Source organism: Dendropsophus ebraccatus, chromosome 11 (assembly GCF_027789765.1).
Source record: "Dendropsophus ebraccatus isolate aDenEbr1 chromosome 11, aDenEbr1.pat, whole genome shotgun sequence".
Taxonomy (NCBI): domain Eukaryota; kingdom Metazoa; phylum Chordata; class Amphibia; order Anura; family Hylidae; genus Dendropsophus; species Dendropsophus ebraccatus.
The window spans coordinates 17,018,862-17,163,040 of NC_091464.1; the positions used below are offsets into that span (position 1 = coordinate 17,018,862).

A 144,179-nucleotide genomic window follows, 5' to 3' on the forward strand; every position below is an offset into this window, starting at 1 on the left:
GGTCAAGAAGGGGGAGGAGTAACATAGGGGGGGATAGGTTATATAGGTCAGGTCCACAGGGGGTCGGCAGCCATTTTAGGTAAAGCAGTTGGTGAGATCTACCGCCCACCCTCCCCTGTTTTTTGTTTGGATTTTGAGCTTTGGTTAGCGGGGTAGTTGGAGTGGTGTTGGGGTTGGTCCAGCAGCTAGGGGAAGTCAGGGAGGTTTAACTGCTTGTCACGGCAGCTGTGTGTGGCGGTGGGGGTCCTCGGGGTTGGTGGCGGTGGAGGAAAATTTGGTTGTGATGGGAGGGGACCGTGGAGTGGTTCCGGACTCCCTGGGTCTATGGAGAATGTTATGGCCGGGCGGCAATAGTTAGCCACAGGCTTAGGTGGGGGTACGACCTCCATAAGAGGAAGTTCCAGTGGCCCTGCACTCTGGGTGTTAGTTGGTGTCTCTGGGTTAGGTGCTCGTCGGCCAGAGGCAAATCCCGGGTGCGGGGGAAATTTTTGGCAAAAGCCGCCTGTGGGTTTTTGGGGCTCCGAGGACCGCCCCGTCGAGTATTAGTCAGATACATTGGAGTTTATGTATATTTGTTATATATATTTGTTAATATATATGAGGATGTTATAATAAACGGCTGCTGTGGCCATTAAAATCCAACAGGTGTCTGTGGTCTTTCAGGGATTACTAGGGGAAAGGGTGGGGGTGGGGGAGAGGACTGGGAAAAGGGGTTAATGGAGAGCCTTGTCAATACCCTGGTCATGATCCTTTTTTTTATAATGGAAGTCAATGGAAAAACGGATCAACACACTGTGTTTTTGTAGTCCATTTAACGTATCTGTTGCTCTGAGGCCAGGTTCACACACAGTGAAGTCCATCCCAGCCGATGCCAGCTGCAGTACCGACCGGATGAACTTCATTTCTGTTTAATTGGGATACAGGCGCATTCGTGTGCGCCCGCATTCCAATTCACCATAGCACACAATGTAAAGTGCCGCCGGAGCCTCACTTTCCATTGTGTGAACTGACATGTCTGTTTTTCCTGCGGCTGTTAAGAATCCCGGCCGGAGCGTATACTTTGTGTATACACTCCGGCCCGGGATTCCTCTGACTTCAATGCAACGTAAATTTTCTATTATTCACGGCCAGTGTTGCAACCACGTTTTTGTGTAAGCTGATAAGAAAAAAAGCGCATCTGCTTTGATATGTTTGATTTTATAATGGAAGTCAATGGAAAAACAGATCCAATTGCATCCGCTTTTGCCTCTGTTTTTTTTTTTTTCATAAACCGTATACATTAAAAAGACTGCAAAAAGGCAGTGTGAACCAAGCCTAATATGTAATACATATATATAGATGTAATGGCTTGTGATAGCCAGGCATCGATAGCAACAGACTCTCACCTCCATTGGTGAATGGGAGGAGAGAAAGGTAGTGCAAGAGCGTGGACAGGTAAGTTCCTGACACCGTTACATTAGTCTCTCATAATGGCCTATACAGCACTATACAAGCAAAAAAGTGACCATTTAAATTCTTCAAAAAACATGCTTCCAGGCTCCTGTACATTACAATCCAAGCCGTGCATTTTACTATCCTTACTTTTTTGTGCAGTAATCTGTAACTGAAAGACTACCGAGTGACACAGAAGTAGCCGCTCTCATCAATGAGCAAATCTAATTTGTTCTGTTCACTGCAATGAATCATGCCAATAGATTATCCTTCTTGTGACTTTCATAGGTTGTGGCCACCATGGCAATTCCAAGGTCAAGCTATGTAAGTATATATTGTAAGTATATATATTATCTATTCTGATCAGCTATAACGTTAAAGTGTATCTGTCATGAAAAAAAGTCTTTTGACATCTCACAAAACTATTATTGGTCAGTGTCTGAGTGTTAAAGGGATTATCCAGTGCTAAAAAAAACATGGTCACTTTCTTCCAGAGACAGCACCGCTCTTGTCTCCAGTTTGGGTGCAGGTTTTATAACTCAGTTCCATTGAAGTGAATGGAACCTAATTGCAAACCACACCTGACCTGGAGACAAGAGCAATGCTGTCTCTGGAAGTAAGTGCCCATGTTTTTCTAACACTAGATAACCCCTTTAAAGTGACACTGTCCCCCCCCTTTTTGCATTATGACTTCTCTACACAGAGGTAAATTTTACAGTTTTTATACCTAATTTTATATCATACATCATGGTTCTTTTTCCAGTAAAAAGTAATCTTTTATCAACTGTGGATTGTGCTACCTGGGCGAAGCTACCCAGCCACAGCGCTACCTAGCCCCTCACACATCGCCACCATAGGCCCCACCCCTCCGTGACATCATCGTCACACATGCTTCACCCCTCGGCGGCCATTGTTATGGGCCGACCCAGAGGTTGTGGGGCCTAGACCTTTAGACCAGCCCGTTCCAATGGCCGTCCAGGGGGTGGGGCCTAGACAGCTATGACGTCACAGAGGGGGCGGGTTTTATGGCAACATTGTGGGCACCTGTTGAGAAGCCCTGCCCAGGTGGCACAATCTGCAGATGATAAAAGATCACTTTTAACTGGAACAAGCACCATGACGTATGATATAAAATAAGGTATGAAAACTGCTAAATTAACCCTTTACACCTGTGTAAAGAAGTCAGAATGCAAAAAGGGGGGACAGTGTCACTTTAAGTCCCCAACCGTTCACTTGAACGAGCTGGGAAAGCCGTGTGCTGCCAAGCACTTCTCTCCCTGCCCTGAGTCTATTTGAGCAAGATGGTCCCATAGACTTAGGGCCCTATTACACGGAACGATTATCAGTATTTCACTCTAATTTAAGCAATAATCTTTATGTGTATTTGGAGTCAGCGATCAAACGACTAACGAGAAGTTGTTTGTGTGTCGTTGATTTCATCTTTTGAGCTGACCATGAAATAATCGTTAATTGTTCGCTAATCATTCGCACACATGGGGGGAGATTTATCAAACATGGTGTAAAGTGAAACTGGCTCAGTTGCCCCTAGCAACCAATCAGATTCCACCTTTCATTCCTCACAGACTCTTTGGAAAATGAAAGGTGGAATCTGATTGGTTGCTAGGGGCAACAGAGCCAGTTTCATTTTACACCATGTTTGCTAAAGGGGGAAGTAGTATGATGATGGAGGGGCAGGAGGACGAGAGGGGTAGTAATATGATGATGGAAGGGCAGGAGAATGGAGGGGGTAGTAGTATGATGATGGAGGTGGAAAGAGGATTAGAGGGGTAGTACTATGATGATGGAAGGGCATGAGGATGAAGGGGGTGGTAGTAGTATGATGATGGAGGGGCAGGAGGATGAAGAGGGTAGTAGTATGATGATGGAGGGGGAAAGAGGATTAGAGGGGTAGTAATATAATGATGGAAGGGCAGGAGGATGAAGGGTGTAGTAGTATGATGATGGAGGGGGAAAGAGGATTAGAGGGGTAGTACTATGATGATGGAAGAGCAGGAGGATGATGAAGGTGTAATAATATGATGATGGAGGTGCAGGAGGATGGAGGGGGTAGTAGTATGATGATGGAGGAGCAGTAGGATGGAGGGGGTAGTAGTATGATGATGGAGGAGCAGTAGGATGAAGGAGGTAGTAGTATGATGATATGGGGTGCAGCTGCATCATATGGGTACAAACTACCAGTATGTACAGTCAGTCAGTAGAATGCTATCTCTGAGTGGGGTGTGTTATATACTGGGGACCTGAAACTCAGGTGTGTAATATAGTGGGGACCTAATACTGGGGTGTGTAGTATACTAGGGACCTGATACTGGGGTGTGTAATACACTGGGGACCTCATACTGGGGTGTGTAATGCTCCTTTTGTGTTGTTCTGACTGAAAATTCTAACTGGAATATTTTGAACCCACACCCATGATAGGCCCCACCCCACCGAGACCACACCCACAATAAGCCACACCCCTTTATAACGTTAAAGTGTCCCTGGAAAGTATTTTTAAATGTTAGCAACGATGATTTCGTCACAAACACAACATAACCTGTACAGTATATTTGAGCAAAGTACTGTGTACTAACGCCCTATGACGGGAGTCCTCTCATAGCTCTATTAGGTAGATAGTGAACAGACAGAAGACAATGACCATTAAGTTCAGAACATACCAGACACAATGGGGGAGATTTATGAAAGGGTGTAAATATACACCTGGTGTCAACCGCCCACAGCAACCAATCACAGCTCCTCTTATATTTTACCAGAGCTGAAAGCTGAGCTGTGATTGGTTGCTGTGGATATTTTCACCAGGTGTATATTTACACCCTTTCATAAATTTCCCCAATATGTTAATATGACTAAATGCATCAGCTAAGTAATTTGTCAGGATTATGCCTTTTCGCTCCTCAGTTCAGGCTGTGCAGCAGAGAAGACGCTGATTTCTGAACCTTGTCTGAACAGGGACCTGTCTTTGCAGTGTCGGACTGGGGTATCTGGGGCCCACCAGAGGAAATGATCCTAGGGGCCCACCAATGAAGAATCTGTGAGAAACAACATGAGAGTCATTGTTTATGCAGGTTCTAAAGCTGGGGGCCCACCGGCGGATTCTCCGCTCCTTTGGTCAGCCAGTCCAGCACTGTGTCTTTGTGTGTTCTGCCCCAACCGCTCTGCCTGTCAGGTTTGCTGGCAATGAAGGAGTTATTCTGCTTCTGGATTCCTTCAGCTGTTTGGTGTAGTGTTTTGACTGACAGGTGCCTCTGCCAATGAGGCTCTGGATCAGGCTACTGATCCATGATAAATAGTCTGACACTCCACTAATGCTGGCTATTGAGTGATTTACTCTGTTACAGCTCCAACTCTGTTACCTGTCTGCCGCCTGCCTTGACCTTTAGGCTTGACTTTTGACCGTTCCTTTACCTGACGATTTTTGTGCCTTTGCTGCCCGCCATTACCAACCCGGACTGTAAACCCACAATTATTGTGTTTGTTTGTCTGTCCTTGTTTTGTGTTTTCACCTGTTACAGAGCAGGGACCGCCTTCGTGGTTGTCCGCAGCCGCCTAGGGCTGTTCGTGGCAAGTAGGCAGGGACAGTGGGCGGGAACAGCCAGGGCTCACTGTCTGTGTGTATCTGTCTTACTGCCCTTGCAACCTACCCGACACTAACATAATTGCTCCAGGAAAAGTTATGGCGTTAGTCCCAGCCATTACACAGACAGTGGCCAATGGACTTGACTAGTCTCTGAAGGGCACTTTATAAACAAATGTAACTTTGACGATATTTTACATGTACTGCTATTGTGGAGACAGAAGGGACGTGTGTCAGTAGCAAAGATTATGTTCCATTACCCTCTATGGTTTTCAGTCTCCATCAGGCTCTATGACTCGGTGTGACTACATTAGACCATAGATACATAGTTACATAGTTGAAACAGTAGAAAAAAAGATAGGAGTTTATTAAGTATAACCCTACTATGATGATCCATAGGAAGGCAAAAAACCCTGATGAGGCAGATTCCAAGAGATTCCAAAAATTCCGACCCCGGAGTACGAGCCTCGGGCAACACATTTTTTAAAGCAATATTCTGACCAAAGCTGCAGGAGTGGGGAATAGTAATCCTATAGCATTGGTTATCATAACCTTCCAGTATATGTGCTGAATATAGTTGTAGACAACCCTTGTAACAAACCATCAGTCGACAACACAATCAGCTAGGCAACCTCACGCAAGAGTCTCAGATAGTCCTGAACTCTTGTAGTATTTACCAGCTGCATACATTACATAAGCAGCTATGTGTACAGAAGAATGTAGATTACAGATACTAAAGCCTTATTCCATGGACAGTTCATGTGTGTGACACTTCTATCACAGGTTCTGAAATAATATTAAATGTACAGTGACATCACCGATTCCAAGTCTTCCAGTACTTATCAGCTGCTGTATGTCCTGCATGAAGTGGTGTATTCTCTCCAGTCTGACACAGTAATCTGTGCTGCCACCTCTGTCCATGTCAGGAAATGTCCAGCAAAGAAAACCTTTTTTGCTCTCCAGATCCATACAGCAGCTGATAAGTACTGGAAGACAAGATTTTTTTTACTAGACAAGACAGAGAGCAGTCGTGGCCTCTTACAGGCGTAAATCATGATACAGATCTATACCAGCAAATATCTTGAAAATGGCACCAAGGATGAAAGTAAGATACTTACCTTCCTCCCCAGGGCTGGAGACAATATAGGGATGCTTCTAACCTGCTGGTAGTTTCCCTTAAAAGGAATCTGTCACTAGGGTTATTCCGCCTTAAATGAGGGCAGCGTAAACTAGTGACAGAAATGCTGAAAAGATCAGTGTATTACTTACATTATTTTGTTCAGCTGTTCTCCTAATATGCAGGAGAATAGGATTGTTGCCACATCCCTCCCCCTCCAGCTGCTGATTGGCAGGTGACTGCTTATACACAGCATGGATAGATAACTGCCAATCAGCAGCTGGTGGGCGGAGTTTTCTGCTTCTCATGAATATCCAGGACTACTGAGCTCATGCACATAATGGAGAGGGCTACCTATTGTCCATGTTATTCAGGAGGATATCTCTGGATCAGCTGCACAGAACAATGTAAGTGATACATCATTCTGTTTAGCTTCTCTGCCACTAGTTTATGCTACCCTGAGACAGGACATAAACCTACTGACAGAGTCTCTTTAAAGGTTTGGATTTGCCACATCATAAGGTAGCACACATTTATCAAAAACTGCCGTTCTTGTTCCAATCCCTCCTATAAATAGTTCTTTCAGGTTTGTTATAAGACTTCCTTAGACGTTATATAGAAGGTGATGTTCTCCCTTTCACACGTGCTTCTAGCAGCTTCTAGCAGTGACAGGTCCGTGACTTCTCCAAGCTGTCATCAGATTACACAGCTGTAAGTACAGAAAGACCTTGCCTTCTTTTCGGCTTACATGCAGATCAATATAACGGCTGCAGTGTCTGATATCCAGATGACCAACAATTCTCATGTGTTTTGCTAGTGGGCTCACTTCCCTCCTGGCATTTTCTTTGACTGTGAGTTGCCGCCTTCTTCCAGCCAATAGCTGACATGTTCCAGGCGCCATATGATGCAATACAGATCGGTGTGGTTTTCAGACTGATTGCATCAGGGGCGGACACAGACTGCATGCAAAGGGCCCCTGTGTAAAAAATGTGTTTGGGCATCCATTACCTATTAGTTTCTCCACCTTTCTGCCTTATATAGGCGCACACATACAGTATGTACATCCAGTACATGTGTCCTGGTTTCTTGGGAGGGCCCTACAGCACAGGTGCCAGGGCCCACTAAAGGACTGTACTGCACTCTGTGTAGGCCCCAGTGTGGGACTGGGGTACCTGTGGCCCACCAATAGAATTGATCATGGGGGGCACCCAAATAAGGAACCCGTCAGAAGCGACATGCTGACCTGGTCCCATTCCGTACTGATGTATCTGTGACTACTACTGTATGTGGCTGCACAGGTGGGAGACGTACTGTATGTGGCTGCACAGGTGGGATAGATATACTGTTTGTGGCTGCACAGGTGGGAGACATGTACTGTATGTGGCTGCACAGGTGGGATACATGTACTGTATGTGGCTGCACAGGTGGGAGACATTTACTGTATGTGGCTGCACAGGTGGGATACATGTACTGTATGTGGCTGTACATGTGGGATACATGTACTGTATGTGGCTGCACAGTTGGGAGACGTGTACTGTATGTGGCTGCACTGTTGGAAGACATGTACTGTATGTGGCTGCAAAGGTGGGAGACATGTACTGTATGTGGCTGCACAGGTGGGAGACGTACTGTATGTGGCTGCACAGGTGGGATAGATATACTGTTTGTGGCTGCACAGGTGGGAGACGTGTACTGTATGTGGCTACACAGGTTGGAGACATGTACTGTATGTGGCTGTACATGTGGGATACATGTACTGTATGTGGCTGCACAGTTGGGAGACATTTACTGTATGTGGCTGCACAGGTGGGATACATGTACTGTATGTGGCTGTACATGTGGGATACATGTACTGTATGTGGCTGCACAGTTGGGAGACGTGTACTGTATGTGGCTGCACTGTTGGAAGACATGTACTGTATGTGGCTGCAAAGGTGGGAGACATGTACTGTATGTGGCTGCACAGGTGGGAGACGTGTACTGTATGTGGCTGCACAGGTTGGAGACATGTACAGTATGTGGCTGCACAGGTGGGATACATGTACTGTATGTGGCTGTACATGTGGGATACATGTACTGTATGTGGCTGCACAGTTGGGAGACGTGTACTGTATGTGGCTGCACAGGTGGGAGACGTATTGTATGTGGCTGCACAGGTGGGAGACATATTGTATGTGGCTGCACAGGTGGAAGACATGTACTGTATGTGGCTGCACAGGTGGGAGACGTACTGTATGTGGCTGCACAGGTGGGAGACATATACTGTATGTGGCTGCACAGGTGGGAGACATGTACTGTATGTGGCTGCACAGGTGAAAGACATGTACTGTATGTGGCTGCACAGGTGGGAGACATGTACTGTATGTGGCTGCACAGGTGGGAGACATGTACTGTATGTGGCTGCACAGGTGAGATACATGCACTGTATGTGGCTGCACAGGTGGGGGACATGTACTGTATGTGGCTGCACAGGTGGGGGACATGTACTGTATGTGGCTGCACAGGTGGGAGACATGTACTGTATGTGGCTGCACAGGTGGGAGACATGTACTGTATGTGGCTGCACAGGTGAAAGACATGTACTGTATGTGGCTGCACAGGTGGGAGACATGTACTGTATGTGGCTGCACAGGTGGGAGACATGTACTGTATGTGGCTGCACAGGTGGGATACATGCACTGTATGTGGCTGCACAGGTGGGGGACATGTACTGTATGTGGCTGCACAGGTGGGGAACATGTACTGTATGTGGCTGCACAGGTGGGAGACATGTACTTTATACGTATACCACACTGTTGGTCAATGCGCTGACTATGTCTCCACCTGAACCAGATTCTTAGTTCAAATCATGCAAGTAGAATTTCCCTTGATGATTAGGCATGTTTAATATTGACTACTGTTTTCTGCTATGTGGGTTGTATAGACTAGCCTTGATGTACAGATGCAAGTATTAGATACCATTCGCCTTTCTTCCCCATCTAATGCCATTGCAGGAGCTGCCATGGGCACAGTAATGCAAAGTGAAATTGCAGTAATACATAAGTGTGACCAGACAACTACACTTGATGCAATAACAATGATATATATTTGTACAGTGTCAACATGACAATGGTTCCTTGTAAGAAAAGAATCACATGTAGGAAATTCCCTAGACAGAGCTGGTTCTCGCTGTAGCTGGCAGTCCCCTAGTGAGAATGGTACCTTTTGGTAATTTGTCTGTGGAGTGGATTATGCACAATCTAATGTCTCCTACTGTAATGAAGAGTCAAAGAGAAGTTGTGTCTCAGCATTTGTGTCACACTCTAGCACACCTCACCACTCCTTCCTCCTCCCTCTCCTTCATGAATAGTCAATGCTGCCCGTCCTTCTGCTCACTTACCTGTCAGTCAGTATTTGCCAACAGAGGACTAATTTACTATCAGATTTAGTTGAACCTCCTAGCCTGTGTTGGAGCTTTAGTCTAGGATTAAATCCCCTGTCTGCCAACCAGTAACAGTATTTTCTTTGGTTTAATTCCCCTGAGGGAAATAAACTATAGTTATTAAAGGACAACTCCGGCGAAAATTTTTTTTGGCTTATTTAACACACATTACAAAGTTATATAAGTTTGTAATGTGCTTAAATACCCGGTCTGGCCCCCTTCCCCCACTTTCCGACCCCCGACCCGCACCCCGGAAGTTAAAGAATGTATACATTACCTATTACGGTCGTCACGGTCCTCTTCTCTGGTGTCGGGTGACGTCAGAGCTGGGGGGCGGTCCGGGTCTTCTTCCTCCTTGGCGTCTTCATTGAGAGTGAATGGGAGAGAAAAGGCTGCTGGTGCACATGCGCACCAGCAGCCTTTTCATTGGCTGGAGCGCATCACATGGCTTCCAGCTTGCTCAGCCCTGATTGGCTGAGCTTGCTGGAAGCCATGTGATGCGCTCCAGCCAATGAAAAGGCTGCCGGTGCGCAAGCGCACTGGCAGCCTTTTCTCTCTCATGGACCCGGAAGCAAGAGACATCGCTGGACGGCGGAGGCAGGTGACGGTGAGGCGGACGGCGGGCGAATGGAGTGGCGATCGTCACCGGAGGGATGGTGAGTATGGTGTCTGTGTGTGTCTGTGTTTTGTTTTTTTTGGGGGGTCCCGCCGGAGTTGTCCTTTAATTATTATTATTATTTTTTTTTTTTCTCATTATTGTATCATTTGTAAAAGTACAAGAAATTTCCAGTCAGATCCAATTTAGTGTTAAATTTTTTGTTTAAATACAATGATAAAAAAAAATAAAGAATAAATATATAGATTTTTTCCCCATCATTGTATTAAAAAAAAAAAAAAAAAAAACTAATTTGGATTTGATTGGGAACTCTTTGCACCTTTAAAAATGATACATTAATGAGAAAAAAAATAACAATGGTTCATTTTTATCAGGGGAATAGAACCCAGGAAAAGTATTGTTGCTGGTCTCTAGACAGGTGATTTACCCCTTAGACCACAGCTGCAAAACAGGGTAGAAGGTTCAACTATATCTGACTGCAGATCAGTCCTCTGTTGGCAGATACAGGCTGACAGCTGAAGGAGCAGGAGGCTGGGAAGCATTGACTATTCATGAAGAAGAGTGAAGAGGAGGAAGCAGTGGTTAGGTGTGCTAGAGTGAGGCACAAACACTGAGGAACAGTAACAGACATGCACGGTATTAGGGTTCAGACATTGTTACTGATGACATTAGTAACCATTTGAACCTTAGTAAAAATTATATACTTAATCTTACTCTCTGTGATCAATATATATAAGTTTTATATAGCATTGTTGAATAGTCTAAGATCATTGATAGAACATAGTGCACATAGCCCAGCACTTAATAGATATATGTATATATATATATATATATATATATATATATATTCTAATATGAACGGACAACCAGTGCTGTGACCGGTACTGGATACACATTCCCAGGAAATTGCAGCCAGGAAAGTCAATGTGTAAAGTGAGTCACATACTGTACATGCCTGTCACTAATATAAACTCCAGGTCTTGGTTATTACGGCACAGGACACACTGGCTCCAGTATGTGGAGGCTTTGTGAACAAATGAGCTGATTCATGTTCAGATGACTTACACTCCTTGAACATTCATAACGTAGTAGTGAATGGGAGGAATGACGTCTTCAGTATATGACTAGTATACAGGTTACAGAGGCTAGAGATTTGTAAATTACTTCTATTAAAAATTCTTGAGTCTTCCAGCACTTATCAGCTGCTGTATGTCCTACAGGAAGTGGTGAATTCTCTCCAGTGTGACAAAGTTCTCTCTGCTGCCACCTCTGTCCATGTCAGGAACTGTCCAGAGTTGTAGGAGGAGCAATGCTGTGTGATGCAATTGTGTGAATGCAATAGTATAAAAGTGATACTGTCCCCCCTTTCTCGATGTGGATTTCTCTACACAGCTGTAAAGCCTAAATTCTGCCGTTTTCATACCTTACTTTATAATAGATTTCTCGGTGCTTGGTCCAGTAAAAAATGCATTTTATCACTGGTGGATTGTGCCACCTGGTCGGGGCATTACGGCCGTTGTGCCACTTTGCCCCACCCACATGGGGCCGTAGGCCCCTCCATGATGTCATTGATGTCTAGGCCCCGCCCCCTCTGCGGCTGGGTCTATACGCAGATGATGTCACAGAAGGGCAGGGACTGATGTGGGCGGGGCGAAGTGACACAGCGTCCGTGAAGCTCCGCCCAGGTGACACAATCCACCAATAATAAAAAGCATTTTCCACTGGACCAAGAACCAAGAAATCTATTATAAAGTAAGGTATGAAAACTGCAGAATTTAAGCTTTACAGCTGTGTAGAGAAATCCTCATCCAGAAAGGGGGGACAGTATCACTTTAAATTAGTGAATTATTCTGTAGCCGTATCTAGGACCATAGATCAAACTTAGCCAAGAAGTGAAAATAATAAGATAAGTTCTACAAAATTTCATTTTTATTAAAGTGTCACTGTCGTTTAAATTTTTTTTTTTTTCCCCAGAAATGAATGGTATAGGCGATTTTATGAAACTTTGTAATTGGGTTTATTAGCCAAAAATGCATTTTTATCATGAAAAAGCAGTTTGAAGCTCCCCCCCCTGTCTTCATGGTTGTCTATGGAGAGGGGAGGGGTGGAGGGAGATGAGGCACCAAAACAGGACAACAAAGAGTTAATTTACAGCTACATCACCGGGCTATCTCCTCTGAAGTCAGCACTGACCTCTCTGACCTCCGAATGCCGGCTTTCACACAGGTCCCACTGTGTAATCCTTTGTTCTCTGCTGGCGACTAATCTCCCCCTCCCTCCTCCCCTCTCCATAGGTTACACAGGGCATGACTGAGTTAAAAGAGTTGAGATTTCCTGACAATGAGCAGTGGATGAGAGAGAGGAGGGAGGGGGGGGACCTGGGGAAAGTCTTTTTGAATGCAGATAATAGCAGATTTGCCTAATAAACCCAATTACAAAGTTTCTTAAAATCGCCTGGAGTATTGATTTCTGCAAAAAAAAGACACTTTAAGAACCCGTATAATAAAAAGTCTAGTGTTTACAATTATCTTTGTCAGCTAATAAGAATTATGGCAGAAAAAATTATGGCAGAAAAAAAAGTAAGATTTTCAAATCCCAATGTTGTTGCCTTTTATTGTATAATAAATATATTCTGGAAATCAGAGACACTCTAAGCCATTGAAGCGTTCACATTGACAAGTGCTGATCCTTTGGTTTTGTTGGATCTTTTCCACAGGAAGAGCTATTGACAATCCAGGAATAGCTTGTACTGGATCTATCGCACTATAGAGAAAGCAATAGGAAACTGGTAGATAACTGACAGCCACCCCATCTGTTTGTCAGCAAAGATAACTTCATCAATGGGACATTATTGGCTAAGAAAATGATTCCGTCATTTGGTACGTATAGTTAGAAAAAAGTTTATTTTTATATTTAAAGGGGTACTCCGTCGGAAAAAAAAATTTCTTTCAAATCAACTGGTGTGAAAAAGTTATATAGATTTGTAATTTACTTCATTTTAAATGCCTCAAGTTTTTCAGTACTTATCAGCTGCTGTATGTCCTGCAAGAAGTGTTGTATTCTTTCCAGTCTGACACAGTGCTCTCTGCTGCCACCTCTGTCCATGTCAGGAACTGTCCTGAGCAGGAGAGGCTTTCTATGGGGATTTGCTACTGCTCTGGACAGTTCCTGACATAGACAGAGGAGGCAGCGGAGAGTAGTGTGTCAGACTGGAAAAAATACACCACTTCCTGCAGGACATATAGCAGCTGATAAGTACTGGAAGACTTGAGTTTTTATTAAATAGAATCTATGCACCTGAGGAAGAACTAGCCCAGCCATGAAACATGTTGTACGTTCTAATTTTTATATACATTTTAATGAATGTTTATATGGTCATTGCATCTGGCACTTTGTGGACGTTCTGCACCTGAAAAAACTGTGATTGCTCTTTGTGGATTGGAGGATTTTATTGCTTTCATGGTGGGTTAACAGGATAGCTGCAGTCCTTGCCGTTTCATGCTGTGCAGGGAGTCCATTGAGTTATATCATGTATCATAATGACGGTGTAGCATAGGGCCCGGGCTAGGCTGTGATTTTTGCATTACACTCCACTAAATGGCTTTGGGCTGCAGTGGCAGCGCGGTAGTTATAATCAATTAGTAGCAATTCAGAAAGTCTTAGCGTAGTCCTGGCCTAATGGGAATACTTTCCATAGCACCAGATGTGCTTTTCATAGGCTCCATCCATCTATATTTAAAGAGACTCAGTAGGTTTATGCCGCCATTTTTAAAAATAACATAAACTAGTCACAGAGAAGCTGAGCAGAATGATGTATCACTTACATTGTTCTGTGCAGCTGATCCAGAGATCTCCTCCTGAGTAACATGGACAATAAGTAGTCCTCTCCATTATGTGCATGAGCTCAGTAGCCCTGGATATTCATGAGAAGCAGAAAACTCTGCCCACCATCTGCTGATTGGCAGTTATCTATCCATGCTGTGTATAGGCAGTCAACTGTCAATTAGCAGCTAGAGGGCGGGGAGAGGAGTGTGGTTAGAATCCTATTCTCCTGCATATTAGGAGAACGGCTGAACAGAATGATGTAATACATTGTTCTGTTTACCATTTCTGTCACTAGTTTATGCTGGACTCATTTAAAGCATCATACAGCTAGTGACAGACTCCCTTTAAATTTCTAGATGTAGATTTGTGAGCTTGTAGTAGGGGGTAATTTTTTTTTTTTTTTTTTTAAGAAACTTGGTAATTGGGTTTAATTGCAAACCACATCTGATCTGGAGACAAGAGCGGTGCTGTCTCTGGAAGAAAGTGGCCATGTTTTTCTAATGCTGGAGATTCCCTTTAATTTGCCTCTGAATATTTGTGTTGCATCACTGTGAGATTTTCCCAGCTAATCTCCCAAAGTCTATGTATTACAGCATTACCTACTTATGGTGTGACACATTGGTGTGCTTGGCAATTTCATCATGTGTAGGCAAAGAAATAAGGTTTTTATGTTTTATGTCATTTTTTTTTTTTTTTTTTGCAGAAATCAATAGTCCAGGCGATTTTAAGAAACTTTGTAATTGGGTTTATTAGGCAAATTTGCCATTATCTGCATTCAAAAAGACTTCCCCCAGGTTCCCCCCCCCCCTCCTCTCTCTCATTCACTGCTCATTATCAGGAAATCTCGACTCTTTTACATCAGTCGAGCCCTGTGTAATCTATGGAGAGGGGAGGGAGGTTAGTTGCCAGCAGAGAGCAGAGAACAAAGGATTACACAGTGGGAGCTGTGTTAAAGCCGGTATTCAGAGGTCAGAGAGGTCAGTGCTGACTTCAGAGGAGATAGCCGGGTGATATCCTGTAAATTAACTCTTTGTTGTCCTGTTTTGGTGCCTCATCTCCCTCCACCCCTCCCCTCTCCATAGAGAACCATAAAGACAGCGGGGAGAGCTTCAAACTGCTTTTTCATGATAAAAATGCATTTTTCAGCTAATAAACCCAATTATAAAGTTTCTTAAAATGGCCTGTACTATTGATTTCTGCCAAAAAAAATGTGAATGACAGTGACACTTTAAACATATTTTTTAAAGAATTTTTGATGACATTTTAATTAATTTTTCATTTTTCTATCTCTATTATAAAATAATCCTAAAATCTTGTAGTGTTTATTCTCACCACTGGGGCTAAAACTAAGCTGAGACTTCCTGTTGTGTCTGTGATGATAAGAGGAGGCTGCTGTAAAGCGATCTGTACGGTATCACAGCGACATGTGACACCAGTAGATAGAGGAGATAATAGCAGCTGATACCTTCAAAAGTTACAGAATGTTTCACATTCATCTCAAGGGCACATACTCTGTCTATTGTCCTCTATGTCCATGAGTCTTGCTGTAAAGCATGTCACAAAATGCTGTTACAAATAGCTAAGACAAGATGGCTGCCTCCATAAAAATGTACAAAAAGCTAAATAAAATTATATACATAAAATAGAAACAGAACAAGTTTTAGTATCTGACTTTAATTAGTAAAAGATAATCTCGGTGGCACGTTCCCTTTAAGGAAGGAAATAAAAAGTAACTGAATGCAAGGTTTGTTTAGTTACTGTGACTGGTTAAGTGATCAAAGCTTCCACTAGGAACAATGTGTACTGAGAATAAAATATGCTCCGTGTATTAAGAGGTGAAAACAAGGCGACCTGACAGAGACACACGTCCCTTTCCAAGACATGCCAGGTGTGACAACACAGAAAACTTCTCAATGGAGTGGATGTAATCTGCCGGGTTTACAGTACATGTTAAACGTTAACAGGACGGCCCTAGTCTGACTAATAGAAATAGTAACAGGTGGATGAATCGGGGAAACCATGCACTTAACTTGTCTCACAATCATTCCTGAAATGTAAAAACAAGAAAATACCGACAAACAGCAGCGCTCTGAAAACAGGATAGCTGCTTTCCTCCAAAAACAGCACCACTCTTGTCCTCAGTTTGTATGTGGTATTGCAACTCTGTTCCACTGAAGCAGAAATGGGGAACCTTCAGCCTTCCAGCTGTTGCAAAACTACAATTTCCATCATGCCTGGGCAGCCGAAGCTAAAGCTTCGGCTGCCCAGGCATGATGGGAATTGTAGTTTTGCAACAGCTGGAGGGCCGAAGGTTCCCCATCCTTCCAATAAAGTAAATGAAGCCAAACTGTAATACCGTATACAACCTGAGGACGGATGTGGTGCTGTTAACTGAGGAAACTTTTTTTTTTAATCCTGAATGACCACTTTAAAATGAGGGCTCTTATGAGTTTACTGTATACTGCTAAACATTGTATTCAATGATAAATCAGTATATAATGCTCTGTCTACAGGTAACTATGTTACATGTTACAGTCTGAGTTTTTAAAGGGGTACTCCAGCGAAAATCAACTGGTTTTAGAAAGTTAAATAGATTTGTAATTTACTTCTACTTAAAAATCTCAAATGTTCTCATACTTATAAGCTGCTGTATGTCCTGCAGGAAGTGGTGTATTCTTTCCAGTCTGACACAGTGCTCTCTGCTGCCACCTCTGTCCATGTCAGAAACTGTCCAGAGCAGGAGAGGTTTTCTATGGGAATTTACTACTGCTCCGGACAGTTCCTGTCTCAGACAGAGGTGGCAGCAGAGAGAACTGTGTCAGACTGAAAAGAAAACAACATTTTCTGCAGGACATACAGCAGCTGATATGTACTGGAAGACTGGAGATTTTTAAAAAATAGAAGTAAATTACAAATCTGTATGATTTTCTGAAACCAGTTGATTTAAAAGAAAAAGTTTTGCTGGAGAACCCCTTTAAATTCCTTGCACTGACATATAAAATATGTACATAGGGGAAGATTTATCAAACACGGGGTAAAGTGAAACTGGCTCAGTTGCCTCTAGCAACCAATCAGATTCCACCTTTCATTTTCCAAAGAGTCTGTAAGGAATGAAAGGTGGAATCTGATTGGTTGCTAGGGGCAACTGAGCCAGTTTCACTTAACACCATGTTTAATAAATCTCCCCCATAGTGGGCCACTAGATGGAGCCTGAGAGCTAACTGCATACTGTTCAGTAAGAGTGTGCAGTAAGCTCCCTCTAGTGGTGTCCTCCTGTATCTAGGCTGTTAGGTTCTTCATTTATGTCTATGCAGGAGATTTCTACCTATGTAACAGAATAAGAAATTCATCAGCCTTAGAATTTTCTGAATATCACAGCCATTGTGATATCATTCACCTATGAGTTCTGCAAGGCAACTAGGAGACTGGTGCAGATGATGTCACCCTATCTTTCATTGTTAAAAAGGTGGTTCAGCAAAAAAAAAAAAAAAAAATCAATTGGTGGCAGAAATTGCCAGAGATTTGTAAGTTACTTCTATTAAAAAAAAAAAAATCTCAAGTCTTCCAATACTTATCAGCTGCAGTATGCTGTGTATTCTTTCCAGTCTGACACAGTGCTCTCTGCTGCCACCTCTGTTCATGTTAGGAACTGTCCAGAGCAGTAACAAATCCCCATAGAAAACCTCTCCTGCACTCTATACTGGAAAGAACTCCACTTTCTGCAGAACAGACAGCAGCTGATAAGTACTGGAAGAGATTTTTTTTAATAGAAGTAAATTACAAATCTCTGGCACTTTTTGACACCAACTGATTTGAAATAATTAGAGATGAGCGAACCGGGTTCGGGTTCGAGTCGATCCGAACCCGAACGTTCGGTATTTGATTAGCGGTGGCTGCTGAACTTGGATAAAACTCTAAGGTTGTCTGGAAAACATGGATACAGCCAATAACTATATCCATGATTTCCACATAGCCTTAGGGCTTTATCCAACTTCAGCAGCCACCGCTAATCAAATGCCGTAAGTTTGGGTTCGGATCGATTCGAGCATGCTCCAGGTTCACTCATCTCTAGAAATAATTGTTTTGTTGCTGCTGAACAACCTCTTTAAAGGGGTGATCCAGCGAAAATCTTTTCCTTTCAAATCAATTGGTGTCAGAAAGTTATATAGATTTGTAATTTACTTCTATTTAAAAATCTATAGTCTTCCAGTACTTATCAGCTGCTGTACGCCCTGCAGGAAGTGGTGTATTATCTCCAGTATGACACAATGCTCTCTGCTGCCACCTCTGTCCATGTCAGGAACTGTCCTGAACAGGAGAGGTTTTCATGGGAAGTTCCTTTCTCTGACAGCAGACTGGAAAGAAAACACCACTTCCTGCAGGACATACAGCAGCTGATAAGTATGGAAAGACTGCAGATTTTTAAATAGAAGTAAATTACAAATCAGTATAACTTTCTGAAACCAGTTGATTTGAAAGAAAAAGATTTTTGTTGGAGTACCCCTTTAAATTTCGCACCCCTATGAATAAATGAATGTAACGCAGTATCCAGTGTCCCAGATCCTGCAGATAACTTACTCATAGCACGTTATTATATCAAATGTATACAAAGCATAGTAAATCCTCGATAGTCAGGCTATACACACTCGCTGGGATAACTTCATCCAACACCAGACACTTATGAAAAATTAATTTTCTAGCCCAACATTTAGATGATTGCATTGCTGCAGTCTGCAGTCCTCCTGCGCATAATGCAGCACAGCAGCAGCAGATTGATGGCCAATACCAGTATATCCACTTGGTGTTAGGTTTCTGTCCTGGTGCCAGCCATGGTGCACACCCTGTGTATTCCCAATGCATGGAAGGTAAGGGGTTAACAGAACAATATTTAGTATCCATGCCAATGATTTGTGTATCCACTCCCTCCTCCTGCTTTATGCAGGTTAAACTCCCCCCTCTCTGTCTGGCAGGGTACTATCCCTTTAAGCAAATCTCTAGAGACTAGTAGTGAGGATCATGTGATTACTGATTGATTGCAACACTGTTGGAAGCTGGTAAAGAAAAAAAGCAGCAATAGCAGAGTAAGCAGAGGTATAGGCAGGAGGAGAGGAATAGGCAGGAGGAGAGGAATAGGCAGGAGGAGAGGAATGAGTGCATTTTGGATGAGACCCTCCACTGCAGTGTGCATAGGACTGGGGGAGACACTGCAGCACCTCTTCAAGGGCAGGAGCCATGTACTGCACTGGGGATAGTGCACAGGATGCCAGGGACTGACCATGCACTACTGCTGCTGGACTACCACATGGACATGGTGAGTAGCTATTCAATGCTGCTGGCTTCATGCATTCAGGGTATGAAAGCTATTCCAGACATGCAGCTGCTGGATGATGTGTCAGCTCACAAGACTGTAGACTGTCAATGGGGATGTGCACACCTTAGATGAAGAGCTTGTGCTATAGACTTGGCAGTCTATAGTACTGTTATCTCATTCTGATATATATATATATATATATATATATATATATATATATATATATATATATATATTAGTAAATTTAATCTGTCTTCTGTGCCCAGTCTATATATATATATATATATATATATATATATATTATATATATATATTACAATGTGAGTTTTATTCTGCTTAAGTGACTCTGCTCCCTCTGACTTCTTGGCTGTTTGCTTAGTGCTATTGTGCTGCTACATAGTGCAAATACTTAGCAGGGTGGACTATAAGGAGCAGTCCCAGATACTATACATAAGGCATTGTAGACTACAATGCCTTATGTATAGTATCTGGTACTGAGAGGTATACAGAAGGAGCAGGCAGGTGTAGCTGTGCTGAATGGAGGGGAGGATGACCCCTGCTGACTGCATAGTACATGTGTGAGGCATGCCATGATACAGTCCTATGTATACAGCAGTCAGTGATAGCAGGTGGAGAACTCCCATCCTTACTGCTGGGGACAATGACATCATGGCACACTGTATAAGTACTATGTATACCAGGCAGCTATGGGGGGGAGGGTAGATACTGGGAAATCCTATATAGTTATGCTATTATTTATTGCCATTCATTAATAGTGCACACGAGACCTGGCTTTGTTGTTGTTGTTTTTGTTCTTTTATACTAGACCCCCTATGGTTTTATTATTTACATAGTAGAAATTAAAACTATGAATCATTGGATAATGGCAGGTTTCCTGGAGATAGTCTAAGGGAAGGGGTATTGGCTTACAATGTATCTGCATTGATAGATTTTATATATATATATATATATATATATATATATATATATATATATATATATATATATATCTCCCCCCCTAAGGAAATAAAATAACATATAGATAGATAGCAAGGCTATGAGTGCTCTCATAGGTAAAGATGTCTCTGTCATTTTCTGCACTGTAATTCTCTATAGGTCACATGACACAATATAGATACGTTGCGTTCTATTGAACTGTCAGCAGTAGGAAGCGGCGTTTCAGGTTATGTAGGATAATAATCTGTCACTATACATTACACACACAGGTTACACTATCTAGTGGTGACAGGAAGCAGTAATTTACTACCTGGTAATTAGTTATAAATGGGAGAGGTTAGTGAAACAGAATGGTTATTAGCGGTGGGATGAATTAAAATAGTATCACAATGCATAGTACAGGTCTGCTGGATTAGAGTAGTATCACAATGCATAGTACAGGTATACTGGATTAGAATAGTATATGCAGAGTACAGGTATACTGGATTAGAATAGTATATGCAGAGTACAGGTATACTGGATTAGAATAGTATATGCATAGTACAGGTATACTGGATTAGAATAGTATATGCAGAATACAGGTATACTGGATTAGAATAGTATATGCAGAGTACAGGTATACTGGATTAGAATAGTATATGCAGAGTACAGGTATACTGAATTAGAATAGTATGTGCAGAGTACAGGTATACTGAATTAGAATAGTATGTGCAGAGTACAGGTATACTGGATTAGAATAGTATATGCAGAGTACAGGTATACTGGTTTAGAATAGTATATGCATAGTACAGGTATACTGGATTACAAAGTAATATCACAATGCATAGTACAGGTATACTGGATTAGAATAGTATATGCAGAGTACAGGTATACTGGATTAGAATAGTATATGCAGAGTACAGGTATACTGAATTAGAATAGTATGTGCAGAGTACAGGTATACTGAATTAGAATAGTATGTGCAGAGTACAGGTATACTGGATTAGAATAGTATATGCAGAGTACAGGTATACTGGTTTAGAATAGTATATGCATAGTACAGGTATACTGGATTACAAAGTAATATCACAATGCATAGTACAGGTATACTGGATTAGAATAGTATATGCAGAGTACAGGTATACTGGTTTAGAATAGTATATGCAGAGTACAGGTATACTGGATTAGAATAGTATATGCAGAGTACAGGTATACTGGTTTAGAATAGTATATGCAGAGTACAGGTATACTGGATTAGAATAGTATATGCAGAGTACAGGTATACTGGATTAGAATAGTATATGCATAGTACAGGTATACTGGATTAGAATAGTATATGCAGAGTACAGGTATACTGGATTAGAATAGTATATGCAGAGTACAGGTATACTGGATTACAAAGTAATATCACAATGCATAGTACAGGTATACTGGATTAGAGTAGTATATGTATAGTACAGGAATGCTGGATTAGAGTAGTATCACAATGCATAGTACAGGTATACTGGATTAGAATAGTATATGCAGAGTACAGGTCTGCTGGATTAGAATAGTATATGCAGAGTACAGGTATACTGGATTAGAATAGTATATGCAGAGTACAGGTATACTGGATTAGAATAGTATATGCAGAGTACAGGTATACTGGATTAGAATAGTATATGCAGAGTGCAGGTATACTGGATTAGAATAGTATATGCAGAGTGCAGGTATACTGGATTAAAGTAATATCACAATGCATAGTACAGGTACACTGGATTAGAATAATATCACAATGCATAGTATAGGTATACTGGATTAGAATAGTATGAGAATGCATTTTACATGTATGCTGGACTAGTGGTATGACTCCAAGTGTATACAAAAATCCCTTATAAAATACTCCTATTCCAATCATAATATAGGAAACATCTGTACATCTCCCTTTCTAAGTATATATACTTAGTTTTCTTGATTGGGCTGAGCCTTGGTCACAGTGTAGAACGTCCACAGCTCGGTTATAATTACTCTTCTGTAACATACACTTTACTAGAGGTAAACCAGGAGCGGCCTATTGACTGATGCGTCTGGATGGTAATTACTATTTAGTAGTGGACGAGGATTCAGAAAGCCAAGACACAAAGCCTATTGATTGCTATGGACTTTTAAACCTCCGTAAAAATGGGAAAGTTAATAGAGTGTAGAAGGGTATATATATAGTATGTTAATAAACTGTACATAGATGGGAGTGGTGTGTGCCGTCCCGTAAGGATGGTGATAACTGGTGCAGGCGGGAAAGTCACCGTGTCAGACTGGAAAGAATACACCACTTCCTGCAGTAATGGAGAGAATACACCACTTCCTGCAGGACATATAGCAGCTGATAAGTATGGAAAGACTTGAGATTTTTTAAATAGAAGTAAATTACAAATCTATATAATGCTGCGTTTACACGGAACGATTATCGTGCGAATTCGAACGAAAATCGGAGGTGTAAACGCAGCGAACGATCAAACGACGAGCGAGAAATTGTTGATTTTGATCTTTCAACAACTTCTCAAATCGTCGTTGATCGTTCGCAAAAAATTCGCAGATCGTTCCGTGTGAACAGTTGATTTTAACCAATGTGTGAGATAGGCTTTAAGCGATCGCAAAATGATATATTGTACCGTCTAAACGCTGATCGTTATCGTTACTCCGACATCGTCAATCGTACGATCGGGTGAATTTATCGTTCCGTGTAAACGTAGCATAACTTTGTGAAACCAGTTGATTTGAAAGAAAAATATTTTTTAAGTACCCCTTTAAGGAGAAGGATCCCAAGCCTTTATTCTATTCTGCTGTCACCAGGCTCCACATTCTGTGTGTTGTATGTCATTTTTTGAGGATTTTTAAAGCAAATGCAACTTTGATAAAACTTCTAATTTATTTATTTGTTATATACTATATAGGACAGGGGAGATACTTTTGAGGACTTCATAGTCCTTTTATTATTGTAAGTGAATGGGGTTGCTTTGCACCTCTCTAATGACCATAAATTTATTGTTGATGGATTTCTGGCACTTGTTGGGTCCTGATGTATCACCATTCGCTTACATTAGCTGCAATGCAGTACAATCCCAGAGCATGACAAGGCGAGCATCGGCTGCATGTCCCGGCCAAAGTCACGAGGTAGCGCTAACATTAGGTGTATTCTTACATAGTAGACGCTCTCCGCAGCAAATCCACAATTTTTATGCAAAAAGGATGTGGCTTTTGGCACAGGATTATGTGATGAGACATGGAGGGGATGGCTGGGAAAAACCCACAAATTCAGTACAACTATATTAGTAAACTTAGTACAGTTTTATACCAGAACAGTCTCCCCCATCTGTACACACCGTTACCCAATTCGCCTTTACTGGCCCCCTGCATGTTCTTGCAAGAATAAAGTTTTAGGCTACGTTCACACACAGTATTTTGCTCAGTATCTTGCAACCAAAACCAGGAGAGGAATAAAAACACAGAGGGAGATTTATGAAAAATGGTGTAAAGTGAAACTGGCCCAGTTGCCCCTAGCAACCAATCAGATTCCACCTTTCATTTTCCAAAGAGTCTGTGAGGAATGATAGGTGGAATCTGATTGGTTGCTAGGGGCAACTGAGCCAGTGTCACTTTACACCATGTTTGATTAACCTCCCCCAAAAAGGCTATGTTCACACAATTTTGTGGATGGCCGACATTTAACGGTTAATAAAAGGAGTTATCATAATCAATTACGGTCGTTATAGTTATACGGTGTGTGCACGGACGGCTAACTGCTTATTGACTTCAATAGAGCACATTATTGTATAGAAAATACAGCTGTATTTTTTTTTACCTTGAAATGATGGCCATATTTTACCTTTTTTATTTTAGGGTGTATGAACATGGCCTTATTTTTTTACACACGTCTGTTTCAGCTTATCCTTCCTCAGAACAGCGTGCTGCTCTCATTCATCTGTTCGACCTACTCTCTTCTGACCTCGGCTGCCTTCTGTTCCCTTCTTCTCAGCCGTCTCATTCATGTAAAGGATCTCTGATTGAATTCTGCAATCCATTTAAAGAGAGAACCTCAATTACTTAATTTCCTAAATTGTTCTCAAGCTCCTCTAAACAGTTAGTAGATGCCATGACTGATGGAGCTGGTCCCAAAAATGATTGATATCTATCCCAACATCTTATGCTATAACGTTTTTTTTTTTTTTTTCACATTTAACAATGTCAAAAGGAAGATAAGCACGGAGAAGGGCGGCCAGGTACAAGTGCCAATTCACATGGAAATGTGCTTCTGGCACCTATGTTTTTGGTGAGATTTATATTGATGACCCTAATTGTTCTTATTTGGATATTGGAGTGGGGCTTATTATCTAAAGTTTATGTATAGATAAATAAGAAGCTTACATTATTATTATTTTTTTTTTTTATTATAATATATAATTTGTTTTTGTTTTGTTTTTTTAAATTCTGTGAATTCTTTATAGAATTTCTACATGGAGTATCTCTCTACATATGGCAGCACATAGAGTCCATAAGGCTGCACACTGGGGCCCGGTTCATATGTCTGTACTGCTGCCTGTGGACCCGGACCCGTGGCTATGGACGGCACTATAGATGTGCATCCATGGCCATCTACAATTGCACGACCCATTCATTCAATGGGTCATAGTGTGTCTACAATAGCTGTTTGCTAAGGATCTGCATGGCTTCTGTGCGTTGCTGTACAGGCTTTGTTTATTTTGTGCAGGCCATGGATGTGGGCTGCTCCTCCAGCTCCTAACCTGAATCCACAGTAGGGGCAGGAATGGGAACTTTTTTTTATCCTCTCATGAGGCACATATACTTCACACAGTTTTTTGCGCAACTGTTTTCAGTGCTCCTGGACCTCTTCCTCAGGGACATAACTACCACTGTAGCAGCCATAGCAGCTGCTATGGGGCCCACCGATGCCCGCGAGCTAAAACATGCCCCGAGTTCCAGTCATGCATGTCAAGTGATTAAAAAACATTATGGCACCCCAGACCCTTGATGAGAAACCCCAAGAGCTCTGTGCACGGAACACTTCCCGCCCTTCTCAACAACCCCTTGACAGCTCTACCATCCAGGTCAGGCAACTGCTAGAGCCATAAAGCGTCTACCGGAGGACACGTGTGATGGTGTCACCCAGAACACTAAATTTAATGGAACTTAAGGTTTGTTCTCTTCTACTTCTCTATATGGAACTGACTGATCTTACATAGAAGTTTAACACAATAACAGTGTGTGTGTGTGTGTAACACACATTATAGACGCCACCTTACACACTCTGCTTTCCAGTGCTCGTGAGACCTTGTTCTATCCATCTCGGGTACAGATACCGGATATTGGCAACTCTAAAGTATATGGGAAGCTATATAAGCATAAAATGAGTAAGAGGAGTATTCGTATGTTCACGTTTGTTTGTAGTTAGGAAGACAAGAAGTTTCCTAAACCCAATGCCATGTCTGTTTGTGGCATTTAAAGGAGAAGTTTGGTGAAAATTTTTATTAAAGTATTGTATTGCCCCCCAAAAGTTATACAAATCACCAATATACACTTATTACGGGGAATGCTTATAAAGTGCTTTTTTCCCTGCACTTACTACTGCATCAAGGCTTCACTTCCTGGATAGGAGGATGCTGGAGAGGATGATGGCAGAGGGATGCTCAGTGTCCCTCCAGTGCCCTGTGTCCCTCAGTGTCCTCTGCCATCATCCTCTCCAGCAGCCACAGCCCACACATTGTATCCAGGAAGTGACATCACCATGTTATGCAGGAAGTGACATCACCATGTTATGCAGGAAGTGACATCACCATGTTATCCTGGAAGTGAAGCCTTGATGCAGTAGTAAGTGCAGGGAAAAAAACACTTTATAAACATTTCCCGTAATAAGTGTATATTGGTGATTTGTATAACTTTTAGGGGACAATACAATACTTTAATAAAAAAATTTCGCCGGACTTCTCTTACCCCTTAACGACTTGCGGTCGGTAAGGGAGTTCAAAGCGGGGCCGTGCTCTGAACCGCCGTGGTTCCTGGTGCGGCATGTAGCCCGGGGCCGCGGCTATTAGCAGGCACGGTCCGATCGCCGTGCCCGCTAATCAAGTAATCAGATGCAGTTGTCAAAGTTGACAGCTGCAGCCGATCCCTGGTGTCTAGTGGCAGAGATCGCTCCCCCGGGATGTTGTCCCGGAGGAGTGATCTCCGTGTCTGTTACCTGCCGGGGTCTCTGCCAAAATGGCCCTGATCCTGGCTCGTCACTCAGATGCTTTCGGCTGCAGCAGCCGAAAGCAAACCAGTGCCGATCTCATTGATCTATGCTGCATATCTACACAGCATAGATCTCAATGAGAGATCAGTATACTTATACTAGAAGTCCCACGGGGGGAATAACCCTAACCCCAGGGGGGCTTCTGGTATAAGTGTAAAAGAAAAAAAAACAGTGATGTCAATAAAAAGCCCCCTCCCCTAATAAAAGTCTGAATCACCCCCCTTTTCCCATGTAAAAAAAATAACTAAATAAACTATCGCCGCGTGCGTAATTGCCCAAACTATTAATCACATTCCTGATCTCGTACGGTAAACAGTGTAAGCGCAAAAAAACTAAGTGCAAAATTGCGCATTTTTGGTCGCATCAAATCCAGAAAAAATGTAATAAAAAGCCATCAAAAAGTCGCATATGCGCAATCAAGGTGCCGATAGAAAGAACACATCATGGCGCAAAAAATGACACCTCACACAGACCCATAGACCAAAGGATAAAAGCGCTATAAGCCTGGGAATGGAGCGATTTTAAGGAACGTATATTTGTTAACAACGGTTTGAATTTTTTACAGGCCATCACATAATATAAAAGTTTTACATGTTATATATTTTAATCATAATGACTTGTGGAATATATATAACGTCAATTTTACCCCAGGGCGAATGGCATAGAAACAAATACCCCCCAAATAAACAAAATGCGTTTTTTTTTTATTTTATTTTTTTTTATTTTACCACACGTTTATTTTTTTTTCTGGTTTCGCAGTGTACTTTATGAAAAAATTTAGCCTGTCATTGCAAAGTACAATTAGTGGCGCAAAAATAAGAGCTCATGTGGGTTTCTAGGTGGAAAAATGCAGGTGCTACGGCCTTTTAAGCACAAGGAGGAAAAAACGAAAACGCAAAAATTTAAATTGGCCGGGTCCTTAAGAGGTTAACACAAGATGCTTTAGATATGGTGTTATTGGGGGGGGGGGGGGGTCCATCTATACACATACTTTAATGCTGCACCTGCTCGCCTACTCCTTCAGTTTCTATTATGGCTTACCTGAACATGTTGTTCGAATGGTGTGTATGTGGGGGGGATTAGAGTGGAATGAATGAATGGCCGTCTATAACCTTTTTAGCAGCAGCTATTGAATCTGTATTAGCAGCTGACCGCACCAGGGTTGAGCATCTCTGTTGTATATCTGTTCTTTGCCAGATGTGCTTTATATTCTGAGTCATGGCAAAATGACACTAAGGTCCCAGAACAATAGCGGTATTGTGGTCCATGATGTCATGCACGCTTACCAGTGACTGTGATACATTTATCTGATTGTATTTGCCAACAAACCTTTTACTTAAATGAAGTACACATTCACAAATGGTATACTTCAACTGGCCGACAGGGCGTCAGCTTTAGATTTATTAGAGCAATGTCATTTTTCTTATGTTTGTGAAAAAAAACGTCTTTGGAAGAAAGTGGCCAGCGCCGCTCTTGTCTCCAGATCAGGTGTGGTTTGCATTTAAAGGGGTTATCCAGCTCTACAAAAACATGGCCACTTTCTTCCAGAGACAGCACCACTCTTGTCTCCAGCTTGGGCAGGGCTTTGCTGCTTAGTTCCATTGAAGTGAATGGCGCTTAATAGCAAACCGCACCTGAACTGGAGACGAGAGTCGTGTTGTCGCTGAAAGAAAGTGGCCATGTTTTTGTAGTGCTGGACAACCCCTTGAAGGGCCTTTTACTCAAGCTGATTATAGTCCAGGAGCGTTGCTCCTTTAGCCAATAATTGAAGCCTTTTTTTTTCTTTTCCATCTGGCCCGGAGCATCATGAAGACTTCTCCTGGCCGTGATTTTTCTCTGCCAGAGAAACATTTTAGGTCCCTGCTCCAGCACCGTTCCCACCTCTATAGGATATATATAGAGACTTGAACACTTTTGAAAGTTGTTTTCTGGGTGCTGACATTGTCACTCTTTCAGTATTCCAAAGTTTTTTTTTTTTTACCGCCCCATTGGTCTACAATAGTATCTATAGCCGCCAATACTTAGTCTCATACGGACGCCCTGATAGTGGTTGCTTGGGCATAATTTCTGAAAAGATCAAAAGGTTCAGATCTTCTCATAGTTTTCTGGTGGTTTCACAGGCCTGTAATATGGGTTGGACAATTGTAATACTACTTTTATTTTAAAGGGGGGGGGGGGGGGGGGGGGGGGGGGGACTTGGAAATACGAGAGCTGGAATCTGATTGCTAAGGACAACATACAAGAAGAGATGCATCTTATTCTCTGGCAGCGCCAGGTATGTGTTCTAGTATATTATGGTAACTATCATATAACATCCTTTTAGCCTTTGCTAATTTAAATTTCTAGACAACACATCATATTATGACCTTTAAAACCACAGTATTCAAAGACATTGTGAAAAATAAATGCCAACATAGACCCCCTGGTACTGCTCCATTCACTTTATTGGCCCACAGAAGGTCCCGGTCATCTGCCACTCTTACAGAAGGCAGTCATGTGATTGACGGACACATTGAGCTGTGACTCTCTGTACTGGTCGGAATTCTTTTTTTTTTTTTTTTTTCTTTTTCTATCACCCCCACCCCACAGTCAATCAAGCTGAGATGGGACAGAGAGGGGGCGAGCAGGTGTCATAGCCCTCTGCACTCCAGGGGTGTAAGTATTTGACACTGTGCTGAAGAATAACAGTCTTTTCTATGTCCTGTAAGCACAGACTGATATGGCAAGGAGACACATGGTACCTTTTCTAACTGTGTCTGCAGTTTGGAATGTGAATTCTACCTGACAGATTTAGTTTGAAGGTTGGTTGAATGAGAATTTAAAACAAACAAACAAAGAAATAAATAAGTTCTCTTGGGCTATGTGAAATAAAAGCAAACAATACTGTCCTCTTCTGGTCCTTGGTGTCCACCACTCCTCCCTACTTGCGGATGAAGTGTTATCTTGGCCGGAGGTTCCCTGCTCAGTGTCCAGCTACAGCTAGTGATTGGCCCCAGATTACACGTCACCAGGAAGGGGGAGGTAGTGTTTAAAACTGGAAGGATCAGAGTGGCCGTTGTGGGGAACCAGAAAAGGTGAGTATAGTTTTTGTTTTTTTTTGTTTTTGTTTTTTTACACTTTCTCTCTCTAGACTTATTACATTAATGCACATAAAGTGCTTTTTTTCCCCTGCACTTACTACTGCATCAAGGCTTCACTTCCTGGATAAAATGGTGATGTCACTTCCTGGATGGATGGATATATATAATTATTTTTATATATATATATACACACACACACAGCATATTTCTTTGTTTTTTTCCTTTTTTTAAAAAAATTATCTATCTAAAGAATATGCTGTCAAAGGAAAAAAAATATATATCTTTGTAACCGATTTCTACACTGGCCATTCTTTAAAGCTTTCTTTTCCTTTTTCAGGTTCAGGACTAATGACCGTCTTCTGCACTAAAGCAGCATGGGCACCTCCGTCTCGCTAGCTGTCTACATCGTCATTGAAGTTTTGATCGCCCTGGTTTCTGTGCTGGGAAATATACTGGTTATCTGGGCAGTGATTGTGAACCAAGCGCTTCGAGACACCACCTTCTTCTTTATTGTGTCTCTTGCTGTGGCTGATATCGCAGTCGGAGCACTGGTCATCCCTTTAGCCATAATAATTAGTATTGGACTGGAGACGGAGTTTTATAGCTGCCTGATGGTGGCTTGTATTATGCTGATCCTCACCCAGAGCTCCATACTTGCACTGCTAGCCATTGCTGTGGACAGGTATCTCCGAGTCAAAATCCCAACAAGGTAAGGAGTTTTCATAGCTTTTTTTTATTTTATTTTTGACTGCATTGAGTGAAGCAGTGCATGACACAGGTCCTGTACTAGGTGTAACACTAATGGGTCATTATTTACATCGCGGTGGGGGGTGGGGGACACCTTTCTTTTCTATACTGTCCAGTTGTCAGTAAATTATGTCAGAGAAATGTTTCCCTGACCGGTTTCTTATCAGCCTTTCTTTCATCTCCTGAAAAAAAAATTTCAAAGTTGATTTATGACCATATCAAAGATGACCTTCAATCTGGTTATAAATCAGTCTAGAAATTGTCTCTGGAGAGAAAACAATAGCTGTCTTTGCCTTTTTCTAAGTTGCAGTAAATCTCATATGTTCCTACACAGGTCATTGTTGTGGCTTATGTACACAGATGTATTACAGCTCTGTTTTGTACAGATATATAATGGGGTTGTCAGAGAGGTTCATGACGGCTCCGGTATGCCTCTTGTGTTGGTGTGTGTGTTTATTTTTTTTGTTACATAGTAGGAAGGATTTTCAAGGCTGTAACACCAGAGAACATGCACAGACCCCTTTGTCCTCCAATTCTGGGGACGACCGTTTCAGGTGATGGATTCTCATTGCAGTGAGGGGGAATGAAGTTAACATGTAATAGAGAATGACCCAGAGAATTCCCAGTAGGAAGAGGGGGATAAAATTAAAGAATTTTTGAATTCCTACGTGAGCAAAATGAGTCCTAACCAAAATAAATCCACTGTTGTGTGTAAAGCAGAATTCCATTGGACACAGTGGCGTAACTACCAGGGTCGCAGCGATCGCCACTGCGACCCGGCCGCCACAAGGAGGGGCCCCCCTCATCAATCACTCTTGTGACCGCGAGCATTCAGAGGCTGAAGGAGAGGATCGCCGGGGGAGCGTGTTAGGTGAGTTGTGTGTGTGTTTTTTGTTTTTTTTTTCATAAAGGAAAGAGGGGGCTATCTATCGGAGGGAGGGGGAGAGGGGGCCATTTATTAAGGGGGGGGGAGGAGACCATCAATAAGGGTGGGGGAGAGGGGACCATCTATAAGGGGGGGAGTGGGCCATCTATAGGAGAGGGGGCCATCTATAAGGGGGGAAGGGGCAATCTATAGGAGAGGGGGCCATCTATAAGGGGGGGGGGAGGATATCTATAGAGGGGCAATATATAAGGGGGGGAAGGGGCCATCTATAAGGGGGGCAACATAGGGGAGAGGGGGGCATCTATAAGGGGGGATACACAGAGGGGGCATCTATAAGGAGGCTACATATAGGGCATACACTATAAGGGAGTCACATAGAGTCAGCCTACCCACTATATGAGGGCATAAAGGGGCCAATACAAATGTGCAGTTTGTAGAGAGATGACGATGGTGTCAGTGTGAGGAGCCTAATATGTCTGTCTGGCAGAGTCTGTGGATTCGTGGCTCGGAGAAGTTCTTATGATGGCCCAGGACGGATGGAGAAGATGATGAAAAGGGAAGAACTCTGATCAGAGAAGACGTCCTCTGTGAGTCACCTGATATAACTGCACTGTGATGCATATGGTGTACAGAACCGGTGTGGAGCTGCGTCCACCTCTATATGACTGGATGCGGTGATAAGTGTACAGTGGATGTTATTCAGTAGCAGCAGTGGTGGTAATAGTCAATAACACATATGCAAGGTATGCAGAATTCCACCATATAATAAACTAATTGTACTCTGATAATATATGGGGAATGGGTATTAAAGTAATGAAAAACTATACACCGATAAAGAAACAACTGAACCTCTAATATATTATAACACATATGAATTTTATTGTTAAAAATATGACATAGTAATAGTTCATGATAATTGAAACCATAAGCAATGAACAAGGACTGACTAGAATATTAAAAATAGCGAACATACACGAGGGGGCTGCTGCGGGTGGACACAATAAGTAAGTAAGTAAATAAATAAATAAATTAATGGTGTAATAAATTACATAAGTAAAAACACAGTGGAAGTAAAAAAATTAATCGTGTATCATATAGGACTCAAAGTGCTATAAGTGCTAAAAGGGTCATAGTATTACAAAAAATCAAGTCCATAATATACAAACATTAAAGTGTGCAATAGTGCTAAATAGGTTTAATACCAACAGTGATATGGAGTCCAAGCATCCACCGGCTGCCCCCACCCGGTAGATGCTTGGTAATAGTCAGTAGCAGCGGTGGTGTTAGCCAATATGTGGTGGTATTAGTCAGTAGCAGTGGTGGTGTCAGTCAGTATGTGGTGGTGTTAGTAGCGGAGTTGGTGTTAGTCAGTATGTGGTAGTGTTAGTGAGTATGTGGTGGTGTTATTCAGTAGCAGCGGAGGTGTTAGTCAGTATGTGGTGGTATTAGTCATTAGCAGTGGTGGTGTTAGTCAGTATGTGGTGGAATTATTTGTTACTTGCTATCTGGTACTGTGTTTTATTGGTCTTAGTATACAGGATTTGGTCAGTAACAATATGGCGGTAATATGTATGATGATGATATTTTCTCTCCCTATCTACCTTATAGGCTGGTGTTATTGGTAATATCTGTCTTGGTGTGTGTATGTGTATATATATATACCAATAGCATCACTTGGTCGTGAAAGGAGGGGGGGGGCCCAAGTTGACCTCTCTCACCAGGGCCCAGGAGTCATTAGCTACGCCCCAGATTGGACGGCTTAACATTTTAGTCACTGACCTTGAACAGAGGCCAAAATGGCGTACTACTTTTGTCCTACATGGGGGCTATTCATCCATTTAAGGCATATTCTGGGACCTATCCTGACAAGTTGAAGGGTCAATCCAATTATGTGGTCTCACATATTATCCACAGTTCAGCGTGGCGAAATGCAGCTCATGCTTGGTGGTCAGGTTGACGCAACTTCATGACACTTGGCGAGTTACATTAAGGAGCCCTTTAAAGGGGAACCCCAGATATCCCATTAAAAAATAAAATGCACAAAAAGTGCAGTCACTGTCTTATCTATGCTGCTCCTAGCCCCAAATTCTTATAAAATAATCCTGGTTTTACATAGATGTACATAATCCCAGCATGCATTGCATTTCAGAACCAACTGCTGGGAACTGCCCTGTCTTCTAGTATCTACTCACTACTGGCTTGATCTGTTTTGCCCAGTATAGATTCTATCTATTTATCTGTCTTCCTGTCTAGCTATTCATCTACATAGATAGATTAAAGAAAGTGAGAGCTGAAACAACAGTGTCTCCTTTCCCCTATACTACTCAGAAGAGGCTGTTTCCCCTGTGTGGTGTCAGTGGTGGGCAGGGTTACAGATAAGGTGTTACAGCTTGCCTGGCAACGGAAGAGACAGATTATGTGACCTCTGTCTCAGAAGGGAGGGGGAGACAGAGTAGACCAGGAAGGGAGGATTTTCAGCAGCTTCAAGGTGTGAGTCAGGATGAGCTGCAGACAATTCGACCCAATTCATGTATTAACCCCTTAACGACTGCGGACGTATATTTACGCCCTGCGGCCGCCTTGGGGAGTTCAGAGCGGGGCCGCGCGATGAACCCGCTTTGAACCGCCGTGGTCCCGGGTGCCGCATGTAGCCCCGGACCGCGGCTATTAGCGGGCACTGTCCGATCGCCATGCCTGCTAATTAAGGATTCAGATGCAGCTGTCAAAGTTGACAGCTGCATCCGAATCCTTTATGCAGCCGATTCCCTGGTGTCTAGTGGGGTGGAGCCGTAATGGTTGCAGCAGCCGGAAACAATCAAAGTGCCATCTCATCGATCTATGCTGCATATCTATACAGCATAGATCTGAATGAGAGATCAGTGCACTTATACTAGAAGTCTAGTATAAGTGTAAAAGAAAAGTGTTTTATTACTAAAAAGCCCCCTCCCCTAATAAAAGTTAAAGGCGATTTTAAGGAACATATATTTAACAATGGTTTGAATTTTTTACAGGCCAACACATAATATAAAAGTTACATATCGTTGTAATCGTAACAACTTGAGGAACATATATAACCAGTCAGTTTTACCCCAGGGCGAATGGCGTAAAACAAATACCCCCCAAATAAAAGAAATGCGTTGTTTTGGGGGTTTTTTCAATTTCACCACACATTGAATTTTTTCTGGTTTCACAGTGTACTTTATAAAAAAAATTCAGCCTGTCATTGCAAAGTACAATTAGTGGCGCAAAAAAAAAGGGCTCATGTGGGTTTCTGCGTGAAAAAATTCAACTGCTATGGCCTTCTAAGCACAAGGAGGAAAAAAGCGGAAGTGCAAAAATTGAAATTGGCCCAGTCCTTAAGGGGTTAAAAACCTATTATAAACAAGCTTATATTATGGATGGGGATTGAACAGGGGTAAATCTTAACTGGAGTTTCCCTTTAATAGGACTCATGAATGCATGGAATTAGTGAGGCACTGTACAGTTGCCTGTCTAAGCTGACCACCTGGCATGAATTGCATCTCTCCACACTGACCTGTGAAAAGCATGTGGGCCCGCATAATTGTTAAGTAGAGCAAACTTAAAGGGTTGGTCCAGAGGGTAAAAAAACAGTCTAACCCCTTTACTTCCTTATCAGGTCCCTAAACTTAAATTCTCCATGTGTCTTTATGATGATCTCCAAGTGTAATTATTATCCCTATGGTACTATGGGCGAAGTAGTTTTTGCCTTGGACAGATTGATACATCTGGGTCAGTGTATGCAGATTAGGAGCTTTAGTCTATTTGGCCAAAAAGCACCCACAAAAGCCATTGCTACATTTATTCCAGAATATTCTTGGTGGGTAGAATAGATTGTTCAGTTGCCCCAAGGTTTTACAATGTAGAGAATTATCTGGGCAAAAAAAAGGCATTTGTAGATTAGGCTGGGTTCACATTGCGCTTTGCAGTCCATTTAACTGATACGTTTTATGAAAAAACGGTTGCAATTGTGTGCGTCCAGTTTGGATCCATAGACTACTTCCATTATTTAAAAAAAAAAAAAAAAAAAAGATGGTTCGAAATGGATGCTTTTTTGAAAAAAAAATTTTTTTTATCCCCGTAAGCAAAAACACGGTTGACCGAGTCTTTTTGTACGTTAAGGTAACCATTTAAAAACGGATATGTTAAACGGACTGCAAAAACGAAGTGTAAACTCGGCCTTATGCTGCATTTAACTTGGCACTATATGGCAATAATTTTATGCAGATCAGACGGAAAAAATTTATTTATTTTTTCCTTGCAGTTCACTGGTCTTTTTTACACCTTCCTACAAATGCTCATTCGCCCAATGATCTGCTCGTATAAAAGGAACCTCTGTCAGGTGGTCTTTGAGGTTCAAGCTTCTTTTTCTTCCTTCTTCTTTTTTCTTCTTCTTTCTTCTCTCCCCCCCCCCCCCCCCCCCCCCCCCCCCCCCCCCCCCCCCCCCCCCCCCCCCCCCCCCCCCCATGTCGCGTCAGTTTCTGGTTCCTGTGGCGTAATGTCTGTGCAAGAAATAACCGATCAGCCAATCGCTGACTTAGGTGGGTCACCGCTGCCGCCAGGAACGGGCAGGCTGAGCGGTTCCTGTGGGGGAAACCAGGATACAGTAAGGAAAGGGAGCGCTGGAATGGCAGCTGCAGGGGATCAGGGTTGGAAATTTTTTTCTTTTTATGACGTTCTCCGTAAACCAGACGACTTTCCAAACCGTCCTTTTCATTTAATCAATTAAGGTCCGTTAAATTAGCTTTGTGCGAGATTCCGTAACTGAACGGGCATTCAGTCTAATTGTGTCTAAGCAGTAGATTTGTCATCTGCCGCAGCTCCTTGAAGCTGTCAGTGCTCCTCAGAGGTTAATAACAAGGTAAGCCCACTGCTACGCACATTGGGGAGAGATGGAGACAGGATGCAGTTAGATAAAAGAACATCCCCCAGGCTGAGAATGCCCTTTTCCTCCGCCTCGCATGTTGCTTGTCTCTCAGCATTTGTTTATGGATTTGTGAATGTTTAATGTTCTTCTCACCCAATCTGTTAGAGCTGGACTAAAAATAAAAAGGAAGAACACTTGTTTCTGTACCAACCTGTATTAGGAGAGTGATGTGCAAACCAGAAGCAGAGGGCTGGAGTGATGCCGGGCCAGGGTGGTGACCCCAGAGAGGCATAGCAGGGGTGATGGTAACATCCAGGCCTTGGCGCCATTATACCGGTGTTATCACATGCTAGGTTAGGACTCTTTCAGACTTTGTGTTGGACCCTGAAAAGTTTCAACTATGACAGCCAACAGACCTTTGGACTTGACTAATGACTATTCAATATTTCCACTTTGGACGTTAAAGGGGTTGTTAAAAAAATTCTTTCAAAGTAATTTACTTCTATTAAAAACCTCAAGTCTTCTAGTACTTATCAGCTGCTATATGTCCTGCAGGAAGTGGTGTATTCTTTCCAGTCGGGAGAGCAGGAGAGGTTTTCTATGGGGATTTGCTACTTGCTGTAGACAGTTCCTGACATGGACAGAAGTGGCAGCAGAGAGCGTCAGGCTGGAAAAAATACACCACTTCCTGCAGGACATACAGCAGTTGATAAGTGCTGGAGGAATGGAGATTTTTTTATTAGAAGTAAATTACAAATCTGGCACCAGTTGATTTGAAAGATTTTTTTATTTTTTATTTGGCAAACAACCCCTTTAAAGGGATCTGGTATTTTATATAGATTATTATTGTATATAAATTAAAATTACGAAGAAACCGTGGTTCTTGCAAAAAGTATCAGAAATACTCTGACACTTATAACTTTCTAATATAGTGTCATCACGTATAGTTCCGGCTTAATCTTGGCTCTGTGTGCTTCACCCCGACAGGAAATAGAAAATAGAAGAAGGGTATTGTCTCCAGCTCCCTGACTGATTGCTCTCATTGCAGACAACGCATCATCCTCTGATGTCACTGAGGGTGTGGCTAGATCTTGTCTCTAGGCCGGCCCCCTGTGTGTCCATCTCTGACCAGCCCCTCCAGTTTACATCTCCATCTCCCAGTTATACACGCCAATACGTAAAATATCTTTAGTGGGACATTTAGGGAGAGTTTACAACATACTGCTCTGTGCTGATTGATGCAGCAGGTGCTGCAATACTCACTGTGCAATAGTCTGATGTCAGAGTACCCCTTTAAGGTGTTGGGAGATCTCTCTGGTCTATTTGTCATACCTGATCTTGCAGCCATTTATTTGATGTGCAGCTTATGAGAACTTAAAGGAAATTTGTCACCCTGGGAAAGCAAGCTTAATCCATCCCACCCCTGGATAGAGCCGCCCATCCTTAAAATTTAAAAAAAAATTAAAAAAATAAAAAAGTTTTACTAACTTTCTATGGGCATCTGCATAATGAGCACACGGAGGAGCGGTGGTGATTTCCTTGTGACTGGACTGGCACGTGGGGGGGGGGGGGGGGGCAGTGTAAGTATATGGGGCTCCATCTACGGGTAGGGTGGCTTCGGCCCTCTCTCCCTTTAAGTGAACAGAATTCCCCCCCCTCCCCCTTGTCAACTCATAAAACCTTCTTTTTTTTTTTTTTTTTTTATTGTTCCACATCCAATAACCAAGTATTTATTATTTCCTCTGTGCCCTCCTCCACCTATAGCCACAATGTCTAATAATACTTGAGGTCACACAATTTAGAAGGGGGATATAGTTACTGTAAGACCTCTCGGGACCAGAGCTGACAGTAAATAATTTTTAACATGTCTTCTGATTCCATTCTGTGCAGTTGTATTTATGTAATATGATCACGGAAGGTCATGGGAAATGGAGGCTGCTTGTTGTCCAGGAGCGAAAATATTCAGCCTTCTTCTAAATTCTACAGTGTTAAAGGGGTTGTCCAGCAAAAAAAACTTTTTCTTTCAAATCAACTGGTTTCAGAAAGTTATATAGATTTGTAATTTACTTTTAAAAATCTCATGTATTCCCATACTTTCAGCTGCTGTATGTCCTACAGGAAGTGGTGTATTCTTGTGCTCTCTGCTGCCACCTTTGTCCATGTTAGGAACTGTCCAGAGCAGCAGCAAATCCTCATAGAAAACATCTCCTGCTCTGGACAGTTCCTGACATGGACAGAGGTGGCAGCAGAGAGCACTGTGTGGAAGAAAACACAATTTCCTGCAGGACATACAGCAGCTGATAAGTACTAAAAGACTTGATATATTTTTTAAATGGATGTAAATAATAAATCTATGTAACTTTCTGAATTGAAAGATAAAGACGTTCGCTGGATAACCCCTTTAAGTTGGCCAGTTCTGAAATTAGAAATCGAACGCTATGACCATTGCTTTATATTAAGTCTGATATTCAGTTATTGTAATAGAATTCTTAAGGAGGTAGAATAGATATAGCAGCCGTCTTACTCCTTGGTTTCACCTATAGAAGCCCTCTCCCGGGTAGTGTTAGTTGCTGATGATGAAATTCTAGGGATGGGTAAAATGTCCAATGCATTTACCTTCTAATGGGATATGGATTTAATAACAGGACCAGAATGCTATTGATTTGCTCTTGTGAGAGGTCAATTATGGCCGTGGGATGGTAGACAAAAGAAAGGTGGGGATACTTCATTTTCCAAGCAGTAAATAGGTGGCTAAAAAATAATTCTATACTAGACACCCCGCCGTAATTGCTGACAGTAATTGTAAGAAAATACTGTAATCTATTCCTATTTAAATCTATCATGGAGTGTTTAACCCCTATTTTAAAGGGGTCAAAAAACATGTTGAATGATGTATAATTTATTATTTTATTTATTTATTAGATCATCATTCAGTGCCAGAAAGTGACATAAATTTTGTAATCTTGTGCTTTATCAATTGCCGTATGTAAGCGCTCCCTGCTGCCATGTTGTTGTGTTTTTTTTTTTTTTGTTTTCTTTTTCAAAGATTTTATTAGGGGCATTTTTAAATTATGGAACATACATGGTGATATTCATCAATAGAAAGATGACAAAAAAGTTGCGTGCAGGCGACAAAAGCAGTATGTTTGCATTTCATTACAATAATAGGAGCCATTTAACAATATGTAAAGTTGTATAATTACATAGAATAAAATAAAGAATCATTAGAGAACCTTAGAAAAACAGTTCTAACAAACAGTATCCTGCTGCCATGTTGGTCTAAGTTGGGAACTTTCTAGAGCCGGAGAAGTTTGCTTCTACTCTGGACAGTTCTAACATGGATAGAGAGGTGTGTGGGTTTTTTTTTTTTTTATGGAAGTAACTTACAAAGCTGTAACTTTCTGGCACAGTGGATTTGAAGAGTTGTGTTTTTTTTTTTTTTTTTTTTTTGTTTGTTTGGGGGGGGGATATCATGGAAGTATTTTTATTTTTTTTATTCACACACTAGATTTGTACTATTTTTCATCAGTATTTTTTTTTTCTTTCTTTCCAAAACCAAATTGTAAAGACCAAGGAGAATATAGTTTTGCATACATTCCTGACCCCACAGCATGATTCTGTTGCCACCATGCTTCATTGTAGAGGTGGTAATGGCCACCTAAGCGACTCTCAGGGGCCTATTCCACGGAGCGAGAATCGGCCGAATCGGAGCGAGAATCGGCCGATTATCGCTCCGTGGAATAGAGAGAACTATCAGCCGATGATTGTGTCATCGGCTGATCGTTCATTTAGGTTCAGACCTAAAATCATCGTTCGCCACCTGCGCATCACTACGGTGGAATAGCGGTGCACGGCGGTGACCGACGGTTTCAGCAGCATCATACATTACCTGTCCGAGCTGCAGATCTTCTCCTCCTTCCTCCCGTGCCGCGTGTCTGAACTGAGACACCGTTTAGCCAATCACTGTCCAGAACCCTTAGACTAATGGAGCCTTTACATTGAGATTTATCTGACATATTTTTGAAGCCAAAGCCAGGAATGTATTTGAGAAGAGGAGAAATCTCCTCTTGTTCTCCTGACCGATCAATCTCTCTGTATAAGGCAACCTAAGAAAAAAGTCTCAAGTCTGAGTCAATCTTAACAAGGCCGTATGAAATAAAAAGAAAAAGCCTAACAGAGCAGCACCACATGTGTCATTCATTCTTATTCCTTAACAGCAGTGGAAATGAAGATTTAGATGTGTGCTCAACCTTTCAAGTCATGCTTAGGGCACTCAATATAATGATGGTCGACCTCAGGGAGAACAAAAACCCAAGCAGAGACACAATTGCGTGTTTCTCAAGGTCAATGAATCTAGGAACGTTGCCCCCTCGGAAATTGTATATGCAAAAATCGCAGACACACCTAGATTCATGGGCGTTGAGAAACATATGATGGTGTTTTGTTTGGTTGCTCTGAGGTCAACCATCATTCTCTTGAGTGCACTTACTAGGCTTTGCTCCCACTAGCTAGAATCCTACTCCACACTGATGAGGGGCAAATACCCAGAAACAGCTGTCTAAGGATGGATACCTTGCTTTGGTATGTCCAAGGTCATGTTGACTGTGGCTTGTTTCTCCTTGATTCTCTCTTGGTTAGAAGGACTGGCTAGCTGACTGACGTTGAGAAACGTGATGGTGTCTCCACTGTATTTTTGCATGCTTGGGGCACAACACTGCTATGGACCTTGAACAAAACTGGGTCATCTTTTTAGGTCATAGTGCAAAGGTTTTTGCTAACATGCATATGTAATTAAGGGTCCTGTTGTTACTCTTGTGTGTTTTGCATATTTCTTATGGTGTGATGAGAGATAAATGTTGTACTATGGATATCTATGATATGGGTTGTACCTATGTTGTGTTAGGTTGCGCCCACTGTTTCATGTTTTTTTTTTTAATATTGAAATTGAAAACAAATAGAGTTAAAAAAAAAAAGTAAGGCTGGGTTCACACTACGTTTTTGCAATATGTCTTCATCATCCGTTTTTGCAAAAAACTGATTGCAAAAATGTAGTGTGAACCCAGCCTAAGTTAGTGATTCATCTATATTTCTTTTTACAGTAGGGTCCTCTCAGCCTATAGCTGACATAACTAACACTTCAATGAGAATGTGATGCTCAGTAGAAAGCTCCCAGAAATTTATAATATTTTATTTTATTTTTTAAATCTCTTTATTAAATGCTTCTGCTGTTTCCTATATCCAAGAACATGAGCTGTTTCCTATATCCAAGAACATGACCATTTGTGTGTTCATTTCCCTCCAAAAAACTGTGGGCCATAGTAGAGCAATGTGTGATATTTAATGAAATCAAAGGGGTGCATTATGTTGTGGACGGGCCCAGGTAAAGAATAAATGTAGTTAATCGTTGTACTATTACAAGTCTGCTTCTTGTCTTGTATGTGTGTCAGCCAATGATGTCTATCTATGTTGTATCTCGCTGTGATGGCCTTAATGTCTCTCTCAGATGCAGCATTGTGTCCTTGTGTTTCTGCTGCCGACCTATGGCTATAGTCCTGTCATACATACATGATGTCACCCTGACATTCAGGATCTTTTATTTCCAGATGTCTACAGTAGGTTGGTGCTCTAACCGTAATGCCCTTTCTTTGTATTTGTAAGAAATGATTGTAAGATTAGTATCGTGCTAAAATCTACTATCTAGGCAACACCGTCACACTTTGCCCAATATATACTCTATTTTATATGCTGTCCCTGCAATTCTCAGGTATATACCCCCTTCTTATTTTGGCTATTGTATATAACTATGTGGCTAGGAAAACTAAATAGCAGATCTTTTTAGTCGTGAAAGTTGTTAGGTGTTGTCTTTATGTGTAAGGCCCCGTTCACACGTACCAAAACTAGCGGAATTCCGCGGCGGAATGCCGTTAGCTTCCCTCTAATAATGGGAGTCTATAGGAGGTGCGGGCTGCTGCTCTCCCCGCACTGAAGAATAAACATGTTCATTCTTCAGCGTGGAGAGACGCTGTGAGAACAGCAGCGCGCCTCCCATAGCCTCCCTCTCATAATAGGAGTCTAACGGCATTCCGCCACGGAATTCTGCTAGTTTTGCTACGTGTGATCGGGGCCTAAGGGTCCTATTACACGGGCCGATCAATAGTGTAAACTAGCGCCGATCTGCTAGATCAGCGTTTGTTTACGGGGCCTATTATACGTTCAGCAAAGGCTGCACGGACATAGTTAGCGATGTCCGTGCAGCTGTTGCTCAAACAGTTAATACTTTATACAGATATCAGGCTTTGATGACTAGGTCTGAGCCTAAAGAAACAATCAGCTGATCATTGTCTCTATTACACAGCAATAATCGCCGATTATCGCCCCGTGTAATAGGGCTCTTTAGGCGAATCTGCATCTTCTCCCTGGCGTACGCCTCGGGCAGATGCTTCGTAAATGTCCTCCTTTGTCTTGACCATGGGTGGGCAATGAGTGTTCTGCAGGGGCCACATGAGAAATCGAAATGGTTTTAAAGGGCCAGACAATATACCTAACCAACTCCATTCTGGTGAGTATAATGTTGGAGGGGGGGAGGGCGGTGATGTCCATGGGGGGTGGAGCAGTGGCACTTACCCCAGTATGTCGGCAGCACTCTGAACATTACGTTTTGGGACCCCATGAATCTTTAATGTAATGTTCAAAATGCTGCTGTTCCTCATGGATTCAGATGTTTTGACACTGATGTGGACATAGACTGCAATCCACCACCACCAGTAGAGGATTAGGTAAGTGTGAGTTCAACTGCTAGTGACTTGGCGAGGTTAACCTATGGAGTGTCTGTACCCTACAGACTGGAGTATAAATAAGAAGTAAAAGAAAAGTATAGGTCCTCAAGACAAGTCAGAGAATATTTGAAAATAATGTCGTGTGATGATTGAAATAGTAAATGATAAACAATAGACGGTCCGAGAGAAGAATAAACTAAATAACACTTTACTTAATAAGTAAAAATAATGAGTTAAAAATTATGGTACCATAACCAATCTGTATAGAAAGTGAAACAATCAAATATAAAATCATATATAAAAACATGTATAAAAAACCATTTGACCCTAATATAGCAAATATATGCAAATCCAAGCAAGAAATAAGCACTGATGTGCAATAATAAACAATAATAAAAACAATAATTAAATGATTATTGAATCATGATGAGCACTAATGGGCAAACGGGCAATATGCAAAGTTTGAGTGAGTCCTGGATATGTGGCTCATCCGTAAAGTTCATCAATATGTAAAGATGGGGTGAATTATCGGACTGTATACACTGCAGTTGCTTATATGGATGGTGGTATAAAAGCAGCCGCGGTGTATATGTTCAATCAGCAGAGTTCATCCATAGAAATCTATTAGGGATCGATGGTCCGTGCTGATGTGCCTTAGCTGGCAATATGTATAGTTCTTTGCGGTGAGTGTGCAAGATCGGGTTTTAGCGATTTAGCTATCACGCTTGTAGAGTTAGCGTACCTGCACGTGGTGATGTGGTAAAAGATTGTATGGTGTGTGTAACACCTCTCACCCGTCTTGCGAGCTGGGGATTCTCGGAGCGGTGGTCCCTTGTGCGGTATGACACTGGAAGCGTGTGCCGCGCTCAGCCGTGGTTCAAATACAGATCGGAGCTCCGGTCATGCGCAATGATTGATGTTGCCCGCGGGACCTCGTGGTGAGAATTGGCGCCAAATCCGAGTTTGAATGGCTTGTAGTATGGTAAGCCAGTTAAGGAGTATTTAAAAATGTTAGCATGCTAAATATGGATAGATCAGAATAATCTATATAGCTGGACGCGTTTCGATACTTTCTTAGTATCTTTCTCAACAGCAAAAGTGGTAATGGTGTGGTCCCAGTTTTGGTGGATATATATACAAGGTGCACTGCTGATGATTGATTAAGTTCAATTGTTCCCTAATGGTTATCCGAGTCAGGTGTAAATTGAGCCTGAGATGATAAGGCGATGAGGGCAAAATAGAACACCCGATAGTTGTAGCAGAAAAATTTTTTAGCAGAAAAAATTTTACATGTTATACAAAAAGAATTTACATGTTGTACAAAAAGAAAAAATAAATAAACAGAAAGAATAAACATAATGACATATAAGATGATAACAATATTGTATATTATCAGATAGGATACAACAAGTAGAATACAAAAAATACAAAATAATATAAAAAATAATATAAGAAGTAACTATATTAGTACACAAGATAATAATGATAATGATACTGGTAAATGTTCTGATATAGAGCGTATGTCATTGCATGCATAATGCATATCATAGACCTAGTTGTGTCTGGAAATGAAATAAAACGAACTAATAAGGTTAGTCTTACGCTATTATAGTATGTTGGGTGACAGAATTGGTGGTGAATCTATAGAGAGAGACCCCTAGGGATTAATCCCTATTAAGTTGATAACTGTACATGTAGATGTTGATATTTCATTATGTTGAGTGGTGTAGAAATCTGTAAGGAGTGACCACTGGGGATCAATCCCAGGGGCCGTCACCGCGCTGATAAACAGCCTGGCAGGTGACGGTCCGTGAGAAAGAGCCCCAGAGGCCATGAATCAAATAAAGCCGAAAATTTCTAATTCCTCATTCAAGCCTTTTGGGGCTAAACTTTCAAAATCGTATATGAACCGGGATTCTGCTCTGGACATTGCAGCGATATAGTCTCCTCCTCTCCAGCTATGCTTGACTGACTGTAGGGCTGAGAATTGGATCTTGGAAATGTCGCTATTGTGATATTGTTTGAAGTGTGCTGAAAGTGGATGCTTCTCATTGCCTTTTTGTATATTATAAAAATGCTCATGTATGCGGGTTTTCAGTTGTCTTTTCGTCCTCCCGATATACTGTTTTGAGCATGGACATTGAATTATGTAAATGATTCCCTTTGTCTGGCAGGTGAGTAATTCTGTTATGTTCCATGTAAAGTTGTTAGTCGTCGATGTGAATTTTGATGTCTTTTTTGGGAAACTGGTGTGTTTACAGCACGAACATGTTCCACATCTGTAGAATCCCTGTGTGGATAGCCATGTGGATGTCAGAGATTTATGTGATGGATTTTTGACTGTGGGGGCTATCTTTAGTCCAAGGTTTGGTGCCTTGGTAAAAATGATTGGCGGTTTTGATGGTAATAGTGTTGCCAAAGTTTTGTCTTGGCACAAAATGGGCCAGTTTTTTTGTATGATTTTTTCAATTTTCTTATGCTGTGGGTTATAAGGTAATATGATTTTTGAAGTATTGGTGTGTGTGACTGTGGAGTTAGAGAATGTTCTGTTGAAATAGGAAGCTCTATCCGTTTTCCTAATTGTGTCTAGGGAATTTTGGATAATGTCAGATGGATAATTCTTTGCCTTAAATTGTTCTGATAGATGTTGTGCTTCGCTTTCGAAGTTTGCTTCAGTTGTGCAATTGCGTTTGAGACGTCGAAATTGGCTTGTGGGAATGTTGAGGAGCCATCTAGGCAGATGGCAACTGGAAAATAAAATAAAGCTGTTTTTGGCTGTGGGTTTAGTATATGTTTGGCACATGAGTTTATTATTGTGAACCGTAATGGAGAGATCTAAAAATTCCACTCGTTGATTACTAATGTGGGGTGTGAATTTGAGGTTGAAGTGATTGGTGTTGAGAGCAGAAATGAAATCAGTAAGGTCAGATAGTGGGCCTTTCCAAATCAGAATTATATCGTCGATATAACGTTTCCACATGATAAGTTTAGAATTAAGGTGTTGAGTGATTGAAATGGACTCCCAGAAAGCCATAAATAAGTTTGCGTAGCTTGGGGCAAATCTTGTACCCATGGCTGTACCGGTGAGCTGGTTATAATAATTGTTATTGAAGTAGAAGTAGTTATGGGTAAGTATGAAATGAATGGCCTGAAGAGTGAATGTTATCTGGTTTGTTGGCATGGTAGTCTGTTCTAGAAAGTGTTTAATGGCTGTGATACCCTGTTCATGATTGATGACCGTATAGAGTGACTGAACATCTAGGGTAGCCATAGTGTGATCTGATTGCCAAGGGAAGGTTTCAATTAGCTGAACAACTTGGGTGGTGTCTTTGATATAGGAGGCTGTAGTTTGGACTATAGGTTGCAAAATACGATCTATGTAATTGGATAGATTGGAGGTTAAAGATTGAATGCCTGATATGATGGGACGGCCAGGGGGATTTTGAGGGTTCTTATGCACTTTTGGGATGCAATAGAAAACAGGTAATCTCTTTTGTGTGCCTGTGATGAACTCATATTCTTTGGTGTTAATGATTTCTTCATCTAGGGCTGGATCGCAAAGGTTTTTTAATTCAACATCGTACGTATTGGTGGGATCAGCTCCTAGTTGTTGGTATGTGGAGGTATCTGAGAGCTGGTTTAGGCATTCCTGGTTGTATTTGATGGTGTCTAGAATCACTATTCCTCCTCCCTTATCTGCTGGGCGTATTGTTATGTCGTTGTTAGCTTGTAATTCTTTAATGGCTTGTCGTTCCTTATATGTGAGATTGTTGATGTTTTTCGTGTTGGAGCGCAGGTTTCGAATTTCAGTTTCTATAGCTGTTTTGAATGTGGTGATCTCCTGACCTGCTTCATACCTGGGATAAAATTTGGATTTGAGCGTGCAGTTAGTGTGGATGTAACCGTCATGTTTCTTATTTTGCTGGTCTAGAGGGTGTTTTATGAAATATTTTGTGAGACATAGTTTTCTAATGTATTTTTCTAGGCCTATGTAGGTGTCAAATTTGTTTAGCGAATTATTGGGTGCGAACTTAAGCCCTTTGTTCAGGAGAGAGATTTGAGGATTAGTCAGTGGGATTGAGCTAAGATTAATAATGGAATTTGTCAGAAGGTCTTGCCTATTTTCCTCGGTTGATGTTCGGCTTCGTCTATGTCTGCGGGTTCGTTTGCGAGAGGTCTTTTCCTGGGAGTGATGTTTGGTAATTGCCTGGGTGGTGGTCCTTGTGCGTGATACTTCAATGGTGGATGTGGTTTCTGATATCTGTGCTGCGTTGGTGGATGTGGTCTGGGTTGGGGTCTCCACTGGGTTGGGGAGTGTCGAGATTGGTGATGAGTGGGAGGTTGATACCTGCGAGGTGTGTGATGGTGTGAGTATGGACTCGGAGTTCTGGGACTGTATGAGTGATGAGGTGAGTAACGTGAAGTTGGTTTGTATGGGGGTGGGTGTGTGGATCTCTCTAAAAAATGACGGTTGCTGGTTGGTGCAAGTGGAGTATATCTGTTGTGAGTAGGGATGTCTAGTAGAGGTGGAACATTGGGGTTGTGTCTAGTTGTCGGCTTTGATGATTGCGTGTGGTTTTCTTGCCATTTAATTTTCCTATCTTTTTTCCGCATACCACCAGTGTTTTCCAACCTTATCCACCACTGGGCACCGTTACCAAATGCTCTAGAAAATACAAAAAACTTTATTCAGTAAATCACAGGTAACGTCGTCTTTGATCTGAGGTGTCTCTTTCCCTTTTCCTCTCCATCTGAACCAGGCCTTTATGCTGATTTCGTTTGGGGCTTTAGGGATGACCATTACAGCGGCACGGCAGCCCTAGAAGCTGTGCGGCTGCAGTTTCTAGGGACGCTGAAAGGGGACACTGGCTGGTCAGAATTGGGGCCCGTTGACATGTCAATTCTTTGAGCGGAGAGACGCACGATAAAGATAGTAGGCGTGATTCAGAGCGGAGTTTGCGGGTGGGGGTTCCGAGTGGAATCTCTATGCCGATTCTGTAGTGTTAAAGGGCCATATAATGCCCAGGTCTGGTCTTGCCTAATTGACATACAGGGATGGAGACTTAAGGTGCATTTACACGTAACGATTATCGTGCGAATTTGCGCGATAATGATCGAATTTGAACGATAATCGTACGTGTAAACGCAGCGAACGATCAAACGACGAACGAGAAATCGTTCATTTTCATCTTTCAACATGTTATCAAATCGTCGTTCGCAAAAAAATTTGCAGATCGTTCCGTGTGAACAGTCGTTCGCCGATTTAACCAATGTGTGAGATGCAAAATGCACATGGCCATTAGCAAATCCCCTATGTGCCTGTAATCAGCTCCATACCTGGTTCGGGCCACAAATTTCTTAGGTGTGCAAAGGGCAATAGGCTGTATCCATGTTTTCCAGGCCCCTGAGGGATACATCCATCTCTGTCAGCCACTGGTATCAGTAATCAAATGCTGAACGATCAGACTAGAATTGTCAAATGAAAAGCAATCTCAGGAGGTCTTTTAAGGGCAGTTTGCTGTTTTTTTTAGTCCATTTGCAATTTTGTGAAATCACCACAGGCTCTGCGTTCTGCATTTTTTCCATATACACCTTGGCAAAAAATGCTAAGGATAAACGCCCATAAAAACACTGTGCAAAATGTGTCTGAGATAAGCTGTGTTTTATTAAATGGGTTGGTACTGGGTTCAAGTTCTTGAACAAGTATGTAAATCCTGTAAACTTTTTAGTCTGAGAACTGATCTTAGCCTAGAATCTAGATGGCTCGATCTCCCTAGTCTCACCAGTTTGCCTATTACATGTAGTATGTTTTAAAGAGAATTGCAAGTTTCCAACTTGTTTTTTCTCCTAAATGTAAATGTATTAGGCCTTTCATGATTGATTTTAGACTTTTTTTTTTTTTTTTTTTTTAATCTCTAGGTAATAGGCTTAATGCTTTTCAAGAAATGGATCCATGAGGGATTACAAGGTGTATAGAGCTGTACTGTAAGGCTGCATTCACATGTCCTGTATTTCACGTCAATTCATTCTTACACATTCGGTGCCGTAACCCCCACCTTGATCCGTGCCGCAAAAAATAGTACATGTCCTAGTGTGGAGCAGGATCGTGGCACGGATCCTCCAATATAAGTGCAGCCGCCCGGCAGCAGAGATGACAGGAGCAAATCTGACAACTACTTGCCTACTCCCCCCTTGCCGGCCGGCTACACATGTTCACTAGAAGTGGCATGGTCCCTCGTTGCCTTCTTCTCTTTGTGCCAGCACAAACCAGCGTAGCCCACGCGACATCGCTCCTTCTTTTGCTGGGATCAGAAGAAGTAAACAATCGTAGTAACTAACAACTATTCTGTGTAATATAGTGAACAATTTCAGGTTAATGCTGCGTTTACACAGAACGATTATTGTTTGAATTTGCGCGATAACGATCGAATTCGAAAGATAATCGTAAGTGTAAACGCAGCAAACGATTAAGCGACGAGCGAGAAATCCTTAATTTTGATCTTACAACATGTTCTTAATTCGACGTTCGCAAAAAATTCACAGATCGTTCCGTGTAAACAGTCGTTCACTGATGTGCGAGATAGGCTTAAGCGATCACAAAACGATTTTTCCCTACGATATATCGTTCCGTCTAAATGCTGATCGTACTAAAGAAAAAATTGTTACTTCGAAATCGTTCATTGTACAATCGGGCGAATTATCGCTCCGTTTAAACGCAGCATTACAATAAATTATCTTGTTTGCAATCGTAAAAAATCGCTTTGTCTAACAGGACCCTAAAGGCCTATTCACTCTGAGCAAAACAGGCAGAAATTCTGAGCAAAACTCACGCTGTAGACTCTGCTTGGAATCCTGCCTGCCTGGCTTTCTCAATGTGATGTCTTGCGCACCTCCACTCTAAGAATCGACATGTCAATTCTTTGAGTGACGGAAAGTGGAGGCACGCGAGACATCACTCAGGATCCCGTCTGCTTCACTGTCTCGATGTGATGTCACGTGTGCTTCCACTTTCCGTCATTCAAAGAATTGACATGTCGATTCTTTGAGTGGAGGCACGCAAGACATCACATTGAGACAGTTAGGCAGCTGAGATTTCGAGCAGAGTCTGTGATGCAAGTTTTGCTTGGAATTTCCACCTGTTTTGGCCCTTACAAGTATATGATTTTAGTTTTTAATTTTTATTTAATGAAAATTAAAAAAAAAAATATATATATATATATATATAATATATATATTATACACATACATACATACACAAAATAAATATATATATATATATATATATATATATATATATATATATATATATATATTAAAGTACACAGCATATTCTCTTGCCCAGATGCCCTGCAGGAACTGCTTGCTTAGCCAATCAATGGTCACAGCAGCTTGTAGAAAAACATTGCTATATATATTGCTATATAATATATATGTAATCTCTCTCTCTCTCTCTCTCTCTCTCTCTCTCTCTCTCTCTCTCTCTCTCTCTCTCTCTCTCTCTCTCTCTCTCTCTCTCTCTCTCTCTCTACATACATACATACATACATACATACATACATACATACATACATACATAAACAAAACGGACATCTCTATAATTGGAATACCCTTTTAATTTTAAAGGGTATGCTTGTAGGTGAAAAAGCCATTCACAGTAGATTATATTACTGTATATGTAGTGGCACCAGTCACAGTGCATATACATCATCACAGTGCATAAATCAGGGGTAGAGAACCTTGGCTCTCCAGCTGTTGCAAAACTACAACTCCCATCATGCCTGGACAGCCAAAGCTAAAGCTTTGTCTGTCCAGGCATGATGGGAGTTGTAGTTTTGCGACAGCTGGAGAGCCTAGGTTGCCTACCCCTGGTATAAATCATTCTTCCAAATCCCCAGTTACCTGCAGTCGGGCAGAGACCCTCAGTCATGCGTTGTCATCCGGATACATTTTGCTCCCTACAGTGAATATTATAACAGCTCTACAATCTGAAATGACAGTCTACCTATTGAAATTAACATTTCCCTCTTGCCATGAGCTGATCCTTCATACATGATCCATCAGCAGCACACCACAGATACGCTTCTGGCTTACACGACAGCGGTGGATAAACTAATTGATGACCCAGGTGTGCTGTGGTCGCCCTTGACAAGCATAAACCGAAATGCTAATGGTCTATAAACTAATGTTCTATGGTATGTATACGGATTAGCATTCTTACGTGCTCTGAACATGTGTTAGTGAGTGCAGCAAATATGAGCATCCTCCAGAGAGCAATAAGCAAGGATAATCTCGCTGTGCCAAGTACTGCTAATACTCTGCAGACTGGCATTTGGTTGTCGTCATGTTGGGGTTTCACTGGTTGTGTTGTTGCTATAGTATGTACAGTTTTATGGGCATAGCTTTCCCGAGTAGATTTATCTTGTGTTACTAAAAATGTCATAATCTACTGCTACTACTACTAACAACAATAATAATTATAATAACAATAATAATACAAATATAAATACTAAGAATATAAATAATAAAAAATAATATAAAATATAATACAGTGGTGCCTTGGATTACGAGCATAATTCGTTCCGGGGCCGTGCTTGTAATCCAAATCCACTCTTAAACCAAAGCAAATTTTCCCATAAGAAATCATAGAAATGCAGACAATTGGTTCCACACCCCAAAAATAATGATTTATTATTCTGAATAACATGTAAAAGAAATGAAAGAAACATTAATAAACAGCAGAATATGTAATATTATAGGTTACTGTACAGTAATGGAGAGGATGGGAAACACAAGGGCGGACAGAGACTGCAGGAAGCATGGAGGAAGGAGCAGGACAGATGTGGGCACATACATGCAGAACTCTCTGTCCGGGGAGAGAGGGGTTACAGCTATGAAGAGATTACCTCCACAGTCCTGTCCCCTGATGTAAGCCCCAGCCTGAAGTGGATCTGCTATGATTTGGAAGGTGAGGGAGACTTCCTGGGTCAGAGTACAGGGCTGTAGACCCCGCTATGCAGACCGTGCTCCTCCCCCACTCCCCCTCCCACCCAGTATAGGGAGCTCTTAAACCAAAGCAATGCTCTTAAACCAAGTCACAATTATGAAAAACTGTGAGCTCTTAAACCAAAACGCTCTTAAACAAAGTTACTCTTAAACCAAGGTACCACTGTATATAAAAACATAATAAAACTAAGAATTAAAATGAGTTAAGGACTAAATAAGGTTCAAGAGAGAAGTGTTTTCAATAAAAAAATCTGAGATCAGTTGGGGGGAAACCAGATACAACTCAAGAAAATATAACTTTACAGAAAGAGTAGTAGATGCTTGGAACAAATTTCCAGCAGATGTGGTAGGTAATCTACAATAACTGATAAATTGCTGCTAGAGGACAGAGGGCACTCTGCAATATATCACAGCCAGCTCCTGGTGCAGGTGGCATTGCTCCCAAGTCCATACAAATTACAGGGATGGACCTCCTAAAAGGGATATACAGTTACACCTACTTGCTGAAAGATTAAAATTTTGGCTGTATTAGTCCCTGAAAAAGTGAATTCAAGAGTGAGCTGTGATACTGTGGGAGTGCGGAGAATCGGACTGTCCAGCAATCTATTACTGATCTGCTAATCTAAAGGCCTTACATTTTATAGGGCATCTGTCAGTTCATGTGATTGGGATCATATGCATATAACATTTTTATTTATAGAATAAGCTGTTGTAATAGTTAGAAATTAAGAGTTTTTTTTTTTATTCCTTGTGTGTGTGTGTGTGTGTGTGTGTGTGTGTGTGTGTTTTTTATTTATTTTTTAATTGTTACAAATCACGTGATTCTTTCATAATGTGATTCCAGGATTTCAATTAAAAAATTGGCAGAAAAAAATGCCATTATTCATATAGACATAACATAAAAGAGCAGAAAAAAAATCAAACCCAAAATGTCACATGGGTATGGTTTCATATTTCACTATTAACTCTCAGAAAACATTGAAAACATTTGTGCAGTGTTTTTGAGCCAAAAAAAATGGCCATGCACCATACTACTACTTGGTGGCAACTCACAGTAAACACTGTTTTCAGATGCAATTTGTATCCACAGGCTAATGTGAATTTTCCTTTGGGGATATTTATACAGCAGTGCACATTAGTGTATATATAAAAAAAAAAACTAACAGCATTTTCTGTTTGCTGCATAAGTTTCTATGTATACAATATAATAAGCATCTATTTATACAATATATAATCTGTGTATACAGTATATAATAAGCATTTGGGTATACAATATATATAATAAGCATCTGTGTATACAGTATATAATAAGCATCTGTGTATACAGTATATAACTAATATATATACTGTATACACAGATGCTTATATACTGTATACACAGATGCTTATTATATACTGTATACATATATATATATATATATATATATATATATATATATATATAATATATATATATATAATATACACTCACCGGCCACTTTATTAGGTACACCATGCTAGTAACGGGTTGGACCCCCTTTTGCCTTCAGAACTGCCTCAATTCTTGGTGGCATAGATACAACAAGGTGCTGGAAGCTTCCTCAGAGATTTGGTCCATAGTGACATGATGGCATCACACAGTTGCCGCAGATTTGTCGGCTGCACATCTATGATGCGAATCTCCCGTTCCACCACATCCCAAAGATGCTCTATTGGATTGAGATCTGGTGACTGTGGAGGCCATTGGAGTACAGTGAACTCATTGTCATGTTCAAGAAACCAGTCTGAGATGATTCTAGCTTTATGACATGGCGCATTATCCTGCTGAAAGTAGCCATCAGATGTTGGGTACATTGTGGTCATAAAGGGATAGACATGGTCAGCAACAATACTCAGGTAGGCTGTGGCGTTGCAACAATGCTCAATTGGTACCAAGGGGCCCAAAGAGTGCCAAGAAAATATTCCCCACACCATGACACCACCACCACCAGCCTGAACCGTTGATACAAGGCAGGATGGATCCATGCTTTCATGTTGTTGACGCCAAATTCTGACCCTACCATCCGAATGTCGCAGCAGAAATCGAGACTCATCAGACCAGGCAACGTTTTTCCAATCTTCTACTGTCCAATTTCGATGAGCTTGTGCAAATTGTAGCCTCAGTTTCCTGTTCTTAGCTGAAAGGAGTGGCACCCGGTGTGGTCTTCTGCTGCTGTAGCCCATCTGCCTCAAAGTTGGACGTACTGTGCGTTCAGAGATGCTCTTCTGCCTACCTTGGTTGTAACGCTTGGCTATTTGAGTCACTGTTGCCTTTCTATCAGCTCGAACCAGTCTGCCCATTCTCCTCTGACCTCTGGCATCAACAAGGCATTTCCGCCCACAGAACTGCCGCTCACTGGATGTTTTTTCTTTTTCGGACCATTCTCTGTAAACCCTAGAGATGCTTGTGCGTGAAAATCCCAGTAGATCAGCAGTTTCTGAAATACTCAGACCAGCCCTTCTGGCACCAACAACCATGCCACGTTCAAAGGCACTCAAATCACCTTTCTTCCCCATACTGATGCTCGGTTTGAACTGCAGGAGATTGTCTTGACCATGTCTACATGCCTAAATGCACCATGTGATTGGCTGATTAGAAATTAAGTGGTAACGTGCAGTTGGACAGGTGTACCTAATAAAGTGGCCAGTGAGTGTATATACAAAACACAACAATCACTGAACTCAGGGAGAACAGTGAAAAATTCCAATGGAGTACTCATTTACGAGTCTCCATTGATTGTCCCATACAAAATTTGAATATGCAAAAAAGGGGTCCGTGGAGCCTCAGTTATGAGTCTCAAAACACGAGAATAGCCAGATATCCCTCTCTCCAGAGAAGGAAGCCCATTGCCAAGGGGTGCCTCCTAGTGGGGAGAACACCAAACCACCCTGATACGTAGTCCCTCAGGTCCTCACTCTGTTACGAGCTTTGGGACCTAAATAGGGAAGCTCTCCCCACTAGGAGGCACCCCTTGGCAATGGGCTTCCTTCTCTGGAGAGAGGGATATCTGGCTATTCCCGTGTTTTGAGACTCGTAACTGAGGCTCCACGGACCCCTTTTTTGCATACATATATATATATTAGTATCTGTGTATACAGTATATAATAAGCATCTGGGTATACAGTATATAATAAGCATCTGTGTATACATTATATTTAGTGCTGCTAGCTGTAAATATATTGTACCACCATGGCTGCCTTTTAAGAGAGGTAAAATGATTTCTCTCCCGTGTGTCTGCAAATCTACATCTGCCCCACAACCAGAGAGAGTGCTGGGAGAGAGATTGTGCACACAGCCTCAGAGAAAGCACACTGTGGGGAATACATAAACTGACTGACAGACAAACTGTGCCGCTTTCCCAGAGCAACCAATCACAGCTTAGATCTTAACAAGCTCTGGTGACATGAAACCGGAAATGTCATATTACATAGCCATAAAGAAGGACCAGAACTTTTATTTTAAGTCTTTAATCATTATGGAAATAAAACAGAAGGAGAGGTGAAGGTATAGACTTTAAAGGGAACCCGACCCCCCGTTAGAGCCCCCTATACTCACGTGATCCCGCCGGGTCCCGCTTCTGGAGATGGTCGGGTCACGGAGATATCGGCGCCCGAAGCCCGGCGCGCGCTCCTCAGATGAGTCCAACGCTCCTAGAGAATGACTGAGCGCTGGACTCTCCTGTCACTTTTGAAACTTAAAGGGGTATTCCAGGAAAAATGATTGTGTGTGGAAGGGACCCCAGAACAGCACTAATAGGGGATAGAACAAATTTTATGTTACCATATTCTCAACATACTGTACATATCACCATACCGTCACACTGTTACTGACCAAGTCCAGTACACAAAAAACAGTATTACCATGTCTGTTTATAAGAAATATATATTATTGCCGCATCCTGTCCATATAGTGACTAATACCTCCATATCATTACTAATATCCAGTATATTAACCAATAATAACAGAATATAAGAAACCTTTATTATTACCACCATATCATTGCTAAATAACATTCAGTATAACAAGACCAATAATACCAGCAACAATACTGATAATATCCTATGAGAAACAAATATTGTCACACAAGGGCGTAGCTAGAATTCTCAGGGCCCCATAGAAAAAAAACTGTAGGGCCTACATACTCACCTGGCCCGGCGCAGTCCCCCTGCGTTCCTTCATTCTCCTAGCTTCCTGGCACAGGAGTCATGTAACCAGTGTGCTGGAGAATTGGGAGAATGAACACTGGGGGATTGCACCAGGCGAGGTGAGTATGTGTATTGGGTGCCCTTGTAGCTAGGGGTGCAATGTTGCCTTTGGCCACTAGAGAGAGACTGACTGGGCAGGAAGCCAATGGCTGCTTGCTCTGTCAGACACTGCAGCATTTAACTGTGAGCATTTATTACAAGGACTCACAGTTAAGGAGCCAGGGGCCCGCGGGCCCTATAGCAGTGGCATGGTCTGCCTTTATGCTAGATACGCCACTGTTTCCACACTGACCACCACCATTACCACCACATAGGGACTAATACCATCATACCATTATTACACCTCCACCCATCACTAATATCCACTGTGCAAAGACCAGAGGCATGCACTGACACATAAAAAAGTAGATCATATCAACCTGTCACTCTGTCTACTCTGATCGCAGTCGCTCACTTTTTGCCTTCTCCATCTGACCCGTCCATCATGAAAACTTCTCCCGGTCACAACTAGTCTTCGCTAATTCTGCCAAACAAACATTTTAGTCTTCGCGCTCATACAGTATAGGAGTCCTCTGTAGTTAGGCCTCCTTCTGTGCATCCATATACAGTGGTCCCTTGGTTTAAGAGTAACTTGGTTTAAGAGCTCACAGTTTTTCAAAATTGTGACTTGGTTTAAGAGCTCCCTGTACTGGGTGGGAGCGGGAGTGGGGGAGGGGCATGGTCTGCACAGCAGGGTCTACAGCTCTACTCTGACCCAGGAAGTCTCCCTCACCTTTCAAATCATAACAGATCCACTTCAGGCTGGGGCTTACATCAGGGGACAGGACTGTGGAGGTAATCTCTCCATAGCTGTAACCCCTCTCTCCCAGGACAGAGAGTGCTGCTATACTGTGCCCACATCTGCCCCGCTTATTCCTCCCTGCTCCCTGCAGTCTCTGTCCGCCCTTGTGTTTCCCGTCCTCTCCATTACTCTACAGTAACTTGTAATATCACATTCTGCTGTTTCTGAATGTTTGTTTCATCTGCTTTACATGTTGTTCAGAATTAAAAAATAATTTTTGGCGTATGGAACCAATTGTCTGCGTTTCTATAATTTCTTGTGGGAAAATTTGCTTTGGTTTAAGAGTGGATTTGGATTACAAGCGCGGTCTTGGAACCAATTATGCTCGTAATCCAAGGCACCACTTGTGCAGGTAGTATCGCCCATGTAGTCCAAGCTCTGTAGGTTATTTCCACAGTAGGTAGTATCCTCCTGTATATATTCCCCCTGGATTCTAACCCCAATAGTAGTATCCCCTATGTAGTAGGCATACCCCTTTACGCATACAGTTAGGGCCCCCCCCAATTAGGTAGTACCCCCATGTAGTAGATATCTCCGTATAGTTAATACCCCTGCTAGCTCTCCAGCAGTTAGTATCCCCCCATGTAACAGGCATCCCCTGTAGGTAGTCCCTCTGATGGCGCCCCCACTCCATTCATGTACTCTCCCCCCTTCGCTGGAGCAATAAGGGAGGGAATGGCCTCTTGTAGCCCGAGGCAGAAGGCTGCCTGCGACCACAAAAGTGATTGGTGGGCCAGAGAACCAATGGCCTCCTGCTCTGCAATCCCAATGCTGCGTTTACCTACAAATGCTCATCAGGAACGCCTGCAGTGTGTAATTTGCAGCACCCGGGAGGCCACCTGGGGCCCCCAGTGATGCTGGCTCAGGGGGCCCAGTCCATTACCAGCCATCTCTATCCATGTCCATAGAGGCCTCACCTTCCTGATTAGCAGAGGATCTCATCGCTGGTCTGGAAGGGTCGACCATGACCAGTACACTTTTTAAGCAGCCTTTCAACAAGATTTTTGTTAACGAGTACTCGAACTGCAAGCAGTCCTTCCTTGAGTATTAAAGGGAATCTGTCAGTACCTTTTCTTGGTCTGAGGTGCTGACAGTGTGAGGAAGGTCTGTGTGTTGTAGTGGCGTCTCATACCTCGATTTTTCCGATCCTTGCTGTACTTTCTGTAATTCATCTTCATAACTGTCAAAGAAGGGGAGTGGTGATGGCTTTGTGCCGCACTTCGGCCCGCCTCACCACTCCCCCTCCCAGCTTGCATTGAATATTCATGGAGCCGGTCCCCCGGCCTCCTGGCGACATCATCAGTATCTTCCTTGTTCTGTGAAGGGCCAAAGCCTATGCCCTCAATGGCTTCGCTCAGTGCCGGTCCGACGCACTACAGCGCATGCGCGAATCGCACTTCACAGAACAAGGAAGATACTGATGACTTCGCCAGGAGGCCGGGGGACCGGCTCCATGAATATTCAATACAAGCTGGGAGGGGGAGTGGTGAGGCTGGCCGAAGTGCGGCACAAAGCCATCATCACTCCTCCTCTTTGACAGTTATGAAGATGAATTACAGAAAGTACAGTACTGATCGGAAAAATAGAGGCATTAGACGCCACTACAACACACAGACCTTCCTCACACTGTCAGCACCTCAGACCAAGAAAAGGTACTGACAGATTCCCTTTAAGTACTTTCGAGTGGCTTCATACTGGCGTGAATACTATATTCTCATGGTGATGCCTCTTAGTCAGTATCAAATGTGTTTCCTTGTTTGAGTAAAATAACCTGGCTAAAAGCTTGGGTCAGATTGGCAGCCTTAAAGGGGAACTATCCGAAGGTTGGACAAATCTAATCTGCTGATAGCACTAAGGAGGATGGAATGTGTCTAACCTGCTGATAGGCCCCTATAGCACAAAGGACGCTGAGGAGGAAGGTATGGGAGTTACCTTCCTCCTCGGCGCTGGTCCTGCACTATTAGTTGGGGTAAAGTGTGCCTCGGTGCACTGTTAGCACTGCCGCATCATCCGGCCCACCCCGTCTAATAATAATCAATAGAGGGGGTGGGTCGGATGATGTACACTATGGGGGGAGATTTATGAAACATGGTGTAAAGTGAAACTGGTTCAGTTGCCCCTAGCAACCAATCAGATTCCACCTTTCATTTTCCAAAGAGTCTGTGAGGAATGAAAGGTGGAATCTGATTGGTTGCTAGGGGCAACTGAGCCAGTTTCACTTTACACCATGTCTGATAAATCTCCCCCTATTTCCACTCTTTACCATAACATAGGCAGTTGTACATTTAGGGTGCCTTCACACCTACCGACTCGCAGCGTTAATAACGCTGCGAGTCGGCTAGGTCCTGGCAGATCACTGTCAGTACATACACGCAGCGGTCTGAACGACCGATGAGTGTACGTAAATCTGCCGGCCGCTTAACCCCTTCTGATGCCGGCCGCCTCCCGCTCCGCTCTGTATACATACCTCCTCGCTCCACGGGGTCCCGGCGTCCTGCTCTCCCGCCCGGCCAATCAGTGGCTGCGGCAGGGCAACACACTGATTGGCCTGGCGGGAGAGCAGGACGCCGGGACCCAGTGGAGCGAGGAGGTTTGTATACAGAGCGGAGCGGGAGGCGGCCGGCATCAGAAGGGGTTAAGCGGCCGGCAGATTTACGTACACTCATCGGTCGTTTAGACCGCTGCGTGTATGTACTGACAGTGATCTGCCAGGACCTAGCCGACTCGCAGCGTTATTAACGCTGCGAGTCGCTAGGTGTGAAGGCACCCTTAAACAACGGCCGAATGATGATGATCTGTCAGTCTTCTCCTTAACCACGGACTAGCACCATACCCCTCATCATATCCCACTCCCGGTGTTACCTCTGAATAATGAAATTTTAAATTGTATAAATTATTCACTAAACCTGATCTCCCATTTGAAATTAAAATCGCTGCAGATTCACCAGACTCGGCAATCTGGCTTCAGCTTTGATGTTTCTGTGCTGACTGGTTGAGCGAAGAAAATGAAAATAAACAGCAGACGTTGCCATGGGAACAGTCATCCGCACTCCGCGAGCCAAACCAATAGATCTGTGCAATCTGCCAGCATGAAGGGGACAAGGTTTACCCTTCCACTCGGCCAGGGAAGCAATTACTGCTAGAAATATTGTGGATTTAAAAATGCTAATTCTCCATTCTGAGCAATTGAACGTTGAATCTTCAGGGACGCAATACAGATGAGGGTTGTGTGCGTAGTCGCGCTTTAATTTGCAGCTTTTATTGTCCTACGCACACTGTGTGAACTGACCTTTAATTCTGCAATCGTGCCTTTAACCTTCACATTATCCCCCATTACCCAGCACCACCCCCTCTGTTGTGGAGTATGGCCGAATAGCTGAGCTCTCGATTACTGGTGGAGCTCCAGTCCTCTAAATAAGATGTATAATAAGAAATTGGCGCAAAGCTTTGAACTAAAAATCAATGCCCTTAATAAAGCTCAATATACGCTTTACAGCAAGTCCAACTCTGTTAGGAACAAGCTCCTATGCTGGACTGTATACATAGCAATTCCCTTTAAGTTTTCATTGAAAACCAAGCTTTCTAGTCTGTCTTGCTTAGAGCCCTATTCCACGAGCCGATTATTGTTCGGATAATTGTTAAATCATTGGGAACAAAGCGAAAATGAGCCCATATTTTTGTGCCACTAATTGTACTTTGCAATGTCATGCTTAATTTTTGCATAAAGTACGATGCAAAACATCCACGGCGTTTGCCCTAGGATAAAAAAAAAAACTGACTTGTTATACATGTTCCTTAAGTCGGTACGATTACAACAATCTGTAACTTGTGTAATTTTTATTTTATTTGATGGCTTATAAAAAATTAAAACCTCGGTCATTTGCAGTAGCAGCGAACGCAATAGCGGCAACAAGAACGATCATAACGATCATCGCTCCGTGTAATTGGGTGAATGATTTTAGGTCGTTCGCAAAAGCGGTTGAGATCGTTTATCGTTAACGATTATCTGAACGATAACACTGGTCAATAGCCAAAAAGGTTCCGAAGTGAAAACAGTTGAACTTAACTAATTTTGGGATGCTGAGATCGAAAATGATGATCAAATTTTGAAATTGGCTCTAATTTTCAAGATATAGACGTACTTTCTATACTTCTCACAGCCTGTGATACAATACTAGGAAAAGTTTGCATCAGTATTGCATCATCAACTGGTATATTGCATCATCTTAGAATGACCAATTGTTATGGTATAAGGCTAGGTCCACACTGCGTTTTTGCTATCCGTGTTTTTCATCCGTTTTTTGCGAAAAAAAAACTGATGTAAAAAACAGATGCATTTGTGTGCATCCGTTTTGATCCGTTTTTCCATTGACTTCCATTATAAAAAAAAAAACACTGATCGAAACGGATCTTTTTTTTAACAGACACAAAAGTAGTGTTGACACTTCTTTTGTGTCCGTTAAAAAAAAAAAAAAGGAAGTGTCAACACTACTTTTGTGTATGTTAAAAAAAAGATCCGTTTCGATCAGTGTTTTTTTATTTTTTTATTTATTTATAATGGAAGTCAATGGAAAAACGGATCAAAACGGATGCACACAAATGAAGGGATGAAAAAAAAACGGATTGCAAAAACGCAGTGTGAACCTAGCCTAAGGTGTAGGGGTAAATGGAACCCATCAATGCTTGCAGATTACTGTTGGACAGTTATCAGAGACAATCCCATGTATGAATACAAAAGACATGTGTAAATGCACCGAGAAGCCATTGAATAAGGACCTACATTCCACAGTTCAATAAACATAATTAATTTGTAAAAATACTTGGATCTTTCTGTAAATTGTAGTTGATTTCAGATAGAATTAAGTTTCCTATGAATATATTTCAGAAGTTTATGAAATGTAAACTTGCTTCCTTATGATTGCAGAAGTAATAAATATGTCGGCTATTATACTGTATTCTATACAATACACAAAACAGTAACATGAGAACTCATAAAAATCATTAAGAAATGGATAATTTTATTTCTGAACCAAACAACTTTTGAAAATTTGTTGACCAGTGTAATTGTGCCGTGGAATAGAGCCCTTTTATCTGCTGATCCCTCAGGAGAGCTTGTCTGAAGGATATCCAGAACTCTGGCATCATTTTAATCTCAAAAACGTCTTTGTGATTTGTGCTGGAAAAGTCACGTGGCTTATTAGGCCAGGAGCGCGGCTGCTTTAGGAAGGGGTCATGGCCTAAGTGCACTAAATTCTGGCGATGGAACTGCAGATCCTTATAATGCAGTAGCGTAGTACAGCAGGCTAGAATAGAGAAGCAGGGCTGCTGTCAGTCGTCTGTGTGGTAACACGAGAGTAATGGGGAAGGGGCGTGTTTTCAGCATGGACCAATCAGGAAGCGAGAATCAGAGCTGTGCAGGAGGACAGTGACAGAGACTTCTCTATACAGTAGCGAAAGTGACTGAGTGTAAGTGCAGGCACATTACAGCAGCAGTGTGAATGGCTGAGTGCAGGCACATTATAGCAGCAGTGTGTATAGCTGAGTGTGAGTGCAGGCACATTATAGCAGGAATGGAGAGGATGGGAAATAAAAGGGCTGACAGACTGCAGGGAGCATGAAGGAATGAGCAGGGCAGATGTGGGCACATAAATGCAGCTCCAAGTTATTCTTAAACCGAGGCACCACGGTATGTTGTTGGTGGTGTTGGGGTGGATGTGTGTGTGTTGTTTTTTTTTTTTTTTTTATGTGGTTGTAACAAGGTGGTGCTTGGCTTCGGCATCCGGATCGTAGTAGCTTAGCTGTCCTGCACGAAGGATGATTCAAGCCTGTCATATACAGCTCTTATGCTGACCGCATATCGTAGACTGTGGACGGGTCTCGCAGCATCATAGTGAGTTATGATATGCACAAGCCAAAAAGACAGAAATGGCTGCACATCGCACCCATGGCTGACACGAAAGCTTATTCAGCTACATTTAAAACCAACATCAGAAGTTAGTATATAATTTGGCCAAACCATATTGCCTCATGTACCACGTGCAGGTCTTCTGATACACATGAGTCCCTAACCAAAAAACATCACTGTGCCGGTCACCGACCACAATCCCCGCAAAGCGTGCGCAAACAGAGAAGGGGGGCCACGGAATGGCCCTGCAACCCCATCGTCACAGGACCAGACCCTAAAGGGCCCCCCCAGACCCCGCAGGCGCCACCGGCGGAAAAAGTGGACGCCAAGCAACACAAGTGTGAAAAAGCTCTTACCTCTCTCCATTCCTCTGCAGGTAGAATGGGAGTGAGTTATGATGCTGTTGGCTCCTGAATAGCCTAAACACTACATTACTAAACTGACAGATGTGTCCGTACAGTAGTATAGTGTTCTTTTATAGTTGGGTGCTCACTGCATTATAATTCACTGATGCCGAGAGTCTCAGAGTCTCGGTCACAGATGTGAGTTCAGTCTGTGATACACGACCAGCATAAGAGTTGTATATCATGGGCTGCACATGGATGTATTGCGTGTTTTTTTTTGTTTTTTGTTTTTATATTTGGTAGTGCCATGTTTCTAATGACCCAAGCTCTTAACTTTTTTTTTTTAAGCACAATGAAAGCTGTGAAAATGAATAGATTTAAAAATATATATATTTTTTCAATTTGCCTTAATAAATGCCAAAGGGCGCAAATTGAGTATATTCACCAAAAAAAGGCGCAAAAGCCATGATCAATCAGGGCCATAGTGCAAAATCCATGTGATGTTAAAGGGGTTATCCAGTGCTACAAAAACATGGCCACTTTCTTCCAGAGACAGCACCACTCCTGTCTCCAGCTTGGGTGGGGTTTTGCTGCTCAGTTTCATTGAAGTGAATGGAGCTTAATCGTAGCACTGGATAACCCCTTTAAATACCTTTTTATTACAGATGAGTGAATGGTCCATCGAAATAAGGCAAAGTGCTTTGTTTGCTCGGCAGGCGGCTTATCAGCCTGCTGCTTTTCAACTCTGTTCTGCTCCCTGCTACTCCACCCTGGCTGTCGGGAAAAGCTGAATCCAGTCCTGGGAAACTGGGAGAAGTTCCAGCTTTTTCCAGGAAGGAGAATAACACAGTTGAAAGGTAGGCGGCGCATAAGCCGCTTGCCGATCAAATGAAGCGCCTTACTTCATTTAGATGGGCGATTTACTCCTCTCTAACCTTTATGAAAAAAAGACCAGTACCTTAGCAGTGATGCCTCTTATTGGCTAAGAAAAAAAAATCGTATGACTCTAGAAATACGTTGGTCCTTTTTCATTACAAATGTATTTCCCACCACACAAAAACTTTAGGGAAATCAACAGAACACATCCAGACAACATCAGCTGACATGTGTTTTTGGAGATTTCCCTGCAGAAAAGAGCCAAGTGGCTGAAATAAACAGACGGGACTGAACATAGAGATTTGTGAGATTCTGCAATAGGGTTTAATTCATTTGGGAAAATCTGCAACAAATCTGTCCTTTCCGTGTGGATGGAATTATAGTTATTTTTTACCATCTCATCTCTCTGCCACTATATTGTACTGTAGGTTTCCGTGAACAAATTCTAAGCAGTTTACTTTAGCCATTTGTGAATTTTCCTTACAGTCTTAGGCTATGTTCACACTACGTGAGAGACCGCACGTTCCGTGACCTGGCCGGGTCACGGAATGGCCGGTCTCTGCAAAGATCATTCCGGTCGCAGTGTTCTGATGGGGGCGCATCAGCGTGCGCTCGCATCAGAACTTAACACAATAAAGCTTGCGGCCGGAGCCACTCGCTTCATTGTGTGAACTGACATGTCAGTTCTTTGCAGCGCCGCATAGGATCCCGTCCGGAGCAAATACTATGTGTATACGCTCCGGCCGGGATCCCATATCAGTAAAGGCAGTGTTCCACTCCATACAAAGTATGGCCATTGTTGCCAATTTAGTGTGTGAACATAGCCTTAGCATGTATACCGGGGTGGCTGGCTTTTCCCCTAGCCTGGCATTACACGTAAGAGCCTCCTGTCTGCGTCTTATATGCATGGCCTGTAGTGATGGTGCCATCTCTTGCATCTCTTCCCATATATCCTCTTCATTCAGTGTTAATGCTAGTTCATTCAGCAGCAGATTATTGGGTGTATCTGCACCTGGCTCTATAATGTGCAGTTGTGGAATGATCTTCAGGCTAATCGTGTCCAGTAACCTCTGCTTTTCATGCTACATTTACTTTGTCATTTTACACTGGAATGTATGATATGCATTCCCAATGGCTTTTCTAATTGCTATGCTGTTCGTTAGGTAACACTGCAGTACAAGAGATTTTATCTCACTGGCCATACTGTATAACTTTTAAGACTTTAAAAGAGGACCCATCTCAATCCTCAGAAAAAGTATTTTATTCATATCCTATATCTGGAGAAAGTTGTTTTTGTGTGTGTGTGTGGGGGGGGGGGGGATACCAATCTTAAAGCGACTCTGTACCCACAATCTGCCCACCCCAAACCGCTTGTACCGTTAAATAGTTGTCTTTAATCCAAGATCTGTCCTGGGGTCCGAACGGCAGGTGATGCAGTTATTGTCCTATAAAAACAACTTTTAAACTTGCAGTCCTGTGTAAGATTGGCATGGCCTAGAATGTGTGCGCCCTACGATTGCACCACCCCTCCTCCCCGCCCTCATCATTAGGAATGCCCCCAGGCAGGATTTTATCTATTCATCACCTGTCTGAACACAGCATATGGGCCTTAACGATTAAGTACATGTGCAGTGTTCACACAGGTGATGAATAGGAGAAATTATTCAAGGGTTATTGCTAATGATGAAGAGGGTGGGAAGGAGGGAAAGAGGGGTGTCACAATCCTAGGGCATGGGTACTCTAGGCCAATTTGACACAGGGCTAAAGGTTTAAAAGTTGTTTTTTAGGACAATAACTGCATTAACTGCCGAACGGACCCCAGGACAGATCTTGGATTAAAAGCAAGGGGGGTAAGATTGTGTGTCACTTTAACTCTGGAGTTGATTTTCCTATTTTCTTTTTTTTAAAGGGTTTTCTGCCCTACATCTAAAAAATAAAAAAAGGCTTCAAAACCTAGCTGGTCTTAGGGCCCTTTTACACAGAAAGATTATCTGACAGATTATCTGCCAAAGATTTAAAGCCAAAAGCGGGAACAGACTATAAACAGAGAGCAGGTCATACAGGAAAGCCTGAGATTTCTCCTCTTTTCAAATCCAGTCCTGGCTTTGGCTTCAAATCTTTGGCAGATAATCTTTCTGTGTAAAAGGGCCTTTACTCACCAAGTCCCCCTGAGAATTTGGAGCAGTCATGTCTTCTAGCTGCCGACGTTTCTGAATTAAGCTTTTTCTAAAAGCCGATCTATGTCTATATCTATATATGGCTTCAGCCGGGAAACTACTTTTCCCATCATGCAGCCCTTCTCCCTGACTGATCCGTCCAGGTACCCGCCTGACTAAGCAGACCAATCCCTGAGAATAGTAGTGACCTCATTATAAAATATAGTATTATGTAATTCCTTGCATAATACTCCTGCAACACCTCCTTGCATTATACGTGCAACACCCAAGGAACTTGTAGATAATAAATGACTGTATAAAGATTGGTAGTGATTGGCGCTTTATATGCACACAAAGATCTCATGGTTTTCTATAATTTTATTTTATTATTTGAGATGAGCCAACCTGGAGCATGCTCGAGTCGACCCGAACTTTCGGCATTTGATTAGCGGTGGCTGCTGAAGTTGGATAAAGCCCTGAGGCTATGTGGAAATCATGGATATAGTCATTGGCTGTATCCATGTTTTCCAGACAACCTTAGAGCTTTATCCAACTTCAGCAGCCACCGCTAATCAAATGCCAAACGTTCGGGTTCGGATCGACTTGAACCCAGTTCGCTCATCTCTATTTATGCATTTCCCCTCAGTACTTTGTATTAGGTGAGTTGCACCCTACACAGAAAAAAATAAAATAATTATATATAACATATATACACACAGTAGTGCCTTGGATTACGAGCATAATTTGTTCCGGGACCGCGCTTGTAATCCAAATCCACTCTTAAACCAAAGCAAATTTTCCCATAAGAAATAATTGAAATGCAGACAATTGGTTCTAAACCCCCAAAATAATGATTTTTTTATTCTGAATAACATGTAAAACAGATGGAACAAACATTCAGAAACAGCAGAATATGTGATATTATAAGCTACTGTACAGTAATGGAGAGGATGGGAAACACAAGGGCGGACAGAGACTGCAGGGAGCATGAAGGAATGAGCAGGGCAGATGTGGGCACATACATGCAGCACTCTCTGTCCGGGGAGAGAGGGGTTACAGCTATGAAGAGATTACCTCCACAGTCCTGTCCCCTGATGGAAGCCCCAGCCTGAGGTGGATCTTCTATGATTTGGAAGGTGAGGGAAAGGTCCTGGGTCAGAGTACAGTGCTGTAAACCCCGCTATGCAGACCATGCCCCTCCCCCACTCGCGCTCCCACAGTACAGGGAGCTCTTATACCAAAGCAATGCTCTTAAACCAAGTAACAATTTTGAAAAACTCTGGGCTCTTAAACCAAAATGCTCTTAAACCAAGGTACCACTGCATGTGTATGTATGTATATATATAATATAATGTGTATACACACACACATTTACACACACACACACACACACACACAAACCTAGGTGTAAGACATATGATGTGCTTTCTACCTATGATATTGAATACTTCTATACAGTCATACAGTATGGTTTATGGAACCAATAAAACTACTGTAAAAAGGACAAATGGAGCCGTTGGAAAGAGGTCAGCACTTTCTGGCTGTTCCATAGGAATGAATAGAGCCAAGGGTCACACACCGTACCCGCAGCTGCATTCTCAACAAAGAACCCAGGGGCCCGATACAGAGATCGGCGAGGGGGTACAGTGTTCAAACCCCCTGCGATCTTTTATTTGTCCCCTATCCTGTTAATTTTGTAAAGACAACCTCTTTGACACAAGAAGCAGACAGGTCACCCAAGATATGCAATTAAAGCATTTTTCTCTGTTCTTCACGCAAAGCCTTAAATTACATAGGAAGTTATTCCCATTTGAGGAGTTGTGTGTCCAGCCACTGTAGGATGTGATAGCTATAATACAGAAAATTATGGGGATGACCTTATCGAATGACCCGGCTACCCTCTCGTTGTCAATAATACCTGACTCCATTCCTAAGCTTTAGAAGAGTCTTAGTAAATTTCTACTTTTATCGGTGAACACAGTGATCCCTAGAAAGTCTGATTTTCCCCCTACAATAAGAGAGTGGTTTAAGGAGGTTTTTTTTTTTTTTTTTTTTTTTTTACAGAGAATGGCGAAACTTAGAGCGGAATTTCACAATAAACCGGCACCCACAACACAGATTTGGTCGCCTTGAGCAACCTTTTTAGATACACCAGAGTATATGTATCTATCCTAAAATGAATACAGTGGTTCCTTGGATTACGAGTATAATCCGTTCCGGGACCGTGCTTGTAATCCAAATCCACTCTTTAACCAAAGCAAAGTTTCCCATAAGAAATCATTGATATGCAGACAATTGGTTCCACACCCCAATGTGTTTTTTTTTCCTGAATAGTGAGATTCACAGAGCTGTGCTGGAGGACAGAAACTCCTATACAGCAATGTGTATAGCTGAGTGTAAGTGCAGGCACATTATAGTAGCAGTGTTCATAGCTGAGTGTAAGTGCAGGCTCATTATAGCAGGAATGGGGAAGATAAGAAACTCAAGGACTGGCAGACACTGCAGGGACCATGAAAGAATAAGCAGGGCAGATGTGGGCACTTAAAGGCAGAGCTCTCTGTCTGGATGGAGAGGGGTTACAGTTATAAACAGATTACCTCCACAATCCTGTCCAGGGGTGTAACTAGAAATGGCCAGGCCCCATAGCAAACTTTTGATTGGGCACCCCCGACTGACCACTAAAGCGTCAAGTGTAGTCATAATTACATAACTGCAAGCGCTGGTCAGCAGTGTTTACAGTTAAAGGAACATCCGCAGAACCTGGGAGGCCAGCTCGGCCACCAGGTGCTGAAAATGATGACAGCTCAGGGGGCCCAGTGTATTGCAGGAGCAGGCCATGGGGCCCCCTGGCATGGTTGGCCCCTTAGCAGCCACTATGGCTGCTATAGTGGTAGTTACGCCCCTGGTCCTGTCCCCTGATGTAAGCCCCAGCCTGAAGTGGATCTGCTATGATTTGGAAGGTGAGGAAGACTTCCTGGGTCCGAGTACAGGGCTGTAGACCCCGCTATGCAGACCATACCCCTCCCACCCAGTACAGGGAGCTCTTAAACCAAAGCAATGCTCTCAAACCAAGTTACGATTTTGAAGAACTGTGAGCTCTTCTTGCAAAACACTCTTAAACCAAGGTGCTCTTTAACCAAGGTACCACTGTATATCTATCCTAGGATAATAAGAAAGGAAATACTAAACGGGCAGACTAGACGGATCAGGTGGTCTTTTTCTGCCAACAATCTTATGTTTCTAAGACTTATACCACTCCACAGACATCTTAAAATAGTCAAGCGTGTTCTCATGTTTCTAAAGTGGATCTTTTCTTACCCTGGGACTATGCTTGCATCTCATCATTTTTGTTATATTACTATATTTTTTCCCCTTTTTTACTGATGTTATGTAAGGCTGGGTTCACACTATGTTTTTGCAATCAGTTTTTTTTCATCCATTTTTTATGAAAAAAGAATGCATTTGTGTGCATCCATTTTTTCCATACACTTCCATTATAAAAAAAAGGATCAAAACGCATCAGTTTTTTAATGTAGAGAAAAACATAGCTGACCTAATTTTTGTGTATGTTAAAAAAGGATGCTTGGTCCTTTTTGTTCCTTTCTTTCTTTTTTTTTTTTTTTTAATAATGGAGGTCAATGGAAAAACGGATAAAAAATAAACATAGCGTGAACCCAGCCCAGTGTTTTTATATATTGAAGTCCTGTATGCGAGATTGATTTGAATATAGCCCCCCCCCCCCCCCATTTTACAACATCTTAACTTTTTTTTTTTTTTTTTATGTCAATAAAATCAGTGAACAAGGGGGAAAAAAAGTCCTCAATGCATCGCATATCATGACCTGGCTGATAAACAAAGAATGATATACTATAAGCTAGTAAAAAAAAATTATATCACTTGACTTTATCATAAATTATTTTGGTGAATATTAACTTTTGACTTTCAGAAATTTATATAGATTGGTAAATTACTTCTATTTAAAAATCTCAAGTGTTCCAGTACTTGTCAGCTGCTGTATGTCCTGCAGGAAGTGGTGTAGTCTTTCCAGTCTGACACAGAGCTCTCTGCTGCCACCTCTGCCCATGTCAGGAACAAATCCCCATAGAAAAACTCTCCTGCTCTGGACAGAGGTGGCAGCAGAGAGCACTGTGTCAGACTGGAAAGAATACACCATTTCCTGCAGGACATACAACAACTGATAAGTACTGAAAGACTGGAGATTTTTAAAAATAAGTCTATTACAAACCAGTTTATTTGAAAACCTTTTTTTCTGGACTGACCCTTTAAGATCTTTGCTGTTGTCTTATGAGAGATGGCCCAAAGTATGACAAATCATCCCCACAAGGCAGTACTGTATAAGTGCGAATTAATTTCCTGCTTCTTTACAATTTTACATCTCCAAAGTACCCAGGTTACTCCAGCTCAATGGTGAATTATAATAATAGAAACATGTAAAGCTATATAGTATGGCCGTATCTTCAGTGGGTATCTGCCGCTGTGCATAGAGGCTTATCACTCCCCTGTATATGTGGTTACTGTGCTGAGAAACAATTGTATACCATTGTAATGCTCACCCCTGAGAATAATTATAAGATGACTACAATTTTTCCTTAAAACCCATCTGATCTTACTGCTATCAAACAGCATGCACAATATCCATACCGGCCCATTTTATAAATGCTAGTATATAAAAACAGTAAGAAGCACAATACTGATTCACGACCCTCCAGGTGTATTAGAGAGAAAAATCCCTTCAAGGCCATTATTACATGGGTGCATTTTTTGTGCCTGCAACTGGCGGATCAATCTGCAGATCCGATGGTAATATCTGCAGATTAACTGGTAATATCCTAGATCACTATAACTGTCAAAAATTTTGCGAAGCGAATCATAATGTGCTGCAAATTAGGCCGGTAATTTGCTTTGTTCTGCCAACGAATTCCCGCCCATTCGTTATGGAAATGTGCAAAAAAACAAATTGGCAAGCGGCATATGCTGTCTGGAGCGTCACAGGGTGGGAGAAATGGATTAACCATAATTCCTACCACCTGTCCAATCAGCTGCAGGCCGCTCTTTCGGTAACCGAGGCGGCCAGTTGGCTGTGTGTGAAGAGAGAGCAGGATGGCAGCAGGCAGATAGAGCAGAGGAGGGAGAGACTAACAGAGGGATATAGGGACAAAAAGGAGAGGGAAGGATAGGTGTAGGGATGGTCCGAACCTGCCGAGGTTCGGGTCCGTACGAACCTGAACTCTCGGCAATGATTCCAGCTGGAGGACTGCCTGGAAAACTGGGATACAGCCTATGGCTATGGCTGTATCCCTGTTTTCCAGGCGGTCCTCCGGCTGTATCCACCCTCTCCATGGAGCGGGCAGACAGCGGGAATCATTGCCTCGGTAGATAGGAGGGCTGACAACAAAGTGTCCAGTTTACCAAGTAACTTGGTGCCTATAGGACCCTCCTGCTCTGGACAGTTCCTGACATGGAGAGAGGTGGCATCAGACTGGAAAGAATACACCGCTTCCTGCTGGACATACAGCAGCTGATAAGTATGGGAAGACTGGAGATTTTTAAATAGAAGTAAATTACAAATCTATATAACTTTCTGAAACCAGTTGATTTGAAAAAAAAAAGATTTTTGCTGGAGAACCCCTTTAACAGATCTGTAATCTCCATGAACAGATGCTGATGGAGACACTAGCTCCTGTATCTTGACCTGCATTACCCTTTTGTTTATAAAGGATTACTGAACCCATGTAGCAGACCAAAACTTCCATCTTGTCACCCCTATTTGCCTTCTCATTTGTTTTAGATTTTAATAATTAGTTGTGAAATTGTTGGACATTTCTCTCACATGTTTCCCCTCAGTGTCTTGCATCTTTATCATTATCCACAGAGCCATAGACTTATCCACCCTGAAGGATTACGGCTATGCTTGCCAACATCAAGCAATGAAACCTTTGATCTTCCTCACAACCTAAATGTTTTGCTCACACAAGGCCCTAATATGCCACTTAATTCAAACTTAAAAAAAAAAACTTCTATAAAGAATATTAGAGGATTACTTGAGAGGGTCCTATCTCAGAGTAGCATAAAATAGTGACAGAGAAGCTGAACAGAATTATGTATCACTTATATTGTTCTGTGCAGCTGATTCTGAGATCTCCTCCTGAATAACATGGACAATAGGTAGCCCTCTCCATTATGTGCATCAGCCCAGTAGTCCTGGATATTCATGAGCTCCAGCAAACTCTGCCCACCAGCTGCTGATTGACAGTTGTCTGTCCATGCTGTGTATAGGCAGTCACCTGTCAATCCGCAGGGGGAGGGGTGTGGCAAGAATCCTATTCTCCTGCATATTAGGAGAACGGCTAAATAAAATGATGTAAGTAATACACCGATCTGTATTTATATCACTAGTTTATGCTGCCCTCATTAAACGCAGCAATAACCCAGTGACAGATTCCCTTTAATGTCAGTATACGCTTACTCCAGACAACAGTAGGCTGTTTGCTTTCAGGTTGTATTTTTAACCTCACAATCCATCTATTACAAAGAAAGTTGAGTTTGTACATACAATATAAAAATAGCCTAAGCTTAAGAATCTCAACATAAAACCTGAGTGTTCTCTCCAGCTAATCCCAGCGGCCCAACAGCTGATGCATTTCAACCCTAGTTTTTATACAGAAAGCCAGGCTAGTTTCATTGTTCGAGGGGGAAGTTCAGAGACGGCTTTTGCAGACTTTACATTGAAGCTTGAGCAATCCAGGATCTTTTGAAAACAAATTTAGTTGCCCGGGTGCCGAGCCACAATGACCCGAGTGTGTATGACTGCTGGTAATAAATGTGCAGGTTCCATAGGGTTAAGCTGCAGTGGACTAGATGTCCTCTGCTTCTGGAATATATAGATCCTATTAATCATTCAGTCTCCTGGTCTTGATGGTTGCAGCCTAATAGTAGGGGAGGAATGTCTATTACATATACATGAATACATATAGGTGACGCAAATGGGTTATGGTGTGCAATAAGACAGGAGCAATTTACCAAATAGCCAAATTAGTGAACGGCTCATCTCTATCTGCGAATCTTGCTTGTTCCCTATCTAGGAATCCTATTTGTCCAATTTAAGACAATGAACGTTAAAATGGGAATATGTCTTGCAGCATCTATTGCATTGGATGAGGCAAATATAACTCCAAATTTCTTCTGTAGGTACAAAGACTTTTATAGGAACTAAATAGGAAAATAAGTATTCAACACACAAAAATAATCATTAGAATAGTACTATTTAAAGCGACTCTGTACCCACAATCTGACCCCCCAAACCACTTGTACCTTCAGATAGCTGCTTTTACTCCAAGATCTGTCCTGGGGTCCGTTCAGCAGGTGATGCAGTTATTGTCCTAAAAAAATACTTTTAAACTTGCAGCCCTGTGCCAAACTGCTGTGGCCTAGAGTATCTGTGCCCAGGCTTGCACCGCTCCTCCGTCCCTCCTCCTCCATCATTAGGAATGCCACTGGCAGGCATTTTCCTATTCCTCTGCAGTGAACACTGCACAGCTACCTTAACAATCCAGCCCATGTGCAGTGTTTACACAGGTGATGAATAGGAGAATACCTGTCTGGGCCATTCCTAATGATGAAGAGGGTGGGGAGGAGGGACAGAGAGGTTGTGCAAGCCTAATGCACAGACACCCTAGGCCATGCCAATTTGACACAGGGCTGCAAGTTTAAAAGTAGTTTTTTAGGGCAATAACTGCGTCACCTGCCGAATGGACCCCGGGGCAGATCTTTGATTAAAAGCAGCTATCCGAAGGTACAGTTTTTTTTTTTGGGGGGGGGGGGGGGCAGATAGTGGGTACAGAGTCACTTTAAACAGAGTTTTTAAAAAAAGTATTGCTTTTATCTTTTAATATTTATTATTTATTATTATAATAGCAATAATGATATTTACTATAATTTGTATTAACCCCTTAACGACCGCAGGTGTACATGTACGCCCCCGCTGCCTGGGCCTTACTGCAAACACCCGTATATGTACGCCTTGCTGGGGTACCGCACTATGAAGCGAATCCCAGGAGCTGAGCAGCTATAAGCAGCCAGGCCCTCACCGTCAATGGCGACCATCGGGATCACACGGTAACCCGCCATTAACCCCTTAAACGCTGCGATCGTGCCATGACGTTTAAGTGTGTATGACAGCAGCAGCTCCTGTCACTTACTGATTGGGACCCTCGCAGCATGTCTGCAAGGGGTCCCGATCGCACTGCCTGACTAGCGGTGGTATATAAAAAAAGATTTGCGGAATTGTATGTTTTTCGTCCCAAAAACGCATAAAAATGAAAATTGGCCCGGTCCTTAACCCTTTAAGGACGGGGTCAATTTTAGTTTTTGCGTTTTCGTTTTTTCCACCTTGTGTTTAAAGGCCATAGCACTTGCATTTTTCCACCTAGAAACCCACATAAGCCCTTATTTTTTGCGTCACTAATTGTACTTTGCAATGACAGGCTGAATTTTTGCATAAAGTACACTGCGAATCCAGAAAAAAGTTTTACCCCGTTCGCCCTGAGGTAAAACTGACATGTTTATATATGTCCGTCAAGTCATTACGATTAAAATGATATATAACATGTATAACTTTTATATCTGAACGCCCTTACCGACCGCAGGGTGTAAATATACACCCGCGGTCGTTAAGGGGTTAATTAATAGTTTGAGCGATTACGGACGCGGCGATAGCAAACATGTTTATCTACTTTTATTTAAAACATGGGAAAAGGGGGGTGATTCAAACTTTTATTAGGGGAGGGGGCTTTTTACTAATAACAATACTTTTTTTTTTTTTCTTTACACATATACTAGAAGCCCCCCTGGGGTTAGGGTTATTCCCCCCTGGGGTTAGGGTTATTCCCCCCTGGGGTTAGGGTTATTCCCCCCTGGGGTTAGGGTTATTCCCCCCTGGGGTTAGGGTTATTCCCCCCTGGGGTTAGGGTTTATACCCCCCTGGGATTAGGGTTATTCCCCTTGGGGGACTTCTAGTATATACACTTTGATCTCTCATTGAGATCTTTGCTGTATACTTATACAGGAAAGATCAATGAGATCGGCACTCGTTTGCTTTCGGCTGCTGCAGCCGAAAACGACTGCCGAGGCAGGGTTGGCGCCATCTTGAAGTGGACCCCGGTCGGCACCACACACAGACGTCCCAGAGGAGCGATCTCCCCCACTAGACACCAGGGAACGGCTGCGTCCGGTAATCGGAGGCAGCTGTCAACTTTGACAGCTGCTTCGGATTACCTGATTAGCGGGCACGGTGATCAGACCGTGCCTGCTAATAGCCGCGGTCCTGGGCCCTGCTCTGAACACCTCCTGGGGACACATGACGTCCTGTGTCCCTCAGTGTTCCCCTGCCATCATCCTCTCCAGCAGCCACAGCCCGCACAGCTCTGGGAGTCGGGTAGTGACATCACCATGTTACCCAGGAAGTGACATCACCATGTTACCCAGGAAGTGACATCACCATGTTACCCAGGAAGTGACATCACCATGTTACCCAGGAAGTGACATCACCATGTTACCCAGGAAGTGACATCACCATGTTATCCAGGAAGTGAAGCCTTGATGCAGTAAAGTGCAGGGAAAAAACACTATGTGCATTTTCCGTAATAAGTGCATATTGGTGATTTGTATAACTTTTGGGGGGCAATACAGTACTTTAATAAAAATTTTCGCCGGACTTCTCCTTTAAAGGGGTTGTCAATTTTTAAAACTTTTTTTCTTCATTTCTGTTCCTTTCCCAAGGTTATGCATACCACCCATATGCTTCCAGTTCCGGTCTGGTCATTTCACCTTACTTTGACCCCTCTACAGCTGCACAGGAAGTTCTGTAGTTCTAAAAATTTCTATGACTGTTACAATACATGTTACTGTCCTCCATTTTGTGCCAATACATCACAGAACGTGTCATAGCACTGGGAGGTCCTGGCAGTGAGAGAGTCCTATTAGTTTGTTACACTCAGGGTCACATGTTTTTAGCCAATGACCGTGCTCATCAGGACCTTTATCACATGGTCTTTCAGAGCCAATAGAATCACAGAAACTGACCCTGCTGCCTAATAGTGCAGTGTTCTGTGGAGAAGAAATGGACTATGTCTACTCTATGGAAGGAGAGAACAGTGACCACTACTCCCCCCCCCATCCAGCAGAACTTGTTTATACATGTAGGGACATCACTGCAGCTCAGCAGCAGTCATATATATGCAGGGACATCACTGGAGCTCAGTGGCAGTTATACGTGCAGGGACATCACTGCAGCTCAGCAGCAGTCATATATATGCAGGGACATCACTGGAGCTCAGTGGCAGTCATACGTGCAGGGACATCACTGGAGCTCAGTGGCAGTCGTATATATGCAGGGACATCACTGGAGCTCAGTGGCAGTCATATATATGCAGGGACATCACTGGAGCTCAGTGGCAGTCATACGTGCAGGGACATCACTGGAGCTCAGTGGCAGTCGTATATATGCAGGGACATCACTGGAGCTCAGTGGCAGTCGTATATATGCAGGGACATCACTGGAGCTCAGTGGCAGTCGTATATATGCAAGGACATTACTGGAGCTCAGTGGCAGTCATATACATGCAGGGACATCACTGGAGCTCAGTGGCAGTCATATATATATGCAGGGACATCACTGGAGCTCAGTGGCAGTCATATATATATGCAGGGACATCACTGGAGCTCAGTGGCAGTTATATACATGCAGGGACATCACTGGAGCTCAGTGGCAGTTATATACATGCAGGGACATCACTGGAGCTCAGTGGCAGTCATACGTGCAGGGACATCACTGGAGCTCAGTGGCAGTCATATACATGCAGGGACATGAGTCCAGGGGCGTAGCTAATGTCTCTTGGGCCCTGGTGCAAGAGGTCAACTTGGGCCCCCCCCCCCTTACCACATACTGACTAACACAACCGCTGCTACTGAATAAAATCCTCTGTACATAGACCAATATCACCTCATACAGTCATATAGAGGTGGCCCCAGCTCTACACAGGCTCTATACACCATATACATTACAGTGCAAATATATCAGGTGACTCACAGGGGACGTCTTCTCTGATCGGAGTTCTTCCCTTTTCATCTTCTCCATCTGCCCAGGGCCATTATGAGAACTTTTTGGAGCCACGAATCCACAGAATCTGCCAGACAGAGATATTAGGCTCCTCACACTGACACCATCCTCATCTCTCTACAAACTGCACATCTGTATTGGCCCCTTTACACCCTCATTTAGTGGGTAGCCTGACTCTGTGACTCCCTTATAGTACATATCCCCCTATTGTATACACCCCCTGTGTAGTCCACCTTATAGATGGCCCCCCAATGTTTCCCCCTTATAGATGGCCCCCTGTGTTGTCCCTATTATAGATGCCCCCCATGTTATCCCCCATATAGATTGCCCCCATGTTATCAACCATATAGATGCCCCCCATTTTATCCCCCTGACAGATGCCCCCATGTTGTCCCCTCCTCCTGCCCCTCCATCATCATACTACTACCCCTTTCATCCTCCTGCCCCTCCATCATCATACTACAACCACCTCCACCATAATATTACTACCCCTTCATCCTCCTGCCCTTTCAACATCATACCACTTCACCCCTCATCATCCTCTTGTTCCTTCATCATCATACCACTACATCCTCATCATCCTCTTGTTCCTTCATCATCATACCACTACACCCCCCATCATCCTCTTGTTCCATCATCATCATCATCATCATCATCATACCACTACATCCTCATCATCCTCTTGTTCCATCATCATCATACCACTACATCCTCATCATCCTCTTGTTCCTTCATCATCATACCACTACACCCCTCATCATCCTCTTGTTTCATCATCATACCACTACACCCCCCATCATCCTCTTGTTCCATCATCATCATCCTCATACCACTACATCCTCATCATCTTCTTGTTCCATCATCATACCACTACACCCCCCATCATCCTCTTGTTCCATCATCATACCACTGCACCCCTCATCATCCTCTTGTTCCATCATCATCATACCACTACACCCCTCATCGTCCTCTTGTTCCATCATCATCATACCACTACACCCCTCATCATCCTCTTGTTCCATCATCATCATACCACTACACCCCTCATCATCATCATACCACTACACCCCTCATCATCCTCTTGTTCCATCATCAACATACCACTACACCCCATCATCCTCTTGTTCCATCATCATACCACTACACCCCATCATCCTCTTGTTCCATCATCATACCACTACACCCCCATCATCCTCTTGTTCCATCATCATACCACTACACCCCCATCATCCCCTTAAAAACAAAAAAATCTATACTCACCTGCATGATTTCTGTAGCCCCCAGGTCACACGCGCTGGCGGGCTTCCCCCGACGGGAGGCGGGGCTTAGCGCGGAGGGGGCGGAGCTTCGTGGGACCTGTTTTTTTCTTAACGCGATGCTCCCTGCGCTGGAAGTACTTCCCCCCCCCCCCCCCCCCCCCCCGCCGCACACAAAGCTCCCTGGGGGCCGCAAGACAGCCGAGGGCCCCTGCCTCTTGTGATCGCAAGCAAAACATTGCTTGCGGTCACAAGAGGGAGTGGGAGGCGGGCAGTGCAGTGGTAAGGGGGGGGCCTCGCGGGCCCCCCTTGGTAGCGGCCCGGTCGCGGCGGCGACCCCTGCGACCGCGGTCGCTACGCCACTGCATGAGTCATATATATGCAGGGACATCACTGGACCTCAGTGGCAGTCATATACATGCAGGGACATCACTGGAGCTCACTGGCAGTCATATACATGCAGGGACATCACTGGAGCTCACTGGCAGTCATATACATGCAGGGACATCACTGGAGCTCACTGGCAGTCATATACATGCAGGGACATCACTGGAGCTCACTGGCAGTCATATACATGCAGGGACATCACTGGAGCTCAGTGGCAGTCATACGTGCAGGGACATCACTGCAGCTCAGTGGCAGTCATATACATGCAGGGACATCACTGCAGCTCAGTGGCAGTCATATACATGCAGGGACATCAGTCATATATATGCAGGGACATCACTGGACCTCAGTGGCAGTCATATACATGCAGGGACATCACTGGAGCTCACTGGCAGTCATATATATATGCAGGGACATCACTGGAGCTCAGTGGCAGTCACATATATGCAGGGACATCACTGGACCTCAGTGGCAGTCAGCTCTTCTCTATAGATACTGTATTATACAATGCAGAAGAGCTGACTGCCTGTGCTGGCGGCTTCTATCATGTTACAGCAGAGGCAGCAGCATCTGGGGATATGGTGAGGAATCATATGGGCAAATGATGGCTGGGTGCTGGTGGAAGGGGGCAGGGCTCAGACGTACAGAGAATGCTGGTCTATGTAGTTTAGCAGGACCCTTGCTCAAATAATCCAAACTAGGAAGTAAAGAAAAGATGGCTGAAAAGAAAAACGTCCACAGTGGCCCCAAAACGTAAAGGGACCACAGCAGAAATTGCTAGAACTACTACTTCTGCTACTATTTCTTATAAATATTTTTCTCCTTTTGAACGACTTTGTATGCGCTTGTCATTGTAGCTTCAGATATGTTAACCTAAATGCGCGGATTGCATAACCGATGATCCAATTCCAATTTTTCTCAATGCCTGTTCTCAAATTTCCCTCAAAGGGTCATGGTTGGAGGATGTCATTACTCTTGTAATCCTCAACAGTTGGGTTAATCTATTAGACTTTGTTGGTTGTTGGCCCACCTGTTTACAAAAGGCTGCTGGTGGGGTGGCAAGGGATCCTAAAGCTGTTGGGTTGCTTGAAGGACAGACTTATATGCTGGAGATGAGTGCTGTAATCTTGTCTTTTAACATTGCAAGACGTATAACAAAAAAAAAAAGTCTGCTATGTCGGTGATATTACTTTTTCATCTTTAAATTAAAATGGTGAAAGGCCAAAGACAAAAACAGATTGAAAGCACTAAATAAGTTCAGGTTCATTCAACCTTAAACAGGTGACTTTAAAACAGCTAAACGATTACAGGCGTTTAGCTGTTTTACTGTAATTTCAAAAACTTGTTCATCTATACTTACCTGTCTGCGCTCCCCCGGTGTCCTACTCCAGGGTACGGCTGAGCGGGAGAGTGCAAGCCTGCTCAGCGAATCACAGGCTGTGGCGCAGTCTTTTCTTAGTCAGTGATTTGCTAAATGGGCTGGAGACGTGGGGGAGCAGAGACAGGTAAAAACAAAATATCTTTGGCAAATGCAGCCATAGGCCATAAGCTGTGTCCATTTTTTCCCAGGTCTTCCTAGAGCTGCATCCAACTTCTGCAGCCACTGCTTATCCAGCATTTTTTCTGTTAAAAAATCTTGAGTCTTCCAGTACTTATCAGCTGTAAAGTAAAAGTGCTGTTTCTATAGTTTCCTGGGCCCAAGTTTCTAATGTGGCGGGCTGCGGCATGGCAGCTGTAAGTGACAGCCCCCTTAACCCCCCTCTGGCCGGAGCTCTGTGATTTTGGCTTGCTTCCGAGGTTCCCAGGTGGATGTCCCGCTCAGTCAATCGGTGCACTGCCCTGCCGCATCCACTGATTGGCTGAGCTGGACGCCCAGACGGCGGGAGCCCCGGAAGCAAGCCGGATTGTGGAGCAGGTAATCTATGCTCCGGGTGCACCATTCTATGGGCCGGCGTATTCCGCTGAAAGAAGTGACATGTCTATGGAGCTGGCGAAAAAGGCACGGCCGTGCGCGCGGACAGCCGGCGGAATTCCGTGGCGTTTATCCGCAAGAATTCCGTAGTGTGAACCCACCCTAAAACTGAAAGTTGGACTGTGTTTTAACTTTATTTTTCACTTTAATTTTTCATAGCAATGTCAGATGCTCCCTAAAGTTAACACATACTGAAGTATCAAAGAAACAATGTGGAAACCCCCTTCTAAAATGTGTGCAGGATCTATAGCAAATATGATAAAACTGGTCAAGACAATCAGAATGTATTATGATAATGTAGGAAGAGAATTGGAGATGCAGCCCTACAGGTCTTATGCCCCTCGTCCCCAAGGCCAATAAGAAATACATACCCTTTTCATTTCAAGATTTAGCTATAGGGAATACAGGCAGTGCCAATACTATTGGATGTTTGGTGACACATAGTACTTTATGCTGTAGGTGTTATTGTAGTGGTCAGCATAATGGGGAAAAGATAAATGGAGGGTCCTTGGCTCCGAGGGAGCAGATAAACTGCACACTGGGGAGTGCTATCATCTGTGTTGTACAAAGCTCCATTATAGTTTATGCTACGATTGATGCTGGATATTGCATCACGCCAGGCGATCCGGTAAAGTAGGATCCATGTTAAATAGACATTATAATGAAACATGGGAGTAGGAGCTGGAGGATGAGGAAGAGGAGGAGCTAGGGTGAGCTCGCTCGCCCTCCTACTGAGCATGCTACGGCTATGAGCAGGAGTAAACCCACAGATGCGGGATTCTGACGGGGAAGTATAGCCCAAACAGTCGGCCGCAAACGTCCGGAGAGAGCCTGAAAGCGGGGAGAAGTGCGGCGCAGCTGAGTGAGTGAGTGACTCTCGACGCCGGGACCCGAGGCTAGACGCGACCCGAAAGTGGTTGGAGAACGGCGCTGGCGGCTCTGGAGCAGAGGAAGCCCAGCAACGAGGACAGTGGGCTCGTGAGAGGAGCATAACTGGCGACAGGTCCGTGCAAGAGGCGGCATTCCACCCACCGGAGGCCGGTTGTAGTCCCCCTGGGAGCAAGGGGGGATTCCCGACTGAGTACCGGTTACGGCGGCAGAGCGGCCTGCAGAGCGGCAGGAAGGACATATGGGTGAGATAATTCCGTGCTGTGGTGTATCAGTTGGTTGCTGAAACTTACCCTATTAACTTTGTTGAGAAGCTAAATCAATGAACTAACACTTATGATTAACATTGAGAGAGAGGCTGATTGGAATGCACCAAGCTGCGCTACCGATAACATAAGGATTGGCGTTTATGGCTTAAACGTGAGGTGGATGTGGATGTAAGAGACTTAAATGGCTTGCATGGAGTGGTCCTGTATACGGAGGAATTAATATCTATGAAAATTCTGAGGGAACAGAGCATTAAAGTACACTCACTGGCCACTTTATTAGGTACACCATGCTAGTAACGGGTTGGACCCCCTTTTGCCTTCAGAACTGCCTCAATTCTTCATGGCATAGATACAACAAGGTGCTGGAAGCATTCCTCAGAGATTTTGGTCCATATTGACATGATGGCATCACACAGTTGCCGCAGATTTGTCGGCTGCACATCCATGATGCCAATCTCCCGATCCACCACATCCCAAAGATGCTCTATTGGATTGAGATCTGGTGACTGTGGAGGTCATTGGAGTACAGTGAACTCATGGTCATGTTCAAGAAACCAGTCTGAGATGATTCTAGCTTTGACATGGCGCATTATCCTGCTGAAAGTAGCCATCAGATGTTGGGTACATTGTGGTCATAAAGGGATGGACATGGTCAGCAACAATACTCAGGTAGGCTGCGGCGTTGCAACGATGCTCAATTGGTACCAAGGGGCCCAAAGAGTGCCAAGAAAATATTCCCCACACCATGACACCACCATCACCAGCCTGAACCGTTGATACAAGGCAGGATGGATCCATGCTTTCATGTTGTTGATACCAAATTCTGACCCTACCATCCGAATGTCGTAGCAGAAATCGAGACTCATCAGACCAGGCAACGTTTTTCCAATCTTCTACTGTCCAATTTCGATGAGCTTGTGCAAATTGTAGCCTCAGTTTCCTGTTCTTAGCTGAAAGGAGTGGCACCCGGTGTGGTCTTCTGCTGCTGTAGCCCATCTGCCTCAAAGTTGGAGGTACTGTGCGTTCATAGATGCTCTTCTGCCTACCTTGGTTGTAACGGTTGGCTATTTGAGTCACTGTTGCCTTTCTATCAGCTCGAACCAGTCTGCCCATTCTCCTCTGACCTCTGGCATCAACAAGGCATTTCCGCCCACAGAACTGCCGCTCACTGGATGTTTTTTCTTTTTCGGACCATTCTCTGTAAACCCTAGAGATGGTTGTGCGTGAAAATCCCAGTAGATCAGCAGTTTCTGAAATACTCAGACCAGCCCTTCTGGCACCAACAACCATGCCACGTTCAAAGGCCCTCAAATCACCTTTCTTCTCCATACTGATGCTCGGTTTGAACTGCAGGAGATTGTCTTGACCATGTCTACATGCCTAAATGCACTGAGTTGCCGCCATGTGATTGGCTGATTAGAAATTAAGTGGTAACGTGCAGTTGGACAGGTGTACCTAATAAAGTGGCCGGTGAGTGTAGTTCTCGTAGGGTTAATGGCGTAAAGGAAAAGCGAAAAAAACCTTACTAGGATTGCAGATTTTTTTTTTTCTCAATTAGATTAGAGAAAAAAAATTCTCTTACACAAATAAGATACCAATAAAAACTAGAGATCATGGCACAAAAAAATGACATTGCAACCAGCCCTGTAGGTGGAAAAATAAAGGCGTTATGGTTTTTAGAAGGAGAGGAGGAATATTGCATTAATTTGACCCGGACATCTGTGCATCAATGACCTTTGGTCATGAAAGGGGTTAAATGGAATGCAGTGCACTGCAGTGTGAACCCAGCCTTGATGATCATCTTTTTTTGTTTTGGGCCCAAGATTACATTTTGGGTGTTTTTTTGCACTTTTAATGTATGGGCATTTTTAATCTTATAAATCCTGAAAAAAACCTTGTACAGTTCCCCGTCTGACTCCTATGGTGCTCTGCTACCTCTGTCTGTTTGTTTTTTATTGTTACTAGCTGTAAATTGTAAGGTCTACAGCCTTTATTCTGTCTTTTTAAAATTCATTACATTGTGCATGTGGAGATTAAAAAAAAAATCAAAAAAAAATCCTGGACTGTTGAATAGGCCTGAGCGTCTGATACACACTGAGACCTTTCATTACCGGCAAGGTCATAATCTTTTTCTCCTGGTAATTGATTCTATCTCCCTGCATGTGAGGGCTATACGTGTTACTGCGCAAATGATGAAACGAATCAAATATTCTTTGCCGTTTTCTGAAGAGTAATATTTCTGTATATTACAAGAGATAAATGGAAGGGAAATTCTAGGAGTAGGAGACATGAATAATGCTATTTATGCTATATGTAATTGATGCTATCTAGCGGAATGAGACTCCATCATTCAGATATTTAGTGCATCTTCCTTTTACTCATATTAAAGGCTAATGTCTATGAAGGTGTATTTGGGTCACGAAGCAGAAATTGAGTTCCCTGGTGCTTAGGACCCCCGTATCATTCGTATTAGTTTCCAGAGTCTTGTTAATGAAGATACAATACACATGCGTAAAATATATGTATGAGCGCCTAGATAAGCTTTGGTCGGATACTGTTTGAATTTAGTCTTTGGTATATTGGGTACGTCTTCTGTACTAAGGACCTAGTAGATAATAACGAGTTGTATGTAGAACACAGTTCTTGGTGATGATAGTAAGACACCCTTAACCCCTAGACACACCAGGACGTTGCTGTACATCCTGGCGTGCCTAGGGGGGGTATAGAGGGGGCCACATGGCGACCCCGCTCTGAACCACCGGGATCCCGGGTGCTATATGCAGCTATCCGATTGCCGTGCCCGCTAATTAGGCATTTAGATGCAGCTGTTAAAGTTGACAGCTGCATCTAAATGTTAGCTGTCCCCCATCATTGGGGGTTTAGTGGGGGGATCGCCCCCCCTTGACGCGATCGCGGAGTGGCGATCCCCGAATCTGCTCCGGGCCGGGGTCTGCGCCATAATGGAGCTGATTCCGGCTGGGCACTCTATTGCTCTCAGCTGCAGCAGCCGAAAGCAATAGAACACTGAACTTATCTATATCTATACTGCATAGATCTGTTAAACAAACATGTTTGGTATCACCGCGTGCATATTCGCCTGAACTTTTATCACAATCCTGATTTTGCAGGGTAAACGGCGTAAGCGCCCAAAAATCCCAAAGTGCAAAATTGCTGTTTTTTTCGCATCAAATCTAGAAAAAATTTAATAAAAAGCCATCAAAAAGTCACATACGCAAACAAGGTACCAATAAAAAGTACACATCATGGCGCAAAAAACATGACACCTCACACAGCCCCATAGATCAAAGGATAAAAGTGTTATAAGCCTGGGAATGGAGCGATTTTAAGGAACATATCTTTTTTATTTATTTTTTTTTAAAGGTTTGAATTTTTTAAAAGCCATTACATAAAATAAGTTATACAAGTTACATATCCCTCATAATCGTACTGACTTGAGGAACATGTATAACAAGCCCCCCCCAATAAAAGAGTTGTTTTTTTTTTTTGTTTTGTTTTTTTCCTTCAATTTCACCACACACACACACTTTTTTTTTTTTCTGGTTTCATATTTTAGGCAAAAATTACATCTGCCATTAGTGGTGCAAAAAATAAGGGCTCATGAGGGTCTCTAGGTGGAAAAATGCACGTGCTATAGCCTTATATACACAAGGAGGGAAAAAGGAAAGCGCAAAAATGAAAACTGGCTGTGTCCCCTAAGGGTTTATATTGCACTCACAATAGTATGCAAATTAAAGAAAGTTTATTGTACATGTTAATTTGCATACTACTTTGGGTGCAGTTTTACTTATTACATGGGATTGTGGAATCCCTAATAACTGGCACCAACATTCATTGTGGGAAGAGTGTGCCGAACGGTTTTGAACCAAGATAGTAAGGCTGCATTCACAAGTTCAGTGTTTTTCCTGGTCCGTGATTGTGGTCTGCAAGCTACCGTGATCAGTGCAAATAAAATCAGTTTTGCAACTGTGTCTACTTTAAATTACATTGATTACATCACATCCGTGTTTTTCACGTACTAACATGGATGTCACACAGAATCCGTTCCGAGTAATGACGTGTCCTATTTTTTAACGGAACGGATCCGTGAAATTACGGAATGTCTGAATAGCCCAATAGAAAGCAATGGGCTGTAAAATTGTCCGTGCGAACGGATCCGTGAGCCTACGAGCCCCGTCAGTAAGAATAAACCCAAAATAATAGACAGCAGTAAGGGCTCTAATACACTGATCGATAATCGGTCGAATCAGGCCGCTCTTCTCCTGCCCTCTGCTGTCTTCCCGTCATCGTGTGCTGCAGCTCCTCTGGGCTGACAGGCCGCTCAGCCAATCACTGGCCGGGACTATTGGCATTTGCTTGGCTGGGCGGCCTGTCTGCTTAGAGAAGCTGCAGAACACAAAGCAGAAAGAACAGGAGCGTGGAGAGGAAATGTATAAACAGTTTAGGGCAAGGTCTGCACTGACATCGCTAACGATGTTCGGGCAGCCCTTGCTAAACAATAATCAAGTCGTGTGAGGGTGCGTTTACACAAAGAGTTTTCTGACAGATTTGTGAAGCCAAAGCCAGGAATGGATTTGAAAAGAGGAGAAATCTGTCTTTTTCCTTTGACCTGTTCTGTTTAAAGTCTATTCCTGGCTTTGGCTTCAAAAATCTGTCAGATAAATCTCTGTAAATGCAGCATAATAGGCTCAGTAAACAGGAGCTGATCTAGCAGATCGGCGCTCGTTTACATTATTGATCGGGCTACCATCGGCCCATCTAATATCCTTGGTCAGAATATGGATCCCAAAAGCCGTTCATATACAGTATATATCTATTTTCAGAAGTGATACATTGCTGCATTACTGCTGCTTCTGTGAGGCCGCTAAGCTTTGCATTACTGTTAGATGGACAACCGTACAAGAAAACAGTCAGTCCAGCAATGCCTGAAAACCTCTAAGAAAGCCGAGCCAGGCACATGTAGTACAATTACCCATAGTAGCTTATCCTTAGCTGCCACAACAATCACTATTGTAATGGGCCTGGATGGGCTGAATACTACGTATTGTCATCAATCAGCCCCAGATGGTTCGAGATCAGAGCCAAATCCTAAGAACATGATCAGCCAACAAAGGTAGAGATGATACAACAATACTTCTGTGTTTTTTCTTGTCCATAATCTATGTTTATGGTTGTTTTTCATGAGGCTAAAATTAGTTGTAGCTGCGTAACGTGAGAAGCTGAACAATCCGCTCAGATGGTGAATGGAAATGCTCCTGTTTCCATCACTATAAACAGTCAGGTCCTGCCGGCTTACTGCAGCAAAACCTTGGACTACTAGAAAAAGAAAGTGGTGGGGACCTTCCTAGCAGTACTTGGCAGAATATACAGCCCAGGGTGCATAATGATGCTCCACAGAGCAAACGGGGCACTTTGCTATTCCTGTATCCTCTCTGTAAGGTTGTTGTACTTCTAGGTTAGTGGTAAATCTTGGCCAATGGCCGTATCATTTTCTTGTGAAAAAATGCCAGTTTCTTGAAAGAATTAGCATTTTTCTCATTTTCTGTGATCACCGTGTGGGTTTCTTCCTGTGATAATTGTATTGCCAGCGTTGTTGTGCACACAGTGATACTAAAAAATATGTCCCTTCCTTCCTTCCTCCCTCCTTCCCTCTTCCCCTCCCTTCCTTCCTTCCTTCCTTCCTCCTTCCCTTCCCTCCCTTCCCTCTTTCCCTTCCTTCCTCCCTTCCTTCCTCCCTCCCTTCCTTCCCTCCCTTCCTTCCTCCCTCCCTTCCTTCCTTCCTTCCTTCCTTCCTCCCTCCCTCCCTCCCTTCCTTCCCTCCCTTCCTTCCTCCCTCCCTCCCTCCCTCCCTTCCTTCCTCCCTCCCTCCCTTCCTTCCTCCCTCCCTCCCTTCCTTCCTTCCTCCCTTCCTTCCTTCCTTCCTTCCTTCCTCCCTCCCTCCCTCCCTCCCTCCCTTCCTTCCTCCCTCCCTCCCTCCCTTCCTTCCTCCCTCCCTTCCTTCCTCCCTTCCTCCCTTCCTTCCCTCTTCCCTCCCTTCCTTCCTTCCTTCCTCCTTCCCTTCCCTCCCTCCTTCCCTCTTCCCTCCCTTCCTTCCCTCTTCCCTCCCTTCCTTCCCTCTTCCCTCCCTTCCTTCCTTCCTTCCTCCTTCCCTTCCCTCCCTCCTTCCCTCTTCCCCTCCCTTCCTTCCTCCTTCCCTCCCTCCCTTCCCTCTTTCCCTTCCTTCCTCTTCCCTTCCTTCCTTCCTTCCTCCCTCCCTTCCTTCCTTCCTCCCTCCCTTCCTTCCTCCCTCCCTTCCTTCCTTCCCTCCCTCCCTCCCTCCCTTCCTTCCTTCCTTCCTCCCTCTCTCCCTCCCTCCCTCCCTTCCTTCCTCCCTTCCTTCCTTCCTCCCTTCCTCCCTCCCTTCCTTCCTTTCCTCCCTCCCTTCCTCCCTCCCTTCCCTCTCACCTTCCCTTCCTTCCTCCCTCCCTTCCTTCCTTCCCTCCCTCCCTCCCTCCCTTCCTTCCTTCCTTCCTTCCTTCCTCCCTCTCTCCCTCCCTCCCTCCCTCCCTTCCTTCCTCCCTTCCTTCCTTCCTTCCTTCCTTCCTTCCTCCCTCCCTCCCTCCCTCCCTCCCTTCCCTCTCACCTTCCCTTCCCTCTCACCTTCCCTCCCTCCCTCCCTCCCTCCCTTCCTTCCTTCCTTCCTTCCTTCCTTCCTCCCTCCTTCCTTCCCTCCCTCCCTCCCTCCCTCCCTTCCTCTCTTCCTTCCTTCCTTCCTTCCTTCCTCCCTTTTTTTCCCCTCCATTTAGGTCCAGATTTATCAAAGGGTGTAAAATATAGACTGGTGTAAACTGCCCACAGCAACCAATCATAGCTTCTTTTTTTTATTTTATCACAGCTGAAAGCTGAGCTGTGATTGGTTGTTGTGGGCAGTTTACACCAGTCTATATTTTACACCCTTTAATAATTCACCCTTTTGATTTGCATTTTTATTTATGATAAAATAAAATTTATTCTGTTTTATTTATTTTTATTCTATTTTTACTGTCCCACCATGGGGAGTTCACTTTGTGGTTGCCTGATGACAGACAGATTTACATTGCAATGCTGATCAGACTCTGGATCTTAACCAACCACCATAGCTATGACATTGGAGGCCTCTGGTTGTCATAACTACCATTGGGGCTAAGTGATCGCGTGGCACAGCCCCGATGGTGACATTTTTCCTCTGTTCTGCCCTATAGATGCAGAGATCACCCTAATTGCAGCATCTACATGGTTAACTGCCACGATCCGAGCTCTGCTCAGGTCTCTGCAGTTGTGCCCGGCTATCACAGACAGCTGTGGATAGTGGATGCAGAAACCCCCCTTTCATCCAAGAACGTAACTGTGTCCATGAGTAGTAATGCACGGCAAAAATGGACGTACAGTGACAACTAAAGGGGTTATCCAGTGCTACAAAAACATGGCCACTTTCTTTGAGAGACAACATGACTCTTGTCTCCAGTTCAGGTGCGGTTTGCAATTAAGCTCCATTCACTTAAATGGAACTGAGCAACAAAACCTGCATCCATACTGGAGACAAGAGTGGCGCTGTCTCTGGAAGAAAGTGACCATGTTTTTGTAGCACTGGACAACCCCTTTAAATATTACTGAGAGAGCTGAGGAAACTGTGTTTGTGCATGGACCGCACTGTATATATAGAGTTTCCCTGGACATTTTGCTGTGATGGTGGCCAGGAGGTGTTACACTCCGACCTGACATCTCTATATGACTGCTAGCAGCCTTGAGCCATCAGAACTACTGACACACTCACTATATAAAAGGGAGTCTGTATAGGGCTGTGTGACTTATAGAGATCAATGATTTCTATTACAGATCTGTGCTCAGTCAGAAAACAAATGCTGCACATATAAAGCGCCCGAAAAAAAAATATTACTCTATTATATCGCTAGTTAAAGGTTTTCACTATTATTTTTGCTTCCTTTGAGATCCATAGTTAAATGCAGGTTACTCCGGAGGATTTCCCCCACAAGCTCCCTACCACGCTAGACGATGAGCAGAATCATCCATCCTCTACTAAATACATTTAATTAGGCCAAACAGTCCCCATCTGCAGCTAAATACTCTGTGTCAGCAAACGCATGAGTCCTGCTCGCTGTCACACTGGTGCACTAAGGCCCGTCAAATATATATAATATATATATATATATATATATATATATATATATACTACACTACTGAAAGAAAGGGAGATGGTTGTAATATGTGGAAAAGTGACCCTTTCCATGACATCCCTTTCCCTTCTCTATGTAACAAAGCGGACACACTTGAAAGGATCAGCTCGCTGAAGTCGCACTGCTCGTATCTGAGGGGCTCCCTGCCGATACATGACTCTGCAGTCTGACAGCATGCTCAGTGCTGAAGAGGGCTGGAACCATTCTCATCCTTTGTATAAAGCTTTCTTGCTTTTTATTGCAGACGAGCGTTATAGATGAAAAAGATCCAAAATGTGCTTATAAGAAGTCTGTAACATTTATTTATTAAGAGGAAGTCCCATGATCACTAAAATCGGAAAGGGGGGGGGGGGGGGTGAGAAAATAATAAACAAGTGAACTTCTCACTATGCACTTCCGGGTCCCGTTCACGGCAACCGGCTGTCGTCATCTGCTGGAAACCGCTCAGCCAGTCAGTGACTTGGGTGGTGTCCCGCTCCAGTCACTAATTGCCCGCTCAGCCAGTCAGTGACTTGGGTGGTGTCCCGCCCCAGTCACTGATTGGCTGAGTGGGCAATCACTCAGCAGGGAACCTGTCGTTGCAGCTAGCAGAGCTGCAGGACCCGGAGCTGTGTTACGAGGCAGAAGGGGGTTAGTTGGTTCCCTGGAGTGCTGTATAAAGCTCCTGCAGCAGCCGCAGCAGGTACTGGCTGCAGCAGGAGCTTTATACTGGAGAAAAAGGAGTTTAATCACTTGAGCTCGTGACAGGCAGCGGCGGGGAGGTAGTCATCTGGGTGGCTCCGCGCCAGTAACTGACCTCTCTCAGTCTATCTGCCTGTCACTCATCCCTCCGAGTGCGCTGACAGGCAGAGAGCGGTGACTAGACACAGACGGGGAGCCGCCCAGATGACTACCTCCCTGCCACTGCCTGTCACAAGCTCAAATGATTAAACTCCTTTTTCTCTGGTATAAAGCTCCTGCTGAAGCTGCGGCTGGTACGTGCTGCGGCTGCTGCAGGAGCTTTATACAGCACTCCAGGGAAACATATCAGCCCAATTGGGCTGATTAATTCCCTTTTAATGTAAACTTCTTCTTTGTAATTAATATAGATAATCTAAAGGCAAAATGAAAATAACTGGGGCTATGTTCTAAAGTGTGTGGTTTATGGCAACCAGCCAGTGGAGGAATGCAGTATTACATTGCCGTTATTTAGATGAAGGCCAACCGTGTAATAGTTGGATGACTCTTTTACACCACTTTAACTAGTAGCCAACATTGTCTTCTTTGGTTGGTCTCCCTGAGTTCAGTCTTCTGTTTACCTTGTGGCTTTACTGGGCATTGAACCCGCCTAGTCAGAATCCTACTCCACACTAATGGGGGTAACACCCCCAAGCGGCTGTCTCTGGATGGATGCCTGGCCTTGAATATTGACTAAAGGGGTCACTTAATATGGTGGTTTCCTTACAGGAGCCACCCCTTTGCTAGGTTTTTCCCTGGAGGGATATCTGGCTTGTCCCGTGTTTTGAGACTCGTAACCCGCAAAATAATACCAAAATACCGCCGTAATTTTCAGTTACAAAAAACAAAACCTTTTATGTCCACACTGGCATATGAGCATACATTTTTTTTTTTTTGTTTGTTTGTTGTTGTTTTTTTAACTCAACTGTGTTTTAGTATTTTACTGTATGTGAACATACCCTTACTGCTTACATTTGTGTGCAGTAGTATGGGCCTGTTGGTAGTTAAGCAGAGACATTAGGATACTAAAGGAACCCCTTCAAGACTAAGCCTCACTTTATGCGCTCATAGCTCAGTGATGCTTTAACGTATGCTAGCGATTCTGAGATTGTTTTTTTCGTCACATATGGCACTTTATATTAGTGGCAAAATTTGGTCACTACTTTGTGTTTTTTGTGAACATCAAAATATCATGAAAAATTTTAAAAATTTGCATTTTATGAACTTTGATATTCTCTGCTTCTAAAAAAAAAAGAAAGTCGTAGCACAAACATTAGTTACTAAGTCACATATGTCTTCTTTATTCTGGCTTCATTTCATAAACATATTTTATTTTTTTAGGGTGTTACGGGGCTTAGAAATTTATCAGCAAATTACCACATTTTCGTGAAAGTTTCCAAAACTGATTTTTTTAGGGACCAGTTCTTTTATTAAGTTGATTTAGAAGGTTTGTATACTGGAAACCCGCATAAGTGACCCCATTTTGGAAACTACACACCTTAAAGAATTAATCTTGGGGTATAATGAGCATTTTAACCCTACAGGGGCTGGAGCAAAGTATTCACAATTAGGCCGTAAAAAAATGGAAAATTAAAATTTTCCAATAATATATACGTTTAGATTAAAGTTTCTAATTTTCAAAAGGAACATGAGAGAAAAAGCACCCCAAAATTTGTAACGCAGGTTCTCATGAGTACAACGGTACCCCATATGTGGGCGTAAACCACTGTATGGGCACACAGGAGGGCTCAGAAGGAAGGGAGCGCCAATAAGCTTTTCCAATGCAGATTTTGCTGAAGAAGTTTCTGAGCACCAGGTGCATTTGCAGAGCCCCTGTAGTGTCAGCAGAATAGAACCCCCCCCAAAAGTCACCCCATATTGGAAAGTACACCCCTCAAAGAATTAATCTTGGGGTAGGATGAGCATTTTGACCCCACAGGTATTGGAGGAAAATATTCAAAATTAGACAGTAAAAATGAAAAACTCGAATTTTTTTAATAATATGTTCGTTTAGATTGAAATCTCTTAATTTCACGAGGAACAAGAGAAAAAATTACCCCAAAATTTATAACGCAGGTTCTCCTGAGTAAAAAGGCACCTCATATGTGGGCATAAACCACTGTATGGGCACACAGCAGGGCTCAGAAGGGAGGGAGTGCCAATTAGCTTTTTCAATGCAGATTTTGCTGCAGAAGTTTCTGAGCGCCAGGTGCATTTGCAGTGCCCCTGTAGTGCCAGCGGAGTAAAATCTCGCCATAAGTCACCCCATTTTGGAAAGTGCACCCCTCAGAGAATTCATCTTGGTGTGTGGTGACCATTTTGACCCCACAGGTATTAGAGGAAAGTATTTAAAAGTAGACAGTAAAAATCAAAAACGCGAAATTTTCCAATAATATATTCCTTTTAATTTGAAATTTCTCAATTTCTTGAGGAACAGGAGAGAAAGTTCACCCCAAAATCTGTAACGCAGGTTCTCCTGAGTAGAACGGTACCCCATATGTGGGCAAAAACCACTGTATGGGCACACAGCAGAGCTCAGAAGGGAAGGAGGGCCAATTAGCATTTTCAGTGCAGATTTTTCTGAAGAAGTATCTGAGCGCTAGGTGCGTTTGCAGAGCCCCTGTAATGGCAGTGGAGTGAACCCCCCCCCATACGTCACCCCATTTTGGAAAGTGCACCCCTTAAAGAATTCATCTTGGGGTGCAGTGAGCATTTTGACCCAACAGGTATTGGAGGAAAGTATTCAAAATTGGCCAGTAAAAATGAAAAATTCGAATTTTTCCAATAATATGTTCATTTAGTTTGAAATTTCTAAATTTCACAAGGAACAGGAGAAAAAATGTACCCCAAAATCTGTAACGCAGGTTCTCCTGAGTACAACGGTACCACATATGTGGGTATAAACCACTGTATGGGCACACAGCAGGGCTCAGAAGGGAAGGAGCGCCAATTTGCTGGAGCAAAACCGCAGCTAGTAACAGTTATTAGAATAGCGCAGTTACTAAAATACAATAAAAAAAATTAGATTACAGGTAACGTGGGGTGGTTACGGACAGTCTGGGGTGGTTCCGGGTAATCTGGAGGTGGTTCCGGGTAATCTGGGGTGGATACGGTGAACATAGGGTGGTCACGGGCAACCAGGGGTGGTTACAGGCAACGTGATGTGGATACGGACAACCTGCTGTGGTTACAGACAACCTGGGGTGGTTACGGGCAACCTGCTATGGTTACGGTAAACATGGGGTGGTTATGGGCAACGTGGGGTGGTTACGGGCAACGTGGGGTGGTTACGGGCAACGTGGGGTGGTTATGGGCAACGTGGGGTGGTTACGGATAAACTGAAGTGCTCATAGGTAATCTGAGGTGGGTACCTGTAATCTGGCGTGGTTATGGGCAATCTGGAGGGGGTCATTGGCAATTTGGGGTGGTTAGAGGCAACGTGCGGTGGTCAGAGGCAAGGTGCGTTGCTCAGAGGCGACCTGCGGTGGTTGCGTGCGATCTGGGGGGTTACATGTAATCAGGCATGATTACGGCAACCTGGAGTGGTTATGCGCAACCTGTGGTGGTTACGGGCAACCAGGGGGGGGGTTACAGACAGTCTGGCATTGTTACGGATAAACTGAAGTGCTTATAGGTAATCTGGGGTGGGTACATGTAATTTGGGGTGATTACGGACAATCTGGAGGGGGTCACTGGCAACGTGCGGTGGTTACGTGTAATCTGGGGGGTTACGTGCAATCTGGCGTGATTACGGACAACCTGGGGCGGTTACAGGCAACCTGCGGTGGTTACGGGTAATCTAGGGGGGTTAGGTGTAATTTGGGAGTGAACTGCAATTATTACTATAATAAAAAAATGTGTGTTTTATTTTTTGGGTGTTTGTCACTTTTTACTTTATACATTTATTTTCACTGTATTACTATGATTACTGTGATATTTTCTATCACAGTAATCATAGTTTAGTGACAGAGACCTAATTGGTCTCTGTCACTTTAAATTTTCAGAGTTGGCTGGTTGTCGAGCACATGCGCACTTCATAACCAGCCAGGACACCGAGGAGGAAGGAGCTCCAGGATCAGGTAATGTATAAGGGGCAGGGGGGTGACTGGGGGACGGGGGGTGACTGGGGGGGGCGACTTGGGGGACGGACTCTAACACTTTTTATCCCCTGTCACCAATCATTGATGGTGACGGGATAAAAAGTGTTTCCCTGCACTGGGAACAGGCGATCAGCGGTATATAGTATATACCGCTGATCGCCTGTTCCGGGACCCCACAGGGGGGTCCCCGATCACTGCCCCATGCTCTCCGCTACCTCTGGTGGCAGAGAGCATGGGGCTTTCATTCATTTTTACAATTCCATCGCTGTGAACAGACTTTGCCTGTTCGCAGCGATGGCGGCGGCCATCTTGAATCCAATGGCCGCCGGGGGAGGGGGGTTAGTGACTGCCCTACTAGGGAGGGCTGGTCTGGCGTCTGATTTGACACATTTCATCTCCCCCCGCCGTGGATGGGGGGAGATGAAAGGCAGTGCAGCGCCGGCCTATTACTGACCGCCGTATCGGCGGTCACTAAGGGGTTAATTGCAGTTGCGGTGGGAGCCCGGCTATCACTGACAGGAGTGCAGCTCCTGCGCCCCTGTCATCCCGTGGACGTACCGGAACGTCCATCTGCACGAACTGTATGCAGATTTGGACGTGCCAGTACGTCCATATGCGGCAAGGGGTTAATAAAGGATATTATGTGTATACATAGTCCAATGGCTACAAGCTGGATCTAGGGGCTCTTACTTCCCGGGAGTGGCCCCCTCTCCTGATCTCTAATCTGTTATATGTAGTATTGGATCTGCATCATTGTATAAAGCAGATGTCTGTTTACAGTGAATGCATCTAATGGTTTTAGTTAAAGACAACACAAGAAAGAATCCGGCTTTCATAAAGGAGCTGCTATTTATAACTATACAAGAAATTCTTAATGGAGTTAATAGCTGGAGACACTGAATGGGCCATAGTGCGTGTCCAAGAAAAACAACTAAAAAGTGTATCTCCAAAGGACCTAACAAATCTGTTCATTATGTACATACTAACACATTTATCATCAAGCCCTGTAATTTCTCTTTTTAATTTTTTTTTTTTTATTGTAAACATTTTAAGTGACACATGAGCAGTTTTAATGGATAGATGTCTGGAAGCGGAGACTCCTACAATGGCTATAACACAGGGGGAGATGTGATCCATACATACATTGCATACTTGGCCATCCTGAGGGGAAAAAAAATATTTATCATTATAAATGTGGCCAAATATGAGGACAGTCGCACATATATAGAGGCGCTGTTAGCAACACTTTTTTTTTTTAGACAGCCTGCGATGACTACAAAAAGCTCCACCCAGTCTTTTTTGTGATTGAATAGCTCACACACAGTTTTCTGTGTCTGTCTCCCCCTCCCTTCTGTGGCAGCTCATGTAAACAGCTCGATAGCCGGCTGTCACTGCACTCTGTAATGCAGGGAGAATTAATCACAGTGAGGTCACCAGCAACTTGACCTCAGATTAACCCTCCCAGCATCACCGAAAGCAGAATCAGCCAGCCAGGGAGACTGTTTTATATGAGCTGTCTCGGAAGGGAGGGAGGATGTTCAGTGCAGAGTAAACAGCTCACACACAGTTTCCTGTGTCTTCATTAGAAAGCAGCAGCTCATACTCCTTTTTAAATTATGAATATTTAGTATGTACTGTATTTTCCGGTATATAAGGTGACTGGGCGTATAAGACGACCCCTGACTTTTAAGCAGATTGTCAGGGGTTCGTCTTATACGCCGCAAAAGGCAGGTCAGGCAGTGGTTAGCTGCAGCTAGATAAAAAAAAAAAAAAAAAAAAAAAGAACCCTTTAACTCACCTAGGGCCCGTTCCTGGCCTCCGCGCGTCTCCCGTACTGTTCCCGGCACAGGCAGTGTGATGTACACTACCTGCGCTGGAGACCGAACTGCGCTGGAGGCGAACCTCTCTCTAGCAGCCGAGCGACTCATTGGAGAGGCTTGAAGACACTCAGCTGCCTGGAGAGCTTCGGAAGAATGAGAGAGGCTTTGGCAACTTCCGGCAGCTCTCTCATTCTCCCAAAGCTCTCCTGGCAGCCGAGTGTCTCCGAGCCTCTCCGATAAGACGCTCGGCTGCTAGGGAGAGGTTCGGCGATCTCAGTCTCCGGTAGTGTACGTCACACTGCCTGCGACAGGAGCGGTACCGGAGGTGCGCAGAGGTCGGGAACGAGCCCCAGGTGAGTTAAATGTTGGTTTTTTTTTTTATAGTGTTCGCCCCATACAGTGGGAATGGGGCCATTTTTGAGCATCCCCCCCCCCCTTCATGGGGCAACAATACCCGGCGTATAAGATGACCCCCGACTTCAACTCTGATTTTTTGGGGTTAAAAAGTCATCTTATACGCTGGAAAATACAGTAGTATTAGTGTTATACTGTCACATGCTAGAAGTAATGACCCTCACACAAACACACAAGTTTTTTGTCCGAAAATCAGAATAAGATAAAAGATAAAAAACGACACCCTTTGCCAGTGTGATACATAAACTTTGTTTTCTCATTTAAAGTGTTTACAGTAAGAGGTTGATAACCATTCTCCTTGTTGATGTGGTGCATCTTTTCTCTAGTTGATTATTTTAGTTGTTTTTAGATATTTTTGTCACATATTTTCTTTAGCTAACTTTTTTACTTTTTTTGCCTTTCAGTTACAAAAGTGTTGTGACGGCTAAAAGAGCAGTGATTGCGATCACAGGATGCTGGGTCCTCTCCTTCATTGTCGGTCTGGTTCCCATGTTTGGTTGGAACAACATAAACAATCTGCGGAAACAACATAACGTCACTTATGGTGAAATCATCATCACTTGCCAATTTGAAACCGTGATCAGTATGGAATATATGGTGTACTTTAATTTCTTTGTCTGGGTCCTTCCTCCGCTCTTCCTCATGTTAATAATCTATTTGGAAGTGTTCAATTTAATTCAAAGACAACTTAATAAAAAGGTATCTTCAAGTTCGAAAGATCCTCAAAAATACTATGGAAAAGAATTAAAAATTGCAAAGTCGTTAGCGTTAATCCTGCTACTATTCGCTTTGAGCTGGCTGCCTTTACATACTCTGAATTGCATCACCTTGTTCTGTCAGACTTGCAACACGCCAATGATCATCACTTATATTGCCATCTTCTTGACCCATGGAAATTCAGCCATGAACCCCATTGTCTACGCCTTCCGCATTGAAAAATTCCAGTCTACATTTTTGTATATCTGGAAGAAATATTTCTGCTGCAAAAGTGGAAGGGAACTTAAAAGAGCAAATACTACAAACATTGAGAGGTCCTGTTCAAAAAATGTCATCTAAAAAAATCTAAAAAAAAAAACTTCTGTTTTGTATACATATTATTCCAAATAAACAAATAACCACTCTTTGTCCTTTATTGAAATCTGTAAGTTGACGCTGATTTTAAATTGCAATAACTGATATGTAAAAAAAATTGTCATTTACAATGCAATATATGTGAATATATACCCATTCTAATTTTAGGACTATTTATACATCTTAAGTAATGGCTAATTTATTAAAAGGGGGGGAATAAATGTATTCGCACAAAATAGCAAGAAAAATCCAATTTATTCAGTCATATCTGTTTAACATGGGTTGCTGATGGAAAAAAAAGTTTGAAAAAGTAACAGTGCCACCATGTGTTCATAATGAATAAATTATATATTTTTACTTTTTTTTTTTTTTTTATTTAATAACATTTTGAAATATAAGGGAATTAAATGGTCAAATACCCTGAAACAATATAGTAAAATGCAAAAGACTACCTTATTTTATAGGTTTTTAGGGTGGGTTCACACTACAGAATCCGCGTGGATAAGTTCTGGTCGATTCTGTCGCTCGTACCCGCTCATGGTGGCGCGCATCTCTGCCTGTGCCATAGACACCATTCTATGGCCGGGCCGATTCCACCGTCCACCGAAAGAACTGACCACATAGGCGGTGATGCGTGCCACCGCGAGCGAATTTCGTAGTGTGAACCAACCCTAACTGTTACAGATGTCTGCATGCACTGGAGTACAGTATGTTTGTTATGCAAGAAACTAAAAGTTGGGGCACTGTGAGAGAACACTGCTTCTCCTGATAGAAGGACTTTATCAAACTCCAAGCTGGCTGCACCATTCATGTGTGTTAAATTCCCATTGTTAGAACTTGCTATATCAACGGGGGATGTGAAATAAAGCATGTTTGCAATTTACTATTATTATTATTAATTATATTTTTTAGTTATCATGCTTTAAAACAAATCTATACTTGTATCCAGGTGCAGTCTTAGAAAGCAGCTATATAACAGTTATACTTACTTACTTGTATCCAGGTCCATTCTCCTAAAGGCTGCTATTAGGAATGAGCGAATTTACAGTAGGAACAAAAAAAAGCGCTTTGATCCTATCTGCTCATTGGGCTGCGGGGTTTGGAAGTCTGCTCCGCTGGCGCTCCTCCCCAGCTGCTGGGAAAAGTTGGATCACGTCCTGGGAAACTTATCCCAGTTTCCCAGGACTGGATCCATCTTTTTTCCAGCTCTGCAACCCGATGAGCGGAATACAGATCGCAACGAAGCACTTCGTTCCTACTGTAAATTATCTAATCCTTAGCTGCTATATAACAGCTATACTTACTGTATCCTGGTCCAGTCTCCTGAAGACAGCTATGCTTACTGTACCCAGGTCCAGTGTCCTGAAGACAGCTATATAACAGCTATACTTACTGTATCCAGGTCCAGTCTCCTGAAGACAGCTATATAACAGCTATACTTACTGTATTCAGGTCCAGTCTCCTGAAGGCAGCTATATAACAGCTATACTTACTGTAGCCAGGTCCAGTCTACTGAAGGCTGCTATATAACAGCTATACTTACTGTATCCAGGTCCAGTCTCCTGAAGGCTGCTATATAACAGCTATACTTACTATATCCAGGTGCAGTCTCCTGAAGGCAGCTATATAACAGCTATACTTACTGTATCCAGGTCCAGTCTCCTGAAGACAGCTATGCTTATTGTACCCAGGTCCAGTGTCCTGAAAGCTGCTATATAACAGCTATACTTACTATATCCAGGTGCAGTCTCCTGAAGGCAGCTATATAACAGCTATACTTACTGTATCCAGGTCCAGTCTCCTGAAGACAGCTATGCTTATTGTACCCAGGTCCAGTGTCCTGAAGACGGCTATATAACAGCTATACTTACTGTATCCAGGTCCAGTCTCCTGAAGACAGCTATGCTTATTGTACCCAGGTCCAGTGTCCTGAAAGCTGCTATATAACAGCTATACTTACTATATCCAGGTGCAGTCTCCTGAAGGCAGCTATATAACAGCTATACTTACTGTATCCAGGTCCAGTCTCCTGAAGACAGCTATGCTTATTGTACCCAGGTCCAGTGTCCTGAAGACGGCTATATAACAGCTATACTTACTGTATCCAGGTCCAGTCTCCTGAAGGCAGCTATATAACAGCTATACTTACTGTATCCAGGTCCAGTCTGATGAAGGCAGCTATATAACAGCTATACTTACTGTATCCAGGTCCAGTCTCCTGAATGCAGCTATATAACAGCTATACTTACTGTATCCAGGTCCAGTCTCCTGAACACAGCTTTTTAGTCTTGTGCTGGTAAAAAACAAAATTTAGGAAGTCCCAGCCAGTACAGACTGTGAGTCTAAATCAAATGAGACTGGACCTGGATACTAATAAGTAATCATAGCTTTATTTTTAAAGCAGTATAACTATAAAAAAAAACACACAAATGAATGTAGATTGCAAGCACGCTCTATATCACAATCCCTACTGATTTTAGATTTTGAAAGTGACACTTTAATCATTTATCAGGCATCATTTTGGTTGGTTTACAGAAATGCTTTCTACATGATTTTTCTGATTCTCTTAAAGAGTTAAGCAAAACCAAATTTCAATTATTATACTGTACATGTTAACTTTCCAATGTTATGTTAATGTTGGTTTTCCCATGAACCAAACGTAAAAAAAATAATTATGAGATTATACAACAGTTTTTTTCCCTTCTCTTTTTGTAGTACAGCAGATCTGGTGCAAATGTTCTTTTAGGGGGAATTCACACTGTAGGAACTTACATAACCTGCAAGTATGTGCTACAGTGTTCATGTCTCACAGTTTCTCTGTCTGAAAAACACGTTTTCAAACTATGCCTGTGATAATTGTATGCAACAAGAAGCCAGTCATTAGCATTATATGTATATAAGCGACTATAAGTAGAGCAGCACTTCATGATTATATCCAAAGGTACACGACACAAGGACCATTATGCTGGATAACCCCTTTAAACATAGAGGATCATAAGACAAAGATATATATATAGGGGAATAGAACCAAGCAAAAAATAGTGTTGTTGGTCTCTAGACAGGTGATTTATCCCTAGTCCACAACTCCAACACAGGCTAGGAAATTGACCTATTTCTGATTACAGATCGGTCCTCTGTTGCCAGATACAGGCTGACAGCTGAGTGAGCAGGAGGCCGGGAAGCATTGATTATTCATGAAGAAGAGGAAGGAAGGAGGGGTGAGGTACAAACACTGAGGGCCATTGCCTCACTGACTCACAGGAGACGACAGATTGCATAATCCACTGCATGGACAAATTACCAAAAGGTACCATGCTCACAAGGAGACAGCCAAGTACAGTGCCCTGTCAACACTAGTGGTTGGGCCTAGGTGCTGACAGATTCTCTTAAACACTTAGCTAATTTAAATTGGCCTTTTGACTTTTAATAACTCAAATTATTTCCTATGTATCACATGGTTAAAGACCTTGCCAAAGTTATCTGTATAGCTAGAGCCTGTTCTTTTCATTGCATATTTAATGGCGTTCTAAGAGGTAGATGTATGAGATGTCACAAATAATAACTTCCTGACAGTTCCAGAAACGTTTAAGAAAATGAACAAAACTTATTAATTTTGCTGTGATAAATCCAAAGGCACCTATGAAGTATGGTCTAATCTGTAATGTAATGTGTGATGAGATGGCTACCCAGGGAAGCTATAGGCACTTCATGCTCTATCAGTTCCGGCGGATTCCGTCGCTAGTACGCGCTCACAGCCACACGCCTTTCCGCTGTCTCCATTCTATGAGCGGCTCGATTCTGCTATCCGCCAAAAGAATTGCCATGTCAATTTTTTTGGTGGAATACGCCCATGCATGGATTGTTGTCTATGGCACGGGCGGAGAGGCATGCGGACGTGAGCGCATACTAGCGCCGGAATTTATTTGCGCGGATTCCATAGTGTGAACCACTACCCTCACCGTCAAATACAGATGTCTGCAGGGGGCCAGAACCATAAAGATTTTCCCCAGCACTCTGCTGGGGAATCCATGACACTTGCCCCAAATCCCGAGTCAACTGAGCCCCAGTTTCAACTGTATACATACACTTCCAGTCCTAAGCGGTCAGTGTGGTCTGCAGGATGCATTGGATCTGTGATGTATACTGAGAGCAGACAGCGACTTCTGCCAACCATCAGCACTTGAGCTGCAGAGGAGGAAGGTGGCAGCTTGGCGCCTGTCCGTGGGTGAGGAAGTGAGTATGCATATTTATTTCTGGGGGAATACCTGCCTTTTGGAAAGGGGGACTTGTCTATCTACTTTTCTTCTGGTGAGAAAGACATACTGTACCTACGCTCTGCGGGGTCCTATCTAAGGGCCCATTCACACTATTGAAAACAGGTGGAAATTCTGAGCGGAACTCTGCCAGCGCCTCCACGCTTTTCCACTCAAAGAATTGACATGTCAATTCTTTGAGCGGAGGGGCGAGAGGCATCCAACTGAAATATACAAAAAGTGATGGTCCCAGCACTCCAAGTTAAAAATATGCAAAAATCTTTATTTCATACCAAAAAGTAAAAACAGCTCATGTGCGGTATACAAGTAGGACCTACGCGTTTCGCGCGCATGCGCGCTTAATCATGGACTGATGAGCATAGCACATAACATATGTTAAAAGCAAAAGTCAACCAATCATGAGTGCTGGTGTGCACACGTCACGAATGACGTATAATAAGCGTCACCAGTGACGTGTAACAAACACCTGTAGAATAAATGATCTGGGCGTTACTGGGACTATATGCCAATGTAATTGGATATGCACAAATACTAGTGCTAAAAATCATTATGGGCATGTCATAATTGTATGTAAAGCCGGATCTTACGGTATGTAATTATATGGATGATTATATATATTATGATCAAGGAAGATGATAATAATACTCTGTTGTTTGTCTGATATCGGACACGCATGTTGTGTGAATCGTAAGTGTGAACAAGAGCTAAGTGGAAAATGCAAAATAATTAAATAAACAAATAAACCATGCTCTAATGTTACACAGCAAGAGGGTTTAGAATAAATGCCGAAATGGCTTAGGGAAGGACTCACAACATACCAAACCAAAACAATTGGTTTGTATGATAACAAAAACGCAACACATATGAAAAAAACGCAAAATGTGAACTACGCAAATGAATTTTTTTCTTAAATATATGACAATGACAAATGAAAAATAAAATAAAAAATAAAAAAATGACAAATGAAAAAATAATAATAATAACAGCACATGACACAAATGTAGACAATACAACGCAATACAATGCAGAACTGGGCAAATCTGGGCAGATATGTGGTCAACAGATGACTAATATGTATAATGGTAAAGTAAATCATTTTTAAAGTTGAGACCTTGGGGGAATCTTGTATCTATCTTAAAAATATATTCTGCCTCCATATTCAGCAATGTTCTGTGTTTGTCCCCACCCCGCAGGGATGTATGTGCCCTTTTTATGCCATAGAACCGAAAGGGTGCAGTGTCCCCTTGATGTTTCTCTATGAAGTGTTTGGATGCTCCCGAAGAGCTAGTGTTATTCATCTTTCTGATATCTGCTAAATGTTCGCTGATGCGTTTTTTAAGTTTACGGGTCGTGCAACCAATGTATTTGAGATTGCATGCTTGGCATACAATAATGTACACAACAAAATCGCTTTCACAATTGATAAATTCCACTATTTTAAATGTTTTAGTGTCACTGGAGTTGCTGTATTCCTTAACCGTAGATGTATATTTACACATATTACACCTGGGTGAGCCACATCTGTGGTTACCCACTATGTTTCTCACTGTACTGGACTGTAGTGGCCTAAGCATACTGGGTGATAATAAATCACCCAGCGACTGTCCTTTCCGTGCCACACATCTTATCCCTTGGTCTATGATATTTTTAAGGATAGTGTCCTGTCTTAAGATTTGTAGATTATTGTGTAATATACGTGTTATTTGCGAGTATTCTGGGGAAAATTTAGTAGAAAAGGTTACTGTGGAGTCATGAGTTTTGTTTTGAGGATATGACTGTTTTGTTTTGGTTTTTACTTTAAGTAAGTCCTCTCTTGTTTTTTTGGCTACCAAATCTGGGGCTCTATTTAGATGGAAAGGCTTGTAGCCTCTTGCCTTCATACGGGTACAGGCCTGTTCACTTTGTGTATTATACATGTCATTTGACGAGCAGGATCTTTTGACCCGTGTGAGTTCTCCTACCGGGACAGAACGTACAGTGTGAGATGGATGGCTACTGCTCGCATGTAAGATGGTGTTGCCCGACGTCGGCTTCCGATATAGGGAGGTATGTACCTTATGAGTGTTGCAATTAGACGTGAGCAGTATATCCAAAAAGGCTATCTCATGTGTATGTACACAATGGGTGAAATGCAGGTTGTTCTCGTTCTGATTGATATATGTTAGGAATGCCTCAATGTCGCCCTCTCTGCCCGACCATACGATCAGCACATCGTCGATGTACCGACCGTACCATCGTATGGCCGGGGAGAAAGGGTTGGTGCGGGAGAAGATGTACATCTCCTCCCACCTTGCCATGTAAAGTCCAGCTAGAGTGGGGGAGAATTTGGCTCCCATTGGAGCTCCCCTAATCTGGAGTAAAAAAAGAATTGTTGAAAGAAGAATAATTATGTTTAAGAAGAAAAGCTGTGACATCTAGGATGTACTCTCTAAGCTCTAAGCTATAGTTACTATACCTATATAGGTGGTGGGCTAAGGCCACAAGGGCCTGTTCGTGAGGTATAGAGGAATACAAGGCTGTGACGTCACAGCTGAGCCACATATCGCCATCTTTCCAGTGAAAATTCTGAATGGTACGTAAGACAGACCCGCTATCTTTCAAATAGCCGGGAACACGTGTGACAAGAGGCTGGAGTAGTCTGTCAAGCCATTCACACAACTTTTCATTGAGGGAGCCCACGCCCGATATAATAGGTCTAAGGGGAGGGGGGGAAACCCCCTTATGCACCTTAGGTAATCCATAGAACACTGCCGTCATAGGGTGTGCGGGGATGAGATTGGTACTATCCCTCTCATCCAATATGCCCAAAGCAACACCTTCCTCGACAATGGTGCATAATTCCATTTTAAACTCAGGCGTGGGGTCCCTCGGTAATCTCCTGTAAGTACTGGTGTCTTCCAGAATATTTTGTGCCAGTTGTATGTACATGTCCCTATCCAACAGCACTATTTTACCGCCTTTGTCGGCCATTTTTATTACGAGGCTGGGATTATCTTTCAATTGTTGTATGGCCAGGCGTTCCCTGTGTGTGATGTTGGAAAGGGACATGATGGCATGTGTTACATCATACAAGTGGCGAAGATCTCTCTCCATCGCAAACTGGAAATTATCCAGTGCTTCAACCCTAGATTTGTATGGGTAGTACGCTGGATTGGAGTGGGAGGCCTTGACACTATGTACATCCTCCCTTATGTTGTTACCACTCTCATATTCTAAGTCTAACAGTTCCACAAGATTGGTTTGATCATCAAATAATAAATTGCTGAATTCATTAATTATGGTGCTGTCATCAAAAAGAACATGGGTGTGCACTGATGTATTTTTGGTGTCCTGTAAAGAAAAATGACGCTTGATGGTCAATAATCTAGCCAGACGATTCACATCCATGAGAGTATTAAATAAATCAAAATGGTGAGTTGGAACAAAAGTAAGTCCCTTCGATAGAACAGTGCAATGATCTTTGGTGAGAGAAAATGATGATAAATTAATGATGTTGTCCATAGAGGGGTCAAGGTTTTCTTCTTGTATAGGAAAATCGTTTAACGTTTTTTCTTCGGTTGCGTTTTCCTGGGAGCATTTTTTCCGATGTTTTCTGCCACCTCTCCTAATCCGTTTTTTGACTTCTGTTCTTGTTGTTGTGTGTTGGTTTTGCCTTGTCTGGTTCTTGATGTAGTGGGATATGAATGACCTGGACCCTCCTGTGCACCCTCTTGATTGTTATTCTTGTTTTTTCTATGTGTATAATTTTTTCCCTTTGTTCTGGGTGTCTGTGCAGTTGTTTCCACGCTTGTATCAGATGTCTCATAATCAGAGGCCTCAGATCTGTCTGAGTCCACCGATGAGAAGCTCACATGTGAGGAGTCACGTCTGGAATTAGTGTTTTTCTTAAGAATGGAACGCGGTCTGAAAGGTCGATATTGTTTCCAGGTGTAAACTTGATTATTAGTATAGTCCTCGTTATCCCTCCTGAATTTGCTTTTTTTGATGTTAACAATATAGTTTTCCATATCCTGTATTTTTTGTTTCATTTTTTTGTTTAAATCGTCATATTCAGCTGTATCAGAGAAGGATGTTAGAGATTGTCTTATCTCCTCAAGTTGTGGTTTCAGGTCATTCAATTTCATTTGTTCATACTTTGTTATTGTTCTTATTAAACGTAGGGAACAATCAGTTAGGGCCTCTTCCCACTCGGCTTGAAATTCATCACAAAATATTGTGGTTGAATTTTTGTATATGCGTAAGCCGCGTGGGATCATATTTTTTTCCAAATAGGTTTTTAGAGTGCTACAGTCCCACCACAATTTTAGCTCTTGAATGCATAATTTCTCAAGTTTAGTGAACAGTGTCTTACACTCAGGGTTGTCATTGTTTAAAACATCAAAAACCATGGTTAATTTACGTTCACGTTCTTCTATGGAATTACATGCATCCAAATTAGTTAGAGCATCAAAAACCTGTGTGTCAGGTGAATCATCAGTGTCAGAGATGTTTGTCGACATGGCGTGTGCGTTTAGACAAAAATCCTTGACAGAGTATTTAAAGTGAGGCGATGAAGCTTTATACTCACAAGATATATAATATCAGGATCCGAAAGCTATATATAAAGACCAATGTGAATGTGGTCAGCTCCGTGATCGAGGAGGGGTCTAGGAGCCGCTCTCATGCACAAAATAGTATGCAAAAAACTTCTAAATCAGTCCAATAATGGGATTTTAAGCAACCAAGAAAGGTCAATTTTCATATGAAGTTTTTGCTAATCCTTGACGAGGGAGACTCGACTCAATGGCCGTGTTATGGAAGCAACAAAAAGACTAATGGTGGTCAGCTCACCTCTTGATGGGGTCAGTTCGGATCCTCGTATGTTGAAAGAGAGTGCACGGGTCCGGCTTCGGCCAGCTGCCAATCCGTGGAAAAGTACAAAAAGTGATGGTCCCAGCACTCATACCAAAAAGTAAAAACAGCTCATGTGCGGTATACAAGTAGGACCTACGCGTTTCGCGCGCATGCGCGCTTAATCATGGTCTGATGAGCATAGCACATAACATATGTTAAAAGCAAAAGTCAACCAATCATGAGTGCTGGTGTGCACACGTCACGAATGACGTATAATAAGCGTCACCAGTGACGTGTAACAAACACCTGTAGAATAAATGATCTGGGCGTTACTGGGACTATATGCCAATGTAATTGGATATGCACAAATACTAGTGCTAAAAATCATTATGGGCATGTCATAATTGTATGTAAAGCCGGATCTTACGGTATGTAATTATATGGATGATTATATATATTATGATCAAGGAAGATGATAATAATACTCTGTTGTTTGTCTGATATCGGACACGCATGTTGTGTGAATCGTAAGTGTGAACAAGAGCTAAGTGGAAAATGCAAAATAATTAAATAAACAAATAAACCATGCTCTAATGTTACACAGCAAGAGGGTTTAGAATAAATGCCAAAATGGCTTAGGGAAGGACTCACAACATACCAAACCAAAACAATTGGTTTGTATGATAACAAAAACGCAACACATATGAAAAAAACGCAAAATGTGAACTACGCAAATGAATTTTTTTCTTAAATATATGACAATGACAAATGAAAAATAAAATAAAAAATAAAAAAATGACAAATGAAAAAATAATAATAACAGCACATGACACAAATGTAGACAATACAACGCAATACAATGCAGAACTGGGCAAATCTGGGCAGATATGTGGTCAACAGATGACTAATATGTATAATGGTAAAGTAAATCATTTTTAAAGTTGAGACCTTGGGGGAATCTTGTATCTATCTTAAAAATATATTCTGCCTCCATATTCAGCAATGTGGCCTTAGCCCACCACCTATATAGGTATAGTAACTATAGCTTAGAGCTTAGAGAGTACATCCTAGATGTCACAGCTTTTCTTCTTAAACATAATTATTTTTCTTTCAACAATTCTTTTTTTCTCCAGATTAGGGGAGCTCCAATGGGAGCCAAATTCTCCCCCACTCTAGCTGGACTTTACATGGCAAGGTGAGAGGAGATGTACATCTTCTCCCGCACCAACCCTTTCTCCCCGGCCATACGATGGTACGGTCGGTACATCGACGATGTGCTGATCGTATGGTCGGGCAGAGAGGGCGACATTGAGGCATTCCTAACATATATCAATCAGAACGAGAACAACCTGCATTTCACCCATTGTGTACATACACATGAGATAGCCTTTTTGGATATACTGCTCACGTCTAATTGCAACACTCATAAGGTACATACCTCCCTATATCGGAAGCCGACGTCGGGCAACACCATCTTACATGCGAGCAGTAGCCATCCATCTCTCACTGTACGTTCTGTCCCGGTAGGAGAACTCACACGGGTCAAAAGATCCTGCTCGTCAAATGACATGTATAATACACAAAGTGAACAGGCCTGTACCCGTATGAAGGCAAGAGGCTACAAGCCTTTCCATCTAAATAGAGCCCCAGATTTGGTAGCCAAAAAAACAAGAGAGGACTTACTTAACCCCTAGACGACCCAGGGCGTATAGTTACGCCATGGAAGTCTGTCCCCAGACGACCTAGGGCGTAACTGTACGCCCTGGGTGTTTCTCCCGCTATGAAGCGCGCTCCGGAGCGGAGCGCGCTTCATAGCAGGTGGGGGCCGGCTGCAATCAGCAGCCGGGACCTCACCGGTAATGACACGCTGCAGCGATCGCGCTGCCGCGTGTCATTAACTCCTTAAACGCCGCGATTGCGGCGCGACCGCGGCGTTTAAGTGTAAGTGACAGGGGGAGTCCCCTGTCACTTACCGATCGGGACCCCCGCAGTGTGACTGCGGGGGTCCCGATCGGTAAAACGGGCCGCCGGAGCTCTCTCACCTGCCTCCGTGCGGTCCGATCGGCGCTCTGGTCACTGAGCCTGCACAGGCAGGCTCAATGAGCAGATCGCCGATAACACTGATCAATGCTGTGCCTATGGCATAGCATTCATCAGTGTAAAAATCCAAGTAGTGAATGTAAAAGTCCCCCAAAGGGACTTCAAAAGTGTAAAAAAAAAAAAAGTTAAAAACACTAACACACTACCCCAAAGCCCCTCCCCCAATAAAAGTCTAAATCACCCCCCTTTCCCATTATATAAATAAAACATATAAAAATAAATAAATAGATAAACATATAATATACCGTAGCGTGCGTAATTGTCCGATCTATTAAAATATAACAAGCGTCATTGCGAACGGTAAACGGCGTACACGAAAAGAGGGAAAAAAGTGCGCAGATTACCAATTTTATGTTACATTATATATATAAAAAAATTAATAAAAAGTGATCAAAACGTCCGATCTTCACAAATATGGTATTAATAAAAACTAGAGATCATGGCGGAAAAAATGACACCCCATACAGCCCCGTAGGTGAAAAAATAAAACCGTTATAAGCGCCACAATAGTCCCATTTTATTTATAATTAATTGCCAAAAAAAAGGATTTCATTTAAAAAAAATATATAACATTAGAGAATCTGCGTAAACCTGCATATGGTTGTGTTCGGACTGACCTATAGAGTAATAGTATCATGTCGCTTTTACCATATAGTGCATTACGTAGACACAGGAACCCCCCAAACGTTACCATATTGCATTCTTTTTTACGTTTTCACCTATTTATATCTTCATAAATAATATATTTGGAATTCCATCATACATGTTATGGTAAAATGAATGACGCTATTACACAGTACAACTATTCCTGTAACAAATAAGCCCTTACATGGCCTGTAGATAAAAAACTGAAAGTGCTGGAGCTCTTAGAAGGGGAGGAGGGAAAAACGGAAACACTAAGATCAAAATTTGCGCGGTCCACTGGGTCATTTTGGGCCTGGTCCTCAAAGGGTTAAAGTAAAAACCAAAACAAAACAGTCATATCCTCAAAACAAAACTCATGACTCCACAGTAACCTTTTCTACAAAATTTTCCCCAGAATACTCGCAAATAACACGTATATTACACAATAATCTACAAATCTTAAGACAGGACACTATCCTTAAAAATATCATAGACCAAGGGATAAGATGTGTGGCACGGAAAGGACAGTCGCTGGGTGATTTATTATCACCCAGTATGCTTAGGCCACTACAGTCCAGTACAGTGAGAAACATAGTGGGTAACCACAGATGTGGCTCACCCAGGTGTAATATGTGTAAATATACATCTACGGTTAAGGAATACAGCAACTCCAGTGACACTAAAACATTTAAAATAGTGGAATTTATCAATTGTGAAAGCGATTTTGTTGTGTACATTATTGTATGCCAAGCATGCAATCTCAAATACATTGGTTGCACGACCCGTAAACTTAAAAAACGCATCAGCGAACATTTAGCAGATATCAGAAAGATGAATAACACTAGCTCTTCGGGAGCATCCAAACACTTCATAGAGAAACATCAAGGGGACACTGCACCCTTTCGGTTCTATGGCATAAAAAGGGCACATACATCCCTGCGGGGTGGGGACAAACACAGAACATTGCTGAATATGGAGGCAGAATATATTTTTAAGATAGATACAAGATTCCCCCAAGGTCTCAACTTTAAAAATGATTTACTTTACCATTATACATATTAGTCATCTGTTGACCACATATCTGCCCAGATTTGCCCAGTTCTGCATTGTATTGCGTTGTATTGTCTACATTTGTGTCATGTGCTGTTATTATTATTTTTTCATTTGTCATTTTTTTATTTTTTATTTTATTTTTCATTTGTCATTGTCATATATTTAAGAAAAAAATTCATTTGCGTAGTTCACATTTTGCGTTTTTTTCATATGTGTTGCGTTTTTGTTATCATACAAACCAATTGTTTTGGTTTGGTATGTTGTGAGTCCTTCCCTAAGCCATTTTGGCATTTATTCTAAACCCTCTTGCTGTGTAACATTAGAGCATGGTTTATTTGTTTATTTAATTATTTTGCATTTTCCACTTAGCTCTTGTTCACACTTACGATTCACACAACATGCGTGTCCGATATCAGACAAACAACAGAGTATTATTATCATCTTCCTTGATCATAATATATATAATCATCCATATAATTACATACCGTAAGATCCGGCTTTACATACAATTATGACATGCCCATAATGATTTTTAGCACTAGTATTTGTGCATATCCAATTACATTGGCATATAGTCCCAGTAACGCCCAGATCATTTATTCTACAGGTGTTTGTTACACGTCACTGGTGACGCTTATTATACGTCATTCGTGACGTGTGCACACCAGCACTCATGATTGGTTGACTTTTGCTTTTAACATATGTTATGTGCTATGCTCATCAGACCATGATTAAGCGCGCATGCGCGCGAAACGCGTAGGTCCTACTTGTATACCGCACATGAGCTGTTTTTACTTTTTGGTATGAGTGCTGGGACCATCACTTTTTGTACTTTTCCACGGATTGGCAGCTGGCCGAAGCCGGACCCGTGCACTCTCTTTCAACATACGAGGATCCGAACTGACCCCATCAAGAGGTGAGCTGACCACCATTAGTCTTTTTGTTGCTTCCATAACACGGCCATTGAGTCGAGTCTCCCTCGTCAAGGATTAGCAAAAACTTCATATGAAAATTGACCTTTCTTGGTTGCTTAAAATCCCATTATTGGACTGATTTAGAAGTTTTTTGCATACTATTTTGTGCATGAGAGCGGCTCCTAGACCCCTCCTCGATCACGGAGCTGACCTCATTCACATTGGTCTTTATATATAGCTTTCGGATCCTGATATTATATATCTTGTGAGTATAAAGCTTCATCGCCTCACTTTAAATACTCTGTCAAGGATTTTTGTCTAAACGCACACGCCATGTCGACAAACATCTCTGACACTGATGATTCACCTGACACACAGGTTTTTGATGCTCTAACTAATTTGGATGCATGTAATTCCATAGAAGAACGTGAACGTAAATTAACCATGGTTTTTGATGTTTTAAACAATGACAACCCTGAGTGTAAGACACTGTTCACTAAACTTGAGAAATTATGCATTCAAGAGCTAAAATTGTGGTGGGACTGTAGCACTCTAAAAACCTATTTGGAAAAAAATATGATCCCACGCGGCTTACGCATATACAAAAATTCAACCACAATATTTTGTGATGAATTTCAAGCCGAGTGGGAAGAGGCCCTAACTGATTGTTCCCTACGTTTAATAAGAACAATAACAAAGTATGAACAAATGAAATTGAATGACCTGAAACCACAACTTGAGGAGATAAGACAATCTCTAACATCCTTCTCTGATACAGCTGAATATGACGATTTAAACAAAAAAATGAAACAAAAAATACAGGATATGGAAAACTATATTGTTAACATCAAAAAAAGCAAATTCAGGAGGGATAACGAGGACTATACTAATAATCAAGTTTACACCTGGAAACAATATCGACCTTTCAGACCGCGTTCCATTCTTAAGAAAAACACTAATTCCAGACGTGACTCCTCACATGTGAGCTTCTCATTGGTGGACTCAGACAGATCTGAGGCCTCTGATTATGAGACATCTGATACAAGCGTGGAAACAACTGCACAGACACCCAGAACAAAGGGAAAAAATTATACACATAGAAAAAACAAGAATAACAATCAAGAGGGTGCACAGGAGGGTCCAGGTCATTCATATCCCACTACATCAAGAACCAGACAAGGCAAAACCAACACACAACAACAAGAACAGAAGTCAAAAAACGGATTAGGAGAGGTGGCAGAAAACATCGGAAAAAATGCTCCCAGGAAAACGCAACCGAAGAAAAAACGTTAAACGATTTTCCTATACAAGAAGAAAACCTTGACCCCTCTATGGACAACATCATTAATTTATCATCATTTTCTCTCACCAAAGATCATTGCACTGTTCTATCGAAGGGACTTACTTTTGTTCCAACTCACCATTTTGATTTATTTAATACTCTCATGGATGTGAATCGTCTGGCTAGATTATTGACCATCAAGCGTCATTTTTCTTTACAGGACACCAAAAATACATCAGTGCACACCCATGTTCTTTTTGATGACAGCACCATAATTAATGAATTCAGCAATTTATTATTTGATGATCAAACCAATCTTGTGGAACTGTTAGACTTAGAATATGAGAGTGGTAACAACATAAGGGAGGATGTACATAGTGTCAAGGCCTCCCACTCCAATCCAGCGTACTACCCATACAAATCTAGGGTTGAAGCACTGGATAATTTCCAGTTTGCGATGGAGAGAGATCTTCGCCACTTGTATGATGTAACACATGCCATCATGTCCCTTTCCAACATCACACACAGGGAACGCCTGGCCATACAACAATTGAAAGATAATCCCAGCCTCGTAATAAAAATGGCCGACAAAGGCGGTAAAATAGTGCTGTTGGATAGGGACATGTACATACAACTGGCACAAAATATTCTGGAAGACACCAGTACTTACAGGAGATTACCGAGGGACCCCACGCCTGAGTTTAAAATGGAATTATGCACCATTGTCGAGGAAGGTGTTGCTTTGGGCATATTGGATGAGAGGGATAGTACCAATCTCATCCCCGCACACCCTATGACGGCAGTGTTCTATGGATTACCTAAGGTGCATAAGGGGGTTTCCCCCCCTCCCCTTAGACCTATTATATCGGGCGTGGGCTCCCTCAATGAAAAGTTGTGTGAATGGCTTGACAGACTACTCCAGCCTCTTGTCACACGTGTTCCCGGCTATTTGAAAGATAGCGGGTCTGTCTTACGTACCATTCAGAATTTTCACTGGAAAGATGGCGATATGTGGCTCAGCTGTGACGTCACAGCCTTGTATTCCTCTATACCTCACGAACAGGCCCTTGTGGCCTTAGCCCACCACCTATATAGGTATAGTAACTATAGCTTAGAGCTTAGAGAGTACATCCTAGATGTCACAGCTTTTCTTCTTAAACATAATTATTTTTCTTTCAACAATTCTTTTTTTCTCCAGATTAGGGGAGCTCCAATGGGAGCCAAATTCTCCCCCACTCTAGCTGGACTTTACATGGCAAGGTGGGAGGAGATGTACATCTTCTCCCGCACCAACCCTTTCTCCCCGGCCATACGATGGTACGGTCGGTACATCGACGATGTGCTGATCGTATGGTCGGGCAGAGAGGGCGACATTGAGGCATTCCTAACATATATCAATCAGAACGAGAACAACCTGCATTTCACCCATTGTGTACATACACATGAGATAGCCTTTTTGGATATACTGCTCACGTCTAATTGCAACACTCATAAGGTACATACCTCCCTATATCGGAAGCCGACGTCGGGCAACACCATCTTACATGCGAGCAGTAGCCATCCATCTCACACTGTACGTTCTGTCCCGGTAGGAGAACTCACACGGGTCAAAAGATCCTGCTCGTCAAATGACATGTATAATACACAAAGTGAACAGGCCTGTACCCGTATGAAGGCAAGAGGCTACAAGCCTTTCCATCTAAATAGAGCCCCAGATTTGGTAGCCAAAAAAACAAGAGAGGACTTACTTAAAGTAAAAACCAAAACAAAACAGTCATATCCTCAAAACAAAACTCATGACTCCACAGTAACCTTTTCTACTAAATTTTCCCCAGAATACTCGCAAATAACACGTATATTACACAATAATCTACAAATCTTAAGACAGGACACTATCCTTAAAAATATCATAGACCAAGGGATAAGATGTGTGGCACGGAAAGGACAGTCGCTGGGTGATTTATTATCACCCAGTATGCTTAGGCCACTACAGTCCAGTACAGTGAGAAACATAGTGGGTAACCACAGATGTGGCTCACCCAGGTGTAATATGTGTAAATATACATCTACGGTTAAGGAATACAGCAACTCCAGTGACACTAAAACATTTAAAATAGTGGAATTTATCAATTGTGAAAGCGATTTTGTTGTGTACATTATTGTATGCCAAGCATGCAATCTCAAATACATTGGTTGCACGACCCGTAAACTTAAAAAACGCATCAGCGAACATTTAGCAGATATCAGAAAGATGAATAACACTAGCTCTTCGGGAGCATCCAAACACTTCATAGAGAAACATCAAGGGGACACTGCACCCTTTCGGTTCTATGGCATAAAAAGGGCACATACATCCCTGCGGGGTGGGGACAAACACAGAACATTGCTGAATATGGAGGCAGAATATATTTTTAAGATAGATACAAGATTCCCCCAAGGTCTCAACTTTAAAAATGATTTACTTTACCATTATACATATTAGTCATCTGTTGACCACATATCTGCCCAGATTTGCCCAGTTCTGCATTGTATTGCGTTGTATTGTCTACATTTGTGTCATGTGCTGTTATTATTATTATTTTTTCATTTGTCATTTTTTTATTTTTTATTTTATTTTTCATTTGTCATTGTCATATATTTAAGAAAAAAATTCATTTGCGTAGTTCACATTTTGCGTTTTTTTCATATGTGTTGCGTTTTTGTTATCATACAAACCAATTGTTTTGGTTTGGTATGTTGTGAGTCCTTCCCTAAGCCATTTCGGCATTTATTCTAAACCCTCTTGCTGTGTAACATTAGAGCATGGTTTATTTGTTTATTTAATTATTTAGCATTTTCCACTTAGCTCTTGTTCACACTTACGATTCACACAACATGCGTGTCCGATATCAGACAAACAACAGAGTATTATTATCATCTTCCTTGATCATAATATATATAATCATCCATATAATTACATACCGTAAGATCCGGCTTTACATACAATTATGACATGCCCATAATGATTTTTAGCACTAGTATTTGTGCATATCCAATTACATTGGCATATAGTCCCAGTAACGCCCAGATCATTTATTCTACAGGTGTTTGTTACACGTCACTGGTGACGCTTATTATACGTCATTCGTGACGTGTGCACACCAGCACTCATGATTGGTTGACTTTTGCTTTTAACATATGTTATGTGCTATGCTCATCAGACCATGATTAAGCGCGCATGCGCGCGAAACGCGTAGGTCCTACTTGTATACCGCACATGAGCTGTTTTTACTTTTTGGTATGAAATAAAGATTTTTGCATATTTTTAACTTGGAGTGCTGGGACCATCACTTTTTGTACTTTTCCACGGATTGGCAGCTGGCCGAAGCCGGACCCGTGCACTCTCTTTCAACATACGAGGATCCGAACTGACCCCATCAAGAGGTGAGCTGACCACCATTAGTCTTTTTGTTGCATCCAACTGAAATAGATAGCAGCCAGGATTCCTAGCAGAGTCCGTAGGTGGAAGGTCCGCTTGGAATTTCTGCCTGTTCTCCATAGTGTGAATGGGTCCTTACTGGGGAAATACCTACATAACAGGAGAGCTGTCTGCCCACTAGGGACATACTTACCTAACAGATGATCTACCTACCGACTTTTACTGTACTAAACATAATTTTTATAGTTTAGGAGGCTATAAATAGGGGCTTTGTGTAGAGTTAGAGATGTGCTAGAAAAGATGTACAGCTAAGATGTTTAGCAGATGGTGAATATCTCATAGATATAAGGAACCATCATGGCGGTCTGCACCAAAAGAAGACATCACTGACTATAACTGTAAGTACCGGTATGTTCTGCAAAACCTGTCAAGAGCTGGTATCTATGACTATACGGGCAGTGTATGGGGGTCTGTATACAGTATTCTGCATATTATATGGTTTTGGACTGACCACAGGTCGTCTTTATTCCTCATAAATCTACTAAACATTTTAATATAGTTATTATATTTACATTATAAAGGAAGCAAATCGCGTCATTAGCTTGGCAATCTGCTTAATAGCTGTTTAGAAGTTCATGCCGCTTCGTGCTGCTCCACCCCAGGTGGCTGGAAAAGCTAGATCTACTCCTGGGAAACTTCTGCCAGGACTGGACGCAGCTTTTCCAGCCACCGGGGCGAAGTAGCACAGAATTCAAAGGCAGCCGGCTGATCAGCAGATTACCAAGCTAACAAAGCTCATCTCTAGAACAGTTCACCATTTGAACTATATAATCAGACTGAGTCTTAGTATTATATTTCCAAGTCATTACATTTCCCTTCTCCTTTATGTAATTACAGTATGAAATGTGATCCCAGCCAGATACAAGCCTCTTCATAGCAGAATAGTTTATAGCAGAATTTCTGATGCTATGGATTAGGGAGGCTGATATTATTCATGTGCCATTAGGGTGGAAAACTATCCAAAAATTGCAATTAATTTTTTTTTTCCCATAAGAACATTTTCTCTGGCAAGAAAGTTGAGCAATTCTCACATTTAGCACATAAAAACACTGAATGACATTGTAAAGTCAGAACAAAAACTATAGTAATAAAGAAACGTAACACAAGCAGCATAACACATAGAGCTTAATGGGGTACTGCAGCAAAAATCTCTTCTTTTTTTTTTCTTTTCTTTCTTTTTCAAATCAACTGGTTGCAGAAAATGATATAAATTTGTAATTTACTTCTACGTAAAAATTCCCAGTCTTCCAGTAATTATCAGCTGCTGTATGTCCTGCAAGACATTGGGGCTGTGAGGTTGCTTTCAGCGATTTTCATATCTTTATTGGGACTGTATCTTGTCATGGTGAGCCATTGCATTTTTTTGTGTGTTTTTAATTTCAGCCATGGTAACGTGCTCCTGCCTAGTGTGAATGGTGTTGTAGGAGAGCTGACAAAATTTGTCTTTTTTGCCTGCAAGAAGTGGTGTATTCTTTCCAGTCTGACACAGTGCTCTCTGCTGCCACTTCTGTCCGTGTCAGTAACTGTCCAGAGCGGCAGCAAATTCCCATAGTAAACCTGTACTGCTCTGGACAGTTCCTGACATGGACAGAGGTGGCAGCAGAGAGCACTGGGTCAGACTGGAATACAGCACTTCTTGTAGGACACAAGTACTGGAAGACTGGAGATTTTTAAATAGAAGTAAATTACAAATCTATATAACTTTCTGAAACATGTAGATGTGAAAGAAAAATATTGTCACTGAAGTACCCCTTTAAGGCTCTATATAGTGCATAGAAAACATGTCCTATTTGTATTTGGCTGCATCTTCTCTGGAACCAGTGAGTAAAAGTACCTGTAGGGTTTGGACTAGTGAGTCCTGATGCGACACTTCTTTCTGCTTCACAATATATAATAACCAATAACTTGCACTGGACATGGTAAAGTTATAAAACCGGGCACAGTAAATACACCATACTGAAGATACTGTAGATGGGCAGTCGTTCCTTTTGGAGATTTTGGGCTCAGCATATATCCCTGGTCAATGTTCTAAGACTCCTAGTTGGAGTTAAACAGGGAAAGCCATCGTCCCAAGGTGGTGTGAGAGCTATGTAGCATATATAACAAAATGAGAGCGTAGCATAAAATTATGAAATTAAATAGTAAAAGCACACAGAATAGCTTTGATAGAAGAGTTTTTCATGTTTCTCCTTGTCAGGATGAGCAGACGTGAGCCTGCTGTGCCACGTGACTGTCTATCCCTAAGGGCATTGTCTAAGCGTATCACACTATGCATGTAACTTTGTACCAGCTACTTGTTCCTGCACCAACATGAGTAGAATCAGGCTCACACTCAGGAAGGGAACACGAAGGAATACAAGAACTAACTGGGAGGGCAGGGCAAGACAGCAGAAACACTAGGACACCAGAACCAGAATAGAAGATGTAGGACCAACAGGCAGTGTAATAATGGGTACAGAAGCTGAAAAATGGTTGCTCAGCGTAGTGCAACAGGATAGAATAGAGAAACAGGGCTGCTCTCAAAGGTCACATAACAGCAATGGGAAAGGGGTGTGTGTTCAGCATGGACCAATCAGGAAGCGAGAGCTGTGCAAGTGGATAGTGCCAGAAACTTTTCTATACAATATTGTGTATAGCTGAGTGTGAGTGCAGGTACATTATAGCAGCAGTGTGTATAGCTGAGTGTGAGTGCAGGTACATTATAGCAGCAGTGTGTATAGCTGAGTGTGAGTGCAGGTACATTATAGCAGCAGTGTGTATAGCTGAGTGTGAGTGCAGGTACATTATAGCAGCAGTGTGTATAGCTGAGTGCCAGTGCAGGTACATTATAGCAGCAGTGTGTATAGCTGAGTGTAAGTGCAGGTACATTTTAGCAGGAATGGAGAGGATCGGAAACACAAGGGCTGACAGAGACTGCATGGAGTATGAAGGAATGAGCAGGGAAGATGTGGGCACAGTATAGCAGAAATCTCTGTCCGGGGAGAGAAGGGTTACACTTATGAAGAGTTTACCTCCACAGTCCTGTCCCCTGATGGATCTGCTATGATTTGGAAGCTGAGGGAGACTTCCTGGCTCAGAGTACAGGGCTGTAGACCACACTATGCAGACCATACCCCTCCCCCTCTCACCCAGTACAGGGAGTTCTTAAACCAAGCTACAATTTTGAAAAACTCCGAGCTCTTCTTGAAAAACAAGTACCACTGTATCTAAGCCACAGGTGGGGAATAAGGCACTGATCCTATAATTCCAGAGAGGGTGGACCCCCTGTTTTTTCTTTCATCTACCCCGTCTCCCACCTGTGCAGCCACATACAGTACATGTCCCCCACCTGTGCAGCCACATACGGCACATGTCTCCCACCTGTGCAGCCACATACAGTACATGTCCCCCACCTGTGCAGCCACATACAGTACATGTCCCCCACCTGTGCAGCCACATACAGTACATGTCCCCCACCTGTGCAGCCACATACAGTACATGTCCCCCACTGGTGCAGCCACATACAGTACATGTCTCCCACCTGTGCAGCCACATACAGTACATGTCCCCCACCTGTGCAGCCACATACAGTACATGTCCCCCACCTGTGCAGCCACATACAGTGCATGTATCCCACCTGTGCAGCAACATACAATACGTCTCCCACCTGTGCAGCCACATATGGCACGTCTCCCACCTGTGCAGCCACATACAGTACATGTCTCCCACCTGTGCAGCCACATACAGTACATGTCTCCCACCTGTGCAGCCACATACGGCACATGTCTCCCACCGGTGCAGCCACATACCATACGTGTATCCCACCGGTGCAGCCACATACAGTACATGTCTCCCACCTGTGCAGCCACATACAGTACATGTCTCCCACCTGTGCAGCCACATACAGTACATGTCTCCCACCGGTGCAGCCACATACAGTACATGTCTCCCACCGGTGCAGCCATATACAGTACATGTCTCCCACCTGTGCAGCCACATACAGTACACGTCTCCCACCTGTGCAGCCACATACAGTACACGTCTCCCACCTGTACAGCCACATACAGCACGTCCCCCACCTGTGCAGCCACATACAGTACATGTCCCCCACCTGTGCAGCCACATACAGTACATGTCCCCCACCTGTGCAGCCACATACAGTGCATGTATCCCACCTGTGCAGCCACATACAATACGTCTCCCACCTGTGCAGCCACATATGGCACGTCTCCCACCTGTGCAGCCACATACAGTACATGTCTCCCACCTGTGCAGCCACATACGGCACATGTCTCCCACCGGTGCAGCCACATACAGTACATGTCTCCCACCGGTGCAGCCACATACAGTACATGTCTCCCACCTGTGCAGCCACATACAGTACATGTCTCCCACCGGTGCAGCCACATACAGTACATGTCTCCCACCGGTGCAGCCATATACAGTACATGTCTCCCACCTGTGCAGCCACATACAGTACACGTCTCCCACCTGTGCAGCCACATACAGTACACGTCTCCCACCTGTGCAGCCACATACAGCACGTCCCCCACCTGTGCAGCCACATACAGTACATGTCTCCCACCTGTGCAGCCACATACAGTACATGTATCCCACCTGTGCAGCCACATACAGTACATGTATCCCACCTGTGCAGCCACATACAGTACATGTCTCCCACCTGTACCCCAACAGTGATTAAGGGCCCATTTATTCTATCCCCTATTAGTGCTGTTCTGGGGTCACTTCCACACTATGAACTCTATATTCTAATCTTCCACACAGCATCCAGTGTACAATGCACCCAGGACCCTCCAAGTACAACAGCTGCAAACACTACAACTCCCAGCATGTACTGCAGTCTGCAGCCCTCAGGATGTGCTGGGATTTGAAGTACAAATGAGCAGACAACTCAAGGGGTTAGAAACAAAATATAAGACATCGCTCTATAGCGTAATTCAGACAGGGCTGAAGTGGTAAAAGTAAGCACATACTGTAGAACTCTCACCTGAGCAGTTTTGCTGGTGTAAGGCACAACTCTTACTGATAACATGTGAATTGACCGCAGTCACTCCAGACTAATCCCCACAGGGTTTAAAGACAGTCAGTATCCTCCTCCACTCCACTTGGACCTGTGCCTGTTTTACCCGCCTTGGAGTGGAGGAGGATACTAACTCAAACGCTTGTCCTCTCGGAAACTACAACTCCCAGCATTCTCTGAGAGCTTCATAAGTGTAAGGCATTCTGAGAGTTGTAATTACTTTTATTCCGGGAGTTGTGACAGGTCCTTTATTTGGGTGCCCAACATGATTAGTTCATCCACAGATACCCCAGTCCCACACTGGGACCTGCACAGACTGCAGTACAGTCCTTTAGTGGGCCCTGGCATCTGTGCTGTAGGGCCGTCCTGAGAAACCAGGACACATGTACCGGATACCCGGGCAGACATATGTGTGTACCTTTAAGGCAGAAAGGTGGAGAAACTAATAGGTTATGGGGGCCCAAAGACATTTCTTGCACAGGGGCCCCTTGCAGTTCTGTTTCCTCCCCTGCAGTGAAGTATTATGTTGATTTCTTTTGGAGTTGGCGGCTTGTTACTAAGTGTTCTAGTGCTAATACTGGACGTGATGTCTTTGTTAGGAGTGGGTGTGACGGTCCATGCAGCCGCAATGGGGATTTCCACTCATTAGCTCCGATACATGCCGTTAGGCCATTAGTAAGCACTTATATAAATGCAAATGTTTTACATAATTTATCTTCCTTTACACAGCTTCGACTGACCCGGCAATAATACAGAACTGTGATGTATGAATTCCTGTTATACACGTAGCTGATGCAGGACTCGCAGTGGTGGAGACGTTTGTGGTGTATTTGTATAGATTTGAAATTATTTTATTATAGCTAAATCTATTTCAGGCTGGGTTCACACTGTGTTTTTTTGTCTGTTTAACATATCCGTTTAACCCTTTCAGGACCGGGCTAATTTTCACTTTTGCAATTTTGTTTTTTCCTCGTGTTTAAAAGGCCATTCCTTTTTTTTACCTACAGAACCACATGAGCCCCTTTTTTTGCGCCTCTAATTGTACTTTGCAATGACAGGCTTAATTTTTCCATAAAGCATGCTGTGAAACCAGGGAAAAATTATTTGCATTGTGAAATTGAAAATAAAATGCAATGATTTTTTTATGGGGGGGTGTTTGTGTTTACACCATTCGCTCTAAGGTAAAACTGACATGTTATCTATGTTCCCCAAGTCGGTACGATTACAACAATAGGCAACTTGTATAACTTTTATTTGATGGCTTTTAAAAAATTAAAACCTTTTAAAAAAGTAAATGTTCCTTAAAGGAGAAGTCCGGTGAAAAATTTTATTAAAGTATTATATTGCCCCCCAAAAGTTATACAAGTCACCAATATACACTTATGATGGGAAATGCACATAAAGTGCTTTTTACCCTGCTCTTACTACTGAATCAAGGCTTCACCTCCTGGATAACATAGTGATGTCACTTCCTGGATAACATGGTGATGTCACGACCCGACTCCCAGAGCTGTGCGGGCTGTGGCTGCTGGAGAGGATGATGGCGGAGGGATGCTCAATGTCCCTCCAGTGTCCTGAGTCCCTCAGTGTCCCTCTGCCATCATCCTCTCCAGCAGCCACAGCCCGCACAGCTCTGGGAGTCGGGTCGTGACATCACTATGTTATCCAGGAAGTGACATCACCATGTTATCCAGGAAGTGACATCACCATATTATCCAGGAAGTGAAGCCTTGATGCAGTAGTAAGTGCAGAGAAAAAAGCACTCGTTGTGCATTCCCCGTAATAAGTGTATATTGGTGATTTGTATAACTTTTGAGGGGCAATACAATACTTTAATAAAAATTTTCGCCGGACTTCTCCTTTAAAAAATTTTTTGCGCCATGATCTGTTCTTTTTACAGGTACCTTGCTTGCGAATATGTAACTTTTTGATTGCTTTTTGGCTATGTTCACACAACGTAAAAAATAGACAAAAAAGGCTTCCGTTTTTGGAATATAAAATAACGTTCGTTTTTACTGTGATTTAACTGACTGCAATGGCAATGCATTGAAGTCAATGGAAAGATGGACGTCCAATGTACACAATGTATTGAATAACGGACGTCAAAATAATGAACATGATCATTATTTTCGGACATCTTTTGCAGACAGAGGACGTTTTTTATTATTTGTTCACACACAGTTTCTTTTTCCAACGTTCTTTCTCCGTTTTTACTATTAAATTCAATGGACTTTTCAATTAAGACACACCCAAAGGCAAACTAGTAACCAAAACTAGAATAATTTACCAACACTATTTTAGACTCAAAATGACGGACGTCATTTTAAACGGAGCTGAAAAAATGTTGTGTGAAATTAGCCTTTATTACAATTTTGCTGTATTTGATGTGACAAAAAAATCAGCATTTTTTTTAACACAGTAATTAAAAGTCCCCCTAGGGGACTTCATGCAAATAAACTGACCTATCATAAAGATCAGTGTAGTATACATAACACAGCACTGATCCATTAGATCTGTGCTGTATTACTCTGGGCTGCTGCAGACCAGATCTAAAGATTATCAAGCCAGGATCACTGTCATTCCGACGCTGAGGCCCGGCCGGGTAGGTTGAACGATTTAGCCCCTCCACAAAGGGGTTAATAGAAGAAAAAGGATGCTTTTGTATTCATACATTTGGACTATTTTTTATCTTTAAACTGTTTTTATTGAAAGTTCAGTAAGGAAACATATGTCTTCTAAGAGTAAGCACATAGTCATTCCAATTGTTCAACTCGACTCCACGTCAGGAGAAGAATTGTAGCAGATCAGTGCAAAGAAGTAGTCCACTTAGAAATTCTATCTAGTAGTTAGTTTCACCCTGGAAAACCTAGCAAGCTGAACGAAGCTTCATTTTTAAACAACAACAGTAAAACTAAACAAGAAAACAGGGAGAGAAGGGAAGGAAGGGAATTGCCCTTGGGTCTCCGTGTGTTCCAGGTATTGCTCATAACATGTAGTTCCTTCACTGTGTCGTCCCATGTTGCAATTTTAGATTGGTGGGTCATTCGCGAGTTGTCTGGTAAGGTACCAGACAATTGCGATTGCTAGGTTTCCTTAGGGGTCCCCCGAGGGCTAGCTTCACCCACAAAGTTGGGGCCTACATTTCTGTTTTATGTCACTTCGTGCCCATAGACAGCAAAAAGGTGGAAGTTCATACCCATGGGCGTAGGTACTTTTTCTTTAACCCCACACCTGAGTACCTTAGGGTTAAGGCATGGCCCCCTAATATCCCTAAAGTAGCCCTTAGTCCACTACACTCTTCCTAAAGGCCAGTCTAAGCTAAGCTACAGTACCCAAGGACCAAGGAGAAGCTGTATTCAAGCCCAAGTACCGAGCTCAAGGGATTGAGTTTCCTTTATTTATTGTACATCTACTAGAAAAAGAGAACTGTAAACTCTGTATTGCACTTAAAGATCTACAGTAAATTGGTTCCTGGTTAAGTTCAACAAAGACACTGATTTCTTCACACTACACCTATACTAAAAAGTGTGTGTTGTCGTATCCAGGGGTGGGCGCATACCACTCCTGGCCACCGTTACGAGTGCTCCAGGTACTCCGCCATCTCGCCCAGCGATATAACACCACCTAGCAACCCCTGGTCACCACATTAGGACCTTATCTAACGCGGTCATTCGTCCTACAGGACATATATCTTCCATTTCCATACTGAGTATAAACAATTTGTAATTGAAATGGAAGCAGCTCTCTCCAATTCCACATGCTATATTGCATCCCCATATTACATCACACACCATTACTATACAGATAACTGTGGATTATATTACTGGTAAAGTGATAACATGAAAATGACATGAGAGCTAGGAATCATGCAGCTAAGTGCTGCTGAATGAGGTGAACCCTGATACATCATTTGCCAAGCCTTTTAGTAGAGGAAGAGTGAATTACATGTACTGTACAATGAGGATAATAACCCGTCTTGTCCTGTAAACCCCTATAAATATAGCATAGAAATCCTATGCGGAGAGTAAGGCTATGTTCACACACTGTTTTTGCTCAGTATTTTTCCACCAAAACCAGGAGTGGATTGAAAACACAGAAAGGCTATGTTCACACGGTGTTGAAATTTAGTGGATGGCAAATAATGGCCGTTGTTTTAAAATAACAGTAATTACTTGCCATTAAATGGTGGCCATCCACTCAATTTCAACAGTGTGTGAACCTAGCCTCTCTGTGTTTTCAATCCACTCCTGGTTTTGGTTGAAAAATACTGGGCAAAAATACTGTGTGGGAACAAAGCCTAAGCATACAAACCACATTATGTGCCTTGGAAACATTCCCAACCACACAGAGTACACCCCATACTAAAGACAGACAATAAATTTAAATGAAAAGATGGCAATGGGGGGGGGGGCACATGTTCTGTTCTCATTGGTAGAAACTACGGTTTCTTCAGATTGCGAATATGTATCGGACACTAACCATATAAATATTAGGAAACCAAAAAAAGTAATAAAAACAGAGTAGTAGGATGCACAACAAGAGGATACTGACACAGAATCTGCCTCTTCATGGGTGGGCATTTAACGCAGGTTGCCAAAAAACGTATCAGGTGTACCAGAAACGTACCAGACAGACGGCACATCTAACTTCTAAGTTAGGCTAGGTTCACACTGCGTTTTTACAATCCGTTTTTTTGCAAAAAAAAAAAAAACAGATGAAAAACGGATGAAAAAAACAGATGCATTTGTGTGCATCCGCTTTGATCCGTTTTTCCATTGACTTCCAATGGGAAAAAAAACTAATCAAAACGGATCAGTTTTTTTTTAACGGACACAAAAGTAGTGTAAGCTACGTTTTTGTGTCAGTCAAAAAAAAATGGATCAATTTTGATCCGTTTTTTTTTTTTTTTTACAATGGAAGTCAATAAAAAAAGGGATCAAAACGGATGCACAAAAATGCATCAGTTTTTTTGCAAACGGATGAAAAAATTGGATTGCAAAAAAGCAGTGTGAACCTAGCCTTAGATGTGCAGCTGTCTGCCGAAGCGCCACCGGCTGCCCTCCTCCCGCAGTGGTTAGTTTCTAATCTCCACTCTCCTGCGCGGCGCAGTAGCATGACGTCACTCGGAATGCAAGTCCAGCCAATAAGCAGTCTGGGTGATGTCATGCTACAGCGCCACGCTCTGGTAATAACTCGGCGGGGGCAGTAGTTGTGCTGGAGGGGGGGCTTGGGGCTGTAGTTGTGCTGGAGGGGGGGCTTGGGGCTCTAGTTGTGTGGGGGGCTGGGGGGTTTGGGGCTGAAGTTGTGCTGGGGGGGGCTGGGGGGTTTGGGGCTGAAGTTGTGCTGGGGGGGGCTCTAGTTGTGCTGGGGGGGCTTGAGGCTCTAATTGTGTGGGGGGCTGTAGCTGTTTGGGGGGATTGGGGCTGGAGTTGTTATGATGAGCTGTCACGATCAGCTTATTTTACTTCTCAGATGTAACCTAATACACAAAGTATAATTTTAAAAAATGATCTTCGCTCTGGCCGTCGCCATTTAAATTGCTATAGCGATGGGACCAATGGGTGGTTCTTGCCACTGGTTTTCCAGTCTTGGGCATCCAACATCATTGGCTTAATAAGTCATCGGTTCCTAATAAAGATGTGGACAGCTTAAAGTGTCACTGTTGTTGTAACTCTTAAACTCTAAATCAACAGTAGATGTGATATAAAGCAAGTTTGAAATATACATTTTTTTGTTGTTATCATGCTGTAAAACAAAGCTGAACTTACCAGAAATCCAGGCCCACTCTCCTGAAGGCAGCTATATAACAGCTATACTTACTGTATCCAGGTCCAGTCTCCTGAAAGCAGCTATATAACAGCTATACTTACTGTATCCAGGTCCAGTCTCCTGAAAGCAGCTATATAACAGCTATACTTACTTGTATCCAGGTCCAGTCTCCTGAAGGCAGCTATATAACAGCTATACTTACTTGTATCCAGGTCCAGTCTCCTGAAGGCAGCTATATAACAGCTATACTTACTGTATCCAGGTCCAGTCTCCTGAAGGCAGCTATATAACAGCTATACTTACTGTATCCAGGTCCAGTCTCCTGAAGGCAGATTCTCTGACTTGTTCTGGTTGAAAAAAAAGCAGACTAAACGCATGAATTCCGGCCAGTACAGAGAGTCACGGCTCAATGTGTCCATCAATCACATGACTGTCTTCTCTCTGTGAGCGCTCAAATGGCCTGAGATACACAGGACTTCCTGTTTTCTGAGTGTTTTCTGTTTTTGAGAAAAAAAGTCAAAAAACAGGAAGTTCTGTGTTTTCCATGATAACTAAAACTTGCTTTATATCACATCTACTCTTTATTAGGATTTTGAAAGTTATAACGACAATGACCTATATGTATATATATATATATATATATATATATATATATATATATACATACAGTATATATTACTTATTATCCAGACTCTTGCTACATCCTTTGTTGCTACTTCCTCAATGTTTAATTATGGATTATTATTACTCTTATTTTTTATCACATCTCTTTATATACTGTAAAGAGTAACTTGGTGAGCTGCTTCTCTCTCATATATTTACTTACCAACAATTAGATGTCTGTTACTATTTTAGGAATTTCCTTACACATTAATAGCATTCAATATACTTTGAACAAAATTGCATTTAATAGGTTAGATATTAGCAAAGGTCTAAACTTCAGATGTACTGTATACTCATGCCTGGGTTGCCTAATAAAAATAATTACAAGAGGGTTACATAAACTTCCCAGTAATGGCCTTATATTCGCTGCCTAGATTCTGCAACAACGGCGACATCTAGTGGCAACAGCTAATACTACAGAATTATCACATGCATCGAAACATCACATTGGTAAGAGGTAGGATTTACCCAATACATCTACCCTCTTCCAGTATAAGAAAAAAGGACGCACTTCTGTATGTCTGTCCCACATAAGCCTTTGGGTACATAGGCATCTTTCACTGATGAGTATATGCTCTTGATTACTGCACTGAGCTGACAATTATTGAATGATCTCATAAAATATACATTTTATTATAACCAAAGTCCATTAAACCAAAAACATACATAATATGTACTTCATATCCAGATAAGGCCGGAGGGTGGGACAACTGCGCAGCGATTTGGAGCCAAATTTACCGGCTGATCTGAGGTATGATATAAAGGTAAGAGGAGATACTGCCGCTGGCTTCCTAGTGTGGTGCTATGATGGAAGGTCTTTCTGCCTTCCGCCCAGATGCTACAGAGCTCATCTACTTTCCAGAATAGTGTCTGGCCCAAAACCAAAAAGTGGTGCTCCAAAAAGCAGACAGAAAAGGGAAGATTTAGCACAGACAGCTAAACTGCCAAGAATTACTTAATTCCTTAAAGAGGATGTACCACCAGGTACATCCTCTTTAAGCTGAACCCACGGATAGAACGGCGCCATGACAGGGATGCCAGTGGCGCCGTCCGTTTTTCGGCCAGCGGCCCAGTTCCCGTGCACGGCGCCGTTCTATGCACCAGAACCGACCGGTGCTCAAGCACTGGAGGTAGGCCGGGCCGCCCCCAGTGGGAAGGAATTCCCTCCCCTGTATGACGCGGCTCCATTCATTCTAAGGGAGCCGCGTCATACAGGGGAGGGGAATTCAGGGGAGCGAAAAACGGACCGCGGCACCGGCTTCCCCGTGACGGCGCTGTTCGATCCGTGGGTTCAGCTTAAAGAGGATGTACCTGGTGGTACATCCTCTTTAAACAAGCTGACTTAAATATATTATGATGAGATTCTTCCAAATGTTGTATTTTATATTTTTTGTTAATATGGGGGGCATTCTCCCAGATGCCTCCTTGTGTAGCCAATGGCACTAGAAGTGATAGTGAGCTGGTCGGGCAGCTGTGGGTGGGCCTGGATTCTCGGGGGCCGCTGCATGGCTCTGTCATTATAGTGTGGTGCATATGCATACAGTTCCCCTGCTCCCACCATCTTATCACTGGGGGGGGGGGGGGGGGGGGGGGGGAGATTTACAGTTATTCCACGTCCGTGTTCTGGAACACGGAACGTGTGAGAGCGGCGTTAGTCAGATCCTACCCTTTGCACTGTGTGGACACGACTGGAGAGACAGACAAAGGGTCTTAATGAAGGTTTACAAAGCTTTTAGAATTTATCCGGTGGGGTTGACTGAATGGGTTCGGGCTCGGCATGGAGTGGCTGGCCATCCTTTGGATATAAATATCTGAGGTAAAAGAGGAGGGTCAATTAAGAGCAAGTTTGTTTTGACTAGGGAGGCGAATGGGGAATGTGTCCCATGATAGGGACATGTGGAATTAAAGTAAAGCATACCAAAGGATTGATGGGATGAACTGAGGAGATCTTATAATTGTCATAACTGTCTTGTAGACCTATTAAAATTTCCATGAAGCAAAAAAACAGGAAGGACGTTGTTTTTCTGACATTCTATGCTGAAAGACCACAAGCTGGAGTATGGTTGTGCTATTCCCCCAAACTAGACTATGCATACTGTGAACCATGCTGGCTTTGTGCAGATGGTAGGTTTGGTGGTGTACGGAATTGGTGACACATGACACAGGCAGTGGATTATCATGAAGGCTCCATGCAGCACATTCATGAATATAAATGCAGCAATTGTGCGGTCGCGTTACTATAGATGAAGAAAATGAAATGAGAAATTAAAAAACAAAAGAAAATTCTGGAGGCATGTAATTAACACTAGCAATGTGTAATTTCCCTTTTTTTTCAATCATCATAGACACAAATCAAGACATTTCTAAGGCTAGGTTCACACAATGTCTTTTTTTGGCCATCCCTCATTTTGAGATCAAATATTGTACATTATTTTGCAACAACATCCGTGATTTCAAAACAACGGACGTTATTTGGCCTCAAAATGACAGACGTCCAAAAAAATGGCCGCCCAAAGGCCAAAAAAAAACATTGTGTGAATCTGGCCTCAGATTGACCAATTTAGTCAGATCTTTCGCTATGTAATAGTTGAAACTAATCAGCAGAATGTTGTTACAGCATTAAAAGTAAATGAAGCCTTTCTGGGATTTCATGTCACTACAGATCAGACGGCTGCAAACCTTGAAGAAGAAATTGTGCAAAGCATTGAAAACATTACTCTAAAGAGATTGTGCCCAAATAGGCGGTCATCAAGAAATTATTCAGTTACTGCACTTAGATACCGATATACCAATATATATGCTGACATCGGGCCCAAATTCTAGTATTGAGGCTTCTAGCCTAAGAAAAAAACATTAGCTCTTTTGAGTTTGTCATCGTGGTTGTCCTGCAGTAAAGAATACTTGATATTACAGGACCAATTTCAAAAAGTCTTCAACATAAAGACAGAAATATAGAAAAGGCAGCACAATTACTTTATAGTGCAGCCGCTCTTCTCAAAAACCTTAAAAGTGACTACCAGGGAGTGAAAAAGAGTGCTGCACATTTGTCCGAGTAGTAGGGCCTAAAAGGTAGATATGAAAAAAGAAGAAATAAGTGCGTAAAGCCACTGCATGATGAGTTGTGTGAAGATGAGAGGCTCAATGATGAGGTACTTCCAGGTTAACGTATATAATTCCTGTTTAGACACAATCATAATGCAATGAAAGTTAAAATAGCGCGTTACTGTAGCCATCTGTTGCGCGGCAAACGAGTAGTAAGAATGACATGGGAAGGGTATTGCCTTCGAGCCCACCATAATAAAACTGAGAGCGCATTGGCTAGGTACAGCGGTCGCATGGTTTTCCAGGCTGATTGCGCTGTTAATACAGTAACGCTACCTGGAGAACCATATGACCGAAACATGACGTCACTGATAGAGGCGTGTCCGTTCTGTATGCTGGCAATGCTGGTCCAGAGTATCGTAATAGGCATGTGAGGCGTCGCTAGAAGGAGGGAGTCACTGACAACAATCCAGAAACGCTCAGTCTGTGTAACATTAGCAAGAAGTGAAAGATCTGGGTGAGTTTCACAACTGGAAAGCAAAACCCTGTACTGGCATACTTTGGGGAATGGGGCCTTCCACTACGAGGCAAAGATGAAATTATTGTCTCACCCACAACAAAAACTATTTAGGGAAATTAGAAGTTGTGGCACAGGTTCATGAATTTCTAGAAAAACACATCAAACAATATGCCAACATAGGGAAGGGGCCACACATCCTATCTTTCCTCTACTACTCAAGTTTGTGGATCAAAAATTCTGAGTACAATTGTGTAGGAATTGAAAACAGCAAAGGGTTTATTCTATATCTGTAAATTCCACACCTGATAGTATCCACTTAACCTTCATTGTACGATATGTGTTGCCAACTGGGCCTGTGGAGAGGTTTTTTTTTGTTTTTTTTTTTTATTTCTACCAGTTCTTGGTCACTAAGGCAAAAACATTACACAAATAATTTTGGATTTTTTTGGATGAGCCCAAAATTAACATTGTCGAGGCCAATCTTATGATAACGAAACCAACAAGAGTGGCAAATACAATGGTGTCCAAACTATCTTTTATGGCATGTGCCGCACAACTCTTAACCTAGTGGGCAAAAATAGTGCAGAACGTAACACAGTTGTTTATAGATTAAGCAGATTTATGTTTTTTTCTCATCATCATCTCCCAGATGGAAACTGCTTGTGGAGAAGAAGAAAAATTTAGGCATAACCTTTATTAAACAATTTTCTGGTACAAGATGGTCTGCCAGATATGATGCTGTACCAGCACTTTATAAGGGATATGATATACATATATGGGATATTAAAGAGTCCTCTGATACAGACTACAGCTCACGTAAAAATGAAGTTTGTTCTTTGCTAGACAAATTCTCTGAATTGGATACAACAATTCATATATTTTGGAACAATTTCAACCAACAAATCTATCTTTGCAACAAGCTAAACTATATTTATTGATTTATTGCAATATTTTTTACATTTCATCCAGAGCAAGAGATAACAGTATGAGCTCTATGACCAGGAAGCCATCGGGTTGTGTGGCCATAACAAATACAATGAAGCTAAGGGATGTTCTTGGCCACGCAATCTGCGTTCTGATGACGAGGCGGAAAGCACTGTATTAATACCCTGTGAAAAATTGACCGGAGGCCTACAGTGATGTGAGTTTAACCCCTTAGCGACCCATGACGTATCTAATACGTCATGGCGCCGCGGGGGGTGTTCAGAGCGGGGTCCCGCCGGGACCCCGCTCTGAACGGCGCTGATCCCGGCTGACACGTGCAGCCGGGCAGTGCCTCTGTTAGCCGGCGCGGCAACGGGACCCGCGCCGGCTAACAGAGGCACTGCCCGGCTGCACGTGTCAAACCTGACAGCTGCATTGAAGGGCTTCAGACATCACATCCCTGGTGTCTAGTGGGACGGATCTCCCCCCCACGATGCGATCGCGGGGGGGAGATCCGTTCTTCTGGCCGTGCCGGGCCTCAGCGTCGGAATGACGCTGATCCCGGCTCGGCAATAGATTGCTATGGCCTGCAGCAGGCCATAGCAATCTATGACCGATCTAATCGATCTTTGCTGTGTATATACACAACATTGATCTCTATGAGAGATCATTGCTGTGTATATACAAGCCCCCCAGGGGGGCTTCTAGTCCATGTAAAAAAATAAAAGTAAAAAAGTGTTTTTATTAATAAAAAATCCCCTCCCCTAATAAAAGTCCAAATCACCCCCCTTTTCCCATTTTATAAATATAAATTAATAAATAAATAAACATATTTAGTATCGCCGCGCGCGTAATCGCCCGAACTATTAATTAATCACATTCCTGATCTCGCACGGTAAACGGCGTAAGCGCAAAAAAATTCCAAAGTGCAAAATTGCGCATTTTTGGTCGCATCAAATCCAGAAAAAATGTAATAAAAAGCGATCAAAAAGTCGTATATGCGCAATCAAGGTACCGGTAGAAAGAACGCATCATGGCGCAAAAACTGACACCTCACACAGCCCCATAGACCAAAGGATAAAAGCGCTATAAGCCTGGGAATGGAGCGATTTTAAGTGACATATATTTGTTAACAATGGTTTGAATTTTTTACAGGCCATCCGATACAATATAAGTTATACATGTTATATATCATAGTAATCGTAACGACTTGAGGAACATGCATAACAAGTCAGTTTTACCATAGGGCGAACGGCGTAAATGCAAATCTCCCCGAAATCAAAACAAATTTGTTTTTTTTTCAATTTGACAGCGCAAATGATTTTTTCCCGGTTTCACAACATATTTTATGGAAAAATTATGCCTGTAATTGCAAAGTACAATTGGTTTCGCAAAAAATAAGCACTCATATAAGTCTCTAGGTGAAAAAATGCAAGCGCTATGGACTTTTAAACATAAAATGGAAAAAGCAAAAGCGCAAAAACGAAAATTGGCTTGGACCTTAAGGGGTTAAAGTATGGAATTGAGTCAAGCCTGGATACACTCTCCACGTCTGAAATCCCAAAATTTGCTGCAAACTTGGTTGAGTCATATCCATAAGACCTAACACCAGAAATGGCAGACAATGATTTAATCCATTTTTCGAGTTTTCTTTCAACATCTAAATTTGCTAAAAAGTACATGGTCTAAAGAGAAACTGTTCCAACATCCGATGCTTCTGTTTCTGCATAAAAATGGGCTCACACAAACCTATTGTAACACAGAAATAACTCTTCTAATCTGTCTATGTATGATAGAGTCAAATTGCACAGGGGATCCTTTTCTAAAGTGAAACACAAAATGAGCTGAGGAGTCAGATGGGGCAAGAAGGGCTCAATCATTTCTCTTAAGAGCACCTTAAGTGAAGGAGAAATCATTACAAAACGTGTAGTTACAGGCACATAAACCATCGATCCAAGTTTTTTTTCAAGGTTAAATAATTTTAATAAAGTTTTAATGGTTTACTATGAAGAAATTAGTGTCTTAAGTGTTTGTAAGCTCTAAGGAGAACTGTTGTGATGTTAAAAAAAAACTGGTTAACCTGTTCCCTTCATTGCTGCACATCATTGACACTTTACAGTCCAAGGATTAGTTTTTCATTTTAAAATAACTACAAAAACTATGAAACTTAGCAAAAAAAAAAAAGATAAATGATGATCCAGAATAACTATTATTTAAAGCGAATGTACCACTTGGTGTGCAGAATTTATTTTTTTCATATTTCTTGGCCAGGACTGGCACACAGATAGCATCAGCGACGTCTTTTTCAACCTTTGCCTGGTTCGGGATCTTTGCCGGTTTCCCTATCTGCAATTAGGCCTGCTCAGTGCAATAGAGGTGGGCAGCTCAGGCCTAAAACTTTTTCTGTACATTCACTTCAACAAGCACCAGCATATTCCACAGCACATTGAACAGGGCAAACTTTAAAACTCATGACTTTAATGTCTCTTTTCCTTGAGTGGCCCCAAAAGTCCTGAAATAAACAGTCTAGTATAGGACATTGCCTCCATTAGAATTATAGGTCCCCCCCATAAGTCCAAGGCGGTTTGGATTCTGTGCCTTAATACCTCATGTATGAACTGTATTTGTAATGAAATGTTAGGCGTGCCATTCCCTCAACACAAGAGTTTGACTTGTTTCTTACATTTCTGCACATAAAAAAAAATCAAGTCTATCTCTTCTTTAACCCCTAGACGACCCTGGACGTAACGTTACGTCATGGAAGTCTGTCCCCAGACGACCCATGACGTAACGTTACGTCATGGGCATTCCGCGCTGCAGGGGGTTAATAAAAACATATAAAGTAAAGATCGCTGCTGATCCTTTCAGCAGCGACCTTTTACTCACCTGCAGCCGCGGAATCGCGTCCCCCACGCCATCACGATCGCTGTGATTGGCTGGCCAATTAAGGGCAGCCAATCACAGCAATACCGGTGCATTGTGGGCCGGTATGACGTTAGAACACCGTGATTGGTGCTCAGAGACAGCACCAATCACGGTTATGCCGGACCACGTGACCCCCGCGTGTACCACGTGACCCCCGCCCCCCGATCACCCGGATTGGCCGTTTGCCAGTAACTGGCCAATCACGGGCGAGGCGGGCGTTTCAAAATATTGATCCCTCCCTGCTCGCCCTCCTTTTCGTCAGGATCGCCGAGCAGAGAGGGTGTTTGTGAGTTGCCCGCTGCTGCCCCGTTGTGCCCCGTCATCGCCCCCCCCTGTGCCATCGCCCCCCCCCCTGTGCCATCGCCCCCCTGTGCCATCACTCCCCTGTGCCATCCGCCCCCCTGTGAGATCCGCCCCTGTGCCATCCGCCCCCCTGTGAGATCCGCCCCTGTGCCATCCGCCCCCCTGTGAGATCCGCCGCTGTGCCATCTGCCCCCCTGTCCCATTCCCCCCTGTGCCATCTTCCCCCCCTCTTCCCATCAGCTACTGCCCCCCTTCCTCCTCTGTCTTCCTCCTCTTCTCCCCCTTGTCTTCCTCCTCTTCTCCCCCCCCTGTCATCCTCTTCTCCCCCCCTGTCATCCTCTCCTTCTCCCCTGTGCCCTCCCACTGTTCTTGTGCTCCCCCCCCATCTGTGCCAGCCTCGTTGGTGGCATAGTGCAGGGTGATCAGCCAGCAGTGCCCACTGTGTGCTGCCTGGCTGATCTCCTGAAATTTGTGACTGTGCAGCAGCAGTAGTTCTACTGCTGCTGCTGCTCCTGTCTCTCTTGTTCTGATCAGTGACTCATCACTGATCAGCAACAAGTGGGCACAAGTTTTCTTTTTTTGTTTTCCCCTGCGCCACTCCGTGCTGCCCGTGCTGTCGCATCCGTCGGTGGCATAGTGTGTGCAGGGAGATCCTGCTAGCAGCATCCTCTGTGCTGCTAGCGGTCCCCCTGCCTCTCTTTGCCCCCCTCAGATCGTTCCTCCGCACCGCCCCCTCATCTGCCCACCTCACTTTCCCACCCCTGTGCCAGCCTCCCCCTGCCTCTTTTTGACCCCTCAGACCGTTCCTCCACCAGCCTCACCTGCCCACCCCTGTGCCATCCTCCACCTGCCCACCCCTGTGCCATCCTCCACCTGCCCACCCCTGTGCCATCCTCTCTGCCCCTCTTTGCCTCCTCAGACAGTTCCCCCCCACCTCACCTGCCCACCCCTGTGCCATCCTCCACCCTTGCCTCTTTGTTCCTCCAACCCCCACCCACCGCCCCGTTTCTCTTGTTCTGATCAGTGACTAATCACTGATCAGCAACAAGTGTGCCCCTTTTTTTCTCTAACAAATACTTTTTTCCCCCTTTTTTTGCGTCCGTGCTGCCCAGTCCCTCTGCCTCTCTTTGCCCCCTCAGACCTCACCTGCCCACCTCACCGACCCACCCCTGTACCAGCCTCTCCCCCCTGAGTCACTTTGCCCACTCAGACCGTTCCTCTGCCACCCTCCCCCTCACCTGGCCACCTCACCTGCCCACCCCTGTGCCAGCTTCTCCCCCCTGACTCTCTTTGCCCACTCAGACAGTTCCTCCGCCACCCACCCCCTCACCTGCCCACCCCTCTGCCATCCCCCCTGTCTCTCTTGTTCTGATCAGTGACTATTCACTGATCAGCAACAAGTGGGCACAGTTTTTTTTTCCCTTGAAAAGTGTAAGTGTAAAAAACACACACACTACACATAAATAAATTTTACTGATTTACATAACCCCCCCATATCTAAATCTTACAAAAATGTCCCATCGTGTGTATTCGGCTGAAGAGGCATATGCTCTTATTGCCTCTGACACCGATACAGCCAGTGAGGGAGAAGAGGAAGATCCTACTTTCCTCGTTTCAACCTCCTCCTCCTCCTCTTCATCATGTAGCGATGATGAACCCCCAAGGCGCCGAAGGCGTCCAAGGCGAACGCCTCGGGCAGCCTCCCCCGATCTCCACCCCAGTGACCCCATCTCCACCCCAGCCCCCCATACAAGTGAGCCCATCTGGACCCCAGTCCCCCCCAATTTTGAGCCACAGATTCCCGATTTTGTGGGACAATCGGGAATCCAATTTGACCCCTCAGGCTTCACTGAAATAGACTTTTTTAAGCTCTTTTTCAGTGATGAACTGATAAGTCTGATGGTCGTGCAAACTAATTTGTACGCCCAGCAGTTTCTGGCTCAGCACCCCGTCTCCTCTTTTTTTTCGGGATCCCACAGCTGGACCCCAGTTGATGCAGCAGAAATGACCACGTTTTGGGGTCTTCTGCTGCACATGGGGCTAGTTAAAAAACCCCGAATTAGGCAGTATTGGAGTGTGGATATTTTATATAACACTCCAATACACCGGATGGCCATGACAAGGCATCGCTTTGAGGCCATCCTCAAATTCCTGCATTACAACGATAATGCAAGGTGCCCCCCCCGAGATGATCCCTCTTACGACCGCCTATACAAAATTAGGCCGGTCATTGATCATCTTGCGGCCAAATTTTCGGAGGTATATATCCCAGGGAAATATATCTCCATTGACGAATCCCTTGTCAGCTTCAAGGGGAGAGTCCAATTTCGCCAGTACCTTCCAAGTAAGAGGGCAAGGTACGGCATCAAACTCTACAAACTCTGTGAGAGTACCTCAGGGTACACTCACAGATTTAGAGTTTATGAAGGGAGGGACACCCACATCCAACCTCCAGAATGTCCCCCCACTCTGGGAGTTAGTGGGAAGCTTGTGTGGGAACTGATGTTCCCACTACTGGATAAAGGTTACCACCTCTACGTGGATAACTTTTATACCAGTCTCCCTCTTTTCAAATCCCTCAGTACCCGAGCTACTGTAGCTTGCGGCACTGTGAGGAAAAATCAGAGAGGCCTCCCAAGATCTCCTGTGGCAGAAGTACTGCGACGGGGTGTCTTCAAGGCCCATTGTAGCGACAACCTGGTATTAGTCAAATATAAGGACAAACGCGATGTCCTTATTTTGACTACTATCCATGGTCCTGGCACGACCCCTGTCCCTGTCCGCGGTACCACCGCAGTAGCACTCAAACCCGATTGTATTTTGGACTACAATCGGTATATGGGAGGAGTTGATCTTTCAGATCAAGTCCTAAAGCCATATAGTGCTCTGCGGAAAACAAACATCTGGTACAAAAAGTTAGCCGTGCACATGGTCCAAACGGCAATGTACAACGCGTTTGTACTTTACCGTTGTGCCGGCCACCCTGGGAAATACCTCCAGTTTCAGGAGGCAGTTGTCAAGGCCCTGATTTTTTGTGGAGGAGAAGGAGGAGGGCCTAGTACTTCTGCAGCTGCAACTGGAGGTCCCCGTATCGTGCCAGGGCAGCACTTTCCTGGCGAAGTCCCTCACACTGGCAAGAAGGGCAAAAGCCAGAAAAGGTGTCGCGTGTGCTACAAAAGGGGGTTTAGAAAGGACACGTGTTTTCAGTGTGATACATGTCCTGATAAACCTGGCCTCTGTATAAAAGAATGCTTCAAGACGTACCATACGTCCATGGAGTATTAATTGCCAATCTTCAAAATTCCCAAATTTGTCCTTTCTACTTCTGGTCACTGGTCACTAGAGATGAGCGGACCGTTGGACTTTTGGTCGCTCTCTCGTAATGCCTGTGATCCCGGCTGCATAGTTGCGCTCCCGCGAATATGCGGGCAGGATATTCCAGGGAATTCAACATGGATTCCCTGGAATATACTGGCCACATATTCCCGGGAGCGCAAATATGCAGCCAGGAACACAGGCATTACGAGAGAGCGCCGATGCCATCGGACCAAAAGTCCGAACAGTTCGCTCATCTCTACTGGCCACATGTAGGGTTTATTTTTATTTTATTTTATTTTTATATAGGGTACATAGGGTCCATTTACACGGAAAGATTATCTGCCAAAGATTTGAAGCCAACGCCAGGAATGGATTTGAAAGAGGAGAAATCTCAGGCTTTCCTTTATGACCTGATCTCTGATCCAGCTTTGGAAACAGACTATAAACAGAGATCAGGTCGTAAAGGAAAGTCTGAGATTTCTCCACTTTCAAATCCATTCCTGGCTTTGGCTTCAAATCTTTGGCACATAATCTGTCAGATAATCTTTCTGTGTAAATAGACCCATACACGGCATAATTAGTGGAGGGCAGACTTTCCATGTCGGCATCACATGCCGATGTGGAAAGTCATACTGGCCTGACAGTTGAGCTTCTATGTTTCAACTGTCAGCCAATGCCGTGCCTATCTCCTAATTTAGACCTCAAATACACATGGGCTCCCAAGGCCCATTGTATTTGCAGGCTTATAATTAGAGCCAGATTTAGATTTTTTTTTTCTAGAAGGAACATACACGGCATAATTAGGGCATGATCACACTGAGCAAAATCGGGGGAATTCCAAAGCAGAGCTCCACTTGTCTCAGTCTCAAACAGTGTTAGTATGGGAGGGCTCGCGCGTCTCCGCTCAAAGAATTTACATGTCAGTTCTTTGAGCGGAGGCGTGCAAGCCCTCCCATAGACACACTGGTTTACACTGGGGCAGGTGGAATTCCAACGTTTTTGCTCGGTGTGAACGCACCCTTAGGGCCAGTTCACAATGAGTAAACACGGTGTAAATCCCACTGTGCTCAGTGTGCTGCTGTAAGTGAATGAGAGGACGCACGCTAGTTTGAGCGGAGAGGACAGGGAGCGGACCAGCGAGCACCCTCTCAATCACTTACAGCAGCACACTGAGCACGGCGGAGAGGTCCGCCACGGAATAACGCCGTGTTTACTCAGTGTGAACTGGCCCTTTAGTGGAGGGCAGACTTTCCATGACGGCATCAAATGCCGACGTGGAGAGTCATACTGGCCTTACAGTTGAGCAGTGTGAAAATTGGCATTTCTAATTTTCAACTACTGCAGCACATTCAGTCCAGGAAAATAAATTTTTGAAATGCTTTTGCACCCTACACCTCCTAAATACATTTCTTGGGTGGTGTAGTTTCTGTAATGGCGTCCTTTTGCTTGGGCATTTTTCTATTTATTTTCCTGAGAATGTCTGCAACTGTCAGCCAACTCCGTGCATGTCTAATTTATTTTTCTCTTTTAACCCTACCTATGTGCCGGTCACCAGTGAGGTCCGTGTAGCATGAGGGCTCAAAAGGGCATTCCGGCCTCAAAAGGGCACTCTGTCCTTTTGGAGGCTTGTCCTGTGCCCACATAGCAATTCATTTCCACACCTATATGCAAAGTGGATACCCCCCACAAGTGGGGTCCATATGCTCACTACACCCCTTGTTAAATTCCTTGAGGGGTGTAGTTTCCATAATGGGGTCACTTGTGGGGCATATCTACTGTCTTGGTAACCTGGGGGCTTTGTTAATTTAACATGGCTTCAATGATCCTTTCCGGCCTCAAGAGGGCACTCTGTCCTTTTGGAGGCTTGTCCTGTGTCCACTTAGTAATGTATGTCCACTTGTGGGGTATTTCCCCCTTCGGCGGAAATTGCTCTGCTCATTCCCCATCCACCCCACTTTTAACCCCTTGAGAAAATGGAAGATTCCAGGCTAGACCAACCTTTTAGTCTAAAAAATTTAATTTTTTATACTAAAATGTTGGTCAAGCTTAGAATCTTTCATTTTCACAAGGGGTTAGAAGAAAAAAATACCCCCTAAACATGTAGAGAATTTGCCCCCGAGTATGGAAATACCTCACATGTGGACTTAAAGTGCCAAGCGGGCGCAAGGAAAGCCTCCAAAGGGAAGGAGCACCGTTTTGGAAGCTTGATTTGGCGAAAATAAAGGACGGACACCATGTTGACTTTACAAAGCGCCTGTGCTGCCAAAACAGTGAAAATACCCACAAGTGACCCTATTATGGAAAGTACACCCCTCAAGGAATCTAAAAAGGGGTGTAGTGAGCATATGGACCCCACTGGTGGAAGGCACATAGGTGGAACAATGTGCTGTGAAAATGAAAAAATTCATTTTTTAATTTTTACAACCCATTGTCCCATATTGTGCCTGCCACCAGTGGGGTCCATATACTAACTATACCCCTTGTTACGTTCCTTGAGGGGTGTAGTTTCCATAATGGTGTCACTTGTGGGGGGTTTCTACTGTTTTGGCAGCACTGGGCCTTTGTAAAGACAACATGGCCTCCGTCCTCCAATCTGGCCAAATCCAGCTTCCAAAATCCAAACGGCGCTCCTTCCCTTTGGAGGCTTTCCTAGCGCCCACTTGGCATTTCACGTCCACATGTGGGGTATTTCCGTACTCGTGGGGAAATGCTCTACATGTCTAGCAGGTTTTTTTCTTTTTTAACCCCTTGTGTAAATGAAAAATTTGAGGCTAGACTAACTTTTTGGTCAAAAAAAAGTAATTTTTCATTTTCTTAGCAGATTGTGCCTGCCACCAATAGGGTCCATATGCTCACTACACCCCTTGTTACGTTCCTTGAGGGGTGTAGTTTCCATAATGGTGTCACTTGTGGGGGGTTTCTACTGTTTTGGCAGCACTGGGCCTTTGTAAAGGCAACATGGCCTCCGTCCTCCAATCTGGCCAAATCCAGCTTCCAAAATCCAAACGGCGCTCCTTCCCTTTGGAGGCTTTCCTAGCGCCCACTTGGCATTTCACGTCCACATGTGGGGTATTTCCGTACTCGGGGGGAATTGCTCTACATGTCTAGCAGGTTTTTTTCTGTTTTAACCCCTTGTGAAAATGAAAAATGTGAGGCTAGACTAACATTTTAGTTAAAAATATAAAATTTTTCATTTTCACGGCACATTGTTCCACATTTGTACCGGTCACCAGTGGGGTCCATAAGCTCACTATACCCCTTGTTGCGTTCCTTGAGGGGTGTAGTTTCCATAATGGTGTCACTTGTGGGGGGTTTCTACTGTTTTGGCAGCACTGGGCCTTTGTAAAGGCAACATGGCCTCCGTCCTCCAATCTGGCCAAATCCAGCTTCCAAAATCCAAACAGCGCTCCTTCCCTTTGGAGGCTTTCCTAGCGCCCACTTGGCATTTCACGTCCACATGTGGGGTATTTCCGTACTCGGGGGGAATTGCTCTACATGTCTAGCAGTTTTTTTTCTGTTTTAACCCCTTGTGAAAATGAAAAATTTGAGGCTAGACTAACTTTTTGGTCAAAAAAAAGTAATTTTTCATTTTCTTAGCAGATTGTGCCTGCCACCAATAGGGTCCATATGCTCACTACACCCCTTGTTACGTTCCTTGAGGGGTGTAGTTTCCATAATGGTGTCACTTGTGGGGGGTTTCTACTGTTTTGGCAGCACTGGGCCTTTGTAAAGGCAACATGGCCTCCGTCCTCCAATCTGGCCAAATCCAGCTTCCAAAATCCAAACGGCGCTCCTTCCCTTTGGAGGCTTTCCTAGCGCCCACTTGGCATTTCACGTCCACATGTGGGGTATTTCCGTACTCGGGGGGAATTGCTCTACATGTCTAGCAGGTTTTTTTCTGTTTTAACCCCTTGTGAAAATGAAAAATGTGAGGCTAGACTAACATTTTAGTTAAAAATATAAAATTTTTCATTTTCACGGCACATTGTTCCACATTTGTACCGGTCACCAGTGGGGTCCATAAGCTCACTATACCCCTTGTTGCGTTCCTTGAGGGGTGTAGTTTCCATAATGGTGTCACTTGTGGGGGGTTTCTACTGTTTTGGCAGCACTGGGCCTTTGTAAAGGCAACATGGCCTCCGTCCTCCAATCTGGCCAAATCCAGCTTCCAAAATCCAAACAGCGCTCCTTCCCTTTGGAGGCTTTCCTAGCGCCCACTTGGCATTTCACGTCCACATGTGGGGTATTTCCGTACTCGGGGGGAATTGCTCTACATGTCTAGCAGGTTTTTTTCTGTTTTAACCCCTTGTGAAAATGAAAAATGTGAGGCTAGACTAACATTTTAGTTAAAAATATAAAATTTTTCATTTTCACGGCACATTGTTCCACATTTGTACCGGTCACCAGTGGGGTCCATAAGCTCACTATACCCCTTGTTGCGTTCCTTGAGGGGTGTAGTTTCCATAATGGTGTCACTTGTGGGGGGTTTCTACTGTTTTGGCAGCACTGGGCCTTTGTAAAGGCAACATGGCCTCCGTCCTCCAATCTGGCCAAATCCAGCTTCCAAAATCCAAACAGCGCTCCTTCCCTTTGGAGGCTTTCCTAGCGCCCACTTGG

The 144,179-nt window shown here is 43.1% G+C and overlaps 2 protein-coding genes across 2 annotated transcripts; both read left to right on the top strand.

The window, feature by feature from the left end:
- The first annotated feature begins 19,079 nt into the window (after window positions 1-19,079).
- On the top strand, window positions 19,080-98,571 carry ADORA1 (adenosine A1 receptor). Its single transcript, XM_069944689.1, has 3 exons — window positions 19,080-19,313; window positions 29,953-30,324; window positions 97,854-98,571. The coding sequence occupies exons 2-3, from the start codon at window positions 29,990-29,992 to the stop codon at window positions 98,503-98,505; spliced, it is 987 nt and encodes a 328-aa protein (XP_069800790.1). The 5' UTR covers window positions 19,080-19,313; window positions 29,953-29,989; the 3' UTR covers window positions 98,506-98,571.
- A 39,185-nt stretch (window positions 98,572-137,756) lies between these two features.
- On the top strand, window positions 137,757-139,529 carry LOC138767373 (piggyBac transposable element-derived protein 4-like). The gene is made up of 2 exons (XM_069944872.1): window positions 137,757-138,601; window positions 138,827-139,529. The coding sequence occupies exons 1-2, from the start codon at window positions 137,757-137,759 to the stop codon at window positions 139,527-139,529; spliced, it is 1,548 nt and encodes a 515-aa protein (XP_069800973.1).
- Window positions 139,530-144,179: the final 4,650 nt, after the last annotated feature.

What these genes read in the sequence shown, in the direction of transcription:
- LOC138767373 (XM_069944872.1), top strand. Translation starts at nt 137,757, where the DNA reads ATGTCCCATCGTGTGTATTCGGCTGAAGAGGCATATGCTCTTATTGCC. An exon ending in CTTCCAAGTAAGAGGGCAAG is followed by an intron (nt 138,602 to 138,826) that starts GTACGGCATCAA and finishes CAAATCCCTCAG; the next exon opens with TACCCGAGCTACTGTAGCTT.
- ADORA1 (XM_069944689.1), top strand. Translation starts at nt 29,990, where the DNA reads ATGGGCACCTCCGTCTCGCTAGCTGTCTACATCGTCATTGAAGTTTTG. An exon ending in CGAGTCAAAATCCCAACAAG is followed by an intron (nt 30,325 to 97,853) that starts GTAAGGAGTTTT and finishes TTTGCCTTTCAG; the next exon opens with TTACAAAAGTGTTGTGACGG.